This window comes from Triticum aestivum, chromosome 3A, assembly GCF_018294505.1.
Source record: "Triticum aestivum cultivar Chinese Spring chromosome 3A, IWGSC CS RefSeq v2.1, whole genome shotgun sequence".
In the NCBI taxonomy this organism is placed as follows: domain Eukaryota; kingdom Viridiplantae; phylum Streptophyta; class Magnoliopsida; order Poales; family Poaceae; genus Triticum; species Triticum aestivum.
In genome coordinates, this window is record NC_057800.1 from 296,123,202 (window position 1) to 296,267,380 (window position 144,179).

The following is a 144,179-nucleotide window of genomic DNA, read 5'->3' on the forward strand; positions in this document are numbered from 1 at the left end:
ATGCGCGATGTCAAGATGAAGGAGGAGCTGGCGATGCATGAAGACCTGTGCACTTCCTTGGAGCTGTTCTACTTGGCAACCAAGTGCGCCAGGGCTGAGGAAGGGGGTCTCTCCCTCCTCGAGCTGCCTGCCGCAGACCCTGAAGAGAAGAAGCCCAAGGCCAAGGATGTGAAGCGCAAGGGGGCTGCTGTGCTCGCGGCAGAACCAGACACCAAGCGGGGCAGAGATCAGCCCGAACCTTCCAAGGGCAGTCGGTACTGTGTGTACCACAACCTCCACACCTACAACACCAACGAATGTCAAGAGCTCCGAGCCGTGTGAGAAGGAAGGATCGGCCGTCGCCCCGACCGCGGTGACCGGGGCTACGATCGAGGAGGAGGAAGGAATGCATGACGCTGGGAAGACCGTGGCCCGCACCAAGGGTGGCGCGATCAACCTCGCGAGGATCGCTGGCAAGACCCGCCTCGCGAGGGAGACTCGAGGGATCAGCCTCGCGAGGATCGCCCGCAAGGCAACACAGGCCTCCCTCCGCTGCCGCCGCAGCCAAGAAGAAACGAGGACCGCCACCAGGACGAGGGGGCTGGGGACTTCCAGGAGCCGCGCGCGATCGCCTGCATCCTGGGCGGGGCTCAAGCCCCAGCCTCTCAACGCATCTTCAAGCAGTTCGCCCGCGAAGTGAATGTAGTCCTCCCCAAGCTCGAAGCCACGCGCCCTCTCAGGTGGTCGGCGTGCGCCATCACGTTCAGCTCAGCAGATCAGCTCAAGTGTGCGGCTACAGCCGGATTCCTCCTGATGCTTTGTTCCCCAATCATCAGCAACATGGTGGTCACCAGGACCCTCATCGATGGCGGGGCAGGGCTCAACGTCCTGTCCGTGGAGACATTCAACAATCTCCAAGTGCCCTACAGCCAGCTTCAACCAACCAAGCCTTTCTCCGGAATCACCGACGGCTCCACTGTCCCGATTGGGCAGGTCCGCCTCCCTGTCACCTTCGTGGCACGCGACAACTACCGCACCGAGCTCATCGACTTCGACGTCACTCACATTCGCCTGCCGTACAACGCCATCCTTGGGTAACCAGCGCTGGCCAAGTTCATGGACGTAACTCACCATGGCTACAACGTCCTCAAGATGACAGGAAGTGGCGGAGTCATCACGGTGCCCTGTGAAGAGAAGGATGCGGTGTGTTCCCTGGAACGATCCTTTCAGGCCGCGTCACTGGAAGACCCGGATCGCGGAAGCAGGAGGCTTCCCGAGACCGCCCCCAAGAAGAAGAAGACATCGTCCGACCCAACCCCTCAAGAGGCAGGCCCCTCTGGGCCCGCGCCTACCCAGGGGGAACCTCCGTCCATCACATAGGAAAGCGCGCCCGGCGCCCACCTCAGGCAGGGCTCGGGGGCTCTCCCCTGGAGGGCCACCGACCTTGCTAAGGTCACGAGGGAGGCGCTTGGGCCCCACATGGAGGCATGTTTCGAAGCACGTTTCCCTCAAGAAGGAGTAAGGCAAGGAGAGCCAGACCCTCAGGAGTTCGTCAGCCAGGCCATTCAGGACCTACAGGAGTCGAGAGTCATGAAAGGCGGCCGCCGCCTACCAGCAGTGGCTCCCCATCCAGGCGAGGATGGTGGGCTGCGCGTCTGCATCGACATACCAGGGCTCAATCGAGTCGCCTCCCTGGAGCGATTCTGGCCCTCGCGAGTGGAGCGCTGCGGAGGTCCACCCCACAGCTACGTTCGCATGCCTTACGGCTTGCCGAACGCGGCTGCCACGTACCAGCGCCTCATGAGGGGCATCACGGAGGCACAAGAGGCCAGGCGTTCCGCGAGGAGCCACTAGCGCCTCCGGAGCCTCTCGAGGCCCCTGGGCTTGGGGGCTCGTGAGGATCGGCTTCCGCAGCCCACCGAGTCTGCTACACCAACACCCCTTCGTCCTCAACGTCATCAGGTGACATCTTTCAAGTTTCATTTCCAGCTGGGAGCGCCCCCCGGGGCTGCATTATTCCCAGGCCGCGCGGGTCCGTCCCTGCGGCGTGTATCCCTTTTATTTCATGTTGTTAGCTTACCTTGTTGGGGGCACCCCTCGGGCTGCATGATCCCCAAGTCGCTCGGGCCATACCCAGTGGCATGTATCCCATTTGCGTTTATTTCCGATTATGCGTTCGACCCACCATGCTTGATTATTTGATGCCGGTCCACGACACCTCTTCTTCTCCATGTCGACCACTTGCACATTAAAGGGGGGGTACCTGAGCATCACGACTCAGGGCTCTTACTGGCTCTCCAGCCCTCACCCTCTGGCCTTGTCCACGGCATCGCGACCTGGCATACCAGCGACGGCTGAGACCAGCTCGAGGGCCGGGACCCGAGGACGTAGAGTGCCGGCATCTAACCAAATTTGCAAGGACACATCACAAGATAAGGCCCAGTGCCAGGTGCAACCCGCCTAGAGGTAGCGCCCCTTGAGTCCCGCACTGGCTCACGGGTGCCCAGATACACCTCGCTAGGCCCTACCGTGCCAGCCACGTGTTAGGGCAGGGCTGTACACGCCCCGGGGGCTCCTCCCGGAGGGGAGCCCCCTCCCACGTACCAGTGGAAGCACCATGCTCCGTGCTGGCTGACGACACTGCCGAGGAGCGTCTATGCCCGTACACATACGGAAGCGCTATGCTCCGCTGGTGATAAACAACTGTGGGCGGCCCCCGGGCCACATCAACCTCAGGGAGCCCAGAGCTCAGTGTCTAGCCTCATTGTAACGCCTCCCCTCAGGAGTGCCGCGCGAGGGGGATGGGCACGGGGTCTGCGCCTGGGTCACGCCCAGACGCATGCCACCCAGGCAGGCCCCCCCGGGCCTGATTCGTCGCGCGTCTCTCCCCGAGCGGAGCCAAGGTACGAAGGCCGTTTGAGCGTCAAGGGGGACTCCTGAGCATCGCGACTCAGGAGCCTAACTGGTCACGTAGCCCCTCACTCCTTAGTTCCAAAAGGCTAATGCTGGGTGAGGTATGCGCGGGGCCGGGCTCTGCAGATGTAGAATGGTAGATCGACCCACATCTCACCTCCCTACTTGCTGTTCATGCACCTAGGGGGACTCCTGAGCATCGCGACTCAAGAGCGTAACTTGTCACGTAGCCCCTCACTCCTTGGCCCCATCCTGGTTTTCGGTCGGGACCAACGCTGGGTGAGGCATGCGTGGGGCCGGGCTCTGCCGGTGTAGAACATAAGCAAGTAGGAAGGAAAAGTGCAAATTTCAAGGAATTCAAAAGCAAATATTACAGTTCACACTGTTATCCCAATGCCAAACGCAAGTTTAAACGCCTCCCCGAGGCATGATACATGTGCAGGAATTAAAGGCAGGATAGGAGCCACAACGGAGTCACTTGTCGGCGGTGGAGCCGCGCGGAGTGGGTTCGCCTCATGGAGCAGTGGGGTCGGCAGCGCCTTGCTTCGGCTTGGTGCTAAAGGCCCGGAACTTCCCCAGCAGAGCCTCCGCGCGACCCTTCACGGCCTCGGCAGCGGCAGCGGCACGCTCGCCGCTTACTTGCTCCAGCAGGCTGTCGAGGTCGACGCCGGGATCACGAAGGTAGATGTGGGTGAGGACCCGCGTCAGTGCTGCAGAAGACAAGACACACGCGTCGACCTCGGCCGTGGGGCCAAGGCCAAGGGCGACATCTTCAAGAGCACGAACCAGGAAGGGAAGCAGCTTGGCAGGGCCGTCCTCGGCGCCAGCCAGCGGGCTCTCCAGGCCGCTGTCGTAAAGCGTCCTCAGCGAGGAGCGAGCCTTCGCCTCCATCTCCGCGAAGGCCACGCGGTCCTCAGCAAGAACCAGGGCCTTGTCGTCCAGCTCGGCCTTCCTCGCCCCCAACTCCTGCTCCAGCGCGCCTAGGCGGTCACGGTGCTTCCTGAGCTTGACCTCCCTCTCCTTGACGGCCGCCTCGCGAGCCTTGACGCCTAGTTCCTGCTCTTGGCGAAGGCGGGCCTCTTTCGCGAGCTGGTCCCGCAGGCCTTGCAGCTCATCCTCCAGCGCCTTGCAGCGACCACGGACGTCGACCACCTACCCCAGGGCTGCGTCACGAGCAGCCTTCGCCTCAAGGACGGCCTGCATCTCCTCATCGCAAGCCGTTGAGGCCTGGACCAGCGCCGCCCGAATCGAAGCGTCGGAGCGAACCCATCCTAAAGCCAGCTCCAAGTGCCCGGCCACCAAGCGAGGGTCGGCGCCAAGAAGATCCTGCCGCAGTCGGTCTAGCTCAGCAGCAGCACGATCCAGAACGGCAGAAGGAGTCGGAGAGACAGCAGCCGGTGGAGTAGGAGGAGAAGGCGGCAGCGTGGCCATAACATCCTGAGGTGGAGTCTGCTGCGCCCCAACGGCTGTAGTGGCGGCGGCAGGAAAGAACACCTCGGGAGTCACTTGGGCCATGGGGGCTGAGCTCGCCCCAGCCGGCTCAGCCAGGCCTCGCGAGGACGACCGGGCAGGAGAAGCATGTGCGTCGCGGTCACCCTCCTTCGCGGGCAGAGGCGCTGCCACGGATGGAACCTGAGGAGCTCCCTTCGGCTTCTTTGTTGCGGGCGCCAGCCTATCCAAGAGATGCGGACGTCAAACCTCAGAAGCAGAACAAGAAATAAAGACAAGAATCAAACGCTTACGGGTTGTCGCCAGTGAGCTCGAGCGGCCTCCAGCCAAATTTGAAGCCTGAAAGCCGGCTGGAAGGGTCAACCTCGGGGAGCTTGGAAGCGGAAGGTGCGTCTGCGGTCCGCCTCGGGGCCGGGGCAGACCCGCTGGAGATCAGCCCGGTCCTGTCCTTCTTCGGGATCGGGGGCAAGCTCCCGCCGTCCTGCTCATCATCATCCTCGTCATCATCGCTCGGAGAGAGGCGGAGAACGCAGGACCTGTGCCGGGGGAGGGGAGCCCTCGACTCTCCATCAGTCGCCTCGGAGTCAGGCCCTTTTTCCTGCTCCCCTCCTTCCTCCTCTTCACTGGAGTCGTCGGAGGACACGTCCACCGATTCCCCGGGAGTTTTCGTGGGCACGGGCCCGTCCCCGTTGAAGAAGGGCCTGGACTCCACTACCTGCTCCCAGTCATCGCGGAGGAACAAGGGCGTAGGAGCGCCCTCCAACCTCGCCACATCGCCCCTGACCAGAGATTGGAGGACCGCAGCCAGATCTCCGTCGACCAAGGCCGCGGGGCTCGGATGGGGCCTCCACATCGGAAGTGAGTACTGCCGAAGCGGAGCCAGCTGGTGCTCCAGGAATTCCCTCAGCAGCGACGCGCCGGTCAGCTTCGCCGCCGCCATATTGGCCGGCCTCAGATCCGCATCCATCTTCTCCAAAACCAGCTTCGCGCGGGGGTCCGCGAGCTCCGCTCGACCCCAATCGCTGGAGCTCATGGGCTGCTCTGTGGGCAAGATCAGCCAAGGGTGGATGCGCCCAGCATCCGCCAAGACCCACTTTCTCCTGAAGCCCTCAATCCTTTTCCCGGGGTTCGAGATGGAAATGGCGCCACCGTACCGGATGAAGCTCGCGCACGCGGAAGCAGGACCGCGAGAGGTCTGGAGGTAGAAGTAGTGGCAAAGCAAGGCCACTGAGGGCTGCACCCCTACGTGAGCTTTGCAGTAATAGGCGAAGATTTCCAGGAGAAGGACGGAGTTGGGGTGGAGATGCAAAGCCTGTAGCTTATAATGGCGGAGGACAGAGAAGAAGAACTCGAAGAAGGGAGGCACCAGGCCAGCAGCAATGACACTTACGAAGAACGGATAGAAGGTGCTCCCTTGACCCTCAGGGGTGGCGGAGCCGGCCTTGAACACCTTCGCCCCGTCAATGCCCCGCGCCGCCGCCATCCGGCGCAACCGGGCGAGGCTCGCCTTCGACACGTTCGGCGAGTCCAAGCCAGACGAGTACCAAGCTACGGCCGGGGGCTGACAAGGCGCCATGGCTTCCTAGGTCACACGGTCATAGTAGATCTGGAAATTTTGGAGGAAGGAAGGAGAGGCACAAGAAAGGGGATCTGAGCAGCAACCGGAGAAAGCAAAAAGCAAAGCCTAGGCGGATGCCGCTCCTTTATCAACTCGCGCGGTTGCTAAGGCACTCACGTCCAATCAACCGCCACGCGGCGCCCAAGCCCGCAGGCTGTTAGGGCCCGCAGCACTTCGCTCTTGCCCTTCCGCCTCCCTGCACGGCCAAGTCCGGGCGTGCCTTGGGCCCGGGGGCTACTGTCGGCGTTCTGGGAACGGGGGTCCCCAGACTTGCCTGCCTACGGCCTGCGGCGTGGCTCAAAGGGGGGCCCAGCACGGCCCATCTTCACCAACACAGACCCAAGACCCTCGCGAGGGGCCAAGCCTCGCGGGGCGGACGACACGGAGCTTCCTCAGGCACAGCCTCATCAGGCTGGCTCACGAGGAGGCGAAGAGATCAAGGGGGGGGGGTACCTCATGAGGTGCCCGTGACGCAAGCCATGACGACCAAGGGCGCCAGGCGGGCGCCAGCCCGCGCAGTGTCCTCCTTTCCTCTTTGGTGCAAAGGGAGCAAGCGCAGCTGGGAGTACCGAGGCATCAGGCAAAGGTTGCCATTTCGGTGCAACAAGACCAAGACCAGGAGGACTGCAAGATGGAGGTCATTGTGGAGCCCAAGACAGCGTTACCACCAGAGCTTTGTGCAGGCGAAGACTACTTTTGTCAAGATAGCTGGTACTAGCTTTCCCCCTTCAAATTAGCCCGCCATTGTTGGCTCCCTTCCCGCTCGATATTTTGGAAGAGGACTAGGGCCTCTATAAATAGGACCAGCCACCCACAGGATTGAGGGGTGAGAGGTTTGGGGGAGATCGAGATAAACGATCGAAATCCGACAGAGAGAGAAGGGTCACTGAACTCCTCCTAGCAATCCGTCCCCACAGCCAAGAACAGACACTCGCGAGGCCATTCTTCCTTGTATTGTTCTTCATCATCAGCCCAAGAGGCAATCCACCACGCCACACACTGGAGTAGGGTATTACACCACAACGGTGGCCCGAACCAGTATAAACCCTATGTCTCTCGTGTTGTTCTTTCCATAGCTTAGATCTTAGCGAGGCGGAGGGGTGGAGGTAGGTAGGAGGCGAAATCTCCGCGCGCACCCCAATGTTCGAACCTCAAGGGTCTGCCGGAACCCGAAATCCGACAAGGTCGAGTTCGTACAGAGGGATGTTCAGGTGCGTTATTCAGGCAGTTCAGGTTGTGATCAGAATATTATTCTGATCCCGTGATCGGAATAGTGTTTATATATATCAGTAAAGACCAAATCAACATTTTGAAGATAAACTCTGAAGTCAAATCAATGTTGAAGACAAACCAAATATGAAGATAATGCAATCATGACGCCAAATGAAAATCTTCGAGGATGTTTGGTGGTGGCATTAGCCACCGTATAGGAAGTATTAGACCCAGACACAACGCACAATTATTGTGGCGCTCTGAAGTCAAATTCCACATTAATGTATTCACACATAGATGGTAAGTCTTCATGAATTGAAGATATACGTTACTTCGTATGTTACACATCTAAGTCATCAACATGCATAAGCGTTAGGATGTGTGTCGATTCACAGGACATTCGAGGATTCTAAGATATTTAGCTCACACTACAACTTGCAAAACCTTTTCTCATGCAAGGGCTTCATGAAGATATCTGCCAATTGCTCTTCAATGTTGACGTGAATGACATCAATGCCTTCCTTCATGACCTGATCTATGAGAATGTGATGATGGATCTGAATGTGCTTGTGATCAACCTTGATGGCGCCCATGAACTGGATTTTTGGCAATCTTGATGGCGCTTCCATTGTCGCAGTAGAGTGGCACATGCTTCAGGTGGATGCCATAGTCCTTGAGAATTTGCTTCATCCATAGAAGCTGAGTGGAACATGATCCAGCAGCAATTATTCAGATTCAGAAGTGGAGAGTGATTCACAGTTCTGCTTCTTCGAAGACCAACAGACAAGAGATCATCCAAGAAAGTGACATGTGCCTGATGTGGACTTGTGATCAACCTTGTCACCAACACAATCAGCATCTGAGAATCCACCTAGATCAATGTCTGAGCCCTTTGGATACCATAATCCTAGTGTTGGGGTGTAAGCTAAATATCGAAGAATTTGCTTCACTAGTACTTGATGTGATTCCTTCGGTGCCGCTTGGAATCAGGCACACATGCAAACGCTAAGCGTTATATCAGGCCTTCATGCACATAAGTATAGTAAAGAACCAATCATGGAGCGGTATTCCTTTTGATTGAACTTTCTGCCATTGTCGTTGGGGCCCAATTGGCCTTTGGATGGCATTGGCGTCATGTACCCTTTGGAGTCTTGCATTCCAAACTTCTTCAGGCAATCTTGGAGGTCCTTCTCTTGTGATATGAAGATGCCATTTATCTGCTGATGGATTTCAAGACCAAGGAAGAACTTCTGCTCCCCCATCATGGACATATGATATTGCTCTTGCATCATATGCCCAAGCTCATCACTATATCTCTTATTAATGCAGCCCAAGATAATTTCATCCACATAGATTTCATCCGAACAGTTCATCATCATATGTCTTCGTGGAGAGAGTAGGATCTAGAGAACCAGGTTTGAAGCCTTTGCTCTTTTAGGAAGTCTTTGAGTTTGCCGTACCAAGCGCGAGGTGCTTGTTTGAGGCCATACAATGCCTTGTTGAGCTTGTACACCATATCAGGATGCTTTGGGTCTTCAAAATCAGGTAGTTGTGCAACATATACTTCTTCAATTTTGCCGTTGAGGAAGGCACTCTTTACATCCATTTTGTACAGAAGAATGTTGTTGTGGTTGGCATATGCTAGCACTATGCGAATGGCTTCAAGCCTAGCCACAGGAGCAAAGGTTTCATCAAAGTTAATCCTTCCACTTGCATGTAACCTTGGGCAACAAGACGAGCCTTGTTTCTGACAACTTGACCATGCTCATCTTGTTTGTTCCGATAGATCCATTAGGTGCCAATGATATTGCGTTTGTGAGGATAGGGATGCTTTACTTGCTCCCATACATTATTCAACTCAAACTGTTGAAGCTCTTGTTGCATAGCTTGAATCCATTCAGGTTCCATGAAGGCTTCATCGACATTCAGGTTCCATGAAGGCTTCATCGACATTCTTGGGCCCACAGAAGTTCGCTAGCTGTGTTGCTCTTGAACGAGTGAGTGGACCAGTTGCGTTGATACTAACAATCATCTTCATAATCTGGGCATCATTAGCAACCTGAGGATGGGCATGACAAAGACTTTGCTCTCACTGGTTAGTGTATTCATCTTCAGCATTGGTTTCAGGCTGAGCATTGTCTTCATGCTGATTAGGTGCAGAAATGATGATTTCCTGTTCAGCCTGTTCCTCAGTGGGTATGATTTCTCCAGTACCCAGTAGCTTGATAGGTTCACTTGCTGAAGCTTGATCTAGCACATTTGGCAGGTGCTGTCTTCGCGAGCTGTTAGTCTGATCAAACCGCACATCCACATTTTCAACACCTTTATAGTGAAAGTGGTTGAAGACTTTCTAGGTGTGCGGATCCTTTCCATAACCAAGAATAAACCTTCATGTGCTTTCGGTGCAAATTTTGAAGTGTGACGAGGATCCTTGATCTAGAACCTAGCAACAAAGACCTTGAAGTAGCTGACATTTGGCTTCTTACCAGTTACAAGTTCATAGGATGTCTTCTTGATGAACATATGAAGATAAACTTTGTTGGTGATGTGGCAAGCAGTCTCAATGGCTTCAGGCTAGAACTTCCTTGGAGTCTTGTACTCATCAAGCATCATACGTGCCATCTCAATGAGGATTTTGTTCTTGCGCTCCATGATGCCATTTTGCTGAGGTGTGTAAGGAGTAGAGAACTCATGTGTGATGCCCAATGTATCAAGATAAGTGTCAAGGCCAGTGTTCTTGAATTATGTGTCATTGTCACTTCTGATGTGCTTGATCTTGATGCCATAGCTGGTCATGGCACGATTGGTGAAATGTCTGAAGACATCCTCCACTTCAGTCTTGTAGAGAATTATGTGCACCTATGTGTATCTTGAATAATCATCAGCAATAACGAAGCCATAAAGACATGAAGTCGTAGTAAGGGTGGAGTAATGAGTAGGGCCAAATAAGTCCATGTGAAGCAGCTCGAAGGGGCGTGATGTAGTCATGATTGTCTTTGAGGGATGCTTCGCCCTTGTCATCTTCCCGGCTTCACAAGCACCACATAGGTGATCCTTCTTAAACATGACGCCCTCGATTCCAATGATATGCTTCTTCTTCATGAGAGTGTGCAAGTTTCTCAAGCCCGCATGCCCTAGCCTTCGATGCCATAGCCCACACTCTGAAGCTTTTGCTAGAAGACATACGACAAGCTGTGGTCCTGCGGAGAAATCTACCATATATAGATCGTCTCTTCGATACCCTTTGAAATCTAGAAATTTGTCAGATTCCATAATCATAAGGGAACGATATTTTCCAAATATCACAATCATGTTCAGATCACAAAGCATTGAGATAGACATTAAGTTGAATCCAAGGGATTCAGCAAGCATCACTTTATCCATGTGCTGATCCTTTGAGATTGCAATTCTACCTAGGCCCAATACCTTGCTTTTACAAGTGTCAGCAAATGTGATGTGACTTTTAGTAGCTGGTCATAGGGTTGAATCCATGAGAAGATTTTGAAAGGATCGAGAAGAAGTGTCTAGAGGGGGGTGATTAGACACTAAGTGCTAAAAGTTGCAGTTTTTAATTTCTTTAGGTTGAAGTGGAGTTTTGGCACACGTTTAACAAACACAATACATATCAAGCAAGCATTCAAAGTGTATATGAGCAATAGAAAGTAAAGCATGCAACTTGCAAGAATGTAAAGGGATGGGATTGGAGTGTGCAAACGCAATTTGGAGACACGAAGATTTTGGAGACATGGTTCCAATAGGTGGGGCTATCGTACATCCACGTTGATGGAGACTTCAACCCATGAAGGGTAATGGCTGCGCGAGTCCATGGAGGGCTCCACCCACGAAGAGTCCACGAAGAAGCAACCTTGTCTATCCCACCATGGTCGTCGCCCTCGAAGGACTTGCCTCACTAGCGGTAGATCTTCATGAAGTAGGTGATCTCCTTGCCCTTACAAACTCCTTGGTTCAACTCCATAATCTTGTCGGAGGCTCAAAAGTGACACCTAGCCAATCTAGGAGACACCACTCTCCAAGAATTAACAAATGTGAAGGAAATATGCCCTAGAGGCAATAATAAAGTTATTATTTATTTCCTTATATCATGATAAATGTTTATTATTCATGCTAGAATTGTATTAACTGGAAACATAATACATGTGTGAATACATAGACAAACAGAGTGTCACTAGTATGCCTCTACTTGACTAGCTCGTTAATCAAAGATGGTTATGTTTCCTAACCATGGACAAAGAGTTGTTATTTGATTAACGGGATCACATCATTAGGTGAACGATCTGATTGACATGACCCATTCCATTAGCTTAGCACCCGATCGTTTAGTATGTTGCTATTACTTTCTTCATGACTTATACATGTTCCTATGACTATGAGATTATGCAACTCCTGTTTACCGGAGGAACACTTTGTGTGCTACCAAACGTCACAACGTAACTGGGTGATTATAAAGGTGCTCTACAGGTGTCTCCAAAGGTACATGTTGGGTTGGCGTATTTCGAGATTAGGATTTGTCACTCTGATTGTCGGAGAGTTATCTCTGGGCCCTCTCGGTAATGCACATCACATAAGCCTTGCAAGCATTGCAACTAAAGAGTTAGTTGTGAGATGATGTATTACGGAGCAAGTAAAGAGACTTGCCGGTAACGGGATTGAACTAGGTATTGAGATACCGACGATCGAATTTCGGGCAAGTAACATACCGATGAAAAAGGGAACAACGTATGTTGTTATGCGGTCTGACCGATAAAGATCTTCGTAGAATATGTAGGAGCCAATATGGGCATCCAGGTCCCGCTATTGGTTATTGACCAGAGACGTGTCTCGGTCATGTCTACATTGTTCTCGAACCCGTAGGGTCCGCACGCTTAAGGTTTCGATGACATTTATATTATGAGTTTATGAGTTTTGATGTACCGAAGGAGTTCGGAGTCCCAGATGAGATCGGGGACATGACGAGGAGTCTCGAAATGGTCGAGACGTAAAAATCGATATATTGGACGACTATATTCGAACATCGGAAAGTTCCGAGTGATTCGAATATTTTTCGGAGTACCCGAGAGTTACGGGAATTCGCCGAGAGAAGTATTGGGCCTTATTGGGCCATACGGGAAAGAGAGAGGGGCTGCCTAGGGCAGGCCGCGCGCCCCCCCAAGGCCTAGTCCGAATTGGACTATGGGGAGGGGCTGCGCCATTCCTTGTTTCCTACTCCTACTACATGGAAGGACTCCTAGTTCGACTAGGAAAGGGGAATCCTACTCCCGGTGGGAGTAGAACTCCCCTAGGCGCGCCATAGAGAGGGCTGGCCCTCCCCTCCTCCACTCCTTTATATACGGGGGCAGGGGGCACCCCATAGACACACAAGTTGATCCACATGATCATATTCTTAGCCGTGTGCGGCGCCCCCTGCCACCATAGTCCTCGATAATATTGTAGCGGTGCTTAGGCGAAGCCCTGCGACAGTAGTACATCAAGATCGTCACCACGCCGTCGTGCTGACGGAACTCTTCCCCGACACTTTGCTGGATCGGAGTCCGGGGATCGTCATTGAGCTGAACGTGTGCTAGAACTCGGAGGTGCCGTAGTTTCGGTGCTTGATCAGTCGGGCCGTGGAGACGTATGACTACATCAACCAAACGCTTCCGTTGTCGATCTACAAGGGTACGTAGATCACACTCTCCCCTCTCGTTGCTATGCATCATCATGATCTTGCGTGTGCGTAGGAATTTTTTTGAAATTACTACATTCCCCAACAAAATGGTGTGTTGATGATGAACTCCTTGCTCTTGTGCTTCAAATGATAGTCTCCCCAACACTCAACTCTCTCTCATAGGATATGGATTTGCTGGAAGGAGGATTTGAGTGGAAAGCAACTTGGGAAAGCTAGAGATCAAGATTCATATGGTAAGAATGGAATATCTTGGCCTCAACACAAGTGTAGGTAGTTCTCTCTCAGAAAAGTAGGTTGGAAGTGTAGGTTTGTTCTGATGGCTCTCTCTACGAAGGAAGAGGTGGTGGAGGGGTATATATAGCCTCCACACAAAATCTAACAGTTACACACAACTTGCCAATCTCGGTGGGACCGAATTGATAAACTCGGTCGGACCGATTAAGCAAATCTAGTGACCATTAGGGTTTTCGGTGGGATCGACTGGATCAACTCGGTGGGACCGATGTTATAGGGTTAGGGTAAATCCAAAACTCGGTTTGACCTATTACTCAAACTCAGTGGGACCGATTTGGGTAATAAGCGAAACAGAGAGTTGGCCAAGCAAACGCGGTGGGGCCGATTGCATATCTCGGTGGGACCGAAAATATTGCAATGGGTTACAGAGACTTTGCAAGCCCATCTCGGTGAGACCGAGATCTCATCGGTGAGACCAAACTGATTGGGGTTTCTGGCAGTGGCTATGTCAACTGAACTCAGTGGCTCCGGATACAAAGAATCGGTGGGGCCGAGTTGGATATTTGGTGTGGGACATATTTGGAAGTGAGAAAGTGGTTGAGGGCTTTGGCGCATATCACTAAGAACTTTGAGCAAGCAAGCCATTAAGCAACACCTCATCCCTTCTTAATAGTATTGGCTTTTCCTATAGACTCAATGTGATCTTGGATCACTAAAATAGAAAATGTAGAGTCTTGAGCTTGGAGCTTGAGACAATCCTTCGTCCTTAGCATTTTGAAGGGGTTCCACATCCTCTAGTCCATGCCACTTCATTGTTGAACTTATCTGAAACATACTAGGTAAAAGTGTTAGTCCAACAAGAGATATGTTGACATTAATTACCAAAACCACCTAGGGAGCACTTGTGCTTTCAGACTTCGATCACCAGTCATGTGGTTAGTGCATCCACTATCCATGATCCACTCAGTAGCTCTCGGAGTCGTACCCTACAGTGTAGTTAGCAGGATAGGCTTCACCAAGAGTATTGTGAAGCACAAACATGTAATGAACAAGCATATTATCAAAGCTGAGATTCTTGTTAGGTAAGATAGGATGCTTGTTATGAAAGCCTGGGATGAAATAAATGGTAAGACTATTCTGGCATTTTATCTTGCATCCCACAAGATGTTTTAGGTTCCCAGCATTTGCATCAGAAGACTTTGATTATTGGCTGGAGACCTTTCCCTGGAAGAGAAAGTTAATTCTTCTTAACCACCCACATCTTCAGGGGTGGCTTAGAAGCAATGACTCGAAGTGCAGCATCTGAGAACTTTGGCTTTGCGGCCCTAGTAAATAGCCTTGTAGGAGGTGAATAATACTCATAAGAATAAGCAGAAAAGTTCCTTGTTTTATGAACATAGCAGTTTGAACAAACACGATCATATTCATAACTTTGAGTATGGTTTCCCTGCAAAACTTTGGCGTTAGGGCGACCTTGTGTGGTCCTCTGTCTGTATGAAGCCTTTGGGCCATATGAAGCCTTTGATCCGGGGTTTGTCTTCTTCCCAGGTGGTGTCATGATGTGTCGATGGAAGCGACACCTATGGGGTCACTGGGATCCCTTCTACGGTTGGCGGGCATGAGGTTGTGCAAAGAGCGGGTCCGATAGGAAGCACATGGATCATTTACCCAGGTTCGGGCCACGAAGATGTGTAATACCCAAGTCCTGCTTTGGTGGATGTATTTGAGTGTTCTTGTGTTCTTGAGCTAGCTACGGGGTGCAACTTGCCCAAAAGAGCCGAATCCCTCTCTTGGTCACCTTGGGCCTCCTTTTATTTGAAAAAGGGGTTGCCACAGTGGCACACAGGAGGTCGAAAAGTCTACAGTCGACAAGCCTATCCTCTGGGACCGTCGGACAAACACATTTAATGCGCTGGCGACGTGCCCCTTGCTTTATCGGGGACGCCATGGAAGCACGTCCCAGCTGTCGCCGCCTCGCCTGGCCTCGACACGCGTCCGAGCTGATGAGGCATCGCAGCACCACATTGGCTGCTTGGCTGGCATGGTGGTGGAGCCTTCACGAAGGGTCGCATGCCACCACGCAGGTGCTTGCTGAGACGGTGTAGAGGTCGCCAGTCGCCACGCAGGTGCCTGTCCAGCTGGTTGAGCTAGCAGCTGCTTGGGGTCGGTGCTAGAGTCTTGGCTGGCATGGGCCTGGCACTGGCCCCGTTGATGCCCTCGGCAAGGGTTTTGCCGTGGCGTTGTAGTCGTCCGTGGCAAGGGTCTTGCCGGCGGTCTTGTGGACTCCCTCGGTTGGGATCCCGCTGAGGGTCGCCGTCTTCTGGTCCTCATCTGATCTCATATGTTTATGATCCTGACGAAGATTTGCATGCCACCACAGAGGCACCTCCCGAGGCTTGGTTCCAATGTAGTTGGTTGGGTTGGAGCCTGTGGGCTCAAGGGTGGCTCACTTTGCTGGCATCGGGTAAGTTGCCCCGACAAGGCTCTTGCCGAGGCTGCGGAGGCTCCCTCGGCAAGGATCTTGTCAAGGGTGTCCACCTCGACCTCCTGCTCTCCTGCGCTTCTGGTCTTGGCGTTACCTTGGTTGTCTCGTGCTTCGGCTTCTCTCCGGCTTCCCTCCTCTGCCCTACTAAGTGTGGTCGTGGCGCGCTGCTCCGACTGCCCGTGCACAAGTAAAGGGGTGAGAAGAAGAGCTCCTACTTTTGTACACTGACAGGAGCCCCCGAGAATGGGCCACACATAAGCGCCACACTGTTAGGCTAGGCCCAGAATGGTGCGCGGGCAGGTGGGGCGCATTTTACCGCAGTAACTCCTCGTCTGCTGCGCTTCCCCATGACCTGCGTTGAACACGCTACATGGAGGGTCGTGCGTGACGTGGGGGTCATGCGTGGGGCGGTTCCTGTCGTGGTTCTAAGCCTGACAGTAGAGTGGGGGTAGGTATGGAGAGGCAAGGTCCTAGCTATGGAGAGGTTGTAAACGCAAGAGATGTACGAGTTCAGGCCCTTCTCGGAGGAAGTAAAAGCCCTACGTCTCGGAGCCCGGAGGCGGTCGAGTGGATTATATGTATAAGAGTTACAGGGTGCCGAACCCCTCTACCTGTGGAGGGGGGTGGCTTATATAGAGTGCGCCAGGACCCCAGCCAGCCCACGTAGGAGAGGGTTTAAGGTGAGTTAAGTCCGGGGTGTTACTGGTAACGCCCCACATAAAGTGTCTTTACTATCATAAAGTCTACTTAATTACAGGCCGTTGCAGTGCAGAGTGCCTCTTGACCTTATGGTGGTCGAGTGAGTCTTCGTGGTCGAGTCCTTCAAGGCAGTCGAGTGTGTCTCTCGTCAGTCGACTGGAAGGTGACCTCTTCTAAGGGTGTCCTTGGGCAGGGTACTTAGATCAGGTCTGTGGCCCTACCCTAGGTACATGACCCCATCATTAGGCCCCGAATGGATTGAGGCTTCGAGTGAGGAAGGAGTTGATGTTGTTTCCGATTAGCTTTTGCACACTGGTCGTGCGTTGTTCTGGACCAAAGAATCTCTTCGTTGGTAGTGAGCAACTTGTCTTCAGTCGACTCGATCCATTCTCTTCTTTCGTCGAGTGATCTTTCGGGCTTCGACGATTTCGAGCGACGGATCGCAGGAAATCCCGCGTCTGACAGACTGATCTGCCGTTCGCGGATTCCGCGGGATGCGAAATTTGGGGAAGCGCGCGAAGCGGAGCGGACCGCGGCGTTCGGATGGGACGGGACATAGACGCCTCGATCCCCGCGCCGCTTTCTTCGCCACGTATCCCGCCTGCATAACTGTTCCTGGATATGATTAGATCGACCGAGCCCACCTGTCATCCACTCGGAAGGGACCTTATAAATACGCCCGGCGAGGGTTTTTTGTACAGTGCCTCAGCATTCTCTTTCTCTGCTCCCTTCGTCTCCGTCCAGCGCGCTCGCTCTCGCCTCCGCACAACTTCTCCTCGCGCGTCTTACCGGCAACCATGGCCAAGGAGAAGACGGCGGCGCTGGAACGCGCGAAGAAGGCGTCGGCGACGGAGAAGGCGAAGGGGAGATCCACCAGCCGCGGCGGGTCTTCGTCTAGATCCCGCCTGCCGAAGGGCTGGGTCCAAGGAGATTGGATCCAGTCGACCATCACGGAGAAAGATCTCCTCGACATGGCCAACGAGGGTCTGATCCCTCATGGAGCTGCGAGGCTACCGGGGAAGGAGTGGCAGCCCCAGCCAGAAGAGGGTGAGTGCGTGCTCCTGGCTACCCATGTCGACCGTGGATTTTCTTTGCCGCCGAGTATTTTCTTTCGTGGGTTCTGGAACTTCTTTGGAGCGCAACTCCATCATTTTACCCCAAATTCTATCGCCTATCTTGCTGCGTTCGTGTCCATGTGTGAGGGTTTTCTGGGCTGTCGACCGCACTGGGGCTTGTTCAAGCATATATTCACGTGTCGCTCTCAGACCGTGAAGAAGGTGAGCCCAGGCGACGAAAGGACCCGAGTTGTCCAAATGTGTGGGGGCCTGGGGATCCAGGTGAGGAATAAGAGCACCTTCCCAGCCATGACTTTTTCCGAGTCAGTCAGAGGCTGGCAGTCGACCTGGTTCTACTGCCAGGATCAGTCGACACCAGGGCAGTTGAGTGGACTCCCTCAGTTTACCATGGACCGAGTGAACAAGCCCTCCTCTCTGAAGTTGATTCCGGAGGAGAAAGCTGACGTGAAGATGTTGATGGAGCGCGTAGTACAGTTGGTTCGGGAGGGAGTGACGGGCATGGATCTCCTGGAGGTTTTCCTTAGGCATCGTATCCAGCCCCTTCAGTTTCGGAGCCACTGCATGTGGTTGTACTGTGGGACTGAGGACGAGACTCGGGTCCATCCAGAAGCAGTCGATGATGTCACTCTGGAAAGGTGGATGGCCGCCGTTACCGGAAACAAGGATAACCCACGCGGAGCCAGAAGGATTCCTCCACTCGACCACCACAGTGATCCAAACAAGTATGCCTGCTCTGCTCTCCACTGTGTTCTTGTCATATTCATTTCTGTTTATTCTGCCAATCGGTCGATTGATTTTGTCTTGATGTCTATCAGGCCCTCACCGAGCTGTACTCGATGCCCAATGGAGCACAGGCTCCGACTGAGGAGGGTGAGGCGAGTGGGGGCGAGAGCCAGGAGGAGGAGTGGGACTCGGACGTTGCTGAGGATGATGATGACGATGACGACGATGACGGTGATGAAGATGATGCTGAAGACGAGGAAGAAGAGGAGGAGGAGGTCGTACCACCGCGCTCAGAAAGGCGGTCGAAGCTTGTCCACGACCCTGCGACTGAACGTGGCAAAGGGGTTGCGACCGTTGCACAGTCGACCAAGCGCCCTCGGACCACCTCTCCGGCGCCGACTGAAAAGGCGTCGAAGCAGCCCAGGGCGGCTCCGTCAAAGCCGACCAAGCTCCTGCCGAAGATGAAGGTGTCCATCCCCACCATATCAGGGTAATCGTACTGCTTAAGTCTTCTTATTTTGTACGAACTTTATCTCTGGCTGGCGCTGGGATTAGTCCACTGATTCTTTGGAGTTGCAGTGCTGCTACTTCCGAGACCTCAGCCCGGGCTGATGACCATGAGATGGAGGACGCAGCAACCTCAAAGCCAGGTACTATACTCTTAACGTCGTTTTTAGTCGACTGACTTATGACCTATAATCCTGATTCTTCTCTGTAGCTCCACCCAATGTTGTTATCACTCTCCCAGATGATGATGAAGATGAGGAACCGTTGAAGCACAGAAGGAGTAGGAAAACGTCTGCTAGCAGGGTGCCCCAGGATGTGACGTCGCCTGAGACTCTGGTTGCGGAGGAGGAGAACACCACTCGACACACTGTGTCCTTCGCAGATCCACTGACGAGTGCTCAGCAGCCCTCCCTCTTCACGACGCACCACGTCCCAGAGGACCAAGCTGGCGCCGCGAAGGAGGCGATACGCCAGGCAGGGATCATGATGGAGCAGTTGAGGACCATCCGGGATGCGAGCCAGGCAGCTTACGACGCCAGTTTTGCCCTTCAAAGCAATGTTCAGGTCAGTCGACCATCGTCTGTTCTGTTAGGATATGCTATCAAAAACTTTTCTTTCCAACATCTACGGTAGTCACCCAGTGGGTGTGTCGACTTAGACTCCGTGTTAGCGGGGGCACTCTGAGTGCACCCGCTGGGTGTAGTCCCCGAGGCTAAGGTCGACTGCTGGCAGTCGGCCTTAGGCTTTATAATTTCGGTCTTTGCGTCATTCGACTATGTCGACTGGATTTGGCAAACTGGTCGACTGGTCGACTCTGTCTTCAATAGGATTAGTGGGGGCACGCTGAGTGCACCCACTGGGTGTAGTCTCCAAGGCTAAGGTCGACTGCTGGCAGTCGGCTTTAGGTTTTATAATTTCAGTCTTTCCGTCATTCGACTATGTCGAATGGATTTCGCAAACCGGTGGGGGCACGCTGAGTGCACCCACTGGGTGTAGTCCCCGAGACTGTGGTCGACTGCTGGCAGTCGATTACAGTCTTAAAGAATACATCTCTCCTTTTTTTTGAGGTCGACTGGTCGACTCTATCTTTGATAGAATTAGTGGGGGCACGCTGAGTGCACCCACTGGGTGTAGTCCCCGAGACTACGGTCGAATGCTTGTATTCGGCTGTAGTCTTAGAAACGTGTGATTTTTCCTTTTTCACTCGGAAGTGAATTATATTTGACATTTAGTCGATTGGTTCTTCGCAGAACTCCTGTGATCTTGTGGCTCGCTACTCTGAGCTGGAAAACAAGCACATTCAGCTTGAGCTGAATTTGAAGCTGGTTCAGGAGAAACTGACGAAGGCAAAGGAGGAGACCGAAGGTATGTTTGGTGAGACCTTGACGACTGATTTTTCCCTTCTTTTGTTTCAGAATCTGATCTTGCTGTAACTTGCAGGTAAGGTAAGGGAGGCCCAACAGAAAAAAGACCTTGAACTAGTTGAGAAGATCAAGCTTGCTGACGAGAAGTTAGGTTCAGTCACCAAGCTTGAACAAGACAATACCAATCTGAAAACTGCTCTTGGGATCGCCAACAAGGAAGTCAGTCGACTGAAAACTGATAAAACTGCCCTGACCGACCAAGTCAGTAAGTTGACTGGGAAGAAGAATGATCTGGAGGCCTTCCTGAGTGGTCTTGCTAAGAAGCTGTTTCTTATGCTTGAAGGTAAACCTCTATGCTCGGCAATCATTTCCAATCGTGGTTTTTCCATTCGACCATCGCCTTGACTCGGTGATCATCCTTGCAGAATTTTGTCAAAACTTTGAAGAAGAAACGAGCCGGCTGGAACCAAACCTCGAGCCCGTCAATTCTCCGGTGAACGACGAAGTTGCCATGAATGTTTTCCGACTGGAGTCCCGTGTTGCAGCTGTCGTGGACTATCTTGCAAGGCTGAAGGTCGCCACATCTCGCATCGACTCGACGCTCTGGCCCGGGGAGACACTTCAAAATGACCTTGAGTCGCTGATGGCTCGCTTGAACACGATCCCTGGTCGAGTGCAGGAGTGGAAGAAGTCCTCGGCTCGATGCGGTGTAGATGTCGCTCTGTGTCTGGCCCGAGTCCACTGCAAAGATGCGCGAGAAGAGAAGCTGGCGGCCCTCCGGGTGGCCAACACCAAGAAACATGACTTCAGGTCCTTTATGGAAACTTTCCTTGCGGCTGCCACTCGGATCGCAGATGGAATTGATCTTGATGAGTTCGTTGCACCTTCCAGCCCTCCACAGGAGGGGTAAAAAACTTCTTCTAAGCTCGACGCTTTAAATTTGCCTCGGTATGCCGAGTGGAGTTGTAACCGATAAACCTTAACGGGCTTAGCACCCGAGCACTTTCGGTTCCTTTAGGTATCGATCCGAACTTGAATTTGTCGTTTGAATATGATTGCTCTTGGGTCGAAATGTCTTTTGTAGGTTCAAAGCAGGGCGCTTACTGCAATCGACTTATTCCTTAGTCCACTTAGGTGAGCGCTGGGCTGCAGCTAATCCCCCGAGTGGAAGTCTGGCTTACCACCGGCAGGATTTTATAACTTAGGCGAGTACTTGGACTGCAGCTAAGCCTCCGAGTGGAAGTCTGACTTACCACTCGGTAGGATTTTTGATTACTTAGGCAAGTACTTGGACTGCAACTAAGCCTCCGAGTGGAAGTCTGGCTTACCACTCGGTAGGATTTTTAAAACTTAGGCGAGTACTTGGACTGCAGCTAAGCCCCCGAGTGAGAGGTTTGCTCTTAACTCGGTAGGATTTTTATAACTTAGGCGAGTACTTGGACTGCAGCTAAGCCCCCGAGTGAGAGGTTTGCTCTTCACTCGGTAGGATTCTTGATTACTTAGGCGAGTACTTGGACTGCAGCTAAGCCCCCGAGTGGAAGTCTGGCTTACCACTCGGTAGGATTTTTGATTACTTAGGCGAGTACTTGGACTGCAGCTAAGCCCCCGAGTGAGAGGTTTTCTCTTCACTCGGTAGGATTCTTGATTACTTAGGTGAGTACTGGACTGCAGCTAAGCCCCCGAGTGAAGTCTGGCTTACCACTCGGTAGGATTTTGATTACTTAGGCGAGTACTTGGACTGCAGCTAAGCCCCCGAGTGGAAGTCTGGCTTACCACTCGGTAGGATTTTTGATTACTTAGGCGAGTACTTGGACTGCAGCTAAGCCCCCGAGTGAGAGGTTTGCTCTTCACTCGGTAGGATTCTTGATTACTTAGGCGAGTACTTGGACTGCAGCTAAGCCCCCGAGTGGAAGTCTGGCTTACCACTCGGTAGGATTTTTATAACTTAGGCGAGTACTTGGACTGCAGCTAAGCCCCCGAGTGAGAGGTTTGCTCTTCACTCGGTAGGATTCTTGATTACTTAGGCGAGTACTTGGACTGCAGCTAAGCCCCCGAGTGGAAGTCTGGCTTACCACTCGGTAGGATTTTTGATTACTTAGGCGAGTACTTGGACTGCAGCTAAGTCACCCACTGAGGGGGAATTTTATTAGACAAAATAAAAAGTGACAAAAATTATGGAGGAACTATGACACTATTATTTTGAGGTCCATGAACTACAGAAGTACTTTATTGCAACTCATCCGAGTGATAAAACTTAAGTGTAAAATGGGCGGAGTAGTTCCGCGTTCCAAGCTCGGGGCTCGTCGATATTATGCTCGACGTTGTAAAGACGGTACGCCCCATCGTGGAGGACCTTGGTGACGATGAAGGGACCTTCCCAAGAAGGAGCAAGCTTGTGTGGTTTGTGCTGATCCACTCGGAGAACCAAATCTCCTTCCTGGAAGGCTCGACCTCTCACATTTCTGGCGTGGAAACGACGCAAATCTTGTTGGTAGATGGTCGACCGGATCAGAGCCATCTCCCTTTCTTCCTCTAAAAGGTCGACTGCGTCCTGCCGCGCTTGTTCAGCTTCTGCTTCGTTGTAGACTTCAACTCGAGGAGCATTATGGAGAAGATCACTCGGCAAGACTGCTTCAGCTCCGTAGACCAAGAAGAATGGAGTTCTTCCGGTCGACCGATTAGGTGTGGTCCGCAGTCCCCAAAGCACTGAGGGAAGTTCGTCGACCCAAGCTCCAGCTGCATGCTTGAGATCACGCATCAGTCGGGGTTTCAATCCCTTGAGAATCAGGCCATTGGCTCGCTCTGCTTGTCCATTCGACTGCGGATGGGCGACTGAAGCGTAGTCGACCCGTGTGCCTTGAGAGTTACAGAAATCTCTGAATTCCTCCGAGTCAAAGTTCGACCCATTATCCGTAATGATGCTGTGCGGGACTCCATATCTGAATATTAGTTCCCTGATGAAGCTAACAGCAGTACCAGCGTCAAGGTTCTTGATTGGTTTAGCCTCAATCCACTTGATGAACTTGTCGACTGCCACCAGTACATGCGTGAAGCCACTTCGCCCTGTTCTCAATGGACCGACCATGTCCAACCCCCATACTGCGAAAGGCCAGACGAGTGGAATGGTCTTCAGGGCTGATGCAGGCTTGTGCGACATATTTGAGTAAAACTGACATCCCTCGCACTTATCCACTATCTCCTTTGCCATCTCATTCGCCTTTGGCCAGTAAAATCCGGCTCGGTATGCTTTGGCCACGATGGTCCGAGAGGACGCGTGATGACCACAGGTCCCCGAGTGAATATCATTAAGGATGATTCGACCTTCTTCCGGCGTTATGCACTTCTGACCGACTCCAGTCGCGCTTTCTCTGTATAACTGTCCTTTGATTACGGTAAAGGCCTTAGATCGGCGGACGATCTGTCGAGCCTCTTCCTCATCCTCCGGGAGCTCTTTTCTCAGGATATACGCGATATATGGAACTGTCCAATCGGGAATGACCACCAAGATCTCCATGACCAAGTCGACCACTGCTGGGACTTCAACCTCAGTCAGATCTGTGGCACTCTTGGGCTGTGGAGCTTCTTCGGTGAAAGGATCTTCTTTGACTGACGGAGTGTGTGCATGCTCCAAGAACACACCACTCGGAATGGCTTCTCTCTTGGAACCTATCTTTGCTAGATCATCAGCTGCTTGATTTTTCAGTCGGGGTATATGATGGAGCTCCAACCCCTCGAACTTCTTTTCTAGCTTCCTCACTGCACTGCAGTATCCAGTCATGGCTGGGCTTCTCACGTCCCACTCCTTCATCACTTGATTGACCACTAAATCCGAGTCGCCATAGACCATCAGGCGACGGACGCCGAGTGAAATGGCCATGCGCAACGCATATAAGAGGGCCTCATATTCTGCCTCATTGTTGGAGGAATCAAAGTGAATCTGGAGCACATATCTGAGCTTATCTCCTCTGGGGGAAACCAGGACAACCCCAGCACCGGAACCATTCAACATCTTAGAGCCATCAAAGAACATGGTCCAATGCTCCGAGTGAACTTCAGTCGGCTGCTGCTGTTCAATCCACTCGGCGAGGAAATCTGCTATTGCCTGGGACTTAATGGCTTTCTTTGCCTCAAACTTGATATCAAGGGGAAGAAGTTCAATCGCCCATTTGGCCACTCGACCAGTTGCATCTCTGTTGTGCAAAATCTCTGATAGTGGAGCGTCGCTGACGATTGTGATGGAATGATCAGAGAAATAATGAGCAACCTTCTTTGTGGTCATGTATATTCCATACACAAGCTTCTGATAATGAGGATATCTCTGCTTGGATGGATTCAAGACTTCAGACAAATAATACACTGGGCGATGAACTTTGAGAGCTTTTCCTTCTTCTTCACGCTCGACCGTAAGCACAGTACTGACGACTTGTCCTGTGGCTGCGATATAGAGCAACAGAGGCTCTTTGCTGATTGGAGCAGCAAGCACCGGCTGGGTGGAGAGCAGAGCTTTTAGCTCGGCAAACGCTGCATCAGCTTCTGGAGTCCACTCGAACTTGTCTGCCTTCTTCATCAGTCGGTAAAGAGGCAATGCCTTTTCACCGAGTCGTGAGATGAATCGACTTAATGCGGCCAAGCATCCAGTAAGCTTCTGGACATCGTGCACTCGCACAGGGCATTTCATTCGGAGAATAGTGCCGATCTTCTCTGGATTAGCGTCGATTCCTCGTTCGGAAACGAGAAAACCGAGTAACTTGCCACCAGGAACTCCAAATGTGCACTTTGATGGATTGAGCTTGATATCATACCTTCTGAGGTTGGCAAATGTTTCGGCGAGATCAGCGAGCAGGTCGGAACCTTTTCGTGACTTGACAACGATATCATCCATATATGCTTCCACATTCCGACTGATTTGAGTGAGTAGACACTTCTGAATCATTCACATAAATGTGGCTCCGGCATTCTTGAGGCCGAATGGCATGGTGATATAGCAGAAGCACCCGAATGGAGTGATGAAAGCTGTTTTTATCTCGTCAGGTCCGTACAGACGGATCTGGTGGTACCCGGAGTAGGCGTCTAGAAAAGACAGTCTCTCGCATCCCGCGGTCGAGTCAACAATTTGATCTATGCGAGGGAGAGGAAAATGATCTTTCGGGCAGGCCCGGTTGATGTGCTTGAAATCAATGCACATTCGGAGTGATTTGTCTTTCTTAGGAACCATGACGACATTAGCGAGCCACTCAGAGTGGTATATCTCTCGGATAAATCCTGCCGCCAACAGTCGAGCCACTTCCTCACCAATGGCTTTTCTCTTCTGGACGGCGGACCGCCGAAGATGCTCTTTAACTGGTTTTGCAGATGAGTCGACTCTTAGGCGATGCTCAGCCAGTCCTCTGGGAACACCTGGCATGTCAGCAGGCTTCCATGCAAAAATGTCCCAGTTCTCACGGAGGAACTGGATGAGCGCTTCTTCCTATTTTGGGTCGAGTGTTGTGGAGATGCGGGTTGGAGCTGCATCGGGATCGGTCGGGTGAATGTGAACAGGCTTCGTCTCACCGGACGACTGAAATGCAGACTCTGTGGCGGGTTTCTTGGATCGCAGCAAGTCACTCGGATCTGCGTTTTGCTTGTACTCTTCGAACTCGACCGCTGTCACCTGGGAATCAGCAATCTTTGAGCCTTTCTGGAAGCACTCTTCTGCCTTTTTCCGATCACCGGTGACAGTGATCACTCCTTTGGGGCCGGGCATCTTCAATTTGAGGTACATGTAACATGGTCGAGCCATGAACCGTGCATAAGCTGGTCTTCCCAAAATGGCATGATATGCACTCTGAAAATCCACGACCTCGAACGTCAACTTCTCTTTGCGAAAATGTTTCGAATCGCCAAACACCACGTCCAGAGCTATTTGGCCGAGTGACTCGGCTTTCTTTCCTGGTATAACTCCATGAAAGCTCATGTTACTGGTGCTCAGTCGGGACATCGGAATGCCCATTCCTTTCAGTGTGTCTGCATACAGCAAATTCAACCCACTACCACCGTCCATAAGCACTTTTGTCAGTCGAGTGCCTTCAACAACTAGATTGACCACCAAAGCTTGCCTCCCAGGGGTGGCAATATGAGTCGGGTGATCAGATTGGTCGAAGGTGATGGGTGTTTGGGACCATTTCAGATAGTTTGCTTTTGCTGGGGCAACCATGTTCACCTCACGGTTAATAACTTTCAATCGACTCTTGCTCTCCACATCTGCAAAGATCATCAGAGTAGAGTTGATATGAGGATATCCTTCCTCACTGTCCTCCTTGTCTTCGACCTTGTCCGACTCCTTCTCCTTGTTATTAGACTATTTTCCCTGAAACTGCTGGATCAGGAGTCGACATTGGCGAGTGGTGTGCTTCGGGTAGATGATATTCCCCTCTTCGTCTTTCTTCGTGTGGATGTGACACGGCATATCCATCACATCGTTCCCTTCTTTATCCTTTACCTTCTTAGGGTTCCAGGATCCTTTTGGTTTCCCTTTAAACTTTCCCTGAGTCATGGCCAGAGCCTCTCCAGAAGCTGCCGGTTCAGCCTTCCGCTTCTGTTTCCGACTGGTGTTTCCCTTTTCCGACTGACTCGGCTTGTGCTTACCGCTTTGGAGTCGGTCTTCTTCTTCGCCGTTGGCGTACTTGGTAGCAATCTCCATCATCCGACTCAAGGTCATGTCACCGGTTCGACGAAACTTCAAGCTCAATTCTCTGTTCTTGACGCCATCTTTAAAGGCGCAGACTGCCTGATGATCAGACACATTCTCCACAGTATGGTGCAAAGTGATCCATCTCTGAATATACTCTCTAAGAGTCTCATTGGTCTTCTGCACGCAGACTTGCAACTCCGTCAGTCCAGCCGGTCGCTTGCAAGTTCCTTCAAACGTTCTGATGAACACTCGGGACAAATCTTCCCAAGTGTAAATGCTGCTATGAGGTAATTGAGTCAACCATGCCCTGGCAGAACCTTCCAGCATGAGGGGCAAATGCTTCATGGCCACCTCGTCGTTCCCACCACCAATCTGAACCGCCACTCGGTAGTCCTCAAGCCAAGTTTCAGGCTTAGACTCACCAGTGAACTTGCTGACTCCTGTTGCCAACCTGAAATTAGGAGGGATAACTGCGGCTCTGATAGCTCTGCTGAAACATTCAGGACCAGAAACATGCACTCGACTGCTTGTGGGCGCATCTCTGTCGAGTCCGCCTTGATGGGCTCTGTTCCGGTCGACCAAACCTTGCACGATAATGGATCGCGCGTCGAAGCCTGGTTCTCTGGGGTCGACCGGAACTCTTCGCCCCGTACTGAGCTGACGTCTGTCATCTTGCTGCCGAGGAGCGTAAGACCCACCCCTCGGAGGGGAATTGGGCACTCGACGCCTATCATCTCGGTCGAGTCGGTCACCATATTGGTCTCGCCGATTCTCGCGCCCTTTGCGCCGCGGAGGCGATCTGGGGCTGTGAGCCGACTGAACCGTATTCGCAGCGACGGATCGACTGTGAATTCTGTTGCGCTACTGCGACACGGCCGAATTCTGATCTCCTGCTGCCCGGAGCAGATCCCTGATCTGCATCAAGCCTCTGCCAGCTTCCGACTGAGAGGGTTGGATGGACTCTGCTATACGGGTCGCAGCTGCTAAATTCTGGATTGGGGTTCGATATACCTGAGTCGGCGGGAAGAGTTGACGTCGATTGGTGTTGGGAATTCGTTGCTGCGCGCGCTCGTCGAGTGCTCACTGAAGATTCTCCAGTCGAGTGCGTTCGGCCAAATTGGCCAAACGTGCCTCCTCCAAGGCGCGAGCCTCGGGGGTTTCTCCTGCGATGGGAGTACGCGGGACATCCTCGTTCCTGCGGCGAAGTTCTTCTCTTTGCAGAGAGTCGAGTGGCTCGGGCTGGTACTCTTCGTGGTCTCGTGCGGGGTCGCCTCCGTCGCCTGCTCCACCATCACGAGCGAAGCCAGGGGGACTGCGGGGCCCGTCGACCATCAGAATTTCCGCCGCTGGATCACTGCTATCGCACTCGGATGCGGTCTCTACGGAGCCAGTCGACAGATCGAACAGGCCGTAGAGAGATTCGTCGGGCTCGATTGCCGCAACTTGGGTGGTGGCCGTCTGGCGAGCCACCGCGTGCCTCACCCACCGCTGAATCCTCGACCGGCCCGAGCGCTTGCGCTGACGGGAGACCGGGAGGGTGATCGATGGGGATGTCGACCGATACGGGGTCGACGGTTGCCGCAGCAGAACGCCGCGGACACATGCGCGAAAATGTGTCGCACCGTGGACGGGGAGCGCATCAACGTCGAGTGGAGCCTCCTGGAGCCAGGCGGAGTCGTCGGCGATGAAGGTGAGAGCGCCGAGACGGATCTCTCGACCCTCGAGCAAAACTCCAGCAGCCACCATGATGAAAGTACTCGGAAGAATCGCAACTTCTCCACAAAATTGCTAAAACACCGGCCCCAAGGTGGGCGCCAACTGTCGTGGTTCTAAGCCTGACAGTAGAGTGGGGGGTAGGTATGGAGAGGCAAGGTCCTAGCTATGGAGAGGTTGTAAACGCAAGAGATGTACGAGTTCAGGCCCTTCTCGAAGGAAGTAAAAGCCCTACGTCTCGGAGCCCGGAGGCGGTCGAGTGGATTATATGTATAAGAGTTACAGGGTGCCGAACCCCTCTACCTGTGGAGGGGGGTGGCTTATATAGAGTGCGCCAGGACCCCAGCCAGCCCACGTAGGAGAGGGTTTAAGGTGAGTTAAGTCCGGGGTGTTACTGGTAACGCCCCACATAAAGTGTCTTTACTATCATAAAGTCTACTTAATTACAGGCCGTTGCAGTGCAGAGTGCCTCTTGACCTTATGGTGGTCGAGTGAGTCTTCGTAGTCCAGTCCTTCAAGGCAGTCGAGTGTGTCTCTCGTCAGTCGACTGGAAGGTGACCTCTTCTAAGGGTGTCCTTGGGCAGGGTACTTAGATCAGGTCTGTGGCCCTACCCTAGGTACATGACCCCATCAGTTCCCGCACGCATGCGTCACATTGTGGTAAAGAGGCACACGCCTTCCCCGTAAAAAGGAACGACCGCGGGCGCACTGCTCATTTACCCCCTCTGTCTTCTCCAATCTCGGAACCGCTGTCCCTTCCTTCTTACTCCTCAATCCCACGCTCTCACTCGCCGTCGCCACATTTTTCCTGCCCTTTCCCTTCCACCTTTCACAGCCGCCATGGCACCCAAAACTAGCAAGGGCAAGGGAGCGCCCAAGGATGTCGGATGGGCGAAGCCGCCGGAGAATGAGTTGGCGGCGCGGCGGATGCAGCTCGCCTACTTCCCCTCGACGGTCGACGGGGCCCACCTATGGGACAACATCAGACCACTGTGGGGGGGGGGGGGGGTCAACACAGGGGGAGACACGACGGGACATCCTGCCACATGTGTCATCCCCGCCAACTGCCGCAAAGCCGCCCTGAATCGGTATCCGATCTTCGTCGATTACTTTTCCTGTGGCTTCTGCCCCCCCTTCTCCGATTTCTTCAATGACATCATGCATACCTTCGGCTTCCACCTCCTGGATTTCACCCCAAATGTCGTGGCATGCATGGATCTCTTCTCCTATCTCTGTGAGGGCTTTGCCGGGGTGCATCGCAACACGGTGCTCTTCCGCCACTACTTCTTCCCTCGGATCCAGAAGTGAGGCGCCATCTCTGGTTGTGTCACCCGGATCCCGAGGTCCAAGGGGACATACCCGGAGGGTGCTCAGAAGGAGAGGTGGGAAAGTGACGGTGCCGGTGGTGCTGGATTGAGGAGGAGGATCCACAAGAATTCTGTCGGGTCCGCTAGGCACCTCCGCTTCATGTAAATGACTGGAGTAATGTCGATGCTGACGACAAGAAGCTCACGGTCGCCACCACCAGGATTCTCCGCCTCACTGAGGTCGGGCTCAGCCTCGAGATGATCGGGGAGGATTTCATCCGCCGCCGAATCGCTATGCTGCATAGCAAGGGGAGGCCGGCTGGCTCTTCATGAACGCGGCCGATATCATGAGGCTTCGCCCCGGCCTCGACCAAAACTTCACTATGATGGCGGATGCCCACTTTTGTCAGCGGCTCTTTCAGCTCGACGTGAGCCGCGACGGCAGAGCCGAGAGGTCCGGCAAGGCCGCGAAGGGCGGCAAGGTCGCCAAGGGGCCCTTGTTTGGGTTGCCGGCGGGGGTGGTCCCGCTGAGCAATAACTCGCGCCGAAATGACATCATCGCCATGATGCCGGAGTTCAACGTGCATGGCCTCGTCCCAAATTGGGCCGAGCCATCGGAGGATCAAGTACATGAGTTCTTGCACACCCTAGAGGAGAAGTACGTCCGCGACGAGCCGCAGCTCGTCCAGGACTCCACCCAGGTAGAGCTGGACTACAACACCGCCAGGGCGGCGGAGGCGGAGCTCGCCAAGGAGGCCGGCAGCGCCTGCGGCGTGGAGGACAAAGCTGCAGCGGCCGCAGAGGAGAGGGAGCTCGCCCAGTGGGCGGAGTCCGCTGGGGAGGCCAGCAGCGCCGGCACCGGGGGCCCTGTTATTGAAGATGTGGTCGGCGAGTTGTCGGAGGAGGAGGAGGAGGAAGAGGAGGAGGAGGCCGAGGCCATCGACCCTTCAGCCACGGGAAGAGGGCGAATCCTGCGGCGGGCCAGCTACGGCAAGACGGTTCGGCCCGGTAGGGCCATGCAACCCCAGCATGCCCAAGAGACTTCTGCGCGCCAAACGAGGGCCGCGGTGGCTAAGAAATTAGCAAAGGCCGCGGTGGCAAAGAAGAAAGCATCTGCCTCTTCTTCGTCCAAGTGTTCCCCAACTCCACCTGCTTCCCCTCCTCCTGCAGGTGATGACACGGAGATCTTCTTCGAACTCGGGTCTCATAGCCCGAGGAGGAAGAGGAAGGCAATGGAAGAAGAAGCGGATGATGAGTAAGTGCCTCGACTCTTGTCATCTCCGTTTCGGACTGTGCTTCTTTTTTCTTAACTTGTCTTCATCATGGCAGGGATGCGGAGACACTGTCCGAGAGGGTGAAGAGGGACATGTCTTTGGCGGGCAGCCAACCCCCAGCAGGCGCTTCCGGCACACCACTGGTGGTGTTGAGCAGTCCGGACAGTAGCCCCCGCCACAACCCCCACCCTAAGCTCATCACCCGCCCCTCGTAAACGTGTGTCGGGGGTACGATTCTTGATGCTGACCTTGACATGATCGCAGGAGGAGGGCAGCAACAGGAGGAGCCACTGAGGGCTACCCCCAACATGCCGCCTCCATCAACTACGTCGCCCCGAGGGGCGTCCCCGGCAAGGGCGCCAAGCACCGAGCCCATGCACACGGAGGAGGAGGCAAGCTTGGGCACTGGTGGCCACACCTCGGCGCCGGATGTTGGCGGGGAGAGGGCTTCTGCTTCCCAGCCCGACATGGGTAAGCCACTTGCCTTCTATCCCTTTTCTTTTTCTCTTCTTTCTGAACCTTGGTCTTGCCTTTGCTTCATCCCCTTCTCGATATCCAGATCCTCCATTGGCGGACCAGGAGGACATAGACACCGTCATCGAGGATGTCGCCAAGGGCACCGAGGCGGAGGCCGAGAAGATCGCCGCCGAGGAGGCCGCCAAGGGCAATGCTGAGGACGCCACCAAGGGGCCTGCGGGGGATCCCGGCAAGGCTGCTGCCGAGGAGGCCGGCAAGGGACCTGCTGGGGATGCCGGCAACATCGCTGCCGAGGAGGAGGTGGTTGATGACCAGCCTTCCTCCTCCGCGCCTCTGGCTCCGGCAGGTATCTGAAGGTGAGCGACGACATTTTCGTCCACCTTCCAGGGGCGTCGAGCTCCAGGGCGCCCATCGAGGGAGAGGTGTTCGACGAGGAGGTGCTTGCCGCCGCCGGGCTCGAGGTTGTTGACGAACCAAGTGCCGGTGGCGACGGTTCTCAAGAGGAGCGACTTCTCCAGGCCATGGGCGCTAGCTTTCGGAAGCTCCAGGGGCTCCACTGCGCTCGCCTGGACAAGGCCAACTCCTGGATGGCAGCGGTGGACAAGGCAGAGTCGGACCTCCCAGGACGCGTCACTGAGGTGCAAAGTTGGTTCCGCCAAGCTTGCGAGGACCTGAAGGCCGCCTAGGGCAAGCTGGCCAAGCGCGAGGTGGAGCTCACCATGAAGCGGGCCGACATCGAGAAGGCCCAGGAGACGGTGAACAACCCGGCCTTCGAAACCAAGGCCGCTCGAACCAAGCACCAGGCCGTGCTAAACTCCCAGGAGGAGGACCTCGTCGCGGTTGAGGAGAAGCTTGCCGCAACACTCCGTGGCAAGGATGAGGAGTTGGATAAACTCGTCGTGTAGCGGACCCAGGAGCTGGAGCAGAGGCACAGGGACGCACTCAACGCCCAGGCTCTGGTTCACGCCGGCAATGTGAAGGAGCTGGAGGTGGAGCGGGACAGGCTCAAGGATCAGGTCCTAAAGCTGTCCAAGGAGAAGGACACGCTCAACAGTGCCCTGGTTGAGGCACATGGCGTAGTCCTAGACAAGGCCGGGCAGCTCTCCGAGGCCAACAACTCCATCAGAGACCTCAAGATGAAGCCGGAGGGTCTCGAGGGGATGCTCTTAGAGGCCAAAGCCCGGGAGGAGGTCCTAGCCAAGGATCTGGATGCTGAAAGGCAGCTGCGGAAGAACGAAGCCGCCAACCGCAAGGATTTTGTGGAAGGCGAGAACCGCTGGATCGGGCGCCTCGAAGGCGTTGCCGATGGGATCACCATGCAGCTGGCTACCATGGGGATGCCAAATGTGAGGTATACACCGGAGCGCAATGCCAGCCCCAACGCCAAGCTGACCATCTTCTTCGAGGGTGTCCTCGGGGCCCTAGAGCAGTTCCACTCCAATCGGGCGGCCTCCCCGGCCGATGAGGCCTGGATGCTTTGTCGGGGTGCCATGACCAAGGTTCTCACCAAGGTGGCGCACTAGAACCCCAACCTCGACTTCGAGGCCATGCTGGAGAGCTTGCCCGAGGATGCAGTCCTCGTGACGCTCAAGGAGCGTATCAAGCCCATCATCAGCCGCATCGGCGGAATCGAGAGGGTGGAGGGCCAACGCCGGGATTAGGCACCCCGTTTCTCATTGCCACTACAGGTTCATGGCCAAGACAATTTATATCATTAGTTAGAACCACAACAACAATTGATGTAATATAGCTCTGTAGTACTTTTGAAAATGATGCATGTTATTGTCCTATTTGATCCCCCTTTGTATGTCCACCCTACGTTAATCGGGTAGGCTTGCCGGCGCATAACCCAGGCCATGGTGCCTTCAGGATGGATCCCCAATAGCCTGCCGGGTATGCTTGCTGCCAGGCGAACCACCTTACCGCTCTCAACGCGGCCGATCGAACTGTCGAGCTTGACTCGAGTCGGAATTGAGAGTGTTGCCGATTACGGAAGGCTACCCTACCGATCTCGACGCGGCTGCTTGAGCTGTTGAGTGGACTCGAAATAGATGCGTAATACCCTAGTCCTGCTTTGGTGGATGTATTTGAGTGTTCTTGTGTTCTTGAGCTAGCTACAGGGTGCAACTTGCCCAAAAGAGCCGAATCCCTCTCCTGGTCACCTTGGGCCTCCTTTTATAGGAAAAATGGGTTGGCACAGTGGCCCACAGGAGGTGGAAAGGTCTACAGTCGACAAGCCTATCCTCTGGGACCGTCGGAGAAATGCATTTAATGCGCTGCAGACGTGCCCTCCTTGCTTTATCGAGGACGCCAGGGAAGCACGTCCCAGCTGTCGCCGGCTCGCCTGGCCTCGACACGCGTCCGAGCTGATGAGGCATCGCGGCGACATGTTGGCTGGCTGCTGGGCGTGGTGGTGGAGCCTTCACGAAGGGTCGCATGCCACCACGCAGGTGCTTGCTAAGTCGATGTACAGGCCGCACGTCGCCACCCAGGTGCCTGCCAAGCTGGTTGAGCTAGCTGTTGCTTGGGGACGGTGGTGGAGTCTTGGCTGGCGCGGGCCTAGTAGTGGCCCCGCTAATGCCCTCGGCAAGGGTCCTACCAGGGGCCCAGCAAGGGTCTTGCCGTGGCATTGTAGTCGTCCCTGGCAAGGGTCTTGCCAGGGGTCTTGTGGATTCCCTCTACTGGGTCTTGTGGGCCTCATCTGATCTCATATGTTTATGATCTTGACGAAGATTTGCATGCCACCACACAGGCACCTCCTGAGCCTTGGTTCCAATGTAGTTGGTTGGGTTGGAGCCTATGGGCTCAAGGGTGTCTCACTCTGCTGGCATCGGGCAAGTTGCCCCGGCAAGGCTCTTGCCGAGGCTGCGAAGGCTGCCTCGGCAAGGATCTTGCCGAGGGAGTCCACCTCGTCCTCTTGCTCTCCTGCGCTTCTAGTCTTGGCATTGCCTTGGTTATCTTGTGCTTCGGCTTCTCTCCGGCTTCCCTCCTCTGCCCTACAAAGTGTGGCTGTGGCGCGCGGCTCCGACTGCCCGTGCACAAGTAAAGGGGTCAAAAGAAGAGCCCCTACTTTTGTACACTGACATGATGACATTCACGGGATGTTTCTCGAGATAACTTTTGGGCACCCAGATCTTATCAAATGTGGCCCGTTCCTGCAGTTAGTACTAATAAACATGGCAAACAATTCATGTCGGAGTAATTGACCACGGGTACACCGAAGACGGCGAGACAATATTTCAAGACATCGGGGATAGGAAAGTCCCTCAGTCCGACTCCCCGGGGCACCTAGATAGCCCACTGTATGACTACCATCCGACTGCTCCAGTCGGCCTGCCTGGCCTGCTCTCCGTCCGACTGCTCCAGTCGGCCTGCTACGTGAAGTCAACTACAGCGTCCCATCAAACATGACACGGACGAGACGGCTGTACCCGACACTATTTGTGAATAGTTGTGCATTGTAGCAGGTGTAACGTGTCACATCGATGTCTTCTGAATAATGTAGTTGGTGGGTAGGCCACCATCCAACATACCCATGCCCACATAGCTTACATACCAAGCTAGCCATTCCTATATAAATGGGCAAACATCCATCCATCCAGGATGGACACTCTCACGCATGGACACCCACATGCACACGGCCATAAGGCCACTCACGGGAGCATGAGGCTCTCACGCCACACACAATTGCTAGCTAGCTCTCTACTACTACTCTCAGTCCAATACAACTCCAGGAGCAACTCTGTACTGTTACCTACACTCCACATATATATTCAGACATGCAGGAGTAGGGGTATTATCTCTCCGGAGAGCCCCAAAACTGGGTAAACTACCGCGTGATACTCGCATACTCGTCCCTGGATATTTCACGACAGTCTTGCCCTCACCTCAAGCCACCATGTGGCATCTGTTGACTCACGGTATCTGTCAGGACCCCAATTCCAAGTCACATCGATCGAGCCAGTAACACCTCTTATCGCTTTGCGGCCTCGCGCACGGTATTCCCACGGGTGTCGCCTTACCATGGCCCGGGACCATTTGCGCCTTTTGGCTCACGTATATGATAGTGTCGCTAGCATCCATATGACAGAGAACCCGGGACGACATGACTAGTCTTGAACCCAAAGTGGCACTAACTTACGGGGACAGGCATACATGAAACAACATCGAGCATGTCGGTCAGCAGCGTGCGAATCCGGGCTGTAGCACTGGGCTAACAGGACTCCGGTGAACCGGGCTGTAGCAGGCTAGGCAGGACTCCGGATGTCACCGCATGACATTTTCCCGAAGGGACAGACATAGGAACGAGGTGAATCACATGCCGACTAGTCAAGTGTTCCGGAGCAGTAGTGCTGGGCTAGCAGGACTCCGGTGAACCGGGCTGTAGAGGACTACTATGGCTCATGGAAGCACAAGACTACATTTCCCCATAATAGAGGCTAACAAGGATAAACAACTAGGTTGTCGGATCCCACACATACCAAGCATTTCAATAACATACACACAATATGCTCAATATGTGCAAATACAACATGGCATCGCAACAAAACTCTACGACTCAAAGTATTTATTCATTAGGCTCCGAGGAACGAGATATTACAAACATGGGTCTCATGACCCATCATTCATAGCATACAAAACAAAGCACATGCAGAAGCTTAACATGTCTGAGTACAGACATCTACAAATGAAAAGGGATGAGAAGCCTGACTATCTACCAGATCCTGCAGAGTGCACAAGATCGTAGCTGAGGTATCAAACTAAATGTCAAAGTCCACATGGAACTACTAGCGAGACCGACATCTCTCTGTAAAACATAAAATAGGAAAACGTGAGTACAAATGTACCCAGCAAGACTTACATCAGAACTAGTAACATATGCATCGGTATCAACAAGGGGGGTGGTGGAGTTTAACTGTAGCAAGCCAGCTTTGACTCGGTGGCTATCTTAAACTACGACTGCAAGTAACTCTTTTGAGGTGGCGCACACGAGTCCACATATTCACCATATCGATACACCACTATGGATCCGCTGCTGTCTCCCTACGAGAACGCCATCCATAGCACTCACGCTTATCTTGCGAGTTTTAGAGTATCCACTTTCACTTGTCTATAAACTGTATAGGCAACCAAGCAGTCCTTTACCGTGGACACGGCTATTCGAATAGATGATGTTAACCCTGCAGGGGTGTACTTGTTCATACATGCTCTCACCACTTACCGTTGTTTACAGGACATGTACTCGGCAACCTTCAAGCGGAAGCCCAACGAGGGTGTCGGCCACGGCCTACCTAAACACTCAAGTCTCTAGTCCAGGTTTATCGCCTATCCAGGTTCCATCCGTAGGGAGTCCGGCCGAGGTTTCCACATACGGCCCCGAACGATGTGTACAGGGTTCCCGAGACACCAAACGGGCAACTCGGTACACCGTGCCACGGTGTATCTACCACATCATATCCCACCCCTAGGGTCAGCGCTATGCACGGCCGCCAACACATAACCTATAAACACCAGAAACTAGTTGCAACTCCTGGACAGAGAGCTAGGGTTGTTAAGAAGCCGAGAGGGTCCATTGGTTTCGGGCTCAATGCAAGGTAGTAGCTGGTTCTTAAATCACATATACAGATCTCGGTCCTTAAGGACGGTTCCAATGAAACAACCCACCATGTACTCCAACATGGCCTCTCATCGATACTTTTACCAAATCGTGTTCAACACACTCACACAGTAGGACATGTTCACAACTTTCCAATTCATCCTCGATGAATCATACCTGACACAACTCTAACCAATAGCAGGCATGACAAACAAGCATGAATGAGTAGGCACATCAGGGCTCAAACAACTCCTACTCATGCTAGTGGGTTTCATCTATTTACTGTGGCAATGATAGGTCATGCAGAGGAAAGGGGTTCCTCTACCGCAGCATGTAACAGTTGAATCGTTATTGTCCTAATGCAGTAAAAGAGAGCAGGAGCGAGCAAGTGAGTTTGTATCGGAATGAACAAGGGGGTTTTCCTTGCCTGGCACTTCTGAAGATAGTAATAGCTCTTGATTGGTGTCATCAAACTCATCGTCGGAACCACGTTTACTGAGAGGGGACAATACCGGCAATCAAGGAAGAAACACAATCAATGCAATGCAACAACATGATGCATGCTCATGACATGGCAATATGCTGTTGATTGAACTAATGCAACTAGCAACCATATTAAGTGAAGTTGGTTTGAACACTAGGTTCAAATTCAATCTCCGTATGTGCTTTCTTAAATGCTATTTAATTTAATTGTCCTAAACAGAGGATATAAGTTGCTCTAACATGCATGAAAATGCCATAAATAGATTCTTTGGATTTTTCTGATCATTTTTCATATATAACTTATTTGATTTGGAGCTACGGTTGAATTACTATGATTTTTAGAAGTTTTGGATATTTGCTGAAATAAATAAATCATTTCTGATTTATTTTAATTCTAGAAAATGTTTACTACGTCAGCATTAGGTCATGCTGACCTCATCAGGTCAACAGGCCTAGTCTGGGTCAAACCTGACCAATGGGGCGCACTGGTCAGTGACCCATGGCTGGTTTGTGTGGCTGATAGGTGGGCCTGGTCAACTGCCGCGTCAGCAAAGTCGATGCTGACGTGTGGGTCCTGCTAGGTTTTAACTAATCTAAGCAGGAGATAAACCCCGAGGTTAATTAGGTGTGGGGTCCATCTGTCAGTGAGCTAGGGGTTAGTTTCGTGGCATCATTAGGCACTAATGATGGTGCCATGTCGGCACGGCCGTAGTTAAGCCGTCGGCGACCAAAACAATGGCGGAGGCTTGCCGGACTTGAGCTACAGGTGGCGGCTGGACGTGCTGAGACCACCGAGGCGTAGCTCGTGATCTCCCGCATCCAGAGGAGCAGGTGGGTGGCCGCGGGGGCGCCGGATCTCGCCGGAACGAAGCCCGTGACGGTGGCCGGGGTTCAGGCAGGTCGGGATTGTTGCTACAGTGCACGGGAGGGCGAGTGGTTGTGTGCGTTAGGATACTGGGGGCTTCTTGAGCACAGTGAGGCACTCCGTTGTGAGCTTGCGCAGCTGTGGCCACAGCTGCGCCATGGCCGGCGGCGAGAAGCTCTCGGCCGCGGTGGGGAATGGAGCTAGGGAACGAGCGCGAGCTTGAGAGAGGAGGGGAGAGGAAGAGGGGCTCACGACGGACTCGCAGCTCAATGGCTCGGGGTAGCTTTGATTGAGGCGGATCGATGGCGACGAACCGCGGGGGCCGAGGACGAAGACAACGATGGTGGCGACGTTATAGAGCGCCCAAGGATGCGTGGCTCATCTAGGATGATGCGGACAATGAGGCGGAGCCAATGAACACGGCGGTTGGTCGAGGGACGGGCGGTGAGCGCGGTGGCAGTGAGCGCCGGCGACGGACGTGTTCGGGTCTGAGGTGTGGAGGCGAGGGAGAGAGCATGGGGGAGTGAGAGAGGTCGGGTGGATCGGGACGACGCCGGGGCGTTTACCCACGCGTCCAGAGGCTCGGCGGCAAGCAGGAGGGGGCGTGGCGCCTCGCGCGCACGTGCGCTGTCCCGCCTCTGCCTACTGGCAGAGGTTAGGGATGACTGGCACCAGGCCAGGTGGGCTGGGCCAGCACAGGTGAGGCCCAGGTGGGTTTCTCTCTCTCTCTCTCCTTTATTTTGTTTCAGTTTTCTATTTTATTTCTCTGTTTTGAATTAGTAAAAATACTAATTCATTTTGTAAAATCCTGAAAAAAATTGTGGACACTTCTGAAAATATTTCCAACAGCCCTCAAATGTTTCAAGATTATTTGGACATTTAAAATATTTTATAGAATTTAAATGTCCAAATTCAAATACTTATGATTTAATTCAAAAATCCAGACTGTCCTAGAAAAGTGTGCACCATTTTTTGCAGAGGTTCTAACCCAAGGCAAAGATGATGAACATTTTAGAAGGGCATTTCAGATTCATTGAAAATATTTTTAATTTGATCCTAGTTGCATTTCATTTGGTGCTAGGGTTTGAACATCCCTATTTCAAGTTTAACTGAAATTTAAACATGATGCAACACCAGATGCTAGCACTAAGCATTACCAGAACTAGGGATGTGACAGTATCCCCTGTCGACTGATACGAGAATACTCCAGCAGTTGGCGCCCATCGCGGGCCAAGCTGCCGCTGGAACCGCGGTCCGCGCGGAACCCTTCTCATCATCATCACCGCGTCGTCGTCGTCATCTGTCCGGTAGCGCTTGGGGGCTCGATATTGACGCGCCCCGGGGGACAACCATGTGGGGCAGCGTACCCTGGTCGTCGGCCTCGTCATCTTCACTGCCCCCTCCGTGGCGTCGCATCGTCTCTCCGAAAGCGCTCGGGGGCTCGACGTCGACCCACCGGTGCAGCGACCGCAAGGGACAGCGCATCCTTGTTGTCAACCATGGCCCCTTCGTCACCACCACTGCGACGCTGGCCATCAGTCTGTGCACGCCATGCCGTGTCGCTTCGTCCGGTCGCTCCGCCCACGGCCGCGTGTCAACTCCTCTCCTAGTTGCGTCTAGCTCCGGCTAGAGCATGCGGTCACTCCTCCATGCACCACCTATGCATTAGTCAGACACCACCCATCTACTATAAGCCAGATGCAAGTTAGAGCTGCTCATATACTACATGTACACGCCCCAGATAATGGCTGTATAATGCTCGTATACTGCCAAAATAGAGACCATACATAGTGTGCCGCCATGCTGGCTCGCCTTGCACCTCCGTGGGCGAGCCCCGCCTCGCTTCTCCGCGCTCATCCTGGTCCGGGTGCCCCTCTCCTGGCCGGCACGTCACGGATGGCTCCGGCTCCGCCCCGGCCGTCTATGCCCCATCACCGGGTTGCCATGGTCGGCTTGCCTCAATCCGGTCGCTTGTCGGCACCACGCGCTCCGGCTGCTTGTCTGCCGGCTTCCTGTGCACCGGGTGATCGCCTGCTCTGCACCTGCACCCCATGTCGTGGCTCCGTCTCGCGCCGTTGTGGCCTGCTGTGCCCGCGGCACCCCTCGGCTGTGCCGTGCATCTGAGCCGACCTGCTGCTTGCACGTGGCCTCTCCCTCTCCAGCATGGACCCGGCAGCACGCCCCACGCCCCACGCCGGCCTCCTCCACTGCTCCACTTCCTTCCACGCACGGGCAGGATGTCTGCGCCTCCGTCTATGTGCATGCATGCACTCGAGCCTAGCTAGCTAGCTAGCAAAGCCAGTTGACTTGGATGCGCGAATGCTAGCATAGCTAGCTAGCCCGGTTCAATGTGCGCGCAGGCGGCGACAGCCAACCTCGAGCTTGGTCCAGTCGCCCCTGCGCCCGACTCGGCTTGTCCCCGGCTTGCCCTCCAGCCAGCTCCGCGGGCCCTCTCCTACCACGCCGCCTGCTGCAGCCGGCCGACACTGCTACCTACGCGCACGTGCTTCTGCGCCCCACCGCTCCGCCTGTAGCACCCTTGTGCATAGTAGCCAGCCGCTGCCCGCTCGCCCGGGCCGGCCCCGCCTGCTCATAGCGTCAGGCTGCTGGCAGCCACCCGGCCGCCTTCTGCAGCTTCGCCCCATCCTACTCCTCCTCTGACCGTGTCGGCTACGCCCCGCGCCGGCTGATTCTGCCGTCTCCTTGCTGCGTCACCGCCTTCCCGCGAGCACACCCACGCCGCCTGCTCCGCCTCCCCGCCTTCCGGCTGCGCCAAGCGGGTCGTCATGCTGTGTTCAAAAGAAAAAAGAAAGAGAAAAGAGAGAAGCCGGTTGGGTCAATGCAGTGCGTCGGCTGTGTCAACAAAAGGAGCGTCCGGCTGCTGACAGCCGGGCAGTGAGAAGAAAAGAAAAACGTCCGGTTGGCCCGTCCGCCTGCTTCGCCACTCAGACAGTCAGCCGCGACCCGCACTATTGACTGTGCCAGGCCGGCTCGACCGCCTCCTGCTCCGACGCCTGGCTGGCACCGGCCAGCTCGGCCGCCCATTCGCCTTGACACCCATTCGGTCGGACCTGACCGGTTGGGACCCCCTTCGACCACCCAGAGGCTCGAAGGCTTCGCCCAGTGGGTGCGCTGGTGCGCCCCGCAAGAGCTTAGCCGCGCCAGCTATCTCCTGCAACTTCTGCCTCGCCTACATGAAAATTAATGTCAGCTCCTCATCCGCATATTTTTGCAACACGCAAACACGGATAACCTCGAGCGATGCTCGAGGAGCTATCTGCGCATTTTATTACAGTTGCACTATTGTTCGTCCCGGTGCTAGCCATTGCTGGCCCGGAGGCTGGTCGATTCGCCTGAGACGTTCGTTCCCACAGACGGCTTAGTAGCATGCACGGAACCGAGGGCCCACTGTCAGCCAGAGACCATGGCGCGGCTGTCCGGCAAGCGGGAGCAAAAGCCCGAGGTCATCCCATGCTAAAAATGCCCGGGAGAAAACGGTCCAGGCGAACCGGCCGTTTGCTTTATGAGTATCTGCTCGGTCGAATCTGCTCCCAGAGTCTGAGTATTGTACACTCCACTCCACCGCCCACTCTCAGCCACAGACCGCAGCGTGGCTGTCCAGCTAGCGAGAGCACAAGCCATAGATCGGAGGAAACATGAAAAAGATTGAAGGGGGCTCGGACGGAACCGGGTCGGCACCCTCCGCATAAGACTTGCAATGCTAAAAGCAAACATTTGATATATCTGTGCGGACTAACTTTGTCTTTTGCATGATCATTTCCATGGGTAACCCCCCTCCTCGCTCGGAGGCTAAACCTAGTGGGTGCGATGGCGCGCCCCCACCGGAAGCAAGCCATGCCTGCTGCAGCCCGCAGCCGGCTGTCAATAACAACATTAGTCGGCGGACTCCGCATCTGCTCTCGACAACATCAGTCGGTGGACTCCGCGTCCGCGCCTGGCATCATTAGTCAGCGGACTCCGTGTCCGCGCCTGACAGCAACAGTCGGCGGACGCCGCGTCCGCACTCGACAACATTATTCGGCGGACCCCGCGTCCGTGCCCAACATCATTAGTCGACGGACCCTGCATCCGCGCCCGACAACATCAGTCGGCGGACCCCGCATCTGCGCCCGACAGCATCAGTCGGTGGACCCCACGTCTGTGCCCGACAGCACCAGCCGACAGACTCCATGTCCGCGCCCGGCAACCTCGATGTTGCCGTCGGCTTCATCATCGACAACAAGACCCTCCGCCCAACTTTTCCAAAGATGCCCGGAGGCTCGGAGGCTACACCCAGCGGGTGCACTTGCGCGCCCCCACTCGGAACATGACGCGCATGTTACACGCCCGCCACCGGCTGCAACCCGTTCCTCGATGCCATCGTCTACACGAACAACCTCGAAAAGCCTCCGCCCAACTTTTCCATGTTGCCCGGAGACTCGGGAGGCTACACCCAGTGGGTGAGATTGCGCGCCCCCGCCGGAAGTAAGCCGCGCCGGCTGCGGTCTGCAGCCGGCCGTCATGGACATATTCTATATCTACACCCGCTAAAAAACTTCCGCCCAACTTTGCCAAGTTGCCCGGAGGCTCGGAGGCTACTGCTACCACTTGAGCACTGCGTTGGTTTTCCCTTGAGGAGGAAAGGGTGATGCGGTAAGGTAGCGTAAGTATTTCCCTCAGTTTTTGAGAACCAAGGAATCAATCTAGTAGGAGATCATGCTCGATTCGCACGCACCTACACAAATAAATAAGAACCTCGCAACCAACATGATAAAGGGGTTGTGAATCCCTTCCCGGTCACTTACGAGAGTGATCTCTGATAGATATGATAAGATAATATTTTTGGTATTTTATTGATAAAGAGAAATAAAGATGCAAAGTAAAATAAATGGCAACAGAAATGACTAAGTATTGGAAGATTAACATTATGGAAGATAGACCCAGGCGCCATAGGTTTCACTAGTGGCTTCTCTCAAAAGCATAAGTATTATGGTGGGTAAACGAATTACTGTCGAGCAATTAATAGAATTGAGCATAGTTATGAGAATATCTTGGTATGATCATGTATATAGGCATCACGACCGAGACAAGTAGACCGAAACGATTCTGCATCTACTACTATTACTCCACACATCGACCCCTATCCAGCATGCATCTACAGTATTAAGTTCATAAGAACAGAGTAATGCTTTAAGGAAGATGACATGATGTAGAGGGATAAACTCATGTAATATGATATAAACCCCATCTTTTTATCCTCGATGGCAACAATACAATACGTGTCGGTTCCCTTTCTGTCACTGGGATCGAGCACCGCATGATTGAACCGAAAGATAAGCACTTCTCCCATTGCAAGAAAGATCAATCTAGTAGGACAAAGCAAACTGATAATTTGAATTGACTTGCAAAGATAAACCAATCATACATAAAAGAATTCAGAGGAGAATCAAATATTGTTCATAGATAATCTGGATCATAAACCAACAATTCATCGGATCTCGACAAACACACCGCAAAAGAAGATTACATCTAATAGATCTCCAAGAAGATCGAGGAGAACTTTGTATTGAGATCCAAAGAGAGGGAAGAAGCCATCTAGATAATAACTATGGACCCGAAGGTCCGAAGTAAACTATTCACACATCACCGGAGAGGCCATGGAGTTGATGTAGAGGCCCTCTGTGATCAATGCCCCCTCCGGTGGAGCTCCGGAAAAGGCCCCAAGATGGGATCTCTCGGGTACAGAAGGTTGCAGCGGTGGAATTTGGTTTTCGTGGTGCTCCTAGATGTTTGGGGGGTACGTGGATATATATAGGAGGAAGAAGTACGTTGGTGGAGCAAACGAGGGGCGCACGAGGGTGGAGGACGCGCCCACCTGCCTCGTGCCCTCCTCAAACATTTCTAGACGCACACTCCAAGTCTCCTGATCACGTTTGCTGAGAAAATCACGTTCCTGAAGGTTTCATTTCGTTTGGACTCAGTTTGATATTCCTTTTCTTCGAAACCCTAAAATAGGCAAAAAAACAACAATTTGGGCTGGGCCTCCGGTTAGTAGGTTAGTCCCAAAAATGAAAAAAAGTGTAAAATAAAGCCCATTAACATCCAAAATAGATAATTTAATAGCATGGAGCAATCAAAAATTATAGATACGTTGGAGATGTATCGGCTACTGTCGAAGTAGTTGACTACGGGTACCCCGAAGACGGCGAGACAATATTTCAAGACATCGGTGCTAGCAAAGCCCCTTAGTCTGACTACTCAGGCCGCCCCAGATGGCACCCTGTCCGACTACCTGGGCCGGCTCGCCACCCAGATGCCCGGCATGCTCTCCGTCCGGCTGCTCTAGTCGGCCTGCTACGTGAAGTCAACTATGGAATCCTGTCGAACACAACACGGACGAGACGGCTGTACCCGACACTGTTGGCGAATAGTGGTGCATTGTAGCAGGTGTAACGCGTCACATCGATGTCTTCCGGATAATGTAGTTGGTCGGTGATACGTCTCCCAACATATCTATAATTTATGAAGTATTCATACTGTTATTTTATCATTCTCGGGTATTTTACAATCATTTTATAGCAACTTTATATCATTTTTTTAGGACTAACCTATTGACCCGGTGCACAGTGCCAGTTGCTGTTTTTTTGCTTATTTTTTACATCGTAGAAAATCAATATTAAATGGAGTCCAAACACCGCGAATTTTTTGTGGTTTTTTTATGGACCGGAAGGAACCCAATGGGTACCCCAAGGGGGGCACAACCCACCAATGCACGCCAGGCCCCCCTGGCGCGCCTAGGTGGGTTGTGCCCATTTCAGTGGCCTCCTGTACTCCTTCTTTGCACTATAAATTCCCAAATATTCCAAAACACCTTGGGGTTAACCTAGATCATAAGTTCCGTCGCCGCAGGGCTCTATAGCCACCGAGAACCAATCTAGACCCGTTCCACCACCCTGCCGGAGGGGGGAATCATCTCCGTTGGCCATCTTCATCATCCCGGTGGCCACCACAATGAGGAGGGAGTACTCCACCCTCGGGGCTGAGTGGGTAGACATCCATGCCCACATAGCTTACATACCAAGCTAGCCATGCCTATATATATGGGCGCACATCCATCCATCCATCCAGGATGGATACTCTCACGCATGGACACCCACATGCACACGGGCACAAGGAAACTCACGGGAGGATGAGGCTCTCACGCCATACACACTAGCTAGCTAGCTCTCTGCTACTACTCTCAGTCCAATACAGCTCTAGGAGCAACTCTATATTGCTACTTACACTCCACATATATATTAAGACATGCGGGAGAAGGGGTATTCTCTCTCCGGAGAGCCCCGAACCTGGGTAAACTACCGCGTGGTACTCGCATACCCGTCCCCGGATATTTCACGGCTGTCTTGCCCTCACCTCAGGCCACCAAGTGGCATCCTCCGACTCGCGGTATCCCCTGCCGACTAACGCGAGAATACTCCGACAATTCACCATTCTGAAGCTTAAATAGCTTATAACTGGTGTCAAAAGATTCCTCAATGACAATGGCATTAGCATAAGTGAAGCCAGACAAGGTGGACGGGTCCACTAAAGGGCCCTTCGTAGCAGCCCACGAAGTTTTGGGGTACTGCTCAGGCTTCCAATAAGAACCATTAGCATTCATTTTCTCTCGAACCCAACACCCTCTTTCCTAGGGTTTCGGTTCAGAATATGTTTCTTGAGGACATCACATAGTGTCTGATGCCCTTGGATGCTTTTGTACATGCCTATTTCAAGCAATGCCTTCAACCTGGCATTCTCATCAGCAATAGTAGTGGTATCCTCAAAAGAGGGGCTAGTTTCCACATCAGCAGTTGGAGATATTGCAACATCAGCAGCAATAGAACATTCAGCATAAGAGACAACATTATCACACTCAAGGCATTTTGAACATGGTGGCTCAAAATCTTCCTGAGCGGAACTGATCTATTTGGCGAGTAATGAAGATCTTCATGAGACGCTCTCAGTTTCTCTAGTTCTTGCTTACTTTGAAGATAATCATAGGAAAGCTTCTCATGAGTAGCTGAGAGTGTTTTATTACGAATTTCATGTTCCTCGTACTTAACATGAAGATTTTTAATGTCTTCAATTAAGGACTGAGTTTGATTCATTTCCGTGTCCAACATGGCATTGCTTTTATCTAGCAATTTTTGAATATGTTCCATTGCCTTTTATTGTTCAGTTGCAATTTTAGCAAGAGTCTTCTAGCTGGGTTTGGCTTCACACTCAGAGGCATCTTCACTGGAGGTTTGGAAGTAAGCATCGCTTGAGTTTGCCTTGGCACCTCGTGCCATGAAGCAGTAGGTCGGAGAAGATGGCTTAGGTTCGAAAGTCATCCTCTTAAGTGACTCGTTGAATTCGTGGAACCAAGGGTCTTGCCGAGTTCGATGACCTTCATAAGCATCAGAGATCCGATCCCATATAAGCTTTGCATTATAGAGATGAATGATGCACCTGAACTCATCTCTGGATAGGAAAGAGCATATGATATCCTTCACCATAATATCCAGTTGAGTGTACTTGTGAATGTCGTCGGCATGCGCCATCATGCATAGATCGGTAAGACCAATCTCTGTGACGGTCCATAGCTGACTGTTCATTGCAAGGAGGCGCTTCCTCATCATGGCCTTCCATTTGGGACAATCATGACCATAAAAATAGGCCACGCAGCGAAGACCTGGATTATCCCTAGCGTCGAGATAGCTAAAACTCTAGGTGGTTAAACTGAATCACACAGAATAAGGGAGCACCTTGATCTGATACCAATTGAAAGTGGTAGTTATCTACCAGAGGGGGGGGTGAATAGGTGATTTTTAGGAAAGTCTTCAAAACACATGGTCTATGAAGACAAATAGTTGAAATGAGCCTATATGATATGCAGTGGAAGATGAACTACCCTAGACAAGCCATAGTCAAGTAACAGTATAGTGAAAGTATGAAGACTAACAGCAGCTAGGTAGTATGGATCAGAATGGAAGACAGTATGAAGCCAAACAGGTAATAGTCTTCACACAATGAAGTCAAATAGATCAAGCAAGCAAGCAATGACTTCATGAAGACAAACTGAAATGTAAAGGAAGTAAGGGATAGAACCAGTAGCTTAGTGAAGACAAGGATTTGGTAGACCAGTTCCAGTTGTTGTGACAACTGTGTGTCTGGTTAGGAAGGCTGAGATTGAACTCAGAAGACTACGTCTTCACCTTATTCCCTTGAGCTAAGGACACCTGGTCCTCGCCCAATCACTTTGGTAAGTCTTCAAGGTAGACTTCCAAACCGTCACAAACTTCAATCACCGGCGATCCTCAAGTGTAACAAGTCTTCAGGTCCCACAGACAGAAAGACTTCAATGATGCCTAACACTCTTTGGCTCTAGGTGTTTGGGCTTTGTCCACGCAAGGATCTCTCTCTCTCAAAGGCTTCGGAGGTGGGTTGCTCTCAAACGACAAAAGCCGTGCACTAACTCTGAGCAGCCACAAAATTATGGTGTAGGGGGAGGGATATTTATAGCCTAGAGGCAACCCAACATGATATGTCTGAAATGACCTTGGGTCACTAAGGAACCGACACGTGTCCAATGGTAGGATTTCAAACACATGTGGCAGCTTGGCCTAGGCTTCAAGCAAAGGTGACTCATCCAACTCTTGTTAAGATTTGCTCACATTGTCTTCCCTTTAAGACATAGGATTTTGGTTGAGCATTACATTAGTCATGTGACTTTGTTCACTTGGACCCCACTTAACAGTACGATGGTTCCTATAACTCAATAAAGATGAAAAGGAAACTACAAAACAAATATGTCTTCGCACTCCATAGTCTTCAAGTGAATGTCTTCACAGGTCATTATCTTCATCGTGAATGTCTTCACGAACCACCATTGTCTTCAAGGTTGGGGGAGTCTTGGATTAGGGAGTATCCGGACAGCCGGATTATATCCTTTGGCCGGACTGTTGGACTATGAAGATACAAGATTGAAGACTTCGTCCCGTGTCCGGATGGAACTCTCCTTGGCGTGGAAGGCAAGCTTGTCAATACGGATATGTAGATCTCCTTCCTTGTAACCGACTCTATGTAACCCTAGCCCCCTCCGGTGTCTATATAAACAGGAGGGTTTAGTCCATAGGACCAACAACAAACAATCATACCATAGGCTAGCTTTTAGGGTTTAGCCTCTTCGATCTCGTGGTAGATCAACTCTTGTACTACTCATATTATCAAGAACAATCAAGCAGGTCGTAGGGTAGTACCTCCATCAAGAGGGCCCGAACCTTGGTAAACATCGTGTCCCCTGCCTCCTGTTACCATCTGCCTAGACGCACAGTTCGGGACCCCCTATCCGAGATCCGCCGGTTTTGACCCCGATATTGGTGCTTTCATTGAGAGTTCCTCTGCATCGTCATCGTTAGGCTTGATGGGTCCTTCGATCATCGATAGAGATGCAGTCCAGGGTGAGACTTTTCTCCTCGGACAGATCTTTGTACTCGGCGGCTTTGCACTATGGGCCAACTCGCTTGGCCATCTGGAGCAGATCGAGAGTAACGCCCCTGGCCATCAGGTCAGATTTGGAAGCTTAAACTACACGGCCGACATCCGTGGAGACTTGATCTTCGACGGATTCGAGCCCCTGCCGAGTGCTCCGCACGGTCACGATGAGCATGATTTAGCTCTACTATCGGACAGTGTTCAGGAGACCGCACCGGCAACCGCTCCGACCCTCAATTCGGAGCCAATTGCGCCATCCATGGACGGGTGGATAGACCCCACCACGGAGGCCATATTCTAAGCGGCGATTGAGACGAGTATCAACCTTACCCTTCACGGGAGCCGTGACTCCGAACTACCGGACTCTTCCCCGGCCATGGACTCCGAACCGCCCGCGCCCGTGCCTATCAAGTCCGACTGGGCTCCGATCATGGAGTTCACCTCCGCGAATATCTTTCAGCACTCGCCCTTCGGCGACATACTGAATTCATGAAAGTCTCTCTCCTTGTCAGGAGAGTCCTGGCCGAATTATGTCCGGCAGGATTGGGATGCGGATGACGAAGAAATTAGCCGCCCACCCACCACCCACTTAGTAGCCACTGTCGACAATTTGACCGACATGATCGACTTCGACTCCGAAGGCATCGACGGTATGGACGACGATGTAGGAGACGAACAGGAGCCACTGCCCACAGGGCACTGGACACCAACTTCGTCATATGATGTATACATGGTGGACACACCCAAAGAAAACGACAATGAGGAACGGAAGGACGCAACAAAGGATCGTTCCCTCGAGAAGCAGTCAAAGCGGCGGCGTAAGCGCTGCTCCAAATCCCGCCTCGGCAGAAATAGTGATCATATAGACCCAGCGATAGAGCAAGGTGAGCCCGCGGACGAAAAACACGGCATTGAACCACCGTCCAACCACGACAACACGAAGAATCAAACCGAATAACCGGACTCTGGCGAAGATAACAGTCCGGGTGACATCACACCGGACAGGCACCCGGAACAAGAGAATACCCATCAAAGGCCTGTTGCCACTGGGAGGAGTCTGAAAAAGCAGAAGCAAAGGCTCAGGGCTGCACAAGACACACTCAGAATTAGATGGAGTAAAGTACTCAACACTGCAGCAAAATACGGTGGTAGTCGCCACACAAAGAGCTACCCGAAGCGAAAGCTGCTACCTGAATTTGATGAGGAGGCCTTAGATCCCCCGCAATCAAAAACAAAACAGCCATCTGGTCGGATAGACGACCTCGTGGCCAACATAGCGCGGCAAACGATGCTGCACACAAGCCAGTATGCGATCCACGTGAGGGCTCGCATCAAAAGGATGGCGCAACTAGATCCATCTACGGGCCAAGCAAGCGCGCTCCAGCACGCAATGCAACACAACAAAAATCCGAACACCACGGTACACCCAAATACAGGGGTGCCGCACACCTCCTATGTTTCACCAATGAGGTGCTGGACCATGAATTTCCAGAGGGATTCAAACCCGTAAACATAGAGGCGTACAATGGATCGACAGACCCTGGGGTCTGGATTGAGGACTACATCCTCCATATCCACATGGCTCGAGGAGATGATCTCCACGCCATCAAGTACTTACCCCTCAAGATCAAAGGGCCAGCTCAGCACTGGCTTAAAAGCCTCCCCGAAAACTGCATTGGAAGCTGGGAAGAGCTCGAAGACGCTTTTCGGGCAAATTTTCAAGGGACCTATGTCTGACCACCGGATGCTTTAAGTCATATAACTCAACAGCCCGGAGAGTCAGCCTGAAAGCTTTGGAACAGGTTCCTCAATAAAAAGAACCAAATAGTCGACTGTCCGGACGCCGAAGCCTTAGCAGCTTTCAAGCACACCGTTTGAGACGAATGGCTTGCCAGACACCTCGGCCAAGAAAAGCCGAGAACAATGGCAGCATTAACAAGCCTCATGACCCGCTTTTGCGCGGGCGAGGATACTTGGTTAGCCCGATGCAGCACCAGCGACCCAAGTACATCCGAAGTCAGGGACAGAAACGGGAAACCATGACACAGCAAAAACAAGCGCCGGAATAAAGAAGACAACCCCAAGAGCATGGCGGTAAACGCCGGATTCAGAAGCTCTCGGCCAGGTCAGCAAAAGTTGCCCTCCAAAGGCAACAAAGACGAACTGTCTAGCCTAAACAAGATTCTGGACAAAATATGCCACATCCACAGCACCCCCGATAAACCTGCAAATCATACCCATAGAGAATGTTGGGTGTTCAAGCAGTCCGGCAAGCTCAACGCTGAACACAAGGGGCAGGATACACCAAGCGAAGACGAGGACCAGCCTTGCAAGCAAAGCACTGGGGAATAGATGAAATTCCCACCAGAAGTCAAAACAATAAACGCGTTACATGTGATAAAGGGGAGAAACAAAGCGACACTCCTAGAGACACATGCCCCAGGGCCTATCACCGCGGAGTTCTGCCACTGGTCATCCCAACCGATCACCTTTGACCATTGGGATTACTCGGCAAGTATCCGGCATGCAGGATGGGCTGCCTTGGTGTTAGACCCGATAATTGACAGATACCCCTTCACACGAGTACGGATGGAAGGCGGCGGTAGTTTAATCCTGGTATATTAGGACACAGTCTGCAAAATGGGGATAGACCCAACAAAAATCAGCCATAGCAATACTACCTTTAAAGGAGTAACGCCTGGCCCAGAATCCCATTGCACGGGCTCCTTGCTACTGGAGGTTATATTCGGCTTTCCCGATAACTTCCGCAGTGAAAAGTTAACCTTCCACATCGCTCTGTTCCAAAGTGGCTATCAAGCACTACTCGGACGCGAAGCTTTTGCTCGCTTTAACGCAATACCACATTACGCTTCTCTGATGCTTAAGATGCCCGGTCCACGTGGCATCATTACAGTAAATGGAAATATTGAGCGCTCCTTGCGCGCGGAAGACCATGCGGACGCCTTGCCAGCCGCACACTAGACGGCCTCACCAACTAGAGCATCTGACAGGTCGTTAAGACCACAGACACGGATAGACAAGTCCGGAGCGGCTAATTGATAAAGGTTTGATGGCTATACCCCTGTAACAATATAAGGGGCTCAACGCATGTAAACAAGTGACAATTAGGCTCAACCTTATGTATCTTGAACTGTACATGGTTTATTTAGTATAACCTACCTTTTTGCACGATAACTTTTCAACTAAGTTACTCTCTTTTTCTAATGACCATCGTGCTACACCCGTCCAGGATACGGCACAACGGAGACACAGGCGCAGCCGTGCAGCAGGGACCCGTTCCAAGGATTCTTTTTAGATTAAGACCCTGCGTAAACCTTTTTTACTGTGTCTTGTTGATACACATCCCCCGTATTCTCAGCAAAACTGAGAAGGATGCTGACGTATTGGCATGTGGCCATGTCAGAATATTGCACGTACCTGGACACTAGAGGCTTATAACAAAGGGCACTGTTTAGCCCGGTTTACATCATAAAGACCGAATACCTTAGGGAGTGTTCGGCATCGCGAGTTTGGCCTTATATGCATCAGCTCCGAATCATGTCTTTGGTCAAATGTTGGGTTTGCTGCCTTACGTTCCGCTCTATCGTCTAAGGCGTCACCAGGAGAACTACTGCGATTGTGCCCTTGTACATCCGGACGAGCACCTCAGTAGAGAAAGCCAAAAACTGACTATCATGATATAGCGTGAGATTGGTCAACCACTCAATGACCTAGCGGAATATTCGGGATTCCTCTGCCTTAACGAAGAGCCGTTTCCCGGCCAGGCATGTACGTGCCCCGAATTTGGACGAGCGCGGAGCCACCAGGGGCTATATAGTAGCCCCACTGTCAAACTCCTCTTTCTAAGTGAAAGTGTTAAAGCATTATAGTCCGATTACCTAGTTCGTTGTGCTATCACCTCCTTAATGGACCAAGACATTGGATCAAGTGTGAACATGCGTCTTCTGCGAACATCCCCGCATTATATGCGTGGGGGCTGATGCCGACGACTGCCAGTTTTTAGGTTATATACATATATACATAAACGGCCGCACAGGAGGCATCATAGTACTTTCGGGAAAAAGTATAACTACAGCCTTGATAAACTCAATAAAACATTGTTTTTACAATGGGAATACATGTCACTTAAACATAATATTCTTCAAGCACCGAGCCTCTATCAAATGAGCGCCTTCAAGAACTTCTTTGAAGTAGTGCTCGGCAGCCACTCGGCCTATGGCCGAACCTTGTGCCACAACAGTGGCTGCATCCATCTCCGCCCAGTATGTTTTGACACGAGCAAGGGCCATCCGCGAGCCTTCTATGCACGCCGACCTCTTTACAGCATCGATGCGTGGCACAACACCAAGGAATTGTTGCACTAAGCTAAAGTAGTTATTCGGCCTTGGCCCTCCTGGCCACAGATGATCCACAATGGACCTCTTGGCAAGTCTGGATAATTTATGAAGCTCGGCCCAACCTGTCAAGTCTTGGCAACAGCGGACGGACTGGAGCGTGAAACTGTGACCACAACAGCTTCTCCACTTCAGGACCTTTCTGATCCTTCAAGTACTCGGTAGCATCAACAACACTTCGAGCCAAATCCATGTACTCGTCTGCATAACTCCATAGCCAGTCCAGAGGAGCATATTTTGGATCTCCGAACTTAGTCCGCAACAAGAAGGGCTTCCCAGAAATGATATCCGCAGCTTGATTCAGCTCCTCCTTCGTCGCTCTAATTTTGGAGCGGGCTTCCTTGGCAGCGACCCGGGCCTTCTCTAGGTCTGTCGCCTTCACCGGTAACGGTCAGGAGCATCTTTTAACTCCACGACCATCTTGGCAATCTTTTCTTTGCTCTCGCAATGTGCGACCTGTTCGGCCCTTAACTCTTCGGCCACCTTTAAAGCCGCCGCATTATTACTCCTTGCTTGCTCCTGGGCTCGGGCAAGCTCCGCCCGAAGGGTCTCCACGGTTGCAGCTCCATCTGCGGTCACAACATATTAAAGATACTGGCATCATGTTGCTCTTACTATGTGACATTCACCAAAAAAATCACCTACCCTGTGCCTCGTCAAGCCGCTTGTTAACAAGCATGATGTCGGTATCTGCCGCATCCAGTTGCCGCTTTAGTTCGGCAAACCCATTAGTCCGGCTAGCCACCGGAGCTTCAACCACCTGCACATAAAGGCGGTCTAGTTATTACATGGGACTATGATCCTCTGTTTGCTGCCGTTTTCGACGACAACCAGAGTCTCAGGGGCTACTATCTACACAGGGCGCATCTAAAAATGTGCGGTACTGTCAACAAAGTACATCATTTCGTATACCTCAAAACCTGTCAGTAGACTCATAAAGGCTTCATGCAACCCACTTTCGGCGGACGAAATCCTTTCAATCACCATACCCATCAACGTGTGGTGCTCTTCTGAGATAGCCGCTTGCTCCAGCAGATCCCTCGGTACGTCCGACCGCACACCAGACGGTGCCGGACTCTTTTGATGGCTCTCTTGGAGAGCCGGATACTGAGGACTTCGGGTGGCCATATGATTACCTTCTGGCCTTGCCAAATTAGGAGAAACGCTCCGCGATGACACCTCGAGGTCACCCGCCTCGTGAGGCGGTGTGGCAGGGGGAGGCGTTTCGCTCTCCATCATCTCTGGAAGAAGATCCCCTGAAGACGAGCTCTGCTGAGAAGGGCTAAGATCCGAACTGCAAGATAAATGCCTCGGTTATTTTCCTCAGAGCTAAAGCGAGATATTTTCATTTACCCTTTTGCTTATAGCTCGGCGAAGGGCTGATCCCCTTGAGGGCACAGTACGGCCAGGGTATCCCCCAGGGCAGGACCCTCCGGTGGAGATTTCTTCCGCCATTTGGAGACCATTGTCTCCGGATCCTCAGAGGCGGTTCTCTTCCGTCCATGGGGAGAGGAAGTTTCAGTTCCTCCCCCCGGCTAACCTCCTTCGCGGAGGTGCTAGCCTCCTTGTCCCCCCCTTTATCTTGTCCTGAGGGTGCTTGATAAGGCGCGATCTCCAGCATCCTGGTTAGCACGGGATTTGGTGAGGCCTCAGGGAGGGGGCCGAACACCTGATCAACTTTTCCTTCGCTATCCAATCTTGGGTCAAAGAGCGGCTTTTTAAGGGCAATGTTGCGATAAATAAATGGGTAGTGTGTTCGGATGCAGGGCTACTTACTTGGGTATCCAGGCGATTGCAGCTCAGACCTGCATCCTTAGTGATGTCCGGACACATTATTTGTGGTCCGAAGAACAATTTGTACATCTCTTCGTGCGTCATGCCGAGGAAATGTTGAATAGCTCGGGGCTCTTCCGGGTTGGATTCCCACATGCTAAGGGGCCGGCGTTTGCAAGGCTGGACTTGACGAACTAGCATGACTTGCACTACCATAACCAGACTGAAATCTCTCTCAAAGAGATCTCGGATACGGCTTTGCACTATTTGCACGTCCTTGGCTGGACCCCAGCTCAGCCCCCTGCTGATCCATGACATCAGTTGTGGTCGGGGGCCTGAGCGAAACGTGGGGCAGCTACCCACTTGGCACTTCGGGGAGCTGTGATGTAGAACCACTCCTGTTGCCACAATCCGGACACCTCTGCGAAGTAACCCTCAGGCCATGGAGCGTTAGCAATTTTTCTTATTGAAGCTCCTTCGCACGCTGCGTGTTGCCCCTCGATCATCTTCGGCCTCACATCGAAGGTCTTGAGCCACAGGCCGGTGTGAGGGGTAATGCGGAGGAAGGCCTCACATACAACAATAAATGTCAAGATGTGAAGAAGGGAATCCGGGGCCAGATCGTGAAAATCTAGCCCGTAATAGAATATAAGACCCCTAACAAAGGGATCCAGAGCGAGGCCTAGTCCTCGGAAGAAGTGGGAGACGAACACGACACTCTCGTTTGGTTCGGCAGTAGGGATGACTTGCCCTTGGGTAGGCAGTCGATGCGAAATTTTGGTGGTTAGATATCTGGCCTCTCTCAACTTATTGATGTCCTCCTCCATGACGGAGGAAGGCATCCACCGACCTTGAAGGTTGGATCCGGACATAGTTGAAGATCCGAAGTGCCTAAACCTGAGCTTTGGGTGTTGGAACTCGAGGCGGGAGGAGGATTCGATTAAGATCGAGAGGACAAGACCTTGTCCCCTTTATAAAGAGGGTGAATATCAAGCATCTTCCTCGTGGCCGTTTGGGACTTGCCTAAGATCTAGGAGTCCTACCAATGGGCACGGTTGGGTTACCCACGTCCATATTGATGAGAATCACATAATAAAGGGGACATGATCTCTGCTTCGACAAGATGTGCCAAGAAAACCACCTCGCGGAACACGCTGAGATTGGTTATGGAAAACAATTCAAATAAAGACCTGGCTGTGGTGTGATGTCACACTACGGGGTACGTCAGCAGATTAGATTTATGGAAATATTATTCTCTCTAAAGTGGTATGTGGAACTTGTTTTGAAGAGCCGGGCACGATCTTTGTGTTCAAAGCCTTCTATGAAGTATTCGTAGGAGGAACCCGCCTAGCAATCATCGTCATTGAAGCATGGTTCAGGGGCTACTGAGGGAGTCCTGGATTAGGGGGTATCCAGACAGCCGGATTATATCCTTTGGCCGGACTGTTGGACTATGAAGATACAAAATTGATGACTTCATCCTGTGTCCGGATGGAACTCTCCTTGGCGTGGAAGGCAAGCTTGGCAATATGGATATGTAGATCTCCTTCATTGTAACCGCCTCTGTGTAACCCTAGCCCCCTCCGGTGTATATATAAACCGGAGAGTTTAGTCCGTAGGACCAACAACAACCAATCATACCATAGGCTAGCTTTTAGGGTTTAGCCTCTTCGATCTCGTGGTAGATCAACTCTTGTACTACTCATATTATCAAGAATAATCAAGCAGGACGTAGGGTATTACCTCCATCAAGAGGGCCCGAACCTGGGAAAACATTGTGTCCCCTGCTTCCTATTACCATCTGCCTAGACGCACAGTTCGGGACCCCCTACCCGAGATCCGCCGGTTTTGACACCGACAATGGTCTTCATACATTTTTTAGGGGTCATCTCTGGTAGGTAAACCGAATCAATCAATGAGGGACCACTACATGTGTTATCCTGCAATTCTCACAAACACATTAGTCACTCAACCAAGTTTGTCGTCAATACTCCAAAACCAACTAGGGGTGGCACTAGATGCACTTACAGCAGGAAGCCAGACCATGGTTACAACGGTCCGTATGTTGTCCATGGTTATTGTGGCCTAGTTTTAAAAAATAGGTTATTGTGGCTACTAGCAAATGGCAGAAAAGGAACGGCATTGACTACAAGCAAACAAATAAACAAGACAATAAGGAAATAAATATGCAAGCAACTTACGGTAGGCTATTATGGCTATTAAACATATTACATCCACTAGGCATCAAAGTTCGCCCCAGTGCAAATATAGGGAATAAAGCAGCATATTACATACATTGGGCTTCTAAATTGGCCACGGGTGCAAATAAACGCGGCAAAAAAACAAGTCCATAACTGAAACAACTTCAGAAGAGCTTAAGAAACATTATCTTGGGTATCCACCATGTTGGCAATAAGCTTAGCAAGCTTATTAGCTTTTTCTCCTGTTTGGCGGTAAAATCCTCCAACGCTTGTTGTTGCACTAGAAAGTATGCATCTGAATTCTCCAGGGACTTCCTCAGTCCTTTGGATTCTTGTCGCAGCATATCTTATCGATATCTTTTAGCTTGTAGTTGAGACTCAATAAACCGAACTGATTTAGACAGTGCGTTTGTAGAGCTTATGCTAGCGGAGTGGCCAGTATGATAGAGCCAAAGGTGTCCTGATGTTTTGATGAGATAGCTATCGTTTTCTATGGGAGTCGACCTTGAGGATTCGACTACAAACGTGCAAGACATCGTGCCTTAGCGATCGCTAAAGCAATTTCCGAGGGGTTATTGACCATGCCGGAGCACGATCAACCTGGCCACGGGGGTCGATATCCTGCGAGCAAACAAAGAACAAGCAATAAATTAAGATTGCAATCTGGATATTGGTAATATAAGTGGAAAACTTTATTGATGAAAGTGGGGTTCTCTGACGTCTTGGTCTGGTCGTTCAAAACAAATGAAGTACGTGAAGTTGCAAGTATGGAAAACTTTTATTCTAAACAAAATCCAAAGTCTAAACGATGCCCTAAGGGTTGTATATATGGCGGAAGAGGGGGAAATTCCGTGACCCCTTGGAGCAGGGGTACGAAACAAACCGTAACTCTTGTTTCCCCACACATATGGACTGTAAAAATAGCGTATACCCAAGCATTTCGAAACATGGGCTTGGCCCCAAAATAAGGTGGCGCAGAACCTATTATAAGCTATGGACGAAATTTATGGAAGGGCATCTTTTATATTTCCTCCATGTCCTTAGCATCAAAATTAACCTTCTCCAAAGATGGAAGAGGCAATAAATCAATGGGTGCACGAGCTAGGAAACCATACACAATCTCAAAAGGACACATCTTAGTAGTAGAATGTAGTGAACGATTATAACCAAATTCAATATAAGGCAAGCATTCTTCCCACATTTTCCTGTTATTTTTCAAAACAGCCCTAAGCATAGTAGAAAATGTTCTATTGACTACTTCAGTTTGTCCATCAGTTTGGGGATGACATGTAGTACTAAAAAGTAGTTTAGTCCCCAACTTAGCCCGTAAACATCTCCAAAAGTGGCTAAGATATTTAGTATCACGACTTGAAAAAATTATATTTGGCACACCATGCAATCAAATAATTTCATGACAGAACAAATCATTCACATTAGCAGCAGCATCGCTTTTACAACATGGTATAAAGTGTGCCATTTTTGAAAATCTATCCATGACAACAAATATGCTATCCCTCCCCTTGTTTGTTCGAGGTAAACCAAAAACAATGTCCATAGATATATCCTCCCATGGAATACTAGGTACATGCAATGGCATATATAAACCATGAGGATTGAGTTGTGACTTATCTTTTTGACATGTAGGTGCAGCGAGAAAAAAATGCTCAACATCTTGTCTCACCTTTGGGAAAAAGAAATGTGAAGCAAGTACGTCCTCCGTCTTCTCGATGCTCAAGTGTCCCATTATTCCTCCTCCATGTGCCTCCTGCAACAACGAAAGACGAACGGAGCCAACTGGAATGCATAGCTTGTTAGCATGAAACACAAATCCATCTTTAATGATGAACTTGTTCCATGTCTCCCTTCTTTACAATTCTGGAATACATCTTTAAATTCAGCATCATGCACATATTGATATTTTATGGTGTCTAAACCAAATATTTTAAAGTCAATTTGTGAAAGCATAGTATGGAGACGACACAATGCATCAGAAATAACATTTTCTTTACCTTTCTTGTGTTTAATGACATAAGGGAAGGTCTCAATGAATTCAACCCATTTAGCATGTGTACGGTTTTAGTTTTGCTTGACTTTTAATGTGTTTCAAAGATTCATGATCATAATCTATATCAAATTCTTTGGGCCATAAATAATGCTGGCATGTTTCTAAGGTCCGAACCAGAGCATGTAATTCTTTATCATAAGTAGAATAGTTCAGACTAGTCCCACTCAATTTTTTAGAAAAGTATGCAACATGTTTGCTATCTTGTAATAACACACCTCCTAATCCAATTGCACTAGCATCACATTCAAGCTCAAATGTCTTATTAAAATTAGGAAGTTGGAGTAAAGGAGCATGTGTCAACTTATCTTTCAATACCGTGAAGGCTTCTTCCTATGTGGTACCCCAAACAAAAGGCACATCCTTCTTTGTAAGCTCATTGATAGGTGCAGCAATGGTGCTGAAATGTCTCACAAAATGCCAATAAAAGCCAGCGAATCCAAGAAAGTTCCTCACTTGTGTGAACATTTTGGGGTGTGGCCAACTCTCAATAGCTTCAATATTGGCTTTATCAACTTTAATTCCCTGTGGAGTAACAACATGGCCAAGAAAAGATACTCAATCGGTGCAAAAGGTGCACTTTCCAAGGTTACCAAACAAACATGCATCACATAGAGCAATAAAAACAACACGTAAATGTTCCAAATGTTCCTCCAAAGATCTGCTATAAATCAGTATATCATCAAAATAGGCTACCACAAATAGTCCAATGAAAGCACATAAAACTTCGTTCATTAATCTCATGAAAGTACTAGGCGCATTAGTTAACCAAAAAGGCACGACTATCCACTTATATAATCCAAACTTAGTTTTAAATGTTGTTTTCCATTCATCCCCCAATGTCATACAAATTTGATGGTATCCACTATGAAAATCAACTTTGGAGAATATCATAGTGCCACTCAATTCATCAAGCATATCATCTAGCATAGGAATAGGATGACGATCATGAATAGGAATATTATTAATGCATCTACAATCAACACACATATGCGATGTACCATCCTTTTTTGGCACTAGAATAATAGGAACATCACAAGGTCTAAGGGATTCGTGTATATAACCTTTGACAAGAAGCTCCTGGACTTGACACATAATCTCCTTCGTTTCCTATGGATTGGTATGGTATGGTGCACGGTTGGGTAATGAAGCACAGAGAATTAAGTCAATCTGATGCTCAATCCCTCAAATAGGTGGTAATCCGGATGTCACGTCTTCGTGAAAGACGTCAGTGAACTACTGCAAAATGTTAGTGACAGCAGGGGACAAGGAGGGAGGCATGTCCCCAAATGAAAGTAATGCCTCTTTGCACAAAAAAGCATAGCAAATAGATTTTCTAAAATCTAGATCATCAATATCAGATTTTGTCACAGGAAACCATGACCACCTATGGGACCAGGAGGCCGCTTCCTGGTTCAGCAAGGGACATTGCGTTGCATAAAGAGCAGACGAGTGTGAGGCAGCATGACAGAGATGACACATGCATTTTTACCAAGGTTCGGGCCGCTGCAAGCCATTAAACCCTACTCCTAGTTTGGTGGATTGATGGATGAAAGGTGGTGGAGGAGCGTAGTACACTTGCCCGGTAGGGGTTGCCTCAGGGCGGCAATGGCTACGCACATATGGGGGTGTGAGTTATCCAATCCTCTAACCCTTTCCTATGGTTACCACATGCCTCCTTTTATAGATCAAAGGGTTACCATAATGGCAAAGTAGTCATTATGCACTGATAAGATAGCAAACAGTGCGATCATACCTTACTCTGCAGGTTGACAGGGCGCATTAAATGCACCTCTCAACGTCACATCATTGGTTGCCCATCAAGGCTTGCTGGGTCATCTTGCCAGCCCCATGCCTGCTCGCTTGACCCGTCGTAGGACGGGTGTCATCTGTGGGTTTTTCCTGTAGGGACAGGCTGCCATGTGGCGAATGGCTACCACTTAGTCACTCTGCAGCTTGACACCACACTGATTGACGACATGGGTCATGGCAGAGTAGTTGGTGAGGTGGTTTTGCCTCCGTGTGTCCCCGGCAGGCCCTGCCAGAACGTCTTGGACGTCTTGTTCGGGGGTGGCCTAGCCCTTTGCCAAGCATGCCTGCCCGGGAAAGGAGGCTCTTCTCCTAATGGTGTCTTCTTCTTTGGCTTAATTCCGGTCCTCTCAATCTGCATGTTGGTTCTTTGGAGATCTTGGTTTCTTGAACTCTGGATTAACCTAGACTTGCCCATGCACGTGTTTGTCATAGTAGGTCACGTTTTCTGTCATGCATGTACATCCATGACAATTTTATGTCAAAATCAAGATAGTCATACCTGTGCTGTCGTAGAAGTGTTCCTTGACATTACCAAAATTATCATCACGGAAGTGTCCACTTCCATGAGGATAAATCGCGCATCATAGAAGTGCTTTCGTCAAGGGTGACCGACATGTGGCATCGACCGTAACGGGTCGACGTTAAGCTATCGGGTCCGGTTTTGGATCCAATAACCCGTTAACAGCCCAAACCAATGGGGGATTTTCCACGTGTAAAATTCTCATCGGCCGGAAGAAACACGTGTTTGCTCACCATTGGGATAGATGTCATCCACTAATTGGATAGGAGGCGCCTATGATACGCCAACACATGGCACGTCCCAACAGAGGCCCATTTTGGTGAGAAGGTCGGCGCTGCTAAAGGCCCACCATGTTTTTTTAGACACTACTAGGCTGGCCTGTTAATAGCTTGCCATGTTTTGGGCCAAATTGAGGCCCATAGCAAATCAGGCATGTTCACAACCTGCCATGTTTGGGGCCAAATTACAGCCCATATCGGATCAAGCCCATTAATAGTCCACTGTTCTTTTGGGCCCATTCTAAGATAGGTTTGTATTTTAGCCTGTTAAATGCTCGTTAACCAGTTCGGCCCGATAATAGTTTCGGCCCATTAGCGGCCCGTGGTGCATCTGGTACGTTTACGGTCTGGTTTAACTTTAGGCCCTTTAAAGGCCCATGCAGAAACTGGGCTATTTCTTGTCCGAAGTAACTTTAGTACCCTTAATGGCCTGTAGTCTTCATGGATAAATTTCAGCCCAACAGGTCTATTGGCCTGTTAATGGCCCGTGGAACAGTTGCGCCTAATTACAGCCCGTGTTGAATCCGGGCTGCTTACAGCCCATCTGATAATTGCCCCTAACACTTTTGGGCATATGGCCTGCGTGGATACCGGCCTGCTTAAAGCCCATAATTTTATTTGGCCAAAAAGGCCCGAGATATATTTTGGCTTGTTAACTGCTCGTCCTATTTGACCCAAACATGGGCCTTAGGCAGTTTCGACCTATATTGGCCCGTGAATTTTTTGGCCCAACGCTGGCCCAATCTTGGTTTTAGCCTGTTAAAAGCCCATGGTATTCTCTGGCCTATCTAGCTAAAACTTTACTCGGCCTATTAAAGGCGGGAAACTACTATATGTTTAGACCTGCTAATGGACCAAGATGATTATAGGCCCACGTTTTGGCCCATATGAGTAACGGCCAGCCTGAACACCGACAACACTGAGATCCACTTAACCTTTCGGCCTAAATTACAGCATACTGACCAAAGAAAAAGCCTAGACTATATAATAAAGAAATTACGACATATTACATCCACAGGGGATCAAAGTTCTCGACCGGTGATAATAAAGCGCAACGTGACCGCGGATTACATACACTAGCCATCAAAGGTCGCCACCGGTGCATATAACATGATGACAAAACAATATACAAAACTGAGAGCACTTCAGAAGGCACTAGGCCTGGCCAGGACGGGCCCCACAAGCAGCCGAACAACCTAATGATACCTCGGTTGTGTCAATGATAGATGCTCCATCCCTAGCTGTATAGAACCATAGTGTGCAAGGCATTCCTCTAACATCTTCTGTTCATCTTTGACTTCAAGTCGGAGCTAAGCTGAAGCAAGCCTTTCCGCTTTAAGTTGAGACTGAAGAAGTCAAACTGATTGAGGCAGCGACTGCATAGAGGTTGTCTCACACCTGCTGGTGAGTAGCTTCAACTCATTGTCTTCATCAAGATAGGACCTTGGGGTCATCTCGCTATCCTCAATATGATTTGGCTGACTATATTCCCTAATGTTCTGCCTGGCATAAGAGATACGACTCTGAAAGTGAAAGAAGGAGACACATAACAGGTTTCACAATTATCTAAACAAATAAATGGATCTATTCTGCATAAGGAACATGTTTTTACAACTACAATTTAAAACTGGTAGTTGTTGCAAACATCCAATCTGATGTAAACAGCAATGTAAAGAGTAGTGGAGGAAATGATGCCTATCCAACTCTATACTAGAACAAAGTTTGAAGTCTTGAGAAGGATGAATTTACATTACATGTTAACAAACGCTGGACAAAGCCCTTCTCCATGTTGATGGAACGATAATTCAATAAATTCCCCAAAGAAATTTTTTTATAAGCATTGCCATTATTCTACATTTAGCAAAGAGTAAATATAGATCAAATATATTGGAAGAAACAGATGATAATGAAGCTCAAGTGCAGACTGATGATACATAATCAAATAGCAATTAATTAAGTATAGTGTTACAAGGCAAAACGTATTGACAAGAGGCACTAAAAAATACACTTCTGTGATGATACGTGTTTGTCACAGTAGGTCGCGTTTTTTGTCATGCATGTACATCCATGAAGATTTTTTGAGAGAATCAAGATAGTCATACTTGTGCTGTCGTAGAAGTGTTCCATGACATTACCAAAATTATCATCATGGAAGTGTCCACTTCCATGATGATAAATCGCACGTCATAGAAGTGCTTTCGTCAAGGGTGACCGACACTTGGCATCCACCATGACGGAACGCCGTTAAGCTATCGGGTCTGGTTTTGGATCCGTTAACCCATTAGCAGCCCTGACCAATGGGGATTTTCCATGTGTAAAATCATCATTCGCTGGAGGAAACACGTGTCAGCTCACCATTGGAACAGATGTCATCCATTCATTGGACCCAAGGAGCCTATGATACGTCGACACGTGGCATGGCCCAACAAAGGCCCATTCATGTGAAAAGGCCGGCCCGTTTGACTTGGTCAAAAGGTGGCGGGCCTGCCCATGGAAAACCTATTAACGGCATGTTCACATATAGCCCATTTAGAGCCCGCTAGCTGACGGCCCGTTACGGCCTACCGGAATTAGGCCCAGTAGCATCATCTCGGCCGTCCAATATGATTCCAGCCCATTGTAACTTCCGGCCCTTGTATGGCCCATGACGTATTTCGTCCCATATGAGTCCCTTTGTAACTCTTGGCCCATTAACGGCCCGTGGTGAAACCGGCCCGTAATGAACAGTGTATCGCTTTATACCCATTAGCGGCCCATTATTCCATTGGGTCGTTTCCAGCCCATGTTACCTTTTGGCCTTCTCAGGGCCATTTATTTTTGGGCTCATTTCCAGTATTCGGTTACTTACGGCCCGTTACTGGCCTTTTCTGCTTGTGGGCCAAATTCAGCCCGTGGATACAGTCGCCCCGTTTATGGCCCGTTAATCCGTGGGGCCATTTTCATAGCATCATCAAACATGGCCTATGAACGGCCCGTTATGGCCAGCCCATAAAACGTACGATTTCCACTCTAGCCGGTTTATGGCCCCTTATACGGCCTGTACAATGCCCATAGATGAGACAGCCCATAGAAGACCCATGGAGCCGACGGCCCATAGAAGGCCCATTGATCCTTCGGCCCACAGAATGCCCATGGATCCGACAGCCGATAGTAAGCCCATGGATCCCATAGCCCATAGAAGGCCCACGGATCCGACAGCCATAGAAGGCCATGGATCGTCTGTCCCATAGATGGCCCATGGATCATACGGCCTGTGGAGGGCCATGGTCACTACAATGTTTGGGTGAGTTGGCCCCTGTTTGAATGATATAGCATATTCAAAGAATTATCCTACTCTATACCATCACCTCTAAAAAACATACACTATACAATAAAGAGACCAAGGTGTCGGATGTGGGGTTCCGGCAAACCCTTAAGGTTCGAACACTAGGGTGCGCGCGAAGTCTTTCCCTCCTACCGATCTATGCTCTAGCTCACTAAGATCTTGCGGACGAACTCGACAAACTCACAACACAAAAAGACATGAGGTTTATACTGGTTCCGGCCACCATCGTGGTGTAATACCCTACTCCAGTGTGGTGGTGGTGAATTGCCTCTTGGGCTAATGATGAGCAGTACAAGGGGAAGAACAGCCTCCTGAGGTTGAGGTGTTCTTGTGCGTATGGACTTGTGTGTATCTCTCGGTCTCTCTCCACCCCTCTCTCTTCTTGGACCCATCTCCCCTCCTACAATGGTGGCTAGTCCTATTTATAGAGGCCCTGGTCCTCTTCCCAAATATTGAGCGGGAAGGGAACCAACAATGGCGGGCTAATTTGAAGGGGGACAGCTAGTACGAGCTATCCTGACAAAAGGTAGTCTACGCCTGTGAAAGGCTCTGGGGCGACACCGTCTTGGGCTCCACGATGACCTCCATTTTGCAGTCCATGGTCTTGGTCTTGTTGCACCAAAATGGCGACCTTTGCCTGAGGCCTCGGTACTCCGCGGCTGCGCTTGCCCCCTTTGCACCAAAGAGGAATCAAGGACGCTGCGCGTGCTGGCGCCCGCCTTGTGTCAATCGTCATGGCTCACGTCATGGGTGCCTCGTAAGGTTCGCCTCGCCTTGATATCTCCGCTTCACGTGAGCATGCCTAGCTAGGCCACTCCAGAGGAGGTCTTACGTCGTCCTCCTCGCGAGGCTTGGCCCCTCGCGAGGGTCTTGGATGCCTTGTTGGTGAACATGGGCCGTATGGCCTGCTGCTTGACCATGCCATGGGCCGTAGGCAGGAAAGTCTATGGACCCCTGTTCCCAAAACGCCGACAGTAGCCCCCGGGCCCAAGGTGCGCACGGACTTGGCTTCGTGGCGAAGCCAAGGGTCAATTTCGGAGCGCCGCGGGCCCCCAAAGCATGCGGCCTCGGTTGATGCGTGGTGGTTGATTGGACGTGGACATCTCCGCTTCCCCATGCTGCCTCGGCTACTGCTAGACTTGACAAAAGGCTGGCACGGGCGGCACTTGCCTTCATTACTTCTTCCTTGCCTCTCTCTAGATCCCCTTTTTCGCTCTTTGCTGCCGCTACCTACAGATCTGCGCCGGCCTTGCTCTGCATCTGCCGCCCATGGCGCCATGCAAGGTCAAGGCTTCCTTGGCTCCGGCTTGGTACGAGCCTGCTCTTGAGGCACCCACCGTCACGGAGAAGAGCCTTGCCTCCGTGCGCTTGCTGACGGTGGGAGAGAGCAACGAGTGGCGGAAGACCGAGCTCCGGCTTGCCTCCGACGAGCCGGAGCCTGAGGGGAGCACCTTCTTCCTCTTCTTTTCGAGCAGCGTTGCCGTCGGCTTGGTCCCTCCCTTCTCTGATTTCTTTTATGAAGTCCTCGACCACTATGGGCTGCAAGCGTTGAATCTCCATCCCAACTCTGTCCTCCCTTGTCCATTTTTGCCTACTACTATGAGGCGTACCTGGGCGTGATGCCGTCTGTGGCGCTCCTGCGCCATTTCTTCTTCCTCTGGGTCAGCGAGGGTCACATCTCTGGATGCGCCAACTTCGTTGCGTCCGGCAAGGCCAACTCGATCTCGAGCACCGGGAAGAGGGTCGACAACATGTGATCCAAATGGGTCATGGTGCTGCCGACGGAGGTGCCCCGGCAAGGCAAGGAGTGGCCCAGGGCGGAGCTTGTCGACGAGCGGGCATCGTCAGTGTTGGGGCAGATGAAGACTGACCTGAATCCGGGCAATGCGAGGGCAGCCAAAATAACGGGAGCGATGCTCCTGAGGGTTGCCCCGCTGCCAAAATAACGGGAGTTCTTGACGCTGCGGGTTGCCCCGCTCCAGGCGTGCTCGCGCTCCTTCTAGGAGCTTGAAGGAGGGGAAAACAAGGCCCGCTGAGGCCGGGGGACCTGCCTGACGACAAATTGGACGCTGTCCAGCGCCTCATAGTCGGAGACAACCAGGAGTACCCACCTAGCACCTTCATTCCCGTGTTCCAACGCAGGGACCGGGAGGAGTTCGTCGCCTCTAGGCCGACTTTTGATGCATGCGGGCTGGTGCCGCTGGTGTTTTCGGGAGCTCCTACGGTGCCGAAATCGGTGGAGGTGTCTTCTGGCCAGTCCCACGGAGAGGGGGAAGAGGAGGTGGACTCGGAGGAAACTCCGGAAGAGGTGGGGGAGACCTCCCCTCTGAGCAAGGTCGAGTTTCTCCACGCCCTTCCTGATGATGCCGAGGCCGATGCCTACCAAGGAGGGAAGGAGCAACCCCTCGTCCCAATGAAGGGTAGGTCGTTGCTGGTGGACCGTGATACCGCCTCCACCCCAACACCTCCTGGGGCTGGATCCGGTTCTGCCTCCGCACCGCACGGCGCCACCGGAGCCCGAACGCCTGCTCCTCAGGTCCCAATGCTGTCAGGCCTCAAGCTTCATAAGCGGAGGGTGGAGTACCTCGCGGTGGACCGGTAGGTGTCTCGAGCTTCGCTTTATCCCTCCTTCTACTTGTTATTTCCTGACGCTCGCCTTTGGTTGATCAGGCCGACATCTTCGGCGAAGAGGAGGAAGGAGGGTACGGCGGCTGTGCCTCCCTCCCTAGAGCAAGGAGGCAACACCGCCCATGTCTCCCCAGCCTGGTCGTCCTCGCGGGGCTAAGAGGAGCATCGTCGTGCGGTGTCAGCCCCCATAACCCCACTGGCTCCGGAGGTGCTGGTACTTGGCGTGGCTGATGGGCTCCCAGCTGCTCCGGAACCCGCGGTCTCCCAAGCCCTGGTGATGATGTTGCTTCCTCTTACTGCCGCATCTCCACATCCTGGCCCTTCTGCTCCTCCTGCCATCTTGGAGCGTGCCCTTTCAGAGATGACCCAACTGTAGGCGGATCTCCTGAGCGCTAACCCGCGCCTGGTGGCCAGCGTCTGGAGCTGGCCTCCGGCTGGCTTCATTCTGACCTGGCAGTACGCGCGGCGCTGGGCCAGGCTGTTGTGGCTTCCGAGAGGGAGAAGCAAGGGGCCGTCGATGCTGTAGCCGATCGTGAGGCGGTGCTGAAAGATGCCAAGGCCGCCCGTGACCACTGCCAAGTGCTGGAGGGCTTGTTGCAGAGCCTGCACTACAAGCATGCCAAAGAGGTACGCCGCCGCCAAGCAGAGGAGAAGGAGATGAAGGCCCGGGAGGAAACCGTCAAGAACCGTGATGCTGAGCTGGTGGAGCTGGGGAAGAAGCAGGCTGCCAAGCGCACCCGGTTGGAAGAGTTGGAGCAGAAGATGGGGGCGAAGGAAGCCGATCTTGCCGCCAAGGCGTGAGTCCTGGACGAAGACCGTGTGGCCTTCGCTGATCTTGAGAAGAGATCTCGCAAGGTGATGAGGACGCTCTACGAGCATGGCCTGGAGAGGTCGCTGGACACTGACAAGGACGCCCCTGCCCAACTGCTTCCTCTCGTGGTGAAGGTGCTTGAGGAGGTCATTGAGGGCCTTGGTCCCATGGCGGAGGCAGAAGCTCACGTGTCTTCAGCCACACTAACTCGCGTCCTCAGCCATCTGCACCTCCGCGAGCCCAACGCCCGCCTTGACGAGCTGCTGGAGCCTGTAGCTAAAGACGTCTGTGAAGCCGCTGCCGTAGCTGTTCAAGGTCAAGTGGAAGGCTTTGCTGGGGAAGTTCCGTGTCTTTGTCTCCGATCCTCTGTCTAGCGATGCCACGGATCCAGCGGCTGGTGTTGAAGGTGAGCGTATCGTCGCCCACGGGGGAGCACCTTCCGCAGGCGATGGCGACATCCAGGGGTGACCTATTCTTCTCGTTTCATTCCTGTGACATACATCAGGCCTCGTGGAGGCGTTTAGACTTTTCATTTGGTATTGTGAGAAAAATATGCTTGTAATATTTGCTTTGAGATTTCGCGTTTTCCTTCCTATTTGCTTTGTTCTGCGTCGGCAGAGCCCGGCCCTGTGCATACCTCAACCGCCATTGGGCCGACCGGAGACTAGGACGGTCCAAGGAGTGAGGTGCTACATGACCAGTAAGGCTCCTGAGTCGCGATGCTCAGGAGTCCCCCTTGACGTGCGAATAGCATATAGGGAGAGTTCGTGAGGATAGATTAATGTTATACGTCGGCAGGGCCCAGCCCCGCCCATACCTCAACCGCCATTGGGCCGACCGGACACCAGGACGGACCAAGGAGTGAGGGGCTATGTGACCAGTTAGGCTCCTGAGTCGCGATGCTCAGGAGTCTCCTTGACGTTCAAACAATTTCCATAACTGCCCGGGAGGGGTGCGCGACGCCCAGGTCTGGGGGACCTGGTTGGGTGGCGTGCGCTTGGACGTGACCCGAGCGCAGCCTCCATGCCTAGCCCCCTCGCGTGACTCTCCCAAGGGAAGGCGTCATGGTGAGCCTGGGCGCTGAGCCCTGGGTCACCCTCAGTTGTTTATCACCAGCACGGAGCATAGTGCTTCCACTTGTGCACGGGCATAGCCGCTCCTCGGCAGTGTCGACAGCCAGCACGGAGCATGGAGCTTCCACTTGGGTGTGGGATGGGGGCCCCGCTTCAGGAGGAGCCCCCGGGGCGTGTACAGCCCCGCCCTGACACGTGGCTTGCACGGCAGGGCTGCGAAGTGTATCTGGGCACTCGTGAGCCATCGCGGGACTCACGAGGCCCTACCTCAAGGCGGGTTGCACCTGGTCTTGAGTCTTGGTGACTGTATGTCCCTGCAAGGCGGTTAGATGCAAGCACTCTACGTCCTCAGGTCCTGGCACACGAGCGAGCTCAGCCGCTGCTGGTATGCCAGGTCACAATGCCGTGGTCAAGTCCAAGGGGTGAGGGCGGGAGAGCCAGTAAAAGCTCCTGAGTCGCGATGCTCAGGAGCCCCCCTTTTAACGTGCAAGCGGGTTGCATGGGATAAACAGACCCGCAGCGGGCGGCAACCAAGCAGGTGATAGCAGTTGGCAGGTTACGCATGAAGAGCAGATCGACATGGATAAATGCAGGAAGATACATGCCACTGGGTCTGGCCCGAGCGGCTTAGGGATGATGCAGCCCAAGGGCGCCCTCAGTAAGGTAATCTAAAGACTTAAGCAAAAGGGATACGTGCCACAGGGATGGACCCATGTGGCCTGGGAATAATGCAGCCCAAGGGGCGCTCCCAGCTTAAATGAACTTGGAAGATGTCACCTGGTTCTATAGACGAAGTAGACTTGGTGCAGCTGAAGCCACGCGTTGAAGGAATGGCTCCTCATGAACCACCGGGCCCTGAGCCTTGGGAGGCTCTGGGGGCTCAGGAGGTTTCCTGAAGACCTTCCCCATCTCCTCCTGAACAGCGTGGAACCTGGCCTCCTGAGCCGCTAGGACTTGCCACACGTTGCCATGATAGGCCGACGCCACGCTCGGCAAGTTGAAGGGCCTGCGGACATAGCTGTGTGGTGGACCCTCATAGCGGCTCGCACGTGATGGCTAGAAGCGTTCCTGAGATGCGGCCCTGCTGAGCCCTGGGATGTCGATGCAGACGCGAAGCTCAGCAGCCTCGCCTGGATGGTGAGCCGCGCTCGGTGAGCAGCTATCGCCGCGTATGGCTCTCGCGTCTTGTAGCTCTTGGGTGGTCTTAGTGATGAACTCCTGGGTGGTCGGCACTCCTCGCCCTGTGCTCTTCTGAGGAAAGTGTGCCATGAAGCACGCTTCCAAGTGGTGCCCAAGCGCCTCCCTCATGAGGTTGGCAAGGTCTGAGGCTCTCCAGAAGAGAGCCCCCAAGCCCTGCCCGAGGAGGGCGCCAGGCACGCTTTCGTATGCGGCAGAGGGAGGCGCCCCTGGAGCGGGCACTGATCCTGACGAGGCTCCTAACGCGACGCCATTTCTTGGGGTCCTGCGCGGCGCGACAGCTTCTTCTTGGGGATGGTCTCCCGAGGGCCTTCGCTTCAGCTGTCAGTGTTGTCGATAGATGTGGCTTGGAAGGCACGCTCAAGGGAGCACACCACATCCCTTTCTTCACATGGGACCGTGATGATTCCCCCGCTTCCTGGCATCTTGAGGACATTGTAGCCATGGTGAGTGACCGCCATGAACTTGGCCAGGGTTGGATACCCGAGGATCGCAATGTAAAGCAGGCGGATGTGCGCGACGTCGAATTCGATGAGCTCGGTGCGGTAGTGCTTCCGCTCCCCGAAGGTGACAGGCAGGCAGACGTGCCCTATCGGTGTGGTGGAACCGTCGGTCACTCCAAAGAAAGGCTTGGTTGGCTGGAGCTGCTAATACGGCACTTGGAGGTTGTCGAACTTGTCGACGGATAGGACGTTGAGCCCTGCGCCGCCGTCGATGAGAGTCTTGGTGACTTGCACATTGCTGATGACTGGGCAGCACAGCATAGGGAGTGTGCCAGCGGTGGCTGTGCACTTGAGCTGGTGTGCCGAGTTGAAGGTGATGGAAGATTGGGACCACCTGAGGGGGTGCGTGGCCTTGAGCTTGGGGAGCGTCGCGTTCACCTTCCGAGCGAACTGTTTGAAGATGCACTGAGAGGCTGGGGCCTGAGCACCGCCCAAGATGCAAGCGATCGCACGTGGCTCCTGGAAGCCCCTAGCCCCCTTATCCTGGTGGTGTTCATCGTTCCTTCTTGGTGGCGGCAACGGGGGAAGACAGGCGTTGTCCTGGGGGCGATCCTCACAAGGCGGGTCCCTCCAGACGCCCTCGCGAGGTTAGTCCTGCCAGCGGTCCTCATGAGGCCAGTCACGCCACTCCTGGCGCGGGCCACGGTCGTCCCAGCATCCGCCTCCACGCCCCCCTCCACGGCCGTAGCCCCGGTCGTTGCGCTCGAGGCGTCGACCAAAGCGTCCTTCCCGTATGGCTCTGAGCTCTTGACAGTCGCTGGTGTTGTGGGTGTTCATGTTGTGGAAGGTGCAGAACAGACGGCCGTTCTTGGACGACTCGGGCTGATCTTTGCCTCGCTTGGTGTCGGGCTCCACTGAGAGCACCACTGCCTCTTTGCGCTTCATGTCCTTGGCCTTGGCCTTCTTCTCCTCCACTCGTGCAGCTGGCAGCTCAAGGAGAGAGAGGCGCCCCTCCTCAGCTCTTGCGCACTTGGTCGCCAGGTTGAACAGCTACTGAGATGTTGAAAGCTCCTCATGGATAGCCAGCTCTTCCTTCATCTTGACGTCACGGACGCAGTTGGAAAACACGGAGATGATGGCCTCGTCCGTGACCTTGGGGATCTTGAGGCGTGTGTTGTTGAAGCGCTGGATGTACTTCTGGAGGGTCTCTCCTGGCTCTTGCTTGATGTGGCATAGATCGCCCGCTGCAGGTGGGCGGTCACGAGTGCCCCGGAAGTTGGCGACGAAGCGGTCACGCATCTCATCCCGGGAGGAGATCGAGCCATGCTGCAGGTTCAGGAGCCAGGAGCGGGCCGCATCCTTGAGAGCCATGGGAAACCAGTTCGCCATGACTTTTTTGTCGCCGTTGGCCGCTTTGATGCTCAACTTATAGAGCTGCAGGAACTCTGTGGGGTCGGCGGTGCCGTCGTATCGAGGAGGTCGATCTGACTTGAACTTGCCTGCCCAGGCGACGCTACGCAGCTCGGGGGTGAAGGCGCGGCAGCCAGCCGTGTTCGCCGGGGCCCGCTTCTGAGGTGGAGCTTGGTCTTGGCGAGGTTCGCGCTGCGCCACTACAGGCGGCACGCGATCTTGATGAGGTGGCGCAGGGAGCGCTGGTGCAGCTTCTCGTGGCAGCGAGATTTCTTGGTAGCTTCTTTCTTCACGCGCGGGCGCCGGGCGCGATGGATCACACCGCGGAGGCGCGCGCCTTGGCGCCAAGGCACCGTGTTGGGGTCGAGGCGGTGGGGGCATGCCATGATCCCCATCGCCCGCGGCTGGTTGAGGGGGAGGCAGAGAGTGGGACAGCGTCGGAGATCCCCCTGCGGCACGGAGGAGTTCGGCGACGCGGTCGAGCCTCTCCTTGTAGAGGTCATCGACGGGGCGTTAACGCAGGAGCTCGTTCGCTGCGTTGAGCGCGGCCCATGCCTCCATGGGAGCGTTGCCCGTGCCTCCATGGGAGCGCGGTGCGCGTGGGACGAAGAACCAGCAGGGGTGAGTGATGGAGTAGCGGTGCGGCCGTCCTGTCGCACTGAAGGATGCAGCAAGGACGCCTGCTGCTCATTCCCCACTGGGCCGGTAGCAGCGTTGGCGGCGGGGGATGGAGAACGACGAGGTGGCCTGCCGACGGGAGCTATCTGAGCGACGCGGGCGGCGAGGGCAGCCCGACGCTCAGCTCGAGCACGGCGAGCGTCCGACATGGAGATGACGGACCGACGGAGCGACGGACTGACGGAAAGGAAGCTACGGCTCACCCCTACCTGGCACGCCAAATGTCGGATGTGGGGTTCTGGCAAACCCTTAAGGTTCAAACACTGGGGTGCGCGCGAAGTCTTTCCCTCCTTCCGATCTACGCTCTAGCTCGCTAAGATCTTGCGGACGAACTCGACGAACTCAAAACACAAAAAGGCACAAGGTTTATATTGGTTCCGGCCACCGTTGTGGTGTAATACCCTAGTCCAGTGTGGTGGCGGTGGATTGCCTCTTGGGCTGATGATGAGAGCAGTACAAGGGGAAGAACAGCCTCCTGAGATTGAGCTGTTCTTGTGCATATGGACTTGTGTGTATCTCTCGGTCTCTCTCCGCCCTCTCTCTTCTTGGACGCATCTCCCCTCCTACAATGGTGTCTAGTCCTATTTATAGAGGCCCTGGTCCTCTTCCCAAATATTGAGCGGGAAGGGAGCCAACAATGGCGGGCTAATTTGAAGGGGGACAGCTAGTACGAGCTATCCTGACAAAAGGTAGTCTGCGCCTGTGAAAGGCCATGGGGTGACGCCGTCTTGGGCTCCACGATGACCTCCGTCTTGCAGTCCATGGTCTTGGCCTTGTTGCAACGAAATGGCAACCTTTGCCTGAGGCCTCGGTACTCCACGGCTATGCTTGCCCCCTTTGCCCCAAAGACGAAACAAGGACGCTGCGTGCGCTGGTGCCCGCCTGGCGCCTGCCTGGTGTCGGTCATCATGGCTCACGTCACGAGAGCCTCGTGAGGTTCGCCTGGCCTTGATATCTCCGCTCCTCGTGATCCTACCTAGCTAGGCCACTCCAGAGGAGGTCTTGCGTTGTCCGCCTCGTGAGGCTTGGCCCCTCGCAAGGGTCTTGGGTGCCTTGTTGGTGAAGATGGGCCGTACGGCCTGCAGCTTGACCATGCCGCAGCCCGTAGGCAGGAAAGTGTGGGGACCCCAGTTCCCAGAACGCCAACTGAAGGCATAGAAACATAGAATAATCCCATACTATACAGTAAAGAAATTACAACCGATTATACCCACTAGGCATTATGGTTCGGCACTAGTGATACTAAAGCACACACAAATAGCAAATTACATACACTGGGCAAATACAGCTCCTACATCATGGACGCGCATCAACATGACTTACCATTTGAACTATAATCTCTTCAGAAAATAGGATTGGCTGGATTGAGATAGAACAAATTTCAGTCTGCAAAATCTCCAATTCCTTCAGTGTTACCTCAGTGTCTTGTTTCATTTTTTTGACTCCTGCATTTAATACCTGCATGTCCAGTCTCAACTTATTAATTGTACGTTGAGAATCATGTACACGTTGTCTTGCCACCTCCAGTTGATGCTCGAGAACATCAACACATTCCAATTTCAATCCATAATCATTCAGTAATGGGCATGCCGCATTGCTCGCAGATCTTTGTATTGATGTCACTTCAGCATGAAATGTTTCTGTAAGTACACATGACTAGGGCAAAAATATAGTTACAACAGTGAAGCGAGCAAGACAAACTATTTCGTACATGGCAAAGCAGGACTAACAATAATGTCACACGGCATGAAGCGTAAGCAGGTGTGTAACACCCACGATGCGGCTATATCTTCGACGTGTCGGGGCATGACTTAGAGGCATAGCCGCATGGTACTTTGTCGCAAGAGGGGTAGTCTTCACACAATCCCATGTTCTGAATAAGGACGGGATAAAGAGTTGGCTTACAATCGCCACTTCAGACAAATACAAGTTAAACATACATCATCCAGAATACAATCAAGGTCCGACTATGGAACCAAAATGAAAGAAGTCAACCCCAAATGCTAGAACCCCGATCGTCCCAACTGGGCACCACTACTGATCAACTGGAAACGCAACAACACACGAACACGATCTTCATCAAGCTCCCACTTGAGCTCAGTTGCGTCATCTGCACTAGTATCAACAGAGCCCACTTGAGCCCACTTGAGAACTACCTATCTAGGCAAGTTTGAATGAGGCCGGAACAACAAACAACATGTCTGGAAACTCCTCATGTGCATATTTTAGGTTTGATACTGTTCTGCCCTAAACCATGTTATTGAGTTGTTAAACATGCAAAGCAAGTACACCATGTTAAACTAGGCATTTTCCTACCCCATTTATATATAAAGTTTGTTAGGTTTGGAGCTACGGTTATTTAGTTACGAAATAAAGTATTTTAGCATGCATACTAGCAAATTAATGCAAACATCAGTTTTAAACATTTTAAACATAGATGAAAGTTGGATATTATGAAACTAGACACTATTCTAAGCATTTTTCATATTAAGTTTGTTTTAATATGATGCACCGTTTGTGAGTTATTAATTGCATGATGCAGAGGCACTTTACTGTAAAACTGCACTCTCTGGAAAAAAATAGCTAAAACGTCCAGGAGAAAAAAAACATGCGTTGGGCCGAATCTTGCTGGCCCAACAGGAACTAGGGAGGGGCTGGGCGCGTCCTCACCGTGGGCCATGGCCCAGAACTGTGTCGGAGACCTCGCAGGCCTTGGCGCTAGTGGGCCGACGCGGGAGAAGGCTACGCGGTTACAACGTCGAGGCTGGGGGTCAACGAGGCGGGGCGGTCCACGCAAGGCAGGGGCGCATCGTCCTCCCCGTAGAATGAAGCAGAGGAGGGGGCTGGGAACCTCCATCGGCCGCATGCAGAGAACCCCAATGAGGAACGGGCAGCTGACGGCGGGAACGGGCGGAGTTTGGTCGCTGGTGACGGATCCAGGCCGGATCCAGGCGGGCGTGGCACCAAGGGCTCCGAACAGCGGCCGGAGATCCATGGCGGGGTTCCCTGGCGGTGACTTGGTCAAACAGGAGAGAAAACAATTGGTTAGAGGAGAGAGGAGAAAGCATAAAGGGAAAAGGGACACGAGGCAGGGGACCTGCTGGTCCAGCGGCGGTGTCCTGGTGGTTGAGGCCGCCGGCGACGTCCTGGATCGAGATGCAGGATGAGGGAACGGGGCGCTCGGGACTGCTGCTACTCCTTTGCGGGCGAGCGGTCGCGAGGGGCTGCGAGCGCTGAACATCTCCGGGAGCGCGAAGGCGAGGTAGACACGGACTGCTGTGGCTCGGCTTGCAGTTTGTCGGGCGAGTAGATCGAGGAACGGAGCGCGATGGTTGGTCAAGCACGGAAAACAGAGAAGAGACAGTGGTCGCGGTGACTAGGAGTATCCTAGGGATTAGGGATTGGTCCTATTATTGCACTGCTATTTATAGTAAGTGGTTGTGGGTAGGGCTATCTCATCCCTCCGATCATAATCGGATGGTCGAGAAAAAATATACTAGGAGAGTACAAATAAGAATACGGTGATGTTTTGTAGATGTTTGGGGATGATCCGGACCCGTTGGTGAGAACTGCCTGGGTCGGGTCCGGGACAGTTTTCGGACGCGCGCGCGAGGAGGACCGCGGGCTGACGAGAGAGGTTAGGTTGGGCCTGGCGGTAGGTAGTGGACTGTGTTGGCAAGCTAGGGAGGAAAGAGAGGGAAAACCCGGCAACAGTTTTCGGAGACCGAAAACGTCCGACGTTAGACCGGCTATAATGCCGCTATAGTTATCCGTTGGGGCGTCAAACGCACTCCGAATGCGATATAATAAGACCGCATGCCAACTTTCATCCCATTCCTAGAACATTTTCCGGCCACTTACAAAATAATATTTCGGACATGCCGCGGGCGCGTGCAAGTGTGTCTGGGCTCAGAACGGACAACGGAAAGAACTAGGAGACCGGGACGGATGCAAGCTTTGAAAACATGATGATGTAATGCACATGATGACATGGCAAGATGCAACACTCAAGCGAATGACACGGCAACAAACAGCGAATAACTGGAAGACAGCTGGCGCATCGTTCTCGGGGCGTTACAAGGTGATATTTCAAAAATTATAAAAAAGGTAGTCTGTGCAGCCTACATACAGAAATCTCTCTTCGCTCACCAGAGGAGCATGATGTTGGGGCCTAATCCAAAACACAAACAAGTTACAAATTTAGACAGCACGTTGCGTATAAGTAAGCAAGGAGTTGGCCATTCTGTAGCTCAATAAAAGTCTTAGGGAGCGAGGGTTTCATACAAACATACTACAGCAAGCAAAACTATGCAATCATTAGCCTAGTATAAACTAGATTGTGAGCCTCATGCAATAATAGTTGGTTAATAGCCTTCAAAGCTTCATGCACACTTCCCTAGAGTAATTAAATGTTAAGGCATGTAATTATGTCAACTAATAATTATACAAGTACCCAACATCAGGCATCATTCTTTGGGCATCACATTAACTAAGGACAAATAAAGAAATTGAAAAGAGCAAATTAACTATGCCTGTTGAGTTGGATACAGTGACTTACCTTAACAGGTTGAAGAGGCTCAGTGCAACTCATACTTCTCTTGCAAGGCTCCTTCCTAACATCTTGTACTTGGAAATCCTCTATCTTATCTTCATTGCACCCCCTCCGCAAGGTGACACAAACTAGTTACTCGTCTCCTTGGAAGATAAATATACATACTTTCAAGTCTGTGAACACAAAAGGATGAGATTATAACAAAACAACACCACATAATGAAACATGCCGCATCTCTTGCACTTGCACACAATGAAATGAGCATTTACTATGTCTGCACTATGTAAAAACTAGGCATACCTTTGAACTGGATCTCCAGGTGCTCTTGGAGTTCCTACTTTGGTGTATAGCCAAACCTTTATATCACCTATGAGTTAGAAAAGGCCCCACTATAGCAACCCTTAGTGTTTAAATCATTGACAAGCAATTGGACAAGTGTGTGAGCAAATCTTACATATCAAGAAAAGAAGCAAAGAAGGAGGTTTAAAGACCATCACTTGACTGACCAGATTTAAGGGGCATTTAAACATCATGTGCAACGTGTGAACTAACATAATCATTGCATATTCCAGATTCTACAATGGAATACACATGTATTAGGTTATGCCATGTATGATGATGCCTAAATGTACACTATAGCAGGCAGGAGTGATTCATCATTGCACGCACAATTGAATTGTAGGTTAAGGGCCAGTTCTATTCCGCCTTTTCGGGGCTTATTGTCAAAATAAGCCATAAAAGATGTAAAGAAGTCTTTTTGGAGTTATGGGCTTGGGATTAACTAATTTCGCGTTGCAGGGGGGTGTTTCGGGTAGAACCTCACTAAAAATTGAAGGGAAGGGGAATAGAGAAATGACTCTGTTGTCTGCCTATATTACACTCAAAATGCAATTTCTGACACCCGCATCACACCTCACACGCAAGTAAAAACAAACACGCAACCGTTCATTGCCCTGCCTGCTTGCATCTCCTCTCCACTTTCCCTCTACCTCGATCCCCTGCCTGCAGTACTAGGGTTCCTCCAGTGAGCCGTCGCAACTGGTCCCATCTTGCCTGGTCCTCGATGATGCTCTGTCCATCTAGGCTACATGGCCAGTGGGTAGGGGCAAATCTCCCTGGCTGCTCCTCCCTCTTGCGCCGCCCCTCATTCTCATGGTCTCCACCAGCTGCTCCATTGTGGTTTGTCCAACGCACTACTCCAGCAGGCGCTGCACAACTACGGCTGATGCCACACTGCGGCAGAAGGCACCTTATTCCCCCTCCCCACATCCCAGGCCATGGCCTTGAGGTGCTGTTGAAGGATGAGCTCATCCAACAAGGTGAGGATCTCCTCTGATTTTTTTGCCAAATTTTCATTCTGGTCCACTATACGATGAGTTGTTATGAGCTGCTTCTGCTGCTGCTATATGATGCGTTGCTATGAGCTGCTCCTGCTGCTACTGTATGATGAAATGGTATGAGCTGCTGCTATATGATGAATTGCTATGAGTTGCTGCTACTATATGAGGAATTGTTATAAGCTGATCTTGCTGATGCTGTATGATGAATTGTTATGAGCTGCCCCTGCTGATGCTATATGATGAATTGCAATGAGCTGCTCCTTCTGTTGCTACATGATGAAATGCTATGAGTTGCTCCTGCCGCTGCTATATGATGAATTGCTATGAGCTGCTCCTGCTGTTGCTATATGATGAATTGCTATGAGCGCTCATGCTGCTGTTATATGATGAATTGCTATGAGCTTCTACTGGTATATGATGAATTGCACACTGCTGTTGTTGTTGTACGAAGAGTTGCTATGAGCTGATGCTGCTGCTATATGATGGTTTCAGGTGGTGCTGCTATATGATAATAACCAGCCACTTGGACCATCGAATTTCAATAAATAATTATTCTTCATTTAAATGTGGGTCATGTATTCTTCGTTTAAATTAGGCAATGGGATCTCTGTGGAAAACATTGACCAAAGTAGATTGTGCCAAGTAGATGGTATCTTTTTATTTGCATTTTGAGCAAAATAGTGATGGCCTGTTTTCCTATCATATTAATTACTACACTGGGTTCAATTTGTGATGTTCACAAGTCAATTTATTTTTCATATGGGCAGCAAAATGAAAAAATATAGTGCAATCTAGACTTTTCACTGATCATACCAAAGATAAGCTGAAAACGCAACGAAAAGAACTGGTTGGCTTATTACATGGAGCTTATATTCACATGTGCTTATTTTCTTAGGGTAACTCGTAATAATTGTCCCTAAGAAACTTGGCCAATAGAAATGACATACAAATAACATGTCACGATGATTGCAATGGAGTAGTGACGTACCATAGCACACTGTATAGGCTCACCACTGCCTCTCCTTTTTTTGCGATGTTCCATGAAATTGCCACATACATCTTGTACTTTCTCATTGTGTAACCCTATCTGCAAGTTGACACAACTAATTTCAGACATCTCTACATGATAATACATTGCATATCCCTTACGCATATTTAAACCACCAATTAATGATTGTGTGCGTAGCATAAACTAGACATGACTCTGTGTGCTGGACTAGCAGGAACTCTAAGGGAGCCTAATGTAGTGCATTGCAATTCCTACATGCCACCTACGATTTTGTGTAATGTATTGCCTTTGTTCCTAAATATATGTCTTTGTAGAGATTCCAGTATGGACCACATACAGATGTATATATATATATATATATATATATATGCATTTTCGAGTGTAGATTCACTCATTTTGCTCCGTATGTAGCCTATAGTGGAATCTCTAGAAAGACTTATATTTAGGAACGGAGGTATGAGGTAGTATCATGTATGACATCTACATATCTAATTTGGCAGCCAGTAGTAGAAATCATTGTCTGCACAAAGGGATTACTGGTCGAAAATCCTAGCAAAGCATGCTGGCAGGCACATAACAATACAAGAGAGAGAGAGACGCACTTACAAGATCATAGCAATGCCTCAGTCCATGATCTTGGTTGGCCAAGCTGCTAGATCCAAAAGAAACATCATCCTTGTATTTTTTTACCAGCTGCATAACAGGTAACAACGACCTGTTAGTATTTTTGAAGTACATCGGGTAGGTGATGTTGGACGGGTTTAAAGGTGACAAGTACCTAGGCCGTGGCGGGTGCTTGGCATCTTTCCAGACGGTGGGAATCAGGTTAGAAAGGTCAAGGGTAATGACGCTGCGCTGGCTATCTCTGCCTGCATGGCGCTGCCGCAGGCATGGGAGGCGCGCCCACAGACACTGGTGGCGCGGTACGATGCGGCAGCGATGATGCCCGTACCGGTGTGCTCACCGCCGTGCCGGCATGGAGCAACTCACCACACCTCATCGAGCTGAATTGGTGTAATGCCCTCGATGCGGCTATATCTCCCACGTGTCGAAGCACGACTTAGAGGCATAACCGCATTGAAAGCAATGTCGCAAGTGAGGTAATCTTCACACAACCCATGTAATACATAAGGGAAAGAGATACATAGTTGGCTTACAATCGCCACTTCACACAAGTACATGAATAAAGCATTACATCATCCAGATACAATCAAGGTCCGACTACGGAACCAAAATAAAAGAAGAACCCCAAATGCAACACGGTCCCCGATCGACCCCAACTAGGCTCCACTACTGATCAACTAGAACGAAACAACACAAAGGACAAGATCTTCAACAAGCTCCTCCTGAGCTGGGTTGCGTCGTATGCATGGACTCATTGGCACCTGCAAGCTGGTTTTGGATGTATCTGTGAACCACGGGGACTCAGCAATCTCGCACCCTCGCGATCAAGACTATTTAAGCTTATGGGTAAGTTAAAAGTATGAGGTGGAGCTGCAGCAAGCGACTAGCATATATGGTGGCTAAACATACGCAAATGAGAGCGAGAAGAGAAGGCAAAGCACGATCGAGAAACTATGATCAAGAAGTGATCCTAGAACAACCTACGTCAAGCATAACTCCAACACCGTGTTCACCTCCCGGACTCCGCCGGAAAGAGACCATCACGGTTACACACGCGGTTGATGCATTTTACTTAAGGTCAACTTTAGGTTTTCTACAACCGGACATTAACAAATTCCCATCTGCCCATAACCGCGGGCACGGCTTTCGAAAGTTCAAATCCCTGCAGGGGTGTCCCAACTTAGCCCATGACAAGCTGTTACGGTCAACGAAGGAATAGACCTCCTCCCGAGACGTTCCGGTCAGACTCGGTATCCCGGTTCTACAAGACACTTCGACAAGTTAAAAGAAATCCAGCAACACCGCCCGAATGTGCCGACAAAACCCGATAGGAGCTGCACATATCTGTTTCTCAGGGCACACTCAGATGAGACTAGCTATGAGTAAAACCAACCCTCAAGTTTCCTCGAGGTGGCCCCGCAGGCAGCTTAGTTCGGACGAACACTCAGAGAGGCACTGGCCCGGGGGGGTTAGAATAAAGATGACCCTTGAGTCTACACAACCCAAGGGAAGGTGGTAGGTTGTTAGTGCAAATGGTAAAACCAAGGTTGGGCATTGCTGGAGGAGTTTTATTCAAGGCGAACTGTCAAGGGGTTCCCATTATTACCCAACCGCGTAAGGAACGCAAAATCCGGGAACATAACACCGATATGACGGAAACTAGGGCGGCAAGAGTGGAACAAAACACCAGGCATAAGGCCGAGCCTTCCACCCTTTACCAAGTATATAGATGCATTAATTAAATAAGAGATATTGTGATATCCAAACATGGAACAAGCTCCAAACTTCACCTGCAACTAACAACGCTATAAGAGGGGCTGAGCAAAGCGGTAACATAGCCAAACAACGGTTTGCTAGGACAAGGTGGGTTAGAGGCATGATTCAACAATATAGGATGCATGATAAGCAAGTGGTAGGTATCGCGGCATAGGCATAGCAAAAGAGCGAGCAACTAAACAAGCAAAGATAGAAGTGATTTCAAGGGTATGGTCATCTTGCCTGAAATCCCGCAAGGAAGAAGAACGAGTCCATGAAGAAGACAAACGGACGTAGACGAACGGATCCTCACAACTCTGGAACGGAACCGAAGCTCATGAGAAAGGCAACCCGTAAAGAAGCAAACAACATAGTAAACAACCAACACATAGACATGGCATGATGCACAAACAAGTATGATGCATGTCCGATTTAATGATACATGGCATGGCAAAGTGCACAAGCAACCCTACAAATTAAGTGTAGCACAATATGCAACGGAGTTGCATATTGCCAAAACACCACATAACGTATTTAGTTCGATCTTGTTTATGTACCCAACAATATTAAATGATGTTAGCATGGCAAGAAGGTGATGCAAAGTAAAACTACCTATCTAGTCAAGTTTAAATGAGGCCAGAAGCAACGAACAACAATTCTGGGAACTCCTCATATGCATATATTAGGTTTGGTCCTATTCTGCCCTAAACCAAATTTTAGAGTTATTAAACATGCAAGATGACGCCACCATGTTAAACTAGGCAAAATTCTACCCCATTTGCATATAAAGGTTGTTACAAACGGAGCTACGGTTATTTAGTTATGAATTAAACCATTTTAACAAACTATATGAGCAAATTTAAACAAACAACATTTTAAATATTTTAAACATGGATGAAAATGGCAAATTATTAAACTAGAAGAAATTCTAAGCAAGTTTCATATATAAGTTATTTACATGTGATGCACGGTTTAGAAGTTATTAAATGCATGATCCCAAAGGGGTTTTCTGTAAAACAGCAATCCTGTGGAAATTAGCTAAAATTCGCAGCAACGGAAAAAAATACTACAGGCCGAAACTGGGGCGGACTGGGCTCAGCTCGCTGGATCTGGTCCACGCGCGAAATGCTGGGGCTGGCGGTCGAGAGGGTCAGCGAGGCAGATTCGGTCAACGAAGGTAGGCGAGGCGAGCGCTCCCTGATCCATCGTTTCTGAAGACGAAAAGAATGCCAAGCCCGGCATGGAGCACCGGCGAGATGCGGGCGAGGGGGCAGCGGGGTCCTGGGCGACCGGATCTGGCTGGGAACGGGCTTGGACGGCACCGGGCTTAAGGAGGCCAAGGCTCTATGGCAGCATCCATGGCCGGGCAGCGATGTTCGTTCCTGCAGAGGCACGGGAGAGAGAGGGCACAAGCTGTGAGAGAGGGGCAAGGGATGAAGAGATTGTAGGACGGCGGTGGAGGCGCTGGTCTGTTCCAGCAGCGTCGAGGAAGGCTAGCACCGCAAGAGAGCAAGGGCTCCTCTTGCTGTTCGGGAACGAAGGCGGCTGCAGGCACTCGGGCTCCTCTCGCACAAGGAGACGAGGTCGAGCGGTCCTGCTCAGGGTCTCCAGCGGGCGCACCACGAGCGCGCGGGGATGGTGGCGGCTCCGTTGCCCTGTTCACAGAGAGATAGAGGAGAAAACAATGTGAGGTTTGGGGGAGAAGAAAAAGAACGGGGAAGGAAGAAAAGGCGGGGTGAGGTTCCTCCGGCGACTGGGAGCTGCTGCTCCGGCTGCTTGCAGGTGAGGAGGACCACAGGAGGTGCGAGGCAGGGGCTCCTGCTACTGGCCGGAAAGCATGGAAGGTGGTCGGAGGCCGCGGTTTTGAGGGGGGAGGATCTGAGAGGGAAGGTGGTTGGCTCGGTGCTGAAACCAAAGGAGAGAGTGGCGGCGGCGTGGGGATTTGGTGGAGATTGGACAGGCTAGGGCTAGAACTGAACTGCTATATATAGTAGGTGGCTAGAGTTAGGGGTACCTCGTCCCTCCGGTCAAAATCGGACGGTCAGGAAAAAAATAGGCTAGGGAGGCCAAATAAGAAAACGGCGACGTTTTGTAGACATTTGGGGATGATCCGGACACAACGGTGACGACTCCACGGGTCAGGTCTGGGGAAGTTTCGGATGCGCACGTGAGGAGGGCTGCGGCCTGACAAGAGAGGTTAGGTTGGACCTGGCGGTAAGTAGTGGGCTGTGTAGACGGTCTTGAGCTGAGAAAAGAGAAGAGAAAGAGAGAGAGACCTGGCGACTGTTTCCGGAGACCGAAAACGTCTGACATTAGACCGGCTATGATGCCGCTATAGTTTAACGGTTGGGCTATCAAACGAACTCCGAATGCGATGAAACTTGGCGGGCGACCTACTAAAAACATAACAACACCGCACGCCAACTTTCAACCCATTCCGAGAACATTTTCCGCCCACTTATAAAATAATATTTCGGACATGCCGCGGGCGCGTGCGAGTGTGGTTGGGCTCAGAACGGACAACAGACGGAACTGGGGGAAACCCGGACGAATGCAAGTTTTGAAAACATGATGATGCAATGCACATGATGACATGACAAGATGCAACACGCAAGCGAAAGACAACACAACAACAGCGAATAACTGGAGGACACCTGGCACATCCGTCTCGGGGCGTCACAACACTCCACCACTATGAGAGGATCTCGTCCAGAGATCTAGAATGGCACCGGAGAGACAATGGAAAAGAAAGAGAAGAGGTAAAACTAAGTTGCTTCTTTGACGAATGAGTGAAACCAAAGAACCTTGAAAAGGTTTGGCCATTTGAGAAAAGAATACAACGGAGATGAACAAAGTTGAAAGCACTCCAATAAGAAAGAGGAAAAAGAAAGAACCGATACGGTGAGCACTTCGGTTGAAAAGGGATGAAGCCTTGATAAAATGAAAGAGCTTGAGCAAAAGGGACACAACACTCCGGTTTAAAAGGATACACCAAGAAAATAACACGGTCCTGTCAAAATGAAAAGATGGGTTGAAGAGAGCAACATCACAAAGCCTCCGGAACAAAATTAAGAATGGAATGGAATGAACGAAGGGAAACAACATCTTGAGGGAGCACGCTTACAACAAATGCTAGAACGGAGTTGTTGGAAAACCAACAACGAAAAGAATAAGCTTGATACGGTCTTATGGAATACAATTTAAAATATGAGGTGACATTCTGCCACTCACGGGAAAAAGAATTGGGTTGATATGAACAGATTGACGAGAAAGTATATCGCACCAGAAAGGATAAATGAAGAACTTAGATCACTTATAAGCCCCATAATTAGCAACAATCCTTAGGGAAGGTTTAAGGTGAAATATAACCCAAGATAACTCCAATGACGAGATTAATGGATTTAAAATATCTCATTCTTAACAACATGTGAATCATGAAACATGAACTCGAATTATCAAGAATGACATAAAACCATCTCCAATAATATGGTAGAAAGAAATGCACTCCGGATTGCAAGAAGGAGAATACTTGAGCTCTTTAGAAAAAGAATGTTGATGAGCACTTCGAGAGAGAATTAAATCCTTGATCAACCAACATGTAGAGCCTACATGAGGAAACTCTAGTAACAAAAGCATGATCGAACGGAAAGAAAATAAATGAGGAAAGTAAGGTTAAAGCCTTGCAATGATTGGATGAAGCTTAGCAACGAGATATTTGAGATAGCTTGGAACTCCGGAAAAGAAAAGATGAAACAATAGAAACCGAGAATTTGGTGAACCTCCGGAATAAGGAATTAATCACTTGGATGAAAGAAGAATAAGAATTACATTATGCTTGTCCTCCACCAATTTAGATTGATGACAAGCAACGGATTTGGAATACTACCTATTCTCGTAGAGAGGATTAAGATGGATATAGCGTAAACTTGAGAATGTCTTCCACGAACCACCCGTAGAATTAGGAAACAACGAATGAACTGATATGATAAGAAGAAGAAAAAAATCTTGAATGAACCACCGTAAGCATTGAAAATGAACGAAGAGAAGATAAAGAAACACCGGGAAGAATTATAAAATGAACGAAGATGCTTGAGAGGATTAAGATACATGAGAACAAAGAGATCACGAGCCGATTAAAGATCACTTGAACGAAGCACCGGTAAAATTGGAGAATGAGAGATGAAAGCTAGAAGAATAATCCCGAAATGATGGCCTTCGGAGAATCAATACTGAAAATACTCTGAATTACTCCGGATGGGTGAAAAGAATTCCCACAATCGGAAATAATTATGAGAGAATGGCATAAAGCTATCACCATGAATCTTGAAGAGACAAGACAAGATTGAGAGAAAATCTTCTTCGGTCTTCAATATCTGAGAATGACGATGAGAAAGACCACCAAATTGTTGAGATACTCTGGGATGAAAAATGGAAAGGTTGAACCAACGATGAAAGAATTTTGAAAGATCTTGGAGAAAGACATTTGACTGATGGTAAATCATTCTTACGTCAAACTTCGAAAAGAATTTGAGAATACCTCCGAGAAAATAGAAGAGTTAGGTAAGATCCTGGAAAAGACCTGTGGGTTAGGGCCCACTGAAAAGAAACACCGTTGAACGATTTAAGAGAGAAAGCACCGGTTGAATTAAAAGGCTTGAATGAGATAACATCCTCGAAAGAGCTTGAACGAAAGCAGAGTGGAAACACGAATCTTCGGGATATCTTGAGCACTCCGGAACAAATGAATAGCAAGTGGGGAATGATTATGAGGTGCACCGGCATAAGAAAAGCATTGGGCAAAAGAAAAGACTATGCTCGATACCAAAGCTTGAATTAAATCTATCGGAGAAGAAAAAGAATGAAGAATAACGAACTTGAAGAGCATCTTCATGAGAACCGCTGGGTAAGAATATTGACTGGAAAAGGATGGAGAGACTTCACAAGAATAAAAGATACTTGATTAAAACATCGGATTCCTTGAAGAAAAAGGGTGGGTGGGCTGGAAAAACAAAGGCAACTTGGAGACGGATGAAACAAACACCGTTGAGAAGACTTGAGTTGATCTTGCAAATGTTGAAACGATCGGATCCACTTGAAGAGAAGCACACCGGTTGAACAAGATTGACATGACAAACTTAATTATCGTGAAGGATTGGTATTCACATCGGAGTATGAGAACACCATTTCGGGAAGGTATGGAATCAACACTTGACACTGAAGCAACTCGAATACCAAAACTCAAAACAAAACAAGGATTGGCTTGCAGAATAAGCCGGAACAAACATATGATAGAGATTTCGTCCGAAGTTTTCATGGTGGGGCCTACACGGGCTCGATTGTACAGCACCATCATGTACAAGGCAGTGCACATGACATACAAAGCGTCCCCGAGTCGGCATAGCCAAGAACTCTTTAAGACACAACGAGACCACTGTAAAACCAACCGTGAATAGGTGGACCACTAGACGTCGAACCCCAATTTCATATCATACATCTGTCGGAAAGATACCCTAAGAGCTACTTGAATTCCCACTTATAAACTCCCTAAACTTTCCAGTTATGCAATCAGGTGTTGGGGATACAGGGGAAGCATAATATCTCACCCAAAACTAGCAAATCCTACATCTAGCTGTATCCATCCTTCAACACATAACCAAGAAACCTTCGGAAATCATCTACCTCAACCTTCGAAAAGCATCCGTTATACGAGTTATGGCAATACTACCGAACTCCCGCCCCAGTACTGGGTGGCGTCGAGGTTATCTCACCAATGAACTGCATAAAAGAGATTTTCGATGTCGGTGTACTAAACTCAGGTATTCCAGAACTGCAACGATAAAATTGTGACTACAACACCTCGGAGCTCAATTCCCTGGGACACTGCCACAAAACCCCTGACAGGATGCACCAAGACAATGTTCTCGTCACAAAACCATCGGAACGATTCCAAGATACCCGCGTGATCCTAAATTTTTTTTAGTGAAATTTGAGAAGAGAAGAGTCAAAACTCTACGTCAGGATGCCTTACCAGAGCAATGAAGGGTCTGGGGAGTAAAAAGAATTCCTAAACTCTCCGATATATAATTCCTAAATGACTCAAAACATTTTTCTAGACTCAACAACGGCTGCTAAAAACGATTAATCAGTGGGGGCTCCTAAGGTCGGGGAAGGCTCTGATACCAACTTGTAACGCCCTCGATGCGGCTATATCTCCCACGTGTCGAAGCACGACTTAGAGGCATAACCGCATTGAAAGCAATGTCGCAAGTGAGGTAATCTTCACACAACCCATGTAATACATAAGGGAAAGAGATACATAGTTGGCTTACAATCGCCACTTCACACAAGTACATGAATAAATCATTACATCATCCAGATACAATCAAGGTCCGACTATGGAACCAAAATAAAAGAAGAACCCCAAATGCAACACGGTCCCCGATTGACCCCAACTGGGCTCCACTACTGATCAACTAGAATGAAACAACACAAAGGACAAGATCTTCAACGAGCTCCTCCTGAGCTGGGTTGCGTCGTCTGCACGGACTCATCGGCACCTGCAAGCTGGTTTTGGAAGTATCTGTGAGCCACGGGGATTCAGCAATCTCGCACCCTCGCGATCAAGACTATTTAAGCTTATGGGTAAGGTAAAAGTATGAGGTGGAGCTGCAGCAAGCGACTAGCATATATGGTGGCTAAACATACGCAAATGAGAGCGAGAAGAGAAGGCAAAGCACGATCGAGAAACTATGATCAAGAAGTGATCCTAGAACAACCTATGTCAAGCATAACTCCAACACCGTGTTCACTTCCCGGACTCCGCCGAAAAGAGACCATCACGGTTACACACGCGGTTGATGCATTTTAATTAAGGTCAACTTCAGGTTTTCTACAACCGGACATTAACAAATTCCCATCTACCCATAACCGCGGGCACGGCTTTCGTAAGTTCAAATCCCTGCAGGGGTGTCCCAACTTAGCCCATGACAAGCTGTCACGGTCAACGAAGGAATAGACCTCCTCCCGAGATGTTCCGATCAGACTCGGTATCCCGGTTCTACAAGACACTTCGACAAGTTAAAACAAATCCAGCAACACCACCTGAATGTGCCGACAAAACCCGATAGGAGCTGCACATATCTCTTTCTCAGGGCACACTCAGATGAGACTAGCTACGAGTAAAACCAACCCTCAAGTTTCCCCGAGGTGGCCCCGCAGGCAGCTCAGTTCGGACCAACACTCAGAGGAGCACTGGCCCGGGGGGGGGGGTTAGAATAAAGATGACCCTTGAGTCCACAGAACCCAAGGCAAGGTGGTAGGTTGTTAGTGCAAATGGTAAAACCAAGGTTGGGCATTGCTGGAGGAGTTTTGTTCAAGGCGAACTGTCAAGGGGTTCCCATTATTACCCAACCGCGTAAGGAACGCAAAATCCCGGAACATAACACCGATATGACGGAAACTAGGGCGGAAAGAGTGGAACAAAACACCAAGCATAAGGCCGAGCCTTCCACCCTTTACCAAGTATATAGATGCATTAATTAAATAAGAGATATTGTGATATCCCAACAAGTAAACATGTTCCAAACATGGAACAGGCTCCAAACTTCACCTACAACTAACAACGTTATAAGAGGGGCTGAGCAAAGCGGTAACATAGCCAAACAACGATTTGCTAGGACAAGGTGGGTTAGAGGCTTGGTTCAACAATATAGGAGGCATGGTAAGCAAGTGGTAGGTATCGCGGCATAGGCATAGCAAAAAAGAGAGCAACTAAACAAGCAAAGATAGAAGTGATTTCGAGGGTATGGTCATCTTGCCTGAAATCCCGCAAGGAAGAAGAACGAGTCCATGAAGAAGACAAACGGACGTAGACGAACGGATCCTCACAACTCCGGAACGGAACCGAAGCTCACGAGAAAGGCAACCCGGAAAGAAGCAAACAACATAGTAAACAACCAACACATAGACATGGCATGATGCACAAACAAGTATGATGCATGTCCGATTTAATGATACATGGCATGGCAAAGTGCACAAGCAACCCTACAAATTAAGTGGAGCACAATATGCAACGGAGTTGCATATTGCCAAAACACCACATAACGTATTTAGTTCGATCTTGTTTATGCACCCAACAATATTAACTGTTGTTAGCATGGCAAGAAGGTGATGCAAAGTAAAACTACCTATCTAGTCAAGTTTAAATGAGGCCGGAAGCAACGAACAACAATTCCGGAAACTCCTCATATACATATATTAGGTTTGGTCCTGTTCTACCCTAAACCAAATTTTAGAGTTATTAAACATGCAAGATGATGCCACCATGTTAAACTAGGCAAAATTCTACCCCATTTGCATATAAAGGTTGTTAAAAACGGAGCTATGGTTATTTAGTTATGAATTAAACCATTTTAACAAACTATATGAGCAAATTTAAACAAACAGCATTTTAAATATTTTAAACATGGATGAAAATGGCAAATTATTAAACTAGAAGAAATTCTAAGCAAGTTTCATATATAAGTTATTTACATGTGATGCACGGTTTAGAAGTTATTAAATGCATGATCCCAAAGGGGTTTTCTGTAAAACAGCAATCTTGTGGAAATTAGCTAAAATTTGCAGCAACGGAAAAAACTACTACAGGCCGAAACTGGGGCAGACTGGGCCTCACATTGGGCCTTGAGGCCGGCTGCTGGGCTCGGCTCGCTGGATCTGGTCCACGCGCGAAATGCTGGGGCTGGCAGTCGAGACGGTCAGCGAGGCAGATTCGGTCAACGAAGGTAGGCGAGGCGAGTGCTCCCTGATCCGTCGTTTCTGAAGATAAAAAGGACGCCAAGCCCGGCATGGAGCGCCGGCGAGATGCGGGCGAGGGGGCAGCGGGGTCCTGGGCGACCGGATCTGGCCGGGAACGGGCTTGGACGGCGCCGGGCTTGAGGAGGCCGAGGCTCTATGGCAGCATCCATGTCCGGGTTGCGATGTTCGTTCCTGCAGAGGCACGGGAGAGAGGGGGCGCAAGCTGTGAGAGAGGGCCAAGGGAGAAAGAGATTGTAGGACGGCGGTGGAGGCGCAGGTCTGTTCCAGCGGCGTCGAGGAAGGCTAGCACCGCAAGAGAGCAAGGGCTCCTCTTGCTGTTCGGGAACGAAGGCGGTTGCAGGCACTCGGGCTCCTCTCGCACGAGGAGACGAGGTCAAGCGGTCCTGCTCAGGGTCTCCAACGGGCGCACCGCGAGCGCGCGGGGATGGTGGCGGCGCCGTTGCCCTGTTCATAGAGAGACAGAGGAGAAAACAATGTGAGGTTTGGCGGAAAAGAAAAAGAACGGGGAAGGAAGAAAAGGCAGGGTGAGGTTCCTCCGACGACTGGGAGCTGCTGCTCCGGCTGCTTGCAGGCGAGGAGGACCACAGGAGGTGCGAGGCAGGGGCTCCTGCTACTGGCCGGACAGCATGGGAGGTGGTCGAAGGCCGCGGTTTTGAGGGGGGAGGATCTGAGAGGGAAGGTGGTTGTCTCGGCGCTGAAACCAAAGGAGAGAGTGGCGGTGGCGTGGGGATTTGGTGGAGATTGGACAGGCTAGGGCTAGAATTGAACTGCTATATATAGTAGGTGGCTAGAGTTAGGGGTACCTCGTCCCTCCGATCAAAATCGGACGGTTAGGAAAAAATAGGCTAGGGAGGCCAAATAAGAAAACGGAGACGTTTTGTAGACGTTTGGGGATGATCCGGACACAACGGTGACGACTCCACGGGTCGGGTCTGGGGAAGTTTCGGACACGCACGTGAGGAGGGTTGTGGGCTGACGAGAGAGGTTAGGTTGGACCTGGCGGTAAGTAGTGGGTTGTGTAGACGGTCTTGAGCTGAGAAAAGAGAAGAGAAAGAGAGAGAGACCCGGAGACTGTTTCCGGATACCGAAAATGTCCGACGTTAGACCGGCTATAATGCCTCTATAGTTTAATGGTTGGGCTATCAAACGAACTCCGAATGCGATGAAACCTGGCGGGCGACCTACTAACAACATAACAACACCGCACGCCAACTTTCAACCCATTCCGAGAACATTTTCCGACCACTTATAGAATAATATTTCGGACATGCCGCGGGCGCGGGCGAGTGTGGTTGGGCTTAGAACGGACAACAGGCGGAACTGGGAAACCCGGACGGATGCATGTTTTGAAAACTTGATGATGCAATGCACATGATGACATGACAAGATGCAACACACAAGCGAAAGACAACGCAACAACAGCGAATAACTGGAGGACACCTGGCACATCGGTCTTGGGGCGTCACAACTGGAGCGGGGAGTTGCTGAACCACGCGCCTACTTGGGGCGGCAACTGGCTCCGTCGGAACGAGCGAGGTTGGTGAAGCACCGAGCGGCCTAGCCCATATCCGGAGGGCTCGGTGAGCCACCCAGCTGGGTAATATGCCAGAGAACGGCTCCTAGGAAGCCATCATAAGAGTGGAGAAAATGGTGAAGGAGGAGATGGGGGAGTGGCGGAGGGGTGCGATTCTTGCCTATTGTTTGTCTGGCCTCGTGTAAATAGAGGGCGGAAGGTAGGAGCTTGGCCGGCATCTGGCCTCGTTTAAACTGAGGGCGGATGGGAGGAGCTTGGCCAGTGTTGCGTTTAATTCCGTCCCGCTCATGAATGGACATGTGGCCGGCATAGGTTTCTCGGTTTGCTTGCGGGTTTAATGGAGGCGAGGAGGCATGTTCAGCCGGGCGTGCAGTGGGCGGCGCAGTACTATTCGATTTGACAGCAAGCAGCGCTGTTCCCATTACGGTGTTAATGTAGACGAGGAAGGGAGTAGCGGTTCCCGAAATGTTGAATGGCCAATACATCCTCCTTCAATTAATGCATGCGGGAAGTAATGGGAGGAGAACCGGGAAAAGAGGCTCCACGATGTGAATGCAACACAGTTTGCCCTCATATAAAGGCGCCTCTCCATTCTAATGCATCTACCACATCGTACGCACCTAAGCATTTGCCTAAGCACCTGCTCTACGCGCAAAAGTCCTCGCTCCAGACGGTCCAAGACGCCGGCCTGCAGCAAGGCGCCGAGGATCGTCTCCAGATGGTTTTGGCGACCGGCTGGTGGATGGCCGCCGTCGACGCCAACTATGACTCTCAATTGGACTAGATGATTGTTGCCACCACCAACAAGTTTGTCGTACTCAAGAAGCTCATGGAAGACATCGCCGTACTACTCCAGCCCGTGTGCCCGGGATCCTCATTGCCTGCCACCCTAATCGGCCTCCATGGTGATAACCTCTTTCAAGCACTGGTGGCCCTGCGGCTGCCCGCCGACGCCACGGAGAATGTTCACCTGGAGGTCGCACTCGCCGCGAGGCGCCTCGCCCTGCAAGAATTTGTCGGCCTACACATCCACGTGTACGATCAAATCGTGTATAATCTACAAATACCTGTTGGTGTACCTGCCCATCCTTCCTGATAGGTGGGACCTATGCAAATAGATAAAAAATATGTCGTTGCTGGTTCAGATGGATATTGGTGCATGCGTGGGAGACACAACATTCTCTGGTTAAGGAATACACAGTTATCCTCATCAAAAAAGAAAAGGCCCATCTTCGCGCTTTCGCATGCATGGGGATTTGGTTCTGCTCGCAATATGGATGATACCTGGAGGATGAAGTGAACAGGCATGCTAGCACGTGAGACTTATTTCCGCTATATAGTACTGGAGTACTCATGTTCCTACTACTACTAGTAGTAGTACAACTGTGGTACACGTGATGGTCAAAATACTATTCATCCGGTCCTCACAGTGAAGTGACAACACCCTGCGCCTGACACTTGTCCAGGCGGCATGTTCAGGTTACCAAAGTCAGCCTCACCCTATGCACTGTACAGTCTGTCACCGCTGCTGTACAACACATTAGCATGCCTCGCCTCGTCTCCCTCTCCCGTCCCATAGCACCACTCCATCTCCATCTCCATCTCACTGTGCCCCCGTGTACCATCGACTCGCTAGCACCGACAGCCTTCTCCCCCGTAAATCAAGCCCCCCAAAACCCCCACCTTCCAAACTCCACCATGGCCGAACGCGAACCGCGTAGCATCCATATGATCCGTGATTGGAGCAGTCTCCCAAGTGACATTCTTGACCTCTGTTGTTTGTGTATAGATATGTTGAGCGCCCTGCGGCAAACTGCATGCTCAAGGGACATGCACATGGCCATCGTCAAAGCGAGGCCTAAGCTTTTCAAGACACCCTTCTTGCTGCTATCTGGTCTTGCGAGATTGGCTCACCATGATCCGGATGCATACATGATGCCCCTCGACTTCAATCCAACCTCCATTAGGTGAAACTTCTTTGCAGGTATGTAGTGGGTCATCGTACATCATTTCCCTCGACTTCGATCCGATCACCATTGCTCGTAACTTCTTGGCAGGTATGTACTGGGTCGGAATGAACTCCCACTGGATGGCTACCTTCAGAGAAGGGGAAGACGGTAAAAAGTTTGTGCTCATGAACTTCCGGACCTCCCATGAGATTATCCTTCCTCTGTTTGATTATATAGAGTTTTACCATTGCGGTCCAAGTCATCTAGATTACCACGTCAGTTGGACAGACCTTGTTTTGCAGAAGATTGTAATCTGCCAAGTGCCCACACAACATGCGAATTACGCAGACTTCAAGCTAATTGCCTTGTTCGACCGCGGACTCGCCTATCTTTACGCCGGTGCCTTCTTTAGCTGGAGAGAACTTAGCTCGCAGTGGATCATCGTCAAAGCTGATACACACTTCTGTGATGCAATTGAACACAATGGCATCATCTACGCGATCGACAAAGCAGATGGCACCACGTATTGCTAGGATGGCACATGTAAGTTGTTTCCTCTCATGTTAATGATGACACCATGACACTGTTTGAACTTTTTGTGATGATTGGCATATCCCTGTTTGAGCAGAATTTGAGTAGAACTATGTTAATGTATTAGAGACGCCATAAATCAGCTATATTTGGAATGAGTTAAGTCATGCGATTGTGACCATGTCATTACAGCCAATTTGTACCCTTGGATAATCAAACGGTTAGGACTATATGGATATTCTCCTTATTTTACAGTAATCTATATACTACTACTACTAAATATGAGTGTGTATAAATGGCCATGTTAGTTTCCTTACTTTCATGATGTAGAAACATACACCACACTGTTGGTTTCATCTAACCATACATTAGGGAAGTAAATGTGCATATGGGGAACTCTATATTTGGAAGTAGTGAAATCCCGTAATGCTTACCATGTGTACATACCTACATTCGCCTTTCAGCAATCAATGGCTAGAATAATATCCTCACAAAATTTTTGCCCGCAGAACACGAGTATATAACAATGCATGGTGTGTTAGTTATGGTGAAGAATTTGTTTGTGAAGACAGAACATGATTACATAACATGCATGACATGGTAGCTTCCTGTGAAGAATCAATTGTGAGATAAAATGAGTATAACCATGCATGGCACTTCTATATTTTCAAAGCTAGTATACATTTCCCTGTATTTTCCTCCCAGTTCCAACAGGGGCATATCAATGATGTTTCTTGCATTATCCTACTCATACTCTGAACAATGATGATCTTACATTAACAATGCCTGTCCTTTGTGATATGACGCAGTGTCCCTACAATTACTGCCCTTTGCAATCACACCACCTTTGCCAAAAACAGGGAAGCACAACTGGTTCCTCGCTTGATCAGACAACGACAAAAGAATGATGATCATTCGGACACATGAGCCGGAAAAGTTATATTGCAGAAACCCCATTGTATACAAGCACCGTGAAATACGTGAGTATCGAGACAGTGGTTGTTACGTCTATGAGCAGGATACCAGTTTGTTGGGGCCTTCATGATTTTTTAGTTGGAGGCGGGTAGACAGCCTGGGTTCACACTCTCTGTTTCTCGGACTCAATTATCTGATTAACCAGGAGATCACCGTTGGCAAGGACCTTGATGGCAGAGATGCTCTATTTGCTATGGAAAACTGTATCTACACGGCAAGCCCTAGGAGTTCGGGAGCAAACTCCCCTGATTGTCAACGATATAGCCTGCAGCCAAAAGAAGCTGAGAATGACAAAGGCGTCCAGATTAACTTTGATCCTTGGATGTCTCAATTACGACAGGCAGTGATGTGGTTCAAGCCTTCAGGTTGATAGGTAATTGGGTGGTTGCGTCGAAAGGGTGGATTATTGGTGTCTCCGGATCATTGGTCGCTGAAGCGGGGCTGCAAATTATGATGGTGTTGGATCATCTCTTCCAATGACTTTGTTGTCTTTGTTGCTTGTTCTGGATGGGTAGTTCTTTCTTTTGTTATGCATATTCCTTGTCATTTGGCCATCCTCGTCTATGTCACTCTTACTCTGTTAATAGTTGCCTCTGTTTAGAATGTCATTCTCTTCTCGATCACGAAAGTCTGAGCGCTGCAGATGGGTGCGTTTTGGTGGTGTAGCAAGACTTCTTATGAACTATCCTGTCTTGTTGTTTATGTCAGTGGTAGTCACTAGTCAGTGTTTGAATGTTGTATATATCATTGTTTCGAACTTTTTGTTGTCTCGAACTACTGGTGGGCTCAATGAGGGCATCACCATTCTCCAGTGTTCAGAGTGTATCTCCTTTTTTCAAGTTATATAATTTGAGCTCAGTGTCTTTTCGATGATGTACACTTGTTTGGGCCAGTGAGGTGTCGTTGAATATGGGCCGAGTAGTAACGCAACGCCAAACAGGTCAATTATGACTCTTAGGCCGGGCTCTCAAAAGATCCTCAAAAAAAGGCCGGGCTCTCCAAAAAAGAAAGAATAAGGACTCTTCGGCTGAAATGTGGGTGCCAGCGGTGTTTTTGTGCGCTTGCGCGCCGAGAGCATATTGGCACATGTTCTAAATAATTGCTACCTTTTCATCCCCAATCTCCCGCCCCTCCCCCACCTCTGGAATCTCGATTCCTACTCCAGTCCCCCAAATCCCCCTCCTATACTCCTTGTACTCAAGCGCTCTATCATGTGCCGGTCAACACGGATCTCTGAGCCGGAGATCCTGAGGTCCGTCCTGCCTTCGGTCGCTCAACAGGGGCATGGCGGCGCTTGACGACCAGTTTGCTGGCAAAGTGCTGATGGTAACCATCAACGGCGACCGGCCTCTCGTCTCGCCGGACGACCTTGTCAAAGCTCTTGGCATAGTGCTCTTGTCAAAGCTCTTGACTTGCTCGTCGAAATCTGTCCGCCACCGGCTGATTTCTTCGTCAGGTTCCAGACAACTTTCGACTATAGTCGTGTGTTCGAATCTTCTCGGCATTTGTTCTGCGATGGCGCGCTGGTGAGCTTTGATCGGTGTCACCAAGGATGGGGCTCAGTGCCCTCTCAGCTTGAGTTTTTAACAAAGCTTACCTTCCACGGCATGCCTCAGCATGCTTGGAATAGCGAGTCCATGAATGAGCTTATCAACGACCATGGAGGTGAGCTCGTAATTATGTTTGTTCCTCTAGACAGCTGGGCTCTGACGGTTATTGCATGGATGGAGAAGTCGTCCACCATACCGAAGGTGATTGGTGTTGAGATACCGGTGCAGGAACCGGGGTTGTACTATTCGTCGCCACCAAGATCGCCGCGGACCATGTTAGGGATGTAACTATATCGAGTGTTCATGCATGTCGAAGAAGTGGTCAATCCATCAATCGAAGTCCTGCCGCCGCCGCTGGTGCCAGGGTCCGTCGACGATGTCCATTACAGGAGTCAACGTCAGACTTTCCCCATGTTGCTCGGAATGATGGATGCCACAGGGCCTACTCCATCGCGCGGCAGAGGCCACTGCTTCTTTGGGAGAAGAGGCAGGGCTGGCTGCCTGGATGTGCTCTAATTTGAGGTAACAACTGAATCTTGTCAGATACTAATTAAATCCGAGCTATGGGTGTGAAGCACTGATGTGCCAGTACATTTGATTGTGACCTGTTCTAATTTTGTACCTGAACTTTTTTTAGAAAGGGTTGTACGTCAACTTAATGTGCTAGCAGAACTTATTGTGTTGTCTATCTGTTTTCTTTGCACAGCATTCAAGATATTTCCCCATCATTGATAAAGACGATGAACCGTTATGTACGAGTTCATTGGTTTCAACCTAGCCCTACCCATAGCGATCCACTACTTCCACCCTGATTGTGCCGCCTGCGTGAAATTTTTGTATGCAAGTTCAGTGTGCTATGATGTTCTATATGACTGTTTCAACTATATAAGTATTTACAAGCATCGACCGATGGGTCTCTCTCACACACACACACACATGCACATGCAAAAGTGGGACCCGTTGAATTATTTCTTTGCCCGTGACAGCTTTTAATTAGGTTCCATTGTAATCTAACTTTTTTCTTAAGTTATTAGTTGAGCTCAGTGACTTCAAAAAGTTGTACAGAAGCCTTGTTTGGGCCTTTCCGACGTCGCTGAATGTGGGCTGAGTAGCCATGTTAGGTTGTACTGTACTACACAGGCCTTTTTTCAACATCAGCAATGCAACTCGGCCGATAGTTGTACACAATATCCGGGTCAACTTCTCCGCCGCGTTGGGCTGCAAACTTTCCTAGGAGGTATGCATTAGGCTTAACAAGAAAATGGACTTTAAGAAATAATAAATGGGTTATAATTATAATAACTGGGTAGTAACTATAAAAAAAGCACCAAACACGTAATTAGTTTAAAAAATATATTATTTTTGGAATTTGAAAATTTTAATTTCATTACTTGTTGCGCGCTCAATAGTTTGTTGGATTTTAACGTAATATAACTTTATTTCGAAATTATATTTAATCTGACTAGAAATTTTGGATAAAAATATTTCGGATCCCATAAAAATGTTGGAAATTTTTTTGAATTCTGTTTTGAACAGTTGGTTGAAATTATTGATCTTTTTTTTGAGGAATGATTGAAATTATTAATCGTTGTCGTAGCTAGAAAATGGGTTGTACTTTTAACAAACTGTAAATGGGCTCTAGTAAATTCCATTAGAAATAAAAAATAGGTTGTACATTCTTACAAATCACAAATGGGCTATATGTTCTCTGCCACACACTTGTGGGCCTTCTATGTTGACGTGTCCCCTAAAAACTAAGTTGACGAGTATGCAAGGCTTTTTCAACAACACATGGTTCTGGCAGTTGTGGCCGTTGGATGTCCAGTCAACGGATGTCGTGCTTCTTCTTCAATCTCGGATATTCTTGCTTCAGCTGCCCCAAAAATGAGTCCTCCCCTGACATCCGGGGCGCACCGTTTCGGAGGTTGACCTATGGGCCTACTAAGTTGACGTGTACCAAGGGCTTTGTCAACTTAGTCAATCTAAACGATTCTAGTTGCCGTGACCGTACGATGTCCATCCAACGGTAGTAGTGATTCTTTATCCTCTAGTCGTCTTGCTCCAGCCGCCCAAAGCAGCGCCGGTCATGCCGCATGCTCCTGCCTCCCGTGAGTGGCTGTGATGCAGCGGAGGCCTCACCGCCCCCCTACTGCTCCCACCGCTTACCAGGCCATCCCTCTACTCACCCACACCCCCTGCTATTCTGCGGTGACGGCAGCCTCACACCGCAGCGAACCAGTGAACCCTCATACTCCTCTACGCGTGGGCATCCACTGCCGCGTCTTCCCCGTCTCCGCGTCGTCCCCTTCCTAGGCCTCACCATCGTCCACCGCCCTTGTGCTCTCGGCGCAGCGTGGTCAACGTGGTCAAGGAACGACTTCCATCTGACGTGGACTATACATGGAGAGGCTGAGAGCTGGGTCCATGGCCGCAGCAAGGAAGTGCCTCCATATTACACGGAAAATAATGATTCCTCCACCTGACAGCAGGAACCCAGCGGACGGGCAACCGTATTTCGCGAAAAATGTCCCCCCCTGACTGCTGGGAACTACCATCTACATCTTCGCATGCAAGGAAGTGCGTCCAGGCAAAAAAATAACAATTCGCCACCCTGACTGCTGGGACCCACCAGCTACATCTTCGCACGCAAGGAAGTGCCTGATAGTCAGGACCCACCTAGTCGAAGCGTACATAGTGTTGTCATTCTATTCACTAATGTGTACGTACATACTGGTCGATGTAGAGGCGCGCACGTGTCATAGTAGAGGCGGTGGGGAATAAGACTTTAGACAGCAGATGACCGGGTCGGGGGATAAATCATGTTGCCGTGGACGAGGCGATCGTAGGAGTGGCAACGACAAGGTGGACGACAGTGCGGATGAAGCGAGAGGAGGCGCCGAAAGGATCCTGGTTCGACGCCATGGATGAGAGACGTCCATCTCTTGCAGTGGATGACAGGATAGGGGTAGCGGCTCTGGCAAGGTGGAGGTGGGGTGGCGGACGGAGGAGGTTGGCCGCAGTGTGGAGGTTGTTGTGGAGCTGATGGTGTATGAATGGGGAAATGGAGGGGGAGGGGGATCTCAAACTTTGGGATGCGCTTGTCTGAAATGTGGGAAAGTTACAAACTTATTCCTCGTTTAAAATTTCGGACATCACGTCGGTTGCGGATAGGACGGTAATCTAGCATCTCCCAAATATTTGCCGGTACGATTTCGGGCGAGGAGAGAGTGTTTTGCCGCCCATGGTTGGCGCCCATGGTGTATGAACGGGGCTGACAGGTTGGGTGGTTGTGTCATTTTCTGTAGGAAGGCACACATCTGCCCCTATTTAAAATATTTTCCTTCATTGATTTCGGACGAGGAGAGTTTGTTTTGCCGCCCACTATGTATGAATGCGGAAATGGAGGGAGAGACACATGTCTTTCCGACGAGCTTGAATCAAATGTGTTTTGCCAACCACGTTTGGTGCCCACCATGCCTGAATGGGATCAGTGTTAGGACCCCGATCCTAAGTCACACCGATCTAGCCTATAACACCTCATATCACTTTGCGGCCTCACGCACAGTATTCCCACGGGTGTCTCCTTACCATGGCCCGGGACCGTTTGAGCCTTTTGGCTCACGTATATGATAGTGTCGCTAGCATCCATATGACAGAGAACCAGGGCCGACATCACTAGTCGTGAACCCGAAGTGGCACTAACTTATGGGGACAGGCATACATGAATGAACATCGAGCATGTCGGTCAGCAGCGTGGGAATTCAGGCTGTAGCGCTGAGCTAACAGGACTCCGGGAACCCGGGCTGTAGCAGGCTAGGAAGGACTCCGGATGTCACCGCGTGACATTTTTCCGAACGGACAAACACAGCAACAAAGTTAATCACATGCCGACCAATCAAGTGTTCCGGAGCAGTAGTGTTGGGCTAGCAGGACTCCGGTGAACTGGGCAGTAGCGGACTATTATGGTTCATGGAAGCACAAGACTACATTTCCCCATAAGAGAGGCTACCAAGGATAAACGACTAGGTTGTCGGATCCCACACATACCAAGCATTTCAATCATACACACAATATGCTCGATATGTATAAATACAACATGGCATCACAACATAACTCTACGACTCAAGTATTTATTCATTAGGCTCCGAGGAGCCAAGTATTACAAACATGGGTCTCATGACCCAACATACAGAGCATACAAGCCACAAGCACATGCGGAAGCTTAACTTGTCTGAGTACAGACATCTACAAATGAAGAAGGCACAGAAGCCTGACCATCTACCAGATCCTGCCGAGGGCACAAGATCGTACTTGAGGTATCAAGCTAAACATCGAAGTCCACACGGAACTACTAGCGAGACTGATGTCTCTCTATTAAAACATAAAATAGGCAAACATGAGTGCAAATGTACCTAGCAAGACTTACATCAGAACTAACTATATATGCATCGGTACCAACAAAGGGGTTAGTGGAGTTTAACTGCAGCAAGCCAGCTTTGACTCAGTGGCTAACCTGAACTACGACTACAAGCAACTCTCTTGAGGTGGCGCACATGAGTCCACATATTCACCATATCGATACACCACTATGGATCCGCTCCCATCTCCCTACAAGAACGCCATCCATCGCCCTCACGCTTATCTTACGCATTTTAGAGTATCCACTTTCACTTGTCTATAAACTATACAGGCAACCGAGTAGTCCTTTACTGCCGACGTGGCCATTTGAATAGATCATGTTAACCCTGCTGGGGTGTACTTCTTCATGCACGCTCTCACCACTTACCGCCATTTACACGACATGTACTCGGCAACCTTCAAGCGGAAGCCCAACGAGGGTGTCGGCCATGGCATACGTAAACACTCAAGTCTCTAGTCCAGGCTTATCGCCTATCCAGGTTCCATCTGCAGGGAGTCCGGCCGAGGTGTCCACATACAGCCCCGAACGATGTGTACAGGGTTCTGAGACACCAAACGGGCGCCCGGCATACCCGGCCACGGTGTATCTACCGGATCATAGCCCACCCCTAGGGTCAGCGCTACGCATGGGCCCCAACACATATCCTATAAACACCAGAAACTAGTTGCAACTCCTGGACAGAGGACTTGGGTGATTAAGAAGCCGAGAGAGTCAATTAAGGATCCCAATGCATGGTAGTAGCTGGTTCTTAAATCACACATACAGATCTCGGTGCTTAAGGACGGTTCCAATGAAACAACCCACCATGTACTCCTACATGGCCTCTCATCGATACATTTACCAAATAGTGTTCATCACACTTATCTCACACACAGTAGGACATGTTCACAACTTTCCAATTCATCCCCGATGAATCAGACCTGACACAACTCTAAGCAATAGCAGGCACGACAAACAAGCATGAATGAATAGGCACATCAGGGCTCAAACAACTCCAACTCATGCTAGTGGGTTTCATATATTTACTTTGGCAATGAAAGGTCATGCAGAGGAAAGGGGTTCAACTACCGTAGCATGTAACAGTTGAATCGTTGTTGTCCTAATGTAGTAAAAGAGAGCAGGAGCACGAGAGTGGGATTGTATCGGAATGAACAAGGGGGTTTGCATGCCTGGCACTTCTGAAGATAGTATAGTTCTTCATCGGTGTCATCGATCTCATCACTGGAACATGTCTATCGAGAGGGAACAGTTACCGGCAAACAAGGAAGAACACAATCAATGCAATGCACAATATGATGCATGAATGTGACATGGCAATGATGTTATGATTTGTGCTAATGCATCTAGCAACAATTTAGAGGAAATCCATATGAACCAAAGGTTCATATGCAAGCTCCACATTAAGCACTTAAAATGCAATTATCATGTTTTCACTTATACACTAGGTATAAGTTGGTCTGTCATGCATGAAAATGGTACAGATGGACAAATTGAATTTTTTCTGATAATTTTTCATATATAAATTATCTTCATCTGAGTTATGGTTGAATTACTATGAATTTTTTAAGTTTAAAGAAATTTCAGGAATTTCCAGAATAGTTTTTAATCCAGAAATTACATTATTGCGTTAGCACTACGTCAGGGTGACGTCATCAGTCAACAGGCGTCGACCAGGTCAAACCTGGCGAGTGGGGTCCACTGACCCAGTGCATCCTAGGGTCAATGATAGGTGGTTCCGGTCAACAGCCACGTCAGCAAAGTCAGCCTGACGTGTGGGCCTGGTGGGTTAGTCTAAGATAAATAGGGAATAAATCCTGGGGTTAATTAGTGCATGGGCCCCTCCTTCAGTGGCACCTGGGTTAAACGAACTGCAGGGTTAGTGGCTAAACTGACCTGCCATGTCACCTAGCCGGCGTTTAGCCGTCGGTGCTAAGCAGAACGTGGCGGCGCTCCTCGTCCGGCCATCTCCGTCGATGGGAGGTCGCATGGCTGGGCTCTACAGGCGTGGCGTAGTGAGGCGCATCTGGTGGAGCACACGGAGCGAGCTGGGGTGGCCGGTGGCAGCGACAACAATGAGCTAGGCGGCGACCGGAGCTCGGACGTCAATGAAACCGATGATGCAGCGCGCAGAGAAGCTAGCAGTTAGTACCTACGGGCTCTTCACATGCGTACGAGGCCAACAAACATACGAGCGGGACCAAATGGTCACCGGAGCCTCGTCGACAATGAGCTCGGCTGGCGGCGCATTCGGGCGCAGGTGACACGGTTGCTACGGTGTGCAAGCGAGGCAAAGAGTAGGGGTGTTTGGGGTAGGAGCTCACAGTGAGCACGCTGAGCGGGTCGACGAGCTCGAGGAAGCACCGGAGCGAGCGGAGCAGCGAGGGAGATCTCCGGCGGCTGGTGATGGAGATGTCGAAGATGACTATGATGTGGGGCGTCCGACAGCGTGCCGTACGTCGAGGAGGCCGAGGGAGTCATGGTGGACGTAATGGACAGCACGGGGAGGCGAGGGGAGCACGGTGGCTGCGGCGTTACGACGGCGCGGCTACGACTGCGCTCGGGCGTGAGAGGGAGAGAGAGCAGAGGAGGGGGAAGAGGTCAGGAGAGAGTGAGATGGTTCCAGTGGGGGGCGTGTTGGCGTCCAGGGCGTCTAGAAGCTCGGCGGCAAGCAGGAGGTGGTGGGGCATGTGCTTGCGCGCGGCGGCCACGCGTGCCCTGTCCTTCTGTCAAAGGAGGAAGGAGACCCGGGAGCCCCTGGTGGGCTGGGCCAGAACAGGGGCTGGGCCGGCTCTGCTGCAGGTAAGAAGCCTGGGTAAAAACTGTCTCTCTCTTTCCTTCATTATAGTTTCTATTTTCTATTTCTAACATTTGTTTTAATTTGGTTTTTGAACCAAACTAATTTGTCTGCGTCTGACAATTTTTGCAAGGACTAAATGGATTATTCCAAAGCTCCTCAACAATTATCAGAATTATTGGACATATAGTTAATATATCACATATATAAATCTAATGCAAATAATTATTGGATTAACACAAAAGCCCAAAATAAATATTTCTGTGACTCCAAAAATATTGGTTTGAATTTTACCTCTTGCCAATATTTTTATAGCTTAACAGGAACATTTTCTTGGGTTTATTTGAAGAATTTTTAATGTTGATCATTTTTAGAAATGATTTCTGAGGCTTTCCACTTTCCCCAATTCAACTTTCATGAACTTAAACATGATGCAAGATGATTGATGCATGGACAAGAAGTGACTAGCTAGGGATGTGACAACTCACCCCCAATTAACCAGAATCTCCTCCCGAGATTCAAGCGTATGGTAAGATGGAAGGGAAACGCAAATTAACACAATCTTCATGATCCAGGTGGCACTTCATAAAAATGTTCATTCGATCACCATCATTGTCTCGATGTCTTGCCCCGAGAACTCCAACTAACATGACAATGAGAGGAAAGAGAAAACTCTAGAAGGATCGATCTTATCGAAGATCGAGCAACTCAGGATCAACTCATCGAGTGAGACGTAGAAACATCTCTAGAGCTGAGGGGCAAAACATGCATCAGGAGGGACGGAAGAAACAATTTGACGAGGGTTTCAAGTAGCGAGGAAACAATTTCCATGATCCCATAAGGGGGCACCTTAGAGGAGGTGACCTGTAGGATTATTCCCTTAAGTGGAAAAAAGAATTACTTTTGACTCAGAGATTATTGAAACTCTTTATAACAGCCTAAGGCAAATCACAACAATCGTTTGGCGGAGTGCGAAGGGATGGCATACCCGGACTAGAATGGATGATGTGGACTACCTTGTTGAAGACAACGCAAAGGATTATTTTTGCTTATCATCGGAAGTGGATGGGACCCTTGGTAGGACTACTTTTAAGATGATCCTGATCAGTAATTATTGAGAAGGTAGTCCATTGTAGGATGACACAATGGCGGTGCAGGCTGGGAACAAAATGCAAATGCTGGGAATGATTCTAGTAACTGGGGAGAAACCCAACAGTAGAGAGAGATTCCACTATTGGAAAGGTTATAGCATAACCGAGGAAGCTGAGGGCGGATCCCAATTAATGCCGACAATAAATCGTAGTGATTGCGCGTGCTCTCAAGAACTTGAGAATTTCCATATTCAACAAGTTTTACCAATATCTGTGTCAAGGATACTGGCAACACGACATACTACCATGATGAATAATGGTGGAGGATGCATATGCAAAGAAAGATAACACTTTCTCATATTTCACCTTAGCGAGACCAAGGGATCAAAATCTGGATGATTGACCAAGAGACATTTAGCACTCTGCTTCTAATGTTCTCCTTGATGTGCTAGAGTAACCCATTTATTTATATGGCTTGGTATCTAGAACATCAGGTAGAAGGTCAGACTTCAGGAGCGCAAGAATCCATAAGGAATAACTATGGAAGTAAATCCTACGGAATCCTTATGGAAAGGTGGCCAATTTTCTCAATCAAGATACTACAATAATGGGTCTTTAGGCTGGGTGTGTTGTCCAAGACATCCACTTTACCGGGTTACAGAGCGACCAATATTATAGTTCTTGGGAAACATTCCAACCATCACACCTGCCTGAGATTCTGATCTGGTTGGTGTCAGGATAGTCTAGACTCATTGGTCTAGAAAGAGAAATGAAAGTTTGCAACACAAATTGATGAGATGACGTTGCGAGACTCTCGAGAGATGGACTACGATAGCAAGCTCCAAAACATGAGCCGGTTCTGCTATACACCTGTGAACACACTGTCCTAGACAAGCATGACCACGTGGTAGTCTTATAATAAAACACTACCAAGTTCTGGTTGGGAACCATCCTCGCGGATAACGAAGTCCTTGCATAAGGCATTCTCTTAAGAAGGAGCTTCTTCTCCTTAAACAAATCAATCAGTGGTTTGGTGTGCTAGGGATACATATAGAATGAAGGTTGCAAGTCTCCACACCACAGAATACTTCACACATAGGCATGACTGATTTGGGATGATTCCAAAGGAAGCAACATTGAGCTAGCATGAAGAAATGCTTACAAGAGTTTCCCATACTAACTTAAATGTTCAACATGAATCATGGACAAGATAAGGATGTTGTTGATGGGCTCAACAACAATTTATCAAGATTTCCATAAGATGGGGTTACATGATTATGTAAACAAGATGATAGCATTGGTCAGACCAGAAGATGTAATGGTGTATGCTCGAGGAATCAACCACGAGTAAGAAAACATTACGAATATCGTTGGTTCTTACTTGATTTGACGATGGCCCACACTCAAATCAAGGTTTGGGGAAGACTATAGGTTCAACAACTGATCAGGAGAACCAATCAATGAAGATATCATCTTTCTTCAACACACACACAGAAGATATCCCTTAGAGATGAACTAAGTTAAGCAAAGCTTTTACCTTCCAACTCTCCAAGTTGTTGTCTAGCTCAACCAACTAGCTCAGGGATATCCAACACAGATTCTTGGAGAAGGGGTGATTTATAAGAAAACCAACTTGATCACGAGCTCAACATAATAGTCGGGGAACAACTTGGTGATACTTCCGAGAACATAATTTGAAAATCACGAACCACCATATGTTATTAAGCTCAAGAATAATCTTGCTCTTCAGGCAAGACGATATGACAAAAAGAGCGAGGAATTAACATAATCCAAACTCATTGATCGGAGAGTGCACCAGGAAATATGGACTAGGAAGCACAATAAGATAATTCAGTAACCAGCACACTAAGAATGAAAGTATCGCCCATTAACTCTCAAGCAACAGGGTTGCTAGAAGTATTGATTTCACACATCACGGTTCACTTGTCGGCATTCCTGTTACAATAACACAGAGACCGCGGAATGAACGGTGATGGCGAGAAGTATCACTGTATGAAGAGTTCATAGGAGGTGGTGCAATTCCCATGACATTCTTGATATAAAGAGGGCAATACTTCAGGGTAGAACAGAATCAAAAGCTGGATTGGCATTTTGATCTACGATACACAACTATTTTGACCCAACCTTGGATATGGATGAGGTACTGAAGTTTGTTTCTCCTAGTCATTCTCAAATAGAATGGCTTGATGGACCACAAGAGTAATTGGTATCGATGAACGAATGCACACATACTCTTGACTATCAATTGATGGACGAATGTCAGAAAACAACTAAAGAGGGACAACTCACAGAAACATACGATTTTCTGAGTTGTGGGTGCATAGATTAGTATGTCGAGCAAAGCTCAACATTTCTTCTGAATAACCCATGCAAAAAAGTAGAACTGATAGATTAACAATATAAAATGAGGAACTCATCGAGAGCACTCTTGTTGTGATCTTTTAGTTCAAAGACATTCTTCCATAAGCATTTCATGGTATTTGGAAGAAAAAATACCACGGACCTTGAGGACCATCGCAAAGATGACTAATATCCTAAAGGAACTAGCAAACACTATAAACATGAAGTAAGTAGAGTAATTCTCGGGTTCATAAACACAGCAGTAGAATACCTACTACTAAATGGCATCATGGGATGCTATCGAGAATGGTGGCCAGAATCATCACATCGGAAACACAAAACATGGCTAGATTACTAGGTGACTCCCTAAAACACCTAGGGTCATAATAATAGATCCAACATATATGTCGAGGCAACAGAGTACCTCAACTCACCTATTAGTGTGATTAATCTGGCCCAAATGGACATCAAGAACAGGAGGAAGGGATTTGCAATTGCATCAGACTATTTAGAGAGCTGGGATGACTCGGACAGCATAACGGTCTTAAATGCTCAAAAGATTTGAGACATCCTACAAAATTGTGGCATAACCATTCAACAACACAATATTAAGGTTCTGAGATCAACTATCAACACAAAGAAGTAGTAGGAACTGAACTAGGGCTTAAAACCATCAATCTTATAAGTCTACAGATTAGTAAGACGTGATCCTAATAGAAAGATGAGAAGCCTAGTTCTTAATCCCCTAGAAAAGATGAGGGTGACTCGGATCAGAAGGGCATAAGGTAAAGGAGTAAAAAGAGCCTTACGTTCCCTTCCACAAACAATTCCCTTACATAACTAAAGCATTTCTAGACACAATTTCGTCCAGTTTGGCTTGGTAATCCTACAGGCAGCCAGGCTCTGATACCAAAGCTGTCAGGACCCCGATCCTAAGTCGCACAGATCTAGCCTGTAACACCTCATATCACTTTGCGGCCTCACGCACGGTATTCCAACGGGTGTCGCCTTACCATGGCCCGGGACCATTTGCGCCTTTTGGCTCGCGTATATGATAGTGTCACTAGCATCCATATGATAGAGAACCCGGGCTGACATGACTAGTTGTGAACCAAAAGTGGCATTAACTTACGGGGACAGGCATACATGAATCAACATCGAGGATGTTGGTCAATAGCGTGCGAATCCAGGCTGTAGCACTAAGCTATCAGGACTCTGGGAACCCGGGCTGTAACAGGCTAGGCAGGACTCCGGATGTCATCGCGTGACATTTCACCGAAGGGACAGACACAGGAACAAAGTGAATCACATGCCGGCCAGTGAAGTGTTCCGGAGCAGTAATGCTCGGCTAGCAGGACTCCTGTGAACCGAGCTGTAGCGGACTACTATGGCTCATGGAAGCACAAGACTACATTTACCCATAAGAGAGGCTACCAAGGATAAACAACTAGCTTGTCGGATCCCACACATACCAAGCATTTCAATCATACACACAATGTGCTCGATATGTGTAAATACAACATGGCATCACAACATAACTCTATGACTCAAGTATTTATTCATTAGGCTCCGAGAAGCCAAGTATTACAAACATGGGTCTCATGACCTAACATATAGAGCATACAAGCCACAAGCACATGTGGAAGCTTAACTTGTCTGAGTATAGACATCTACAAATGAAGAAGGATGAGAAGCCTGACTACGTACCAGATCCTACCGAGGGCACAAGATCGTAGCTGAGGTATCAAGCTAAATGTCAAAGTCCACACGGAACTACTAGCGAGACTGAAGTCTCTCTACAAAACATAAAATAGGCAAACGTGAGTACAAATGTACCCAACAAGACTTACATCAGAACTAACTACATATGCATCAGTATCAACAAAGGGGGTAGTGGAGTTTAATTGCAGCAAGCCAGCTTTGACTCAGTGGCTAACCTGAACTACGACTGCAAGCAACTCTTTTGAAGTGGCGCACACGAGTCCACATATTCACCGTATCGATACACCACTATGGATCCGCTCTCGTCTCCCTACGAGAACGCCAGCCATAGCACTCACACTTATCTTGCGCATTTTAGAGTATCCACTTTCACTTGTCTATGAACTGTACAGGCAACCAAGTAGTCCTTTACTGCGGACGCGGCTATTCGAATAGATGATATTAACCCTGCAGGTGTGTACTTCTTCATACACGCTCTCACCACTTACCGCCGTTTACACGACATGTACTTGGCAACCTTCAAGCGGAAGCCCAACGAGGGTGTCGGCCACGGCCTACCTAAACACTCATGTCTCTAGTCCAGGTTTATCGCCTATTCAGGTTCCATCCACAGGGAGTCCGGCCGAGGTTTCCACATACGGCCCCGAACAATGTGTACAGGGTTCCGAGACACCAAACAGGCGCCCGGCATACCCGGCCACGGTGTATCTACTGCATCATAGCCCACCCCTAGGGTCAGTGCTATGCATGGCCGCCAACACATATCGTATAAACACCAGAAACTAGTTGCAACTCTTGGACAGAGGACTAGGGTGGTAAAGAATCCGAAAGGGTCAATTAAGGATCCCAATTCATGGTAGTAGCTGGTTCTTAAATCACACATACAGATCTCGGTGCTTAAGGACGGTTCCAATGAAACAACTCACCATGTACTCCTACATGGCCTCTCATCGATGCCTTTACCAAATCGTGTTCAATACACTTAGCTCACACCCAGTAGGACATGTTCACAACTTTCCAATTCATCCCCGATGAATCACCTGACACAACTCTAAGCAATAGCAGGCATGACAAACAAGCATGAATGAGTAGGCACATCAGGGCTCAAACAACTCCTACTTATGCTAGTGGGTTTCATCTATTTACTGTGGCAACGACAGGTCATGCAGAGGAAAGGGGTTCAACTAACGTAGCATGTAACAGTTGAATCGTTGTTGTCCTAATGCAGTAAAATAGAGCAGGAGCGAGAGAGAGTGGGATTGTATCAGAATGAACAAGGGGGTTTGCTTGCCTGGCACTTCTGAAGATAGTATAGTTCTTCATCGGTGTCATCGATCTCATCGCCGGAACACGTCTATCGAGAGGGAACAATTACCGACAAACAAGGAAGAACACAATCAATGAAATGCACAATATGATGCATGAATGTGACATGGCAATGATGTTATGATTTGTGCTAATGCATCTAGCAACAAATTAGAGGACTTAAAATGCAAGCTCCACATTAAGCACTTAAAATGCAATTATCATGTTTTCACTTATACAGTAGGTATAAGTTGGTCTGTCATGCATGAAAATGGTAGAGATGGACATATTGCTTTTTTGTGATAATTTTTCATATATAAATTATGTTCATCTGAATTATGGTTGAATTACTATGAATTTTTGAAGTTTAAAGAATTTCAAGAATTTCCAGAATTGTTTTTAATCCAGAAATTACATTATTGCCTCAGCACTATGTCAGGGTGACGTCAGCAGTCAACAGGCGTCTACCAGGTCAAACCTGACTAGTAGGGTCCACTTGTCAGTGACCCAGTGCATCCTAGGGTCAATGACAGGTGGGTCCGGTTAACAGCCACGTCAGCAAAGTCAACCTGACGTGTGGGCCCGGTGGGTTATTCTAAGTTAAATAGGGAATAAATCCCGGGTTAATTAGCGCGTGGGGCCCATCCGTGAGTGGCACCCGAGTTAAACTAACCGCGGGGTTAGCAGCTAAACTGACCTGCCACGTCACCTAGCCGGCGTTTAGCCGCCGGCACTAAGCAGAACGCGGCGGCGCTCCTTGTCCGGTCATCTCCGGCGACGGGAAATCGCGTGGCTGGGCTCTACGGGCGCGGTGCAGGGAGGCGCATCTGGTGGAGCACGTGCGGCAAGCTGGGGTGGCCTGTGGCAGCGATGACAGCGAGCTGGGCGGCGACTGGAGCTCGGACGTCGACGAAACCGACGATGCCGCGTGCGGAGAAGCTAGCAGTTAGTACCTACGGGCTCTTCATGTGCGTACAAGGCCAACGGACATATGAGCGGGACCAAATGGTCACGGGAGCCTCGTCGGCGACGAGCTCGGGCGGTAGCACGTTCGGGTGCAGGCGACACGGTTGCTACGGCGTGCAAGCGAGGCAAAGAGGAGGGGTGTCCGGGGCAGGAGCTCACGGTGAGCACGCTGAGTGGGTCGACGAGCTCGGGAAGCATCGGAGAGAGCGGAGAGGCGAGGGAGATCTACGGTGGCCGGTGATGGAGATGTCTAAGATGACGACGCTGTGGGGCGTCCGGCAGCATGCGGTTCGTCGAGGAGGTCGAGGGAGTCGCGGCGGAGGTGATGTACAGCATGGGGAGGCGAGGGGAGCACGGTGGCTGCGGCGCTACGGCTGCGCTCGGGCGCAAGAGGGAGAGAGAGAATAAGAGGGGAAGAGGTCGGGAGAGAGTGAGAGGGTTCCAGGGGGTGCGTGTCGGCGTCCAGGGTGTCCATAAGCTTGGCAGCAAGCAGAAGGTGGCGGGGCATGTGCTCGCGCGCGGCGGCCACGCACGAGCTGTCCTTTTGTCAAAGGAGGAAGAAGACCAGGGTGCCCTTAGTGGGTTGGGCTAGAACAGGAGCTGGGTCGGCTCTGCTGCAGGTAAGAAGCCCAGGTAAAAACTTTCTCTCTCTTTCCTTCATTATAGTTTCTGTTTTCCATTTCTGACATATGTTTAATTTGGTTTTTGAACCAAACTAATTTTTCTGCTTCTAACAATTTTTCCAATGACTAAATGGATTATTCCAACGCCCCTCAACAATTATTAGAATTATTGGACATATAGTTAATATATCACATATATAAATCCAATGCAAATAATTATTGGATTAACTTAAATGCCCAAAATAAATATTTTTGTGACTCCAAAAATATTGATTTGAATTTTACCTCTTGCCAATATTTTAATAGATTAACAGGAACATTTTCTTGGGTTTATTTGATTCAATCTTTAATGTTGATCGTTTTTAGAAATGATTTCTGAGGCTTTCCACTTTCCCCAATTCAACATTCATGAATTTAAACATGATGCAATATGATTGATGCAAGGACAAGCAGTGACTAGCTAGGGATGTGACACTCAGAGGCGGTCGTGTGACGTCTCATTGAAGTAACTAGTCTACCCCTATTAACAACAGTGTAAATCCAGTCGATAAGGATGTCAAAGTGTCAGGGGTAGACAATAATTTCCATCTAGCAAACACTTGCTTCACGCAGGCCACAAATGACAGCGGGTGTTTAGCCGCTTCATCCAAAACATGGGAGAATTAGCATTCACATTTGCCTTGGGCCATGGCAACTTAATTCAAATCCAATTTGCATTCGATTATGAATATCCATAGATAATTCTACATTTTGTTATTTATTTCTTCAAAACCACAACAAATATTTGTTCCACCTTTATATATGATTATGATTTAGAAATACCATGATCTTCGAATTCAGTAGGTTGGATACACTTTGAGTCAAACAGTTATTTCATCAAATACAATATGCTCACACAAAAAACAGTTCACCTTATGTCAATCATACAAGTACTGACGATTACCTTGCCTAAAAAATTTGGATCATTACAACACATGGACAACATAGGGGGTCTTATAACATAATCCATTTAGAGACATGACACAACATGCAAGTAAAATAATCTGTTGACAATTTCAACTAGTATCTAAAGAAGAACTGGGATTACCCTGGGATTCATATAGCAGAAACAGCAGGACCTCCTCCATCTTCAAAAGCAACATTCTTACTTCCTCCAATTGTTGGGTTGCTTGCATAATGTGTGCAGCTAATTGCGTAATTTCCAGCCTCAAGATCAAGATTACCTCATTCATGGCAATCACGCCATCTCTTTCTACCTCTAGTAGAACCTCAAGAACCATAATATTTATGCTCAGACTGCTCTCCAGCGGTGTTGCCTCTGAACTACTACCATCAACTAACATGGATGGCGCACTGCTTCCACAAATAGATTCTGGGGTTGTACATTGTGTCCTAGTGTGAACGGCATCCTGAACGGTTTCCGCTGGACATAAGTAAAAGATAGTTATCGCATGATCCAGGAAGTAAGCTTACATGGTAAACAACATACGAATTATTGCCGAGCTTGGCAAGCTATATTTAAATGGTTCGAAGTAGCATCCGCCGAAAAGAAATTAAAATGGTAAGATGATGTCACATCCCTAGTCTGGTATGACCTAGACTAGCTAGCCATTTGTGCATCATATTTAAATTTCATTTAAATTTGAAATGAGGATTGGTGGAACCCTCAGAATCATTTTTGAAAATGACCCAAATAAAAATTTCTCCAAAAGGGTCCAAGAAAATGCTCATGTTGCCCTCTGAAAATATTGGATAGAGATAAAAATCAAACCAATATTTTTAGGAGCTCATGGATATTTAATTTTGGCCATTCAGATTAATCCGATAATTATTTGCTTTGGATATATATTGTTATATATATGAAATATGGCCCAAAAATTATGCCATTTATAAAGGAGCTCTGGAATATTATAGCTAGCTCCTGCAAAAATTGGCATAAGGTAATTAAATGATTTAATATTTTAATTAAATCAAAACAAATGTCAGAAAAAATAGAAAACAGAAATAAAGAGGAGAAGCTTACCTGGGGCTCCCCCCTGTGCAGCCCAGCAGCAGCAGGCCGGCCCAGCCAGCAGGCGGCCCAGCCCGCCTCCTCCTCTGTCGTCTTCCCCCCCCCCTCGCCAAGCAGCTGCGTGCCGACGCGCGCACGCTCCGCCGGCCACGCCACCTCCCTTCCTGCCTGCCTGCCTCTCCCCTTCTCGTCTGGATGCCCTGGAACGACGCCACGTGCCGCCCCGGTCCTTTTCCCCTCTCCCTCGCTCTCCCTCCTCCCCTGGACATCTCCCTCTCCCCGCGCCCGAAGCGCTGCCGCCGCCGCAGCTCACCACCGACGCGCTCCTCGCCGTTCCCTCGCCCCTCAGTGGAGTCCACGAGCTCCGCCACGACCCCCTCCACCTCCTCGTCGAGCCACGAACCTCCGGACGGCCTCCATCGTCACCACCCTCGTCGTCTTCATCGCCGGCCACCGTAGATCTCCACCGCCCGCACGTCGCCGTCCGACCTCCCCCGAGCTCTCCGACGACGTCCTCGAGCCCGCCGTGAGCCCCCGCTTCGGTTGCCCCTTCTCCCTTGCCTCCCCGCGCTCTGTAGCTAGCCCGGCCATCGAAGCCGAGCTCCGGCTGCCGCCGCGAGCTTTGCTCCGGCGAGCTCCGGCCTCCCCAGCTCCTCCCACCTGTCCCACCAGATGCGCGAGAGCCCGGGCTACGCCCCGGTGCTCTCAGACGCCGTCCCCGTGGCCTGTGGCGCGGACTCCGCCGCGTCCAGAGGTCGTCGGTGGCGAGCCCCGTCGCCTGAGCCCCGCCATGTGGGCCCGGCCCGTCAGGTGATTAGCTTAGTGCTAATCACCGCTTAATTAACCCCCCTGACACTGACAATGGGCCCCAGCGCCACTAACTCTTAATTAGGATTAAACTAACCCTCTGTTAAACCCCCTGTCACTGACGTGTGGACCCCACACGTCAGGTTTGACCCCAGCCAGCCGCAGTTGACTGCTGACGTCGTGCTGACGTCATGCTGGCGCAATATATGATTTCTGGATTTAAATTAAATCAGAAAATTCCAGAAATTGTTTTAAACTTCAAAAATTCATATCAATTCAACCGTAGCTCAGATTAAAATAATTTATATATGAAAAATTATCAGAAAAATGTAATCTATCCATCTGTACTAGTTTCATGCATGACAAACCAACTTATACATGCTGAATATGAGAAACACATTATGGCATATATAGGAGCTTATCTTGGAGATGCATTTGAACCTTTGGTTCAAATGGACTTCAAACCAAATGATTACTAGTTGCATTAGCTCAAACAACATCACATCTTCATGCCATGTTCATGCATCATATTGTTGCATATGTTGTGTATTGATTGCCGGCACCGTTCCTTCTCGATAGGTCCTGCTCCGGAGTCTGTTCCAGAGTACCTGTCTGTGAAGCAGTGCCTCCTTGTTGATTTACCAGGCAAGCAAACCCCCTTGTTCATTTCGATAAAACCCTACTCTCTCGCTCCTGCTCTCAGTTATTGCATTAGGACAACAACGATTCATCTGCTACTTTGTGCTGCAGTAGTTGAACCCATTCCTCTGCATGACCTGTCATTGCCACAGTAAATAGTTGAAACCCACTAGCATGTGTAGGAGTTGATTGAAGCCATTGTTGTGTTCCTACCATGCTATGCCTGCTATTGCTTAGAGTTGTGTCAGGTCTGGATTCATTGGGAATGAATTGGAGTGTTACGATATGTTCTGATGCTGAGAGTGAAGTGTGTGAACACGATTTGGTAAAGGTAGCGGTGAGAGGCCATGTAGGAGTACATGGTGGGTTGTCTCACTGGAACCGTCCTTAAGCACTGAGTTCTATGTATGTTGTCCAATGACTCGATACTACCACACATTGGGTTCCGGTAACTCGACCCCTCTCGACTTATTAACCAACTTGGTCTCTGTCCAGGAGTCGCAACTAGTTTCTGGTGTTTGTAGGTAGTGCTATTTTTCTACCAAGTGGCACCCGGCAGGGTGGGCTTGGGACAGACTAGGCACACGTGGCCTGGTGTACCGAGTGGCACCCGGATGGTGGGCTCGGGAACCCTGCTCACATCGTTTGGGGCCGTGAGCGACACCCCGGCCGGATCTCCTTGCGGATGGAACCCGAATAGGCGATAAACCTGGACTAGAGTCTTGTGTGGTTAGTCAGGTCGTGGCCGACACCCTCGCCAGGCTTCCGCTTGAAGGTTGCCGAGATACATGACGTGTACATGGCGGTAAGTGGCGAGAGCGTGTGTGAAGAAGTACACCCCTGCAGGGTTAACATGATCTATTCGAATAGCCGGGTCCGCGGTTATGGACTTCTTGGATGCTTACATGGTACATAGACAACTTGAAGTGGATACTCTAAAATGCTCAAGACAAGTGTGAGTGCTATGGATGGCCTTCTCGTAGGGAGACGGGGATGAATCCATAGTAGTGTATTGTGTGGTGATTAGTGGACTCGTGTACGTTGTCTCACCTCAAGAGTTTCTGGTAGTCGTAGAACAGGATAGCCACAGAGTCAAAGCTGGCTTGCTGCAACTAAACCCCACATTACCCTCTTGATACAAATGCATGTATGATAGGATCTGATGTAAGTCTTGCTGAGTACCTTTGTACTCATGTTGCTTTATTTATGTTTTTGCAGCGGAGACTTCGGTCTTACTAGTGTTCTCATGGACTTCGACAAGTAGCTTGTACCTCAGCTACGATCTTGATCGGATGTTGTAGATAGTCAGGCTTTCAGCCTTTTTCATTTGTAGATGTCTGTACCCAGACATGTAATGCTTCCGCTTGTTGCTTGTATGCTCTGTATGATGGGTCTTGTGACCCCTGTTTGCAATAAATGCTATGATGGCTCTTCTGAGCCTTTATCTATATGAGTTGTTGAGTTATGCTGTGATGCCATGTTGTACAGCACATACTTGCATGTTATGCGTACGTGTAATGTGTATTGCTATGTGTGGGATCTGACTATCTAGTTGTTTATCCTTAGTAGCCTCTCTTACCGGGAAATGTCTCCTAGTGCTTCCACTGAGCCCTGGTAGCTTGCTACTGCTCCGGAACACTTAGGCTGGCCGGCATGTGTCCTTCTTCGATCCTGTGTCTGTCCCTTCGGGGAAATGTCACGCGATGAATACCGGAGTCCTGTTAGCCCGCTACAGCCCGGTTCACCGGAGTCCTGTTAGCCCAGTGCTACAGCCTGGATTCACTCGCTGATGACCGACACGTTCGATGCTGGGTCATGGATGCCTGTCCCTGTAAGTTAGTGCCACTTTGGGTTTACGACTAGCCATGTCAGCCCGGGCTCTTTATCATATGGATGCTAGCGACACCATCATATACGTGTGCCAAAAGGCGCAAACGGTCCCGGGCAAAGGTAAGGCGACACCCGTGGGGATACCGTGCGTGAGGCCGCAAAGTGATATGAGGTGTTACATGCTAGATCGATGTGGCATTGAGTCGGGGTCCTGACAGCGCTGGTATCAGAGCCTGACTGCCTGTAGGATTACCAAGCCAAACTGGTCGAAGTTGAGTCTAGAAATTCTTTAGTTATGTAAGGGAATTGATTGTGGGAAGGAACGTAAGGCTCTTTTTACTTCTTATACCTCATGGCCTTCTGATCTGAGTCATCCTATCTTTCCAACGGGGTTAAGGAACTAGGCTTTCTCTTCCGTCTATCAGGATCACGTGTTACTACTCCGTAGTCCCATAGGATTGGTTGATCAGAGTCATACCCCAGTTTTCGAGTATTTCCGGTGTAGTCTGTTTAGTATGATCTCAGAACCTTGAGTAATGATGATGAGTATGTTACTTGCCCCATTTTTAGTAGGATGTCTCATTCTGAGCATTTTACTGCCGTTATGCTGCCGGAATTTCCCTAGGAGTTCGAGAGATACTAATCCCTTGTCCTACATTCTACAGTCGATAGTTGATGCTGATTCCGTCCTTGGTTTCGTTTCTCAGGATGTCATCAAGTTCTATTATTCGTAGCCAGAACCATGGAGATGGTAGGAATGAGGATCCTCCCGACCCGCCTTCGTTGACAGAGTTCATGCTAGAAATGGAGAGGAACAAGCGTGAGTCTAACCGTTTGTTGGCACGTATCGAGGAGAACACCGCACATCAGTCCAATAAGTCTGCGACCATTCATGACTTCATTCGCTTGCACCCACCTACCTTTCATCATTCCATCGAGCCACTCGATGCAGATGACTGGCTCCGTAGCATCACTCATAAGCTGCGTTCCGCGAACGTAGCTGAAGATGACAAGGTCACCTATGCCACATATCACCTGGAAGGTCCTGCTAGTCTTTGGTGGCAGAACTATGAGGCTATGCTTCCAGCTGGCCAGATTCCTACCTGGAGAGATTTCACTGAGGCTTTTCGCGAGCATCACATTCCCCAGGCCCTCTTGATCGCAAGAGAGAAGAGTTCTGTAGTTTCACCCAGAATAAGATGGCTGTTGATGCTTATAGTAGAGAGTTTGAGAACCTCGCCCGCTATGCCACAGAAGAAGTGTCCACGGACGCCAAGAAGCAGGCTAGGTTCCGGAAGGGTCTCAACCCCAAGTTGCGTCGTGATCTCCACCTGCATCATTGTGATACATTCCAAGCTCTTGTGAACAAGGCCATTAATGCAGAGACAGCTCAGCTCACTTACGAGGAGTCTCGTAAGCACACCCGTGATTTGGGATCTTCCTCTGGCTCTAGTTCCCAGAAGCGCCGGATTTGGGTTCCAAACTCCGCTCTTCCTTCCGGATATGCACCGAGGCCATCCTATGTGGTGCCTCCCCCAGCTCAGTCATATGTTCCACCCAGGCCTACTGGTAGACCGCTTGTCAGTGCGGGTCCACGTCCAACCTCAGGGACTTGCTTCACATGCGGGAAGCCAGGACACTATGCACGTGACTGCTCTCAGACTAGTTATGCTCCACCCCAGCCCGAGAAGACTGTTGGCCTGTGTTAAGCCATCACGCAAGATGATCAGTGCCAAGTCAGCTCCCACTGAACGTGGACGTGTGCATCACGTCTCAGCTAAAGACGCTCATGATGATCCAGATGTCGTTCTTGGTACACTCCTTGTCAATTGTCACCCAGCATCAGTTCTATTCGATACTGGAGCATCTCACTCCTTCATTTCTGAAGGCTATGCTCGTTTGCACGACATATCATTTTGTGATATGCCAACTCCGCTTGAAATCCAAACCCCAGGGTCTAGATGGCAGACCACCAGAATCAGCCATGGTAATGAAATCCTTGTTGACAGACTTGTATTCCTTGCATCACTTGTAGCCCTCAAGTCCTCAGATATTAACATCATCTTGGGTATGGACTGGATGACAGCTCATCATGCCAAGATTGATTGTTACACCAGATCTGTTCAGCTTACACACCCATCTGGCAAGATAGTCACCGTCTCCACTAGAGTTGCAAAGCGTCAGCTCTATTCTCTTAATGCCAGCCCTCTTCCAGACCTTGAAGATATCCCGGTAGTCCGTGACTTTCCGGATGTCTTTCCAGAGGAACTGCCAGGTGTTCCACCTGACAGAGATGTAGAGTTCGTCATAGATCTTATCCAGGAACAGCTCCAATCTCCAGGAGACCTTACAAGATGGCACCCTTAGAACTAGCCGAGCTTAAGAAACAACTTGATGAGTCCTTGCAAAAAGGTTTCATCCGTCCTAGTTCTTCTCCTTGGGCTTGCCCCGTCCTCTTTGTCAAGAAGAAGGATGGTACGGACCGGATGGTTGTAGATTATCGTCCCGTTAATTTGGTCACGATAAAGAACAAGTATCCGCTCCCCAGGATCAACGACCTGTATGATCAGCTCGCTGGATCCTCAGTCTTCTCCAAGATGGATTTGAGGTTAGGATACCACCAAATCAAGATCAGAAACGGGGACATTCCCAAGACAGCTTTTGTCACTCGTTATGGTCAGTACGAGTACACCGTCATGTCCTTTGGCCTAACCAACGCCCCAGCCACATTCTCCCGCTTGATGAACTCGATCTTCATGGAGTACTTAGATAAGTTCGTCGTGGTTTACCTCGATGATATTCTTATTTACTCGAAGAACGAGGAAGAGCATGCCGAACATCTTAGACTTGTGTTAGAAAAACTCAGAGAGCACCGCCTTTATGCCAAGTTCTCCAAGTGTGAATTTTGGTTGCCAGAAGTGACCTACCTAGGCCACGTAATCTCTGGTAAGGGCATTGCTGTCAATCCCGAGAGAGTTCAGGCCGTTCTCGATTGGACTCCACCTGAAACCGTTAAACAAGTTAGGAGTTTCCTTGGTCTAGCCAGCTATTGTCGCCGCTTTGTTGAAAATTTCTCCAAAGTAGCCAAACCCCTCACGGAACTTCTCAAGAAAGATAAAAAGTTCGAGTGGTCCCCACAGTGTGAGTACAGTTTTCAGGAACTGAAAAGACGCCTGACTTCTGCTCCCATACTTGTGCCACCGGATTTCACTAAAGACTTTATTATCTACTGCGACGCCTCACGACAGGGACTAGGTTGCATTCTTATGCAAGATCGTCATGTGATTGCCTATGCATCCCGACAGTTGCATCCACATGAGGATAATTATCCTACACATGATCTAGAGCTTGCAGCCGTAGTCTATGCACTCAAGACCTGGCGACATTACCTCCTTGGTAAACGTTGCGAGATCTACACCGATCACCAGAGTCTCAAGTATATCTTCACCCAACCGGATCTGAACCTTAGGCAAAGACGTTGGTTGGAGTTAATCACAGATTATGATCTAGGGATTACCTACACCCCAGGCAAAGCCAATGTCATGGCTGATGCTCTAAGCCATAAATCCTATTGCAACAATCTCATGTTGCAGCAAGGCCAACCCCTCCTCCATGAGGAATTCTGTAAGCTTAACCTTCACATCGCTCCTCATGGATTCCTTTCTACCTTGGTGACGAAACCTACCCTTGTGGATCTTATCATAGAAGCCCAGAAGCATGATACGGGGATTACCCGGATCAAGAGAAACATTAAGAAGGGAGTTGGTGGATGTTTCTCTATGGATGATCGTGGTGTTGTTTTATTTGAGAATTGCTTGGTGGTTCCCAAGAAGCAACATCTTCGGCAGTTGATTCTTAAGGAGGCGCATGAATCTCCTCTCACGATTCATCCCGGTAGTACTAAGATGTATCAGGACCTACGCCAGAGGTTCTGGTGGACTAGGATGAAGAGAGAAATCGCTGAGTTCATTGCTAAATGTGACGTTTGTCGTCGCGTTAAGGCAGAGCATCAAAGACCTGCTGGCACCCTTCAGCCTTTAGCTATTCTTGAATGGAAATGGGATAAAGTTGGTATGGACTTCATCACCGGCTTTCCCAGGACCAAGAGAGGGAATAACGCTATCTTCGTAGTCGTTGATCGTCTTTCCAAAGTGGCTCACTTCCTTCCTGTTCGAGAGAGTATCACTGCTAGTCAGCTCGCTGACTTATATATTTCTCGAATAGTGTCACTTCATGGTGTTCCACTAGAGATCAATTCAGACCGTGGCAGTCTTTTCACTTCTCATTTCTGGGAGAGTTTCCAAACTTCCATGGGAACCCATCTTTCCTTCAGTACCGCTTTCCACCCTCAGTCGAGTGGTCAGGTGGAACGGGTCAATCAAATTCTCGAAGACATGCTTAGAGCTTGCGTTATCTCATTCGGTATGGACTGGGAGAAATGTCTTCCTTTTGCCGAGTTTGCTTATAACAATAGCTATCAATCCAGCCTCAAGAAAGCTCCTTTTGAGGTTCTCTATGGACGAAGATGTCGAACACCTTTGAACTGGTCAGAAACCGGTGAAAGACAATTCTTTGGACCGGACATGATCCAGGAGGCAGAAGAGCAAGTTCGCATCATTCGTGAGAATTTGAAAACAGCCCAGTCTCGTCAAAAGAGCCAGTACGATCGTCATCATAAGGATATGACTTATGAAATTGGCGACCAAGCTTACCTTCGGGTTACTCCTTTGAAGGGTACCCATCGTTTCGGTATCAAGGGCAAGTTGGCTCCTCGTTACATTGGTCCTTTCGCATTCTCGCTAAACGAGGAGAGGTTGCCTACCAATTGGAACTACCCCCACATCTTTCTCGAGTTCATGATGTCTTCCACGTCTCTCAACTCAGGCGTTGCTTCTCGGATCCTATCCGCGGAGTGGACCACGAAACGCTTGATCTCCAAGATAACCTCACATACCGAGAGTACCCGGTTCGCATTCTTGATCAAGCAGAGCGTGTCACTCGACGTCAGAACATCAAGTTTCTCAAAGTTCAGTGGTCTCATCATTCCGAGAGAGAAGCTACTTGGGAGCGAGAAGATCGTCTTCGACTGGAGTACCCCGCTTTCTTTCCGTCGACCCCTGAATCTCGGGACGAGATTCTTTCAAGTGGGGGCGAGTTGTCACATCCCTAGTCTGGTATGACCTAGACTAGCTAGTCATTTGTGCATCATATTTAAATTTCATTTAAATTGAAATGAGGATTGGTGGAACCCTCAGAATCATTTTTGAAAATGACCCAAATAAAAATTTCTCCAAAAGGGTCCAAGAAAATGCTCATGTTGCCCTCTGAAAATATTGGACAGAGATAAAAATCAAACCAATATTTTTAGGAGCTCATGGATATTTAATTTTGGCCATTCGGATTAATCCGATAATTATTTGCTTTGGATATATATTGTTATATATATGAAATATGGTCCAAAAATTATGCCATTTATAAAGGAGCTCTGGAATATTATAGCTAGCTCCTGCAAAAATTGGCATAAGGTAATTAAATGATTTAATATTTTAATTAAATCAAAACAAATGTCAGAAAAAAATAGAAAACAGAAATAAAGAGGAGAAGCTTACCTGGGGCTCCCCCCTGTGCAGCCCAGCAGCAGCAGGCCGGCCCAGCCAGCAGGCGGCCCAGCCCGCCTCCTCCTCTGTCGTCTTCCCCCCCCTCGCCAAGCACCTGCGTGCCGACGCGCGCGCGCTCCGCCGGCCACGCCACCTCCCTCCCTGCCTGCCTGCCTCTCCCCTCCTCGTCTGGATGCCCTGGAACGACGCCACGCGCCGCCCCGGTCCTTTTCCCCTCTCTCTCGCTCTCCCTCCTCCCCTGGACATCTCCCTCTCCCCGCGCCCGAAGCGCTGCCGCCGCCGCAGCTCACCACCGACGCGCTCCCCGCCGTTCCCTCGCCCCTCAGTGGAGTCCACGAGCTCCGCCACGACCCCCTCCACCTCCTCGTCGAGCCACGAACCTCCGGACGGCCTCCATCGTCGCCACCCTCGTCGTCTTCATCGCCGGCCACCGTAGATCTCCACCGCCCGCACGTCGCCGTCCGACCTCCCCCGAGCTCTCCGACGACGTCCTCGAGCCCGCCGTGAGCCCCCGCTTCGGTTCCCCCTTCTCCCTTGCCTCCCCGCGCTCTGTAGCTAGCCCGGCCATCGAAGCCGAGCTCCGGCCGCCGCCGCGAGCTTTGCTCCGGCGAGCTCCGGCCTCCCCAGCTCCTCCCACCTGTCCCACCAGATGCGCGAGAGCCCGGGCTACGCCCTGATGCTCTCAAACGCCGTCCCCGTGGCCTGTGGCGCGGACTCCGCCGCGTCCAGAGGTCGCCGGCGGCGAGCCCCGTCGCCTGAGCCCCGCCATGTGGGCCCGGCCCGTCAGGTGATTAGCTTAGTGCTAATCACCGCTTAATTAACCCCCCTGACACTGACAGTGGGCCCCAGCGCCACTAACTCTTAATTAGGATTAAACTAACCTCTGTTAAACCCCCCCTGTCACTGACGTGTGGACCCCACACGTCAGGGTTGACCCCAGCCAGCCACAGTTGACCGCTGACGTCGTGCTGACGTCATGCTGGAAAATTCCAGAAATTGTTTTAAACTTCAAAAATTCAGAAAATTCAGAAAATCAGAAAATTCCAGAAATTGTTTTAAACTTCAAAAATTCATATCAATTCAACCGTAGCTCAGATTAAAATAATTTATCTATGAAAAATTATCAGAAAAATGTAATCTTTCCATCTGTACTAGTTTCATGCATGGAAAACCAACTTATACATGCTGAATATGAGAAAACACGTTATGGCATATATAGGAGCTTATCTTGGAGATGCATTTGAACCTTTGGTTCAAATGGACTTCAAACCAAATGATTTCTAGTTGCATTAGCTCAAACAACATCACATCTTCATGCCATGTTCATGCATCATATTGTTGCATATGTTTGTGTATTGATTGCCGGCACCGTTCCCTCTCGATAGGTCTTGCTCCAGAGACCGTTCCAGAGTACCTGTCTGTGAAGCAGTGCCTCCTCTGTTGATTTACCAGGCAAGCAAACCCCCTTGTTCATTTCGATAAAACCCTACTCTCTCGCTCCTGCTCTCAGTTATTGCATTAGGACAACAACGATTCATCTGCTACTTTGTGCTGCGGTAGTTGAACCCATTCCTCTACATGACCTGTCATTGCCACAGTAAATAGTTGAAACCCACTAGCATGTGTAGGAGTTGATTGAAGCCATTGTTGTGTTCCTACCATGCTATGCCTGCTATTGCTTAGAGTTGTGTCAGGTCTGGTTCATTGGGAATGAATTGGAGTGTTACGATATGTTCTGATGCTGAGAGTGAAGTGTGTGAACACGATTTGGTAAAGGTAGCGGTGAGAGGCCATGTAGGAGTACATGGTGGGTTGTCTCACTGGAACCGTCCTTAAGCACTGAGTTCTATGTATGTTGTCCAATGACTCGATACTACCACACATTGGGTTCCGGTAACTCGACCCCTCTCGACTTATTAACCAACTTGGTCTCTGTCCAGGAGTCGCAACTAGTTTCTGGTGTTTGTAGGTAGTGCTATTTTTCTACCAAGTGGCACCCGGCAGGGTGGGCTTGGGACAGACTAGGCACACGTGGCCGGTGTACCGAGTGGCACCCGGATGGTGGGCTCGGGAACCCTGCTCACATCGTTTGGGGCCGTGAGCGACACCCCGGCCGGATCTCCTTGCGGATGGAACCCGAATAGGCGATAAACCTGGACTAGAGTCTTGTGTGGTTAGTCAGGTCGTGGCCGACACCCTCGCCAGGCTTCCGCTTGAAGGTTGCCGAGATACATGACGTGTACATGGCGGTAAGTGGCGAGAGCGTGTGTGAAGAAGTACACCCCTGCAGGGTTAACATGATCTATTCGAATAGCCGGGTCCGCGGTTATGGACTTCTTGGATGCTTACATGGTACATAGACAACTTGAAGTGGATACTCTAAAATGCTCAAGACAAGTGTGAGTGCTATGGATGGCCTTCTCGTAGGGAGACGGGGATGAATCCATAGTAGTGTATTGTGTGGTGATTAGTGGACTCGTGTACGTTGTCTCACCTCAAGAGTTTCTGGTAGTCGTAGAACAGGATAGCCACAGAGTCAAAGCTGGCTTGCTGCAACTAAACCCCACATTACCCTCTTGATACAAATGCATGTATGATAGGATCTGATGTAAGTCTTGCTGAGTACCTTTGTACTCATGTTGCTTTATTTATGTTTTTGCAGCGGAGACTTCGGTCTTATTAGTGTTCCGTGGACTTCGACTAGTAGCTAGTACCTCAGCTACGATCTTGATCGGATGTTGTAGATAGTCAGGCTCTTCAGCCTTTTTCATTTGTAGATGTCTGTACCCAGACATGTAATGCTTCCGCTTGTTGCTTGTATGCTCTGTATGATGGGTCTTGTGACCCCTGTTTGTAATAATGCTATGATGGCTCTTCTGAGCCTTTATCTATATGAGTTGTTGAGTTATGCTGTGATGCCATGTTGTACAACACATACTTGCATGTTATGCGTACGTGTAATGTGTATTGCTATGTGTGGGATCTGACTATCTAGTTGTTTATCCTTAGTAGCCTCTCTTACCGGGAAATGTCTCCTAGTGCTTCCACTGAGCCCTGGTAGCTTGCTACTGCTCCGGAACACTTAGGCTGGCCGGCATGTGTCCTTCTTCGATCCTGTGTCTGTCCCTTCGGGGAAATGTCACGCGATGAATACCGGAGTCCTGTTAGCCCGCTACAGCCCGGTTCACCGGAGTCCTGTTAGCCCAGTGCTACAGCCTGGATTCACTCGCTGATGACCGACACGTTCGATGCTGGGTCATGGATGCCTGTCCCTGTAAGTTAGTGCCACTTTGGGTTTACGACTAGCCATGTCAGCCCGGGCTCTTTATCATATGGATGCTAGCGACACCATCATATACGTGTGCCAAAAGGCGCAAACGGTCCCGGGCAAAGGTAAGGCGACACCCGTGGGGATACCGTGCGTGAGGCCGCAAAGTGATATGGGGTGTTACATGCTAGATCGATGTGGCATTGAGTCGGGGTCCTGACAGATGAAACTAGGGATGTAAGTGGCAAATAAATGACATTCGCCAGTCCCATCTAGTTAGTTTTTGCTAGCTCCCTAGTTTATTTTCCTCAAAAAACAAAAACTCTTTTGAACTATCATACCACTAGTGGACTTTAATCGGGACTAAATGGGACCTAGTTGACATCCGTAGTTGAAAGGGAGTGTACCACAACTATATTTAAGTTGTGAAGCCATCTAAGCAGTTCAAAATTTTTGAGAAAGCACTTAACAGTGTGGCCTCATATAAACTACGAAGACAGTCTTGTGACGAAGTTCAGAGGAAAAGTGAAGGACTCAAATGAACTAGGCATGAATTTCTTTACGATAGTACAGTAGGCACTACTGACATATTGGCCAACTTAGGTATAGCCTAACAAGTAATAAACAAGCATTCGAATCAAGCAATATAGCAAAGCAGACAACTAAACTATTTGTAATTTTGTAGGATTAGAGGTTGAGGGTCGAAGCCAAGAAAGCAGCCCACATGCATTACATTTCACATGTACTAAAACACACTGGCTTACCGTATGTTGCTGTGAAGCCTCACTGCTGTTGCTATGTTCTCTGAAGATATCGGCAGCATCCTGTGGATGCAAATCTAGTTGTTGTAGTCTATTCTGCACACCCTCTACTTAAGTAAAATTAATTTTAATTGCATGCACTAGTTCGAATTCATCATCAATGGTTCATCTAAACTAATGAAAGAATGGTGTGTGCTTACAAGACAATATACCTGCTTCACTCTATTTTTATGCGTGTTCGAGATGCCAGCCCCAAAAGAACAAATATTTTGCTTGATGGGGTTGGTAGCTCCATAATTAATAGAAGCATCAAATTAGTCATGCAACTTGGGAAGATCAAGAACACACAAAAAAGTAATGAACCGAGGCTCGGAGCAGTGATCTAATAGCTAGCATCAGAAAATGTAGGGTAAAACGAACAAAAAGTAGCGGAACCACATGCTAGTTTGCTGATGTGTAATTAAGCATAGAGAACATGAAGCAGTCTAATGTAACCAACAACTGGCATCAGAACAATACCATTATCATAAATATAGCATGCAAGAAGTAAAATAGTAGGCAGTGATATCTACGAAGTACAGTAATACTTAGGACAAAACTAAAGCATATTAACTATATGTGCACTCGTATGTAATTTAGCACATGTAACATGTTCACTATTAGAAGTATGGCCCTACAAGTGCAAGTAGAATAACGGCTATCATGAAAAATTTAATGATGCCCTAAACAAATTCAAAGGTGCGGTGCTTATGCAAAGAAAGTGAACGTAGGCGCTGGCCGTTGGATAATAGTACCAGATTCTCGGTGGTGTATGGGTACTGTTGTTATACTTGATAGCTAAGGATCGTCGATGATGCTATCGGCGTTGAATTTGGGCCGGCTATCGCCATCGCTGAAGCGGCTCAGGTGCTTCGGTTGCGGCGCCTGTCGACATACAAGAAAGCACATCTGTGGTAAGTGAAAAGTTGCACGATAAAGAAGAGAAAAACCGAAGGAGTACAAATCGAAATAACCCTATGATGTTGCGGCGTCAATAAAGCAGGGCCGATGGAGTTGAATATGGTGTCCGTGGAGCGTGTCTGGTGCAGTGGACAAAGGCTTCAGCGGGGGCGGTGTACAGTGCTTTGAGTGAGGCGGATCTGTTGCGGCGAACGAGGGCTTATATGAAGGGCCAGCGATGAGGTGGACGAGGGAGTCAGTGAAGGGCCTACACTATGGTGGACTAGGGTGCCGGTTAAGTAGATCCGGTGCAGTGGACCATGATGGCGGTCAAGGAGATCTGGAGCGGTGGACAAGCCAGTTGCTGAAGCGGCTCCGGTGAAGTGGTGAGTTGGCAGTTGGGGGTTCCAAGGTGCGGAAGGTCGATTCGGCGGGGTGTGAGGTCCACCGCAGCGGTGGAGGACTAGATTCGGTGGCTTGCCGTGGTTGGGGGGTCGGGGAGGGGAAGGGGAGTGGCTCTAGGGAAGAATGTTGTGGCTAAAGAGGGGAAAACAATGGACTTACCAAAGCATCCCTTTTCCATTCATGTGGCACGGGTAAAATAGGAATATCACAGGGATAAACTTTTAGGCGCGAGATATTTCGATGCGAGCGGGGAGTTTGAAAGCTTTTGGCGCCTGAAATTATAAATGTTCTGCTCTTGTACGGCTGACTATGATATCATGGCCGTGAATTTAGTTGTTTTGCACGCAAAAAAAGTGCAAGCTTTAAAAATCAATGTCTCCAACTCAAAAGTTAGATTCTCCATTCAATTCAAATATGCATCATTGAGCTAGTACAAGCAAATACCATCATACAGTCCAATTCAAATGAAATTCCAAATGTGTTTATCCTAGATATGATGACAAAAGCAAAAATGTGTATCTGTATGAATGAAGTGGATGATTATAAAGTTTGAACATGCCCGTTTGTGTATATCTCTAGGTTTGATATATGAATTTGAAATCACGAAATCATGGCTTATAAAATGTACCTCCGTTTAAATGAATTACAAAAGCTAATGATGGAGTCGAATTCCAAAATTCCAATCTTAGGTTTGTAGTTCTGTTACATCAAGGTATATCATTCATGTTCAAAGGTATCATTATCTCATAGTCCAAGCTGTGAAACAAATTGATCAACCATGAGTGCACACACTATTGACCATATATATCTCAATTACACTAAAGTACTCAAATATAGACACCTCGCTCATTATCGAAAGGCAACCCCCACCCACCCCCCTCTATCGCTCCCCCCACACACGTCGTTCTCTCCCCCAGACACGAACACACGAGCACATTAACACCCCCATCTCTTCTAAAGTCCGTCTGGACCCCAATATAGGTCTCTTATTACTTTGTCTCTCGGGCATGCACACATATCTCCCCCCACTCTCTAGGTCTCCCGGCATCTCTTTTTCACAAGCACACGCACTATGTAGAGTGTATCTTTCCCATACACACAAAATGTCACCCCCAAACGTCTATCTCCCTAGTTCTATGGTTCTCGCACACTCACCTCACACACCACCCCATTGCACCACTCTCCTCTTTCTATCTCTCCCACATGCGGACCCGCCCCAGCTCCTTCCCTGTATACATATTTGCCATGACTCTTTCCATAGATCCCTAATGTATCATTGTTCACAATCTCGCACATTGTTCTCTACACTATCTACTGTAGCTCTCTCATGAAGTCCCTATCACACACACGATGACTCGCTACCCTTGCGTCTCCGTACATATGCCAATTTCGAACAACATCAACATTGTATCCTTATCTATACGCCACTTATGGACACAAACGATCCCTCTCTCCCCCCTCTTTTCCTCTCTCTCTCTCTATGTCACTAGCTCTCTCTCTATCCGTCGCTAGCTCTCTCTCTATCTCTCTATCTCTCTATCTCTCTCACTCTCACACCCCTCTCCCGCACACTCTCGATGTCTCTTCCAAATAGTCTGCTCCCCGCCCGCACCCATGCTATCCCGCTACTACCCATGCCTTTGTCTCTTTTGACACACATGTCACACCATTCCCCCTTCCCTTATACTAGGTTTACATCATTAGTGGTCTCTCTACTCCACATACACACACTCCCTCTCACACACAAACGCACGCACAAACACACAGACACGCACAAACACCTACCTATCTGGATCCTTCTTTTAAGACACAAACCCTTGCAATTCTCTCCAGCTCTAGGAATGTACATACCCCCCCTCTCTAGCTCATATGCACACCAAAATTCTCCATCTCTGTAACTCACATATCTCTCCCCATGTCCGCATATGTATCTTACACACTCACTCTCTAATTATGTCTATGTGTCTCCATGCTACACAACACAAAACCACATGTACATGTCTCTCTCTATCCTCCACACATGTAGACACAAAGAATCTCTTACCATTGCCTCGGTCTCTAGACATATCACACACGCTCTCTCTCTCGCTCTCTCGCTCTCTCTGTGTGTGTGTGTGTGTCGCAAACACGCTCAACACGGGTTTCCCCATCAATAACTTACCATCTATTCATCAACAGTCATGGTAGTACGGCGAACACGACATGTGAAAAAGAATAAATCTACACGTATGTAGTCCATCTAGTATGACTACTAGGACTAGAGCAAGCTGAAAGCGCGCCGCCGTCACCCCCTTATGCGACGGGAAAACCATTGTTTTACACAGTCCAGAAGTCATTGTGCTAAGGCCCCACATGCTGAGCCGTTGAATAGAAAGTAGATCCTAGTTTACGGAAATAAGTATTGATAATATGTTTGTATCTCCATACTTATATTTCTTCTCTTATAAAAATACCAAGTTGGTGATGATGGTGTGCGTGCCATCTTGCAATAGACCATCTGATCTATATCTGATGGATGGTAATTAAACTAAAAGATACCCGCGCCTCTCTCCACATTTGCAGACAAGGCCTTCCTTCGTTCATCCTTATCTCCAACAGCCTCATTGTTGAGCAATTAGAAAAGGAAGCCTCTGGAACAAACTGGCTTGGTGGCCGCTGCTAAGTCCGACCACCAATCACCACCACGCCCCACTCCACTTCACCTTATATCCTCTTTCTCGAGATATCATTAGATTTTACACATGGGATTACTCCCGCATGGATAAATCACAACAAGTGTTTTATAAAAAAATGAATCTTGATGTTCCGTGCAATGCACGTACATCTTGCTACAACTCCTATAAAAGACTAAGTTGGTGATGATGGCGTGTCTGCCATCCGTCATTTCTCACGATTAGATCTACATCTAACGACTGTGAGGTAAGTTGTTTCCTTTCCTCACCAACATCCCACTTCTCTACAAATTTGCAAAAAACCCATAATTAGTATCTTAGAACCAACCACACCTCTCCCTCACCTCACCAAAATAGCCCAAGGAATATTTTCTAATTGAAACATAATATATCTCTAGTGATATATGTATATCAAAATTAGAGTGTTTTGTATCAAGTTTTTGCATAAGTATTATTCTAATTATGATCCATTGCAATGCACGTGAACATTGCTAGTATTTCCAACCATGCAAAAAAATGCTAGTATTTCCATAGTTTCGAGTTTTCCATCCAGATATTAGTCACTCATGGGTGATATTTACTTTCAATCATGTACACATAGGCACTATGTAACAAGCCTTGCTTGTTGGCTTCCAAAGCTTAACATTCACTCCTACATACAATATGTAGAGTACTTAACAAAAAATACCACTTTCAACCAACCCTAGGAAGAAACTATTGCACAAAAAATAGCAAAAACATACCCAAAATTTCTTAATCCGTGCCAAAAACTACTACCTAGTGCCGATTAGGTTCGTTTAAACCTGTTTATGAAAGGGTTGGCCCACACGTCCGTGCTGACGAGGCAACTTCAACCAACACATTTTGTTTGAATGTTGACACGAGGGACCCACATCTAACATTCTATCATGTTATATTCCCCCTCAAATCATTATTTTTCCTAAACATTACTTCAAACAGTACTGATGCATGTTTGTGGGTGGCACCGGTGATGAGCGAATTTGCCACAGCTACACCGGACGGGCCGGACGCCACGCTGGCCTCCGCACAGGTTGGCAAGCTGGCTCGAGCGTGACTCACGCGTGAGCAAGCCACCGTGCTGGCCTTTGCTTGAGCCAGATGGCTGGCCTTAGCGTTGCGCGTGCGACCAAGCCACCATGCCACCGTGCCAATTTTAGCTAGCAAACCTTGCAGACAAGCAGATGGACGGAGCTATCTTGGCGAGCTAGTGGACGCGAGCACCGGACGAAGCTGGCATCCAGGCTGCCGCAATATGGGCTCCGCACCGCCGACGGTTTTGAACTCACCTTCTGCCAGCGGCGATAGCTGTGTCCCATGGCCGAGGATGACTAGGTGGAGGGGCCGGAGGTAGGAGGTCACTCGGAGATTTTTGTTCAGACTGACATGTAGTTCCCACAAGTCATAATGCCTAACTTGCCAGTCAAATAGAAGGCATTGACTTAAGGGGCGACATGGATTGAAACATGCCTATAACGACACTTTATAGAGTAGTCGTTTCTTGGTAGGGATGGTTGGTAAGGGCATGTACAATGGTTGATAAGGTAGTCTTATCTTAAGTCTGCCATGTATGCAAGTGGTAGTAGTTTCTTGGCATTATTAGTGGTTTCTTGGCAATATTAGTGGTTTCTTGGCATTATTTGTGGTTTCTTGTAAGGAACAATGTATGACTAGCGACAAAAGGCGATTCTAGGTTGCGTTGTACTCCAATGAGTACCACTAGTGGTTGCGGGAGTTTATACCCCGTTTTGTGGGTTCGATCCCGGCCAAACGGACGGTGGACTTTTTTTAAATATTACTCCACAAAGCGAGGTAGTTTGAGTTTTGAAGTCGAACAGACGTGTCGCACCACAATCTTGGTGCACATAATAGCCTAGCCACGTGAACGGGTTTTCCTTCCCATCATCTCGTGGCTCGCGTGCTCACCCTAGCTGCACCTCGCTTGCAGCTTCCTCATCAGCTAGTACTAGCATATTTAAACTAGCGCCTCACAATTAAGCATGAGGAGTCGGAAAAGCCTGGCGCAAGATTGGGAACTATGCAATATGACTCTGTATGTAAAGTGCTAGTACTCTACTACTCTGTAGCTTGTGGCATTGCATGTATGGACTTCACTCTGTTATCGGCTCTATAAAAGAAATTCCTCTTGATGTGATTTTTTTGTTTCGCAATGGAGGCAAAAGATTTGCCTCTTCTCATTCATAAAGAAGGAACTACTAACAAACTTCGACGGCATCCATTACACCTCCACAAATGGAAGCGAAAAGCCTAGTCTTGCTCTATCAAATAACTCAAATGTTCTGTCCCCGCAGTAACCGTCGCTGATAAATAGGCTGCTAGTGTGTGCGTGAGAGGAGCGGCTGAGTAGGCCAGCTCCGCGCTTGAATAGAGCACCAAGAGTACCCACTACGCACGTGTACTTTCCCTGCATTGATAGTACAGCGAAGGTTCTAGAGAACAATACTACCCTCCACTTCCAATTGTAGCTCCTTGGCCCTAAGATTAAAGAGTTCAAGACTGGTGCACTATACTAGAAGTATAGTACATCACACTACTAGTTGAGAAAGTAGTACTAGTACTGCTACAGTACTAGTACGTAGTAAATAATAGCCTCACCCACTATTAGGAAAAGGGCTATAGATGATATGGACACTAATGGCGCACCAGACATGTGGTGCGCCACTACCGTATATCAGTGGCGCACCATGTGTGGGTGCGCCATTAGTGTGTTAGACACTAATGGTGCACCACACCCATGGTGCGCCACAACTAACATATTTTTTTCCAAAAATATTGATGGCGCACCAGGGAACAGTGCGCCATTACTAGTTTAGCTAGTAATGGCGCACCACTCACCACGTGTGCCACTACTATCATTTTGTTTTTTTGCATAACTACTAATGGGGCACCACCAGCTGGTTCGCCATTAGTAACCAAGGTTACTAATGGCGCATATGTAGGTGGTGCACCATTAGTAACCTGGGACCAGCTAGATATTTTAGACAGCCACCTACACACTCACTTTCCCCACTTCATTCTCTCCACCTCCTCCTCCAAGCTTGTCTTGGCTGCCTCGTCCTCCTCACCTCATTTGCACCATAGATTCATCCAAATTGAGGGGTTAAATTCCCTTTTTTGAATGGCAAGTAAGGGGAAAGATTTCTTTATGTTGTAGATCTACTTTTTTCTCCCTCCAACAACGTGCACATGCACTTTTTATGGCCTAGCTAGATCTATGTATGTTTGAGGTGTTGCATAAGTTTGTGGTGTTTCATATATGTTTGTGTTTGCAGGTAGTTGTATTTGAAATGTGATAGTTGCCAATATTTTGCCGGAATGTTGATTCATTTCCGTTTCGGCGAGAATTTTGGCACTATGCATTCTTTTTGGTCCTATTTTTTAGGGAAAGTCATGCCAAATCTTTTCTTGGTTCTAAAATATCGTTTTGCTATACCCCACAGGAGACCATGGTCCGCATGATGACCGAAGGCATCATGAATAGGTTTTTGAGCTCCGCGAAGGCCGAGATGCTTCAAAAGAACGAGACGGAGATAAGATGTCCGTGTCGAAGATGCAAGCTGAAGAGCCTTATTGCGGACCCAGATTCCGGGCAGGTGCGGGACCACCTGCTCTTGCGTGGTTTCATGGATGGCTATCGGTGGCAAGGTGATGAAGATGACTATGAAGTCGCCCATGGGGGTCGGGCAAGAAACGAGGAAGAGCAGCAAGACAACCACCGCGGCGAGGGCGGGTGAGAAGACGAAGAATCTCCAGGACATGATCACGACGGTGATGTTGTACACAGTCATCATGTAGAAGATGCCGGACATGATGATGAGGAAGATGAAGATGCCGGAGCAGACAACGATGGACCATCGATGGACTGGGTGCAGGACCCTCATATTCAAGAGCTGCTCAAGTAGACGGATAACGCAAGAGCTGCTGCCCGAGAGAAAGCCAAGCTGGATCAACTGGGATAGACGCGGTTACTCCATTGCATGAAGGATGCAGGCCCGAGGATACCCTCCTGAAAGTAACGCTCATGGCTCTGGAGATGAAGGTAAAACACAAAATGACCGACGCATGCTTCGACGAGAACATGTCATTCTGGCACGAATGTCTTCCCAAGGGGAACAAGTGCCCGACCAGTTTCGAGGAGGCGAAGAAAATCGTGTGTCCTCTGGATTTACCGCACGTGAAATACCATGTGTGCATGAACAATTGCATCATTTATCGGGACGAGCACGCGGAGTCTACCATATGTCAGCTGTGCGGCATCACTCGATACAAGAAGATGAAGAAAGCTCCTCGAAAAGTGGTGTGGTACTTTCCGATCACTCCTCATCTGCAGCAGTATTTCGCGGACCCTAAGCTAGCAAAGCTCCTGCGTTGGCACGCGGATAGGGAGGAGAAGTAGCGAGAAGATGAAAGAAATGATCCGGAGATAAATAAAAAAGACAAGATGTTGAGTCACCCTAAGGATGCGAGCCAGTGGCAAGCGTTGACTTCGAACACCCAGAATTTGGGGACGATCCAAGGAACATCGTGCTGGGCACGAGCATCGATGGAGTCAATCCGTTTGGCAGCTAGAGAAGCACACATAGCACCTGGCCTGTGTTTGTGTGGATGTACAACCTTCCCCCCTGGTTGTGCATGAAGAGGAAGTACATTCACATGAGTATGCTAATTGAAGGGCCGAATCAACCAGGGAACGAAATCAATCTGTATCTGGGCCGAAATCCAAGACCGTGGGCGCAAACGTCACCGTGAAAAATGAGCCATGGGTACTGGCTTCCCAAGTGGACCAATGCTTCTTCATTACCGACCCGCCAAAGCCCAGTCGTGTTGTTGTGAGGAGAGGCAAAAGGAAGATCATCAGAATGGGTGGAGTCGCCAATGAGCAAGACTTCGACAAGTACGGCGACCCGAAGATGGAACATGACGATGATGATGTAGTGCCATACACAACAAGAAGAAGCAGGACCACCCTACCTAAAGGACGTCCGTTCCATAGAAGAACTCCATTTGCGAAAAAGAAGGGCAAGAAGATTGTGAATAGCTAGCTAGCTAAGATCGATTGTATTTAAATTGTAGCCTTCATTTCTTGATTGTATTTCGACATATTGAAATGATATTTCTTCTGTTCTAGTGTCCTCATGAATATTTATTTATGTTTATTATGGTACTGAATTTCTAATTCACAAAAAGTATTGAATTTGTTAATATTTTTTGAACTCATGAATATTTTTAAATTTAATTCATGGGCACTTTTTGAATTCATGAATATTTTTCAAAATTTGATGATATTTTTTCATATTCAATATGAAAAATATTGAATATTCATGAGGACACTCGATCTCGATCCTCCTCCATCTCGATCGCTATCCCCCCTCGCCAGATCCCCCTCGCCGCCGAGCACCCTCCCCCGCTTCACCGCTGACGACGACCCCCCGCACCCTTCCCCGCTCCACCGCCGCCGCCGACCCCCCGCACCCTCCCCCGCTCGACGGCCGACGACACCCCGCACCCTCCCCTGCTCCACCGCCGCCGATGACCCCCCGCACCCTCCCCCGCTCCACCCCTGACGACCCCCAGCACCCTCCCCCGCTCCACCGCCGCCGACGACCCCCCGCACCCTCCCCCCCTCCACCGCCGCCGACGACCCCCCGCACCCTCCCCCGCTCCACCACCGCCGACGACAACTTTTTGAATTTCATGGGCACTTTTTGAATTCATGAATATTTTTTCAAATTTTGATGATATTTTTTCATATTCATAAATGTTTTACCAATTCACAAATGAATGCAATTAAAAATCCAAAAACAATATTGATGATATTTTTAAGTAACAAATTTGATGATATTTTCAAAAAACAAATTTGATGATATCTTCAACTAAAAATAAAAAAACAAATTTGATGATATTTTCAAAAAAACAGATTCATCAAAAAATTTTTTTGATGATATCTTCTATTCTAGTCCACATGAAAATAACAAATTTGATAAAAATACAAATTATTAGATGCAACAAAAAATAATGAAAAAAGTTACTAATCGCGCACCAGAGGAGGGTGCGCCATTGCTATCAGAAAAAAAAAGTTACTAATGGCGCACCAGAGGAGGGTGCGCCATTGCTATCAGAAAAAAAAAGTTACTAATGGCGCACCAGTGGGTGGTGCGCCATTGCTATCAGTGTTTTTATGGTGCACCCCTGGATGGTGCGCCATTACTATCCTTCCCCTTGTGTGTGTTGTCCATCTCGCGTTCGTCCTTCTCTCTCCCAATCACACATCTCTCCGACCCACTACCCGACCCACTACACCACTGCCCCTACAGCGCCACCGCCCATCCTCCTCCGCCCGTAAGCCCCACTCCTCCTCCGAACGTCCTCCTCCGCCCGTAAGCCCCCTCCCCCTGACTGACTCGACTCCCCTGGCCTCCGCGCGCAGTTCACCGTCCCGGATCTCCGACTGCATTGCCTCCCGCGGTGGCAACTTCCACAGCGTCGACGTCTTTGTCCCCGACGACGCCCCCATTGTAACACCCCGGATGTAACTTTCCCTATTTGTACTCCAACTCTTGCCGTTTCCGGCGTTAAGTTATTTTATTTCCTCGGGTTCGGGTCTTTGTCTTCGTGCATTGTTATCTTTGTCATGCATCTCATATCATGTCATCATGTGCATTGCATTTGCATATGCGTTCGTCTCATGCATTCGAGCATTTTCCCCGTTGTCCGTTTTGCATTCTGGCGCTTCGTTCTCCTCCGGTGGTCATTTCTAGCTTTCTTTCGTGTGTGGGGATTAAACATTTCCGGATTGGACCGAGATTTGCCAAGCGGCCTTGGTTTACTACCGCTAGACCGCCTGTCAAGTTTCGTATCATTTGGACTTCGTTTGATACTCCAACGGTTAACTGAGAGACCGAAAAGGCCTCGTGTGTGTTGCAGCCCAACACCCCTCCAATTTGGCCCAAAACACACCTAACTCTGCTCCATCATCTAGAGTGTTCGATCACGATCGCGTGGCCGAAAACCGCACCTCATTTGGACTCTCCTAGCTCCCTCTATGCCTATTTAAAGAATCCTCCGAATCCGGATCTTCTTCTCCCCCGAAAACCATAGAAATCCACCGCGCCGCACCGGACATTGTCCGTCCGGGCCGGACAAAACCGCCGCCGCCGCCCGCGCCCTATCGCGCGCCGCCACGTGGCCGCGGGACCGCATCGCCGCGCCTTCCCGCCGCTCGGCCCTCCGAGGCCCGTAGCGGGCCCCCACGGGCCCAGTCGCCTCGGCCCGCACCCGCGTCGCCCACCCGCGTCGCCTCAGAGAGTACATCATTTCAATACATTGCATCATTTTCATTTGAGTTCATCTTGATGCCCGAAATGCTGTTAGAAGAGGGCTACTTGAGTTAATTGTCAGATCTGCTACTCCATTTAGGTTTTTGTCATTTTTGCCATGATTAATATGTGCATGATATGCCATGGTGCTCTACATATGTTTTGTTAAGGGTTTTGTCATCATTCCAAAGGTGCAAACCATGTATCTTTTTGATGTGTATGGTGACTTGTGCAAGCTTGCAAAGTGGTGCACTTGCTAATTCTGTTTTCAGGGACTTGGTAATTTCACTAAGTCCTGGAGCTGTTTATCTCATGATGCCTTATGTTCTTGTTGTTTCCTAGTGATCCGTGCCTCTTGGGAGGATGATCAGTAAGGGAGTTTTGTTAATATTGTAGTGCTCTATCCATCCATGTCTTTGTTTGCAATTATGGAGCACCCTAGCTTGAGTCAATCAAGCTCTACTTTTGCTACTTTGTGAATCTGGGCAGATTGTCAACTTGTTTGCAATCTTGCCAATGATGTTGTAGTTGATCCGTGCATGCTATGCTATTGTTCTTGCCATGTCTAGCTTGAATTTTGTGCCTTCTTGATGGGTGTATGCTTGCCTTGCCATGACTTGCACCGTAGTGAGTGCATCGAGCTCGTAAACATGCCTACTTGAGTTATATTTCAACTTGCTCCAGTTTTCACTAAGTATGAAAACTGATTGTGTTTTTGCTATCTTCACATGCTTGCAATTGTATTTTCAGGTCCTTTTTGGATCAAGGTCACTAAGGGACTTTTGTTAATCTCTTTGAGTAGCTCCATGCCATGCTTTACTTTGCCATCATCAGATCCTGTAGCATGTAGTTTTGTTGCTCCGAAGAGGGCTACCTGATCTGAAATTCCAGACAAGTGTTAATTTCACTAAGTCTGAGATCTATTTTCCATATGCATTTTTGCCATGCTTGTTTGAACCTGTTAATGGATGAATTGGCCGTAGCTCAGTGCTAGACTTTTGTTAAGCATCTTGTGTGCATCCCTGCCATGTATTTTGTTGTCATGTTTGGGTGCTGTAGCATGTTCATTTCGTTGCATTTAGATGCCTACTTGCTGTAAATCGCAAACCGGTGTCATTTTTGAATCGCTTGCCATTTCCGGCGTTCTTTATATCGTTTTCAAGCGATTTCATTTCATCTTTCCAGTGGCACACTTGGTTTTCCAAGTTGAGGCCAGGTTCATGCATTTCTGTCATATCTTGCATTTTGCATCCCGCATCGCATCCCGCATAGCATATCATCTTTGCATTGTGTTGTTTGTGTTTGCACGTGGTTGATTGTATCCTTGTTGCTTGTTTGTCTTGTTTGGGTAGAGCCGGGAGACGAGTTCTCTAACGAGGAGCCCGTTGAGTTTGCTTTTGAGGATCCAGTCAAATCTGACAACTGTGCAGGCAAGATGATCATACCCTCGAAATCACTACTATCTTTGCTATGCTAGTTTGCTCGCTCTTTTGCTATGACATTGCTACGATGCCTACCACTTGCTTGCAAGCCTCCCAAATTGCCATGTCAAACCTCTAACCCACCTTGTCCTAGCAAACCATTGATTGGCTATGTTACCGCTTTTGCTCAGCCCCTCTTATAGCGTTGCTAGCTGCAGGTGAAGATTGGAGGCCGTTCCTTGTTGGGACATTTATTTACTTGTTGGGATATCATTACTTTATCTTGTTATCTTAATGCATCTATATACTTGGTAAAGGGTGGAAGGCTCGGCCTCTTGCCTAGTGTTTTGTTCCACTCTTGCCGCCCTAGTTTCCGTCATATCGGTGTTATGTTCCCAGATTTTGCGTTCCTTACGCGGTTGGGTTATAATGGGAACCCCTTGATAGTTCGCCTTGATTAAAGCTTTTCCAGCAATGCCCAACATTGATTTTACCATTTGCCACCTAGCATTTTCTTTCCCTTGGGTTCTGCAGACTCAAGGGTCATCTTATTTTAACCCCCCCGGGCCAGTGCTCCTCTGAGTGTTGGTCCACCTGTCAGCTACCGGTGGCCACCAGGGGCAACTCTGGGCTGGCCTACCCGTACCTATGACAATCTGAGTGTGCCCTGAGAAAGAGATATGTGCAGCTCCTATCGGGATTTGTTGGCACATTCGGGCGGTGTTGCTGGTCTTGTTTTAACCTGTCGAAGTGTCTTGAATTCCCGAGATACCGAGTCTGATCGGAACGTCTTGGGAGGAGGTCTATTGCTTCGTTGACCGTGAGAGCTTGTCATGGGCTAAGTTGGGACTCCCCTGCAGGGATTTGAACTTTCGAAAGCCGTGCCCGCTGTTATGGGCAGATGGGAACTTGTTAATGTCCGGTTGTAGATAACTTGAACCTTAATTAATTAAAATGAATCAACTGAGTGTGTTACCGTGATGGTCTCTTTCCGACGGAGTCCGGGAAGTGAACACGGTGTTGGAGTAATGTTTGCACAGGTTGCTCTCTAGTTTCTCGCTCGCGCTTTGCCTCCTCTTCTCGCTCTCTTTTGCGAATAAGTTAGCCACCATACTTGCTAGTCGGTTGCTGCAGCTCCACTCATATTTTACCTTGCCTTACCTATAAGCTTAAATAGTCTTGATCGCGAGGGTGCGAGATTGCTGAGTCCCTGTGGCTCACAGATTACTATTACACCAGATGCAGGGCCTGATGATTCCGCTCCAGGTGACGCGTATGAGCTCAAGTGGGAGTTCAATGAAGACTCTCAGCGTTACTATGTTTCCTTTCCCGATGATCAGTAGTGGTGCCCAGTTGGGGGTTATAGGGACGGTGTTGCTTGTTGGGTTCTCTTTTATTTTGGCGCCGTAGTCGGGCCATGAGTGTTTGGATGATGTAATGTTATTTATGTACTTGATTGACGTGGCGAGTGTAAGCCAACTATGTTATCTCCCCTTTCATTATTATATTACATGGGATGTTGTGAAGATTGCCTAACTTGCGACATATGCCTTCAATGCGATTATGTGTCTAAGTCGTGCCTAGAAACGTGGGAGCTACAGTCGCATCAAGGGTGTTACACCCATCCTCTACGCCCGCAGGTACCCCATCCAACTCACCCCTGCCTCCATTTCCCACCTCTCGCTCTCTGCTCCTCCCTTCTTGCCCTCTCCATCTCTACTCGATCCCCTCTCTTCTTTGTCTCCACCTTCTGTTCTTGCCTGCGAGGTGTTTGATTAAATGTTAATTCAAACGATTGATGCAGCCGTGTCCACCGGAGCACCATGACCGTGTCTGCGACCTCGACTCTGCTCCGCCGCCATCTACGACCTCGTCTGCGACCGCGTCCATCGAGGTGAGTTCTAGTCTGAAATTCTCAATGCTCAAGTCTGGAAGCATCATGGATTCATTCTTCTTCAGACCTTGTTTGTTTCTTTCTGCTTGAATGAATGGAGTATAATACAAGTTCAGGAACAAGGGACATTTTTGCAATTGTGAACTCTCAATGCTCAAGTCTGGAAGTGTTTACAAATTCAAAGAGTTCACATGACTACTGGTCAAATATTCTAGTGTACTTACTGTAAATCTAGTCTGAAACTATTAGAGCTCTTGGTAATTTTCAAATTCAGTTTAAATAAAAATTTGGTACATGACTACTGATCATGTATGAAAGATGTTGCTACTTGATGAGCACAAGAACTACTCAATAGATTAAGTTTTAGCTTCTAGCTTAAGTGAGTAGCCAGTATTGTAGTGACTAGCTTAACTTGTTTAAGTACTGCCAGTTAGTAGTACTGCTAGTGAGTAGATGAACTCCATTTAACTAGCTTAATTGTGTTTCAGTTGTGTAGTCAAGTTCTACTATTTTGTATGATGCGGTTCACGCTTAAACTGTCCTGCTATGTTGTAACGCCCGGATAATCTTGCTACAGTAATCCCACGCTAATCATGGCACGTCATCCCGATTACTGTTGCTATCCTCGAAATAATTCGAAACCGTTCAAATTCAAAATTCAAATTGATGAAAACAATAAAAGTTTTCCAAATTTAGAATAAAATTGTTCGGTGGTTGATGAATATTACAAGGGTAATTATAGTGCAACAGGCATATTTTTATAAAATGGCTAAATGGATTAAATGATTTAAACAGAAAAGAAATAATAAAAGAAAAAAAAAACAACAGGCAAAAACAACAGACACCCCCCCCGCTGGGCCAAGTGGCCCAGCTGGCCTCCGCCGCCCGAACAGGCCGGCCCAACCGGCCAAAGGCCCAACCGGCCAACCCCCTCACCCCCTTAACCCCTCGGTCCACACCCGACCGAACCCTAACCGCAAACCCCACCCCCACTCACACCACTCCTCCCCCCCCCGCTGGATCTGGATCGGGGAACCCCGATCCCCTCGCCCTTCTCCCTCGCGCACCCGTCGCCGCCTGGACCGCGCCTCCGCCTCGACCTCCCCGTCGCCGGACCCCCCCCATCACCGGACTGCTCCTCTACGGCGTCGTCGCCGTCTTCCTCCTCAA